This window comes from Trachypithecus francoisi, unplaced genomic scaffold, assembly GCF_009764315.1.
Source record: "Trachypithecus francoisi isolate TF-2019V2 unplaced genomic scaffold, Tfra_2.0 Lachesis_group0, whole genome shotgun sequence".
NCBI lineage: Eukaryota > Metazoa > Chordata > Mammalia > Primates > Cercopithecidae > Trachypithecus > Trachypithecus francoisi.
Genome location: NW_022681453.1, coordinates 21,063,592 through 21,204,958, shown reverse-complemented (window position 1 = coordinate 21,204,958; position 141,367 = coordinate 21,063,592). Strand labels below are relative to the sequence as shown.

The window sequence follows — 141,367 nt, the reverse complement described above, 5'->3', positions numbered from 1 at the left end:
ATAATATCTTAGTACCCAGATAGGCTTCATAAAACTTAAACAAGTTGTAGCGGAAAACACACTGGACTACAAGTCAAGTGGCCTACCTGTAAGGTCAAGCTGGGTCATTTGCTTGCCGTGTAACATTGAGGAAATCACTTAACCCCCAGTCTTGCTTCCTGTGCATTTACTGGTTGTTTTTAAGTGTCAAATAATTTCACAGATGCGAGAGAGCCTTTTTTAAAACTGTAAAGTCGGCCGGGCGCGGTGGCTCAAGCCTGTAATCCCAGCACTTTGGGAGGCCGAGGCGGGCGGATCACAAGGTCAGGAGATCGAGACCATCCTGGCTAACACGGTGAAACCCCGTCTCTACTAAAAAGTACGAAAAACTAGCCGGGCGAGGTGGCGGGCGCCTGTAGTCCCAGCTACTCAGGAGGCTGAGGCAGGAGAATGGCGTGAACCCGGGAGTCGGAGCTTGCCGTGAGCTGAGATCCGGCCACTGCACTCCAGCCTGGGCGACAGAGCGAGACTCCGTCTCAAAAAAAAAAAAAACTGTAAAGTTGGTTGGACGCGATGGCTCATGCCTGTCATCCCAGCACTTGGAAGGCCAAGGCAGGAGGATTGCTTGAGCTCAGGAGTTAAAGACCAGCCTGGGCAACATGGTGAAACTTTGTCTTTATAAAAAATACAAAAATTAGATGGGCGTGGTGGTGTGCATCTGTAGTCCCAGCTACTCAGGAGGCTGAGGTGGGAGGATCTCGAGCCTGGGAGGTTGAGGCCACAGTGAGCTGTGATTATGGCACTGCACTCCAGCCTGGGCAACAGAGTGAGACCTTGTGTTAAAACAAAAGCTGTGAAGTCCTTTGCAGAAATAAATGAAGGCTGTGTTGCTAGTAAGGGCTGCAGTGTGTGACAAATACTGGGTGGCATAAGCAACCTCAGCTTCATTAGCTGCAACCTTTATTCAAACCAATTAGGAGATATGGGCCGGGCGCAGTGGCTCATGCCTGTAATCCCAGCACTTTGGGAGGCCGAAGGGGGTGGATCATGAGGTCAGGAGATCGAGAACCTCCTGGTTAACATGGTGAAACCCCGTCTCTACTAAAAATACAAAAAATTAGCCGGGCATGGTGGCGGGCACCTTTAGTCCCAGCTACTCAGGAGGCTGCGGCAGGAGAATGGTGTGAACCTCGGAGGTGGAGCTTGCAGTGAGCTGAGATTGCGCCACTGCACTCCAGCCTGGGCGACAGAGCTAGACTCTGTCTCAAAAAAAAAAAAAAAAAAAAAAAAGAGATATGGATATGGCCTGAAACATTAAGTTTCTTAGACAGTGATAGCTTTGAGGTTAACATAAGTGTGTACACATGTTTTTTTTGTTTTTTGTTTTCGGGATGGAGTCTTGCTCGGATTTTTTTGTTTTAATAACCATATTTTTATATGGTTTCTTGAGTGTTTTCATTTTTGTATGCTTTCTCGAATTACATTGTAGACACTTTAGGTAGCTTTGCAGTTACATCTTATTCTGCAAGAATTTGAGAGCTTGTTCTATCTTAATTCTGAGCCACCCATGCTGAAAGTATTAATGCCTTTCATTTGTATGCACTTAAAAAATGCTTTCACTTCTACAGTCTCATTTCTTTTAAAAATATTTCTTGGCCGGGTGCGGTGGCTCAAGCCTGTAATCCCAGCACTTTGGGAGGCCGAGACGGGCGGATCACGAGGTCAGGAGATCGAGACCATCCTGGCTAACACGGTGAAACCCCGTCTCTACTAAAAAAATACAAAAAACTAGCCGGGCATGGTGGCGGGCCACCTGTAGTCCCAGCTACTCAGGAGGCTGAGGCAGGAGAATGGCGTAAACCCAGGAAGCGGAGCTTGCGGTGAGCTGAGATCCAGCCACTGCACTCCAGCCTGGGCGACAGAGCGAGACTCCGTCTCAACAAAAAAAAAAAAAAAAATATATATATATATATATATTTCTTGTAAAGATGAGGTCTCACTGTGTTGTCCAGGCTGGTCTCAAATTCCTGGCTTCAAGTGGTTCTCCTACCTTTCAGCGTCCCAAAGTGTTGGGATTTTTTTCTTTTTTTTTTTTTTTTGAGATGGGCTGTCACTCTTTCACCCAGGCTGGAGTGCAGTGGCGTGATATCTCGGCTCACTGCAAACTCCACCTCCAGGGTTCACGCCATTCTCCTGCCTCAGCCTCCCGAGTAGCTGGGACTACAGGCGCCCACCACCATGCCCGGCTAAATTTTTGTATTTTTAGTAGAGACAGGGTTTCACTGTGTTAGGCAGGATGGTCTCGATCTCCTGACCTCATGATCCACCCGCCTCGGCCTCCCAAAGTGCGGGGATTACGTGTGAGCCACCGCGCCCAACCAAGTGTTGGGATTACAAGCATGAGCCACTGTACTCAGCCCTGCAATCTCTGTTGATCCTTTTAATCAACCCTATGTGATCGGTAACCTCATTTGACAGAGGACATTGAGGCTTATAACAATTAGAAGATAACAGATAGAAGAGCTAAATAGTGAATTGTATTTTTAGTAGAGACAGGGTTTGACCATGTTAGTCAGGCTGGTCTCGAACTCCTGACCTCAGTTGATCCACCTGCCTTGGCCTCCCAAAGTGCTGGGATTACAGGCATAAGCCACCGTGCCTGGCCATATCTGCATGTTTCTGAGGAGCAGCTACAGAGCTGTCATTGGACTCAAAAGACCACCTTTGACTCCATAAAGGTTGAGATGGTCATTTCTTGGCTTTGGAGACCTTGTTGCTCTGTGACACTTTAGTTACAGTGTTACGTGCTCTCCCTTTTTGGTCATACCTTTATGACCACAGTAGTCCTTTGATATGCTTAGATCAAATCTTCCAAATTGCAGCTCTTCACAGATAACTCTGAGGGTGCTTAACACAGAAGTGATTTTCATTTGCTGCTGGGATGCAGGAGGGAGTCATTTAGTGAATGAGGTTTGCACTCTTCCCAGCATCCCCATTTAGCAACCCTGTTTAATGACAGTCGTCTTCTTCTCTGTGTCTCATGGGAGAAGTTCTTTGCTTAAGTGGTTTTCTTGAATTGACAGATTGGGAAGTCTCAGGATATGTCCCTTTCAAGCAGCAATAACTGGACTCTGTCTCCCTTCCCCCCGTGTTACACTACGTTGTCTTATTTTTGCAGCATCATTTAAAAGGTATTTCAACTCCTCTCTGGAAAGAGACAAGTATTCAATAAAGAAATACATTTTCTGTGTTCTAATTGAGAAAACTGAAGTTCAGAACGATTAAATGTCATTATTGAAATTCCTAGATATTATGAGGCAGAGAAGAAAAGAGAAATTAGACCCCATGATTTCTGGTGAGTCTGCTATACCCTTAAGGCTCCCACTTGCTAAGTGTGTGCTATTTCTAAACAGCCTGGGGTAGGGGAGTGTGGCTAGGGCCCAGCAAGGTGAACCACTAACTAGAATTCTCTTTCTGCTTCCTCAAAAGCTTATCTTGGAACCTGTAGAAACTCAGTGAGTCTATTGGGGCCTCTTTCTTGTTATTAATAAATTAGGGAGGCTTCCAAGTGCCTTCCAGGGTTCTCTGACCACTGCACGGGAGTGCTGAGAGATCCCAAGGAGTGAAATTTCTGGAGAAATGCAGACAGGTTGGGCGTCTTAGAGCAGAGTCTCTGTGACAAAGCTGCTGTATGTCATTACCTCACGTTAGGAAGAACAGCCACATTGTTCTCATTTCAGCAAAGTAAACACTCCTAACGTCATTTATTCTTACTGTTTTTCCTCTTTTTCTATAGGTGTTGTTTCGGTTGATCACCTTTGTCTTGAATGCATTTATTCTTCGCTTCCTGTCAAAGGAAATTGTTGGCGTGGTAAATGTAAGGTAGGAGGAGATGCACCCTGGCACTGTCAGAGTTCACCTTCCTAGCCAGGCTTTCTTCACACTGTACCTGTGTGTCATCCTTGGATTCTAGAAGCATGGACCTTTACCAGAAGCAGAGTGTTTTAGCAGTGGGCTGAGGAGAAGCGTGCAGGAGTGGAGGGACATGCAGGCAATGTTGTTTTTAATGGACTCATGGAGTGTTTTCCATTAGCAGCCTCCAAATGCACATTTCTCTGCCAGCTGTTCTGGTTTTCCTGCTCTTGGAAGTCAGGAAGGAGAAGAGTGGGAGTAATTCATTAAAAACTCCCTCTCAGGTATAATCCTATGTTCTTGTCCTGCTGACAGCAAAGGAAGCAGAAATTGTGCTTCGTGAGGATGCATTTCATAATTGCAGGGCTGGAGCAGCCACCTTCCTTCCCTCCTCAGTGATTTTGTAATTGGGATACGGCAACTGGGATCCGAGCTTGAGTCCTTGTCATTAATTTCTTGGAGGCTCTTGGAAAGATGACTTCTTTGTCTTTTAGACTCAGCTTGTTTCTTCTACTCACCTCCTTTCTGTTCAAGGACACCCACACATATTTTGTCTTCACAAATGACATAAAATACATGAAATGATGTGAGTGCTCGGAATAGCTCAGCTTCTCAGGTGTGTCTTCATGTCCTGATAAATGAGGCAGTATGTTCCAGACAGCATTTCATGTCTAATGCTTAACAAACATACCCTCTTGGCTCTGGTCTCAGAGCTTAGTGGCAGGACTCAAGCTTTGAGGAAAGGAATCATCTGTGGAGTTTTGTACTACATAGTGCTGAAGAAGGGCCCAGGAGTCTGCATTTTTACAAGCTCCTTAGGTGATTTTGAAACAGGGACCATTCTTTGAGAAATACTGTTTTCTTTTTTTCTTCTCCTTCTCCTTCTCCTCCTTGTCCTTCTCCTTCTCCTCCTCTTCCTCCTCCTTCTCCTCCTCCTTCTCTTCCTCTTCCTGCTTCTCATTCTCCTTCTGCTTCTCCTTCTGCTTCTGCTGCTTCTGCTTCTTCTGCTTCTGCTTCTTCCTTCTTCTTCTTCTGCTTCTGCTTCTTCTGCTGCTGCTGCTTCTTCTGCTTCTTCTGTTACTTCTGCTTCTTCTTCTTCCGCTGCTTCTTCTGCAGCTGCTGCTTCTTCCTCTGCTTCTTCTTCCGCTGCTGCTGCTTCTGCTGCTGCTGCTTCTTCCGCTGCTGCTTCTGCTGGTGCTTCTTCCACTGCTTCTTCTTCTGCTGCTGCTGCTGCTTCCGCTGCTGCTGCTGCTTCTTTCTTCTTCTTCTTCTGCTTCCTCTTCTTCCTTCTTCATCTTCTCCTTCCGCTTCCTCTTCTTCCTCTTCCGCTTCATCTTCCTCCTTCCTCTTCCGCTTCCTCTTCTTCCTTCTTCCTCTTCCTCTTCTTCCTTCTTCTTCTGCTTCCTCTTCTTCCTTCTTCCTCTTCCGCTTCCTCTTCCTCCTTCCTCTTCTGCTTCCTCTTCCTCCTCTTCCTCTTCCTCTTCTTCTCCTTCTCTCCTTCTCCTCCTCCTTCTCCTTCTCCTTCTTCTCCTTCCTCTTCTTCTTCCTCTTCCTCATCCTCTTCTTCGTCTTCGTCGTCTTCTTGTTCTTGTTCTTCTTCTTTCTTTTGCCTTGTCACCCAGGCTGGAGTGCAGTGGCACCATCATGGCTCACTGCAGCCTTGACCTCTTGGGCTCAAGCGATGCTCCCATGTCAGCCTCCTGAGCAGCTGGGACTACAGGTGTGCACCACCACACCTGGCTAATTTATATTTTGTAGAGATGAGGTCTTACTGTGTTGCCCAGGCTGATCTCGAACTCCTGGGCTCAAGCAATCCTCCCATCTTAGTCTCCCAAAGTGCTGGGATTATAGGCATGAGCCTGAGAAATATAGGCACTTGGCCCTAAGAAATAGCTTTTTAAAAGCAGAAAGGAAGAGGGGCAAATCCTCCTAGGGGCTCAGATTTTTCTCCCTAGGCAGGCGTCCTGAGATTGGCAGGTCCCTACTTTGACAGCCCTTATCTGGCCTGCCCTGCCCCCCTGCTTAAGGTTCGGTTCCATCTCCTTATTTGCAATGCTCCACAGAGGCACTGGGTAGCAGGATAATCCTTGGACAACCCCAGAGACCTTCACCCTGGGTCATCCCCACTCTGGCTTCACCCAGGCTGCTGCCTATTGAGGAGGGAAATCTCAGCTACTCCTCACTAAGGTGCAGGAAGGCTCACCTAGGTGCTGCCCATCTGGGAGGTGCCCAGGCAAGCCTTGCTGATCTGGGTTGCAGCAGCCTCGGTAATGGTTGCCAGCCTTATTGCCTGTCTTGAGATTCTTTTGGCCAGAGCCTCTACTCGGTAGAGGCTCAGCTTTTCACACAGGGGCTGTTGGTCACTCGTGTCCGCGTGACCAAGAAGGGTGGGGTTATAATCTTATCCTCTTCTCCTTGTGGTCATGGCCACACCTCTGCCCGTAGCCATGAAGGCTGCAGGCTTTTGAGACCACTGCGGCAGTTTCTATCCTTCATGTAACTGTAGGCACACACCCTTAGGTATCTTTCGTTTGGTTCCTAACTCAGTAGTTCTCATGGATCAGACCAGTAGGGGGTCCTGTAAGAGCCCACTGCCCTCCATGTCACCATCAGTAGTTTATGACCAAGACTTTATCTCCTCCCTGTTGCTGGAAACATCCCAGAAGTTCTCTCTGTGAAAAAACTCGAGACCTTATTGATTTCTGCCTTTCATTTACAGACTAACGTTGCTTTACTCAACCACCCTCTTCCTGGCCAGAGAGGCCTTCCGCAGAGCATGTCTCAGTGGGGTCACCCAGCGAGATTGGAGCCAGACCCTCAACCTGCTGTGGCTAACGTGAGTTGTGCTTTGGCAGGAGACATGTTTCAGGAAGGCAGGTGTAGTGAGCATTGGAAGTGAAACAGTAACACATGCCTAAAGCTGAATTGCCTCCAGATTCAGCTTCGCCATGGGTTTCTGGGAGCAGGCATACGACAAGAAGTGGGGAGTGTTTGTGTCAGAGGAACTTCTTGGCTCATTTTCTCTCTGGATGTCCAGAAGCCAGGAAGAGATTCTAGGTTGGGGTTTCTGGGCCAGGGTTCTAGCCCTGGTTTCATCCTCTTTGGAGGTTGTTTCTTGCTGTTTCTGATCACCACTGTGAGCTCCACTTGGCCTGTGCCATCTTTTTTATTCCTAATCTTTTTGCTCTATAATATCTTTTGAGCTTTTAACAGCCACTTAGATTTAGTATTTCTTGAAAGCCTCTTATGGGTTTCATTACATTTTTCTTCAATTTTGTTATATGACTTCAGTTCTGAGTCTTTTAGGATATTCTTGAAGATCAAGTACATTAACTTAAAATTGCAATGGCTTTTCTCCAGCTCTGTCCCTGCAGGCAGGGCTGGGGCTTGAGGTTGTTTCCCAGTGCTGCCCTTGCATAACTCCTTATCGCCTCACAGAAATGACTGTCGTGAGGGCTGGTAGGTGTTCATTTGATTAGAGGAACAACTGTTAACCACCCAGGCATATTTAAATGCCCCGAGGTACACATGTGAAACATATGAAAGGATACTGAGCACTGCTCTGTTTGTTATTTGGGATGCAAGGAACAGCTGTATACAGTCTGTCAGTCATTCTCAACAACAGGCATTTTCTTTCTGGGAATTTTGCTTATGGGTCAGTATGTGTAACCCAGTGGATAGAAGTGTAGGCTTTGGAGTTATAGCAGGATTGGGTCTTGCTTCTGCTCTTGATTAGCTGTTCATGACCTTGGCCAAATTGCCCAGTGCCTGTCAGCCTCAGTTTCCTCATATTTTTTTAATGGAGATAATGACAGAGGATCATTGTGAGGTGTCAGTGAGATAAGGGGCATTAATCATAGTGCCTGGCATGTAGTTAGTATCTTAATAAATAAATGGTAGCTGTTTGTATTATAACTTTTTTTTTCTGTTCAGTGTTACTATTTTAATATATATTTCTATTTATTTTAAAATTTAGTGAATTATTTTTTTCTCCTCTTCCAGAGTCCCCCTGGGTGTGTTTTGGTCCTTATTCCTGGGCTGGGTCTGGTTGCAGCTGCTTGAAGTGCCTGATCCTTATGTTGTCCCTCACTATGCAACTGGAGTGGTGCTGTTTGGTCTCTCGGCAGTGATAGAGCTTCTAGGAGAGCCCTTTTGGGTCTTGGCACAAGCACATATGTTTGTGAAGCTCAAGGTGAGTGTGCCTTCTGCTGTGAATGGGAAATGGGAAGAATAAGAAAAAGCGTTGCTTTTTAAAAATGCTTTTATAGGAGAGAATGATTTGTCCAGACTTGCACATAAAAATGTATTTAGAAAAAGGTTAACATGGTCAGTTAAGTTCTTCCACTTGAAATTTGTCAGATAGGCTGGGCTAAAGTTCACCTTTGTTTGATCATAAATAAAAAACAGGTTTGCTAATAATTTATTAGTTCAAGTGAGAATGTAGAAGGACCATAAAGGTTTTTCAGGTTTTTCTAGTGACTGTATTTAGTTGTATACTAATATTAACTTTTCTCTCTTCATCTTTTAGAATAGATTACAAAAGAATATATATATAATGTAAATCTTAAAACATAATATACTGGAAGATCCATGAACCCACCACCCTACCCAAGAAGTAAAACGTTACTGATACTTACGTCCAGCTGTGTGCCCTGTCCCCATAGCCAGGGTGGCCAGTGCCCGAGATTTTCTGTCTATCATTCTATTACATCTTGACTTTTTGATGTTTGTAAACTACACTTTAACCACATGTTTGCAGGTGATTGCTGAGAGCCTGTCGGTAATTCTTAAGAGCATTCTGACAGCTTTTCTCGTGCTGTGGTTGCCTCACTGGGGATTGTACATTTTCTCTTTGGCCCAGGTAAGAATCATGACTTTTAACTTTTTATATGATCTTTGTTTCTCCAACTGGTTTTTCTTCGTGTTCCCACCGCCGTGGGGTTTGCATTTGCAGTACCCATGCCTGTGCAGGAGGTGGAAGCACCAGAAGTGTGGCCTTGGCACTGCTACTCTGGCTGCCAGGTCCATTGTGTCCCATACACTGAGACCGTCGGTGTTTCTAGGGACCTGGTGAGGGCCACACACTGGACTTCATTGTCAAACATCAAAAACCCTTTTTAGACATTCAGTGGGCAAGCCTGTTTCAAACTGATCTTTGGTTGTCTGGTAGTTTTGTAAAGGAGAAAAAAAGCAATGAGGGGTGGGGTGGGAATCAAATTGCATGTGTATTATTTTCCCTGGATTTCCATCAGGTTTTTGCAGAATAGGTGGAAACTCTGCCAAGCCTGTTTTAAACTTATATTGAAATCTCACATAATTCAGAGAGCATGAATCACGTCAGAGTAGGTATATTTTCAGTTTTAGCAATTTAGGCTTCATTTCCATCTTATTAGTTCCTAATTCTAGTTCATATTTCTAGTTCTAATAAAAATATAACTAGAATACAAGTGCTATTTTTAAAAATGAAATTTAAGATCAGATAGTTACCAGAACATTTTACAGTGCTAAGCAGTTGTAGTTTTCATTAATGTTTAGGAAGATAAGATTCTTAGTAATGATTTATGTAAAGGGTACTTCTCACAGAGGACACTGGCATCAGGTGGGTGGCTCACAGCAGTGCTGCTGGAGTTTTAAGGGCTTGGAGCATGAAGGAAGAAGGCTAGTGGATGATGGGCTCCGTCTCAGGTATGATTGGGAGTGGAGAGCAGAAGGGCCCACACCTACTAAACTGAGACTCTTCTTTTTCCTTGCCCTGTGCCTTTACTGCAGGAGTAGCCTTGATATTGCCAGGCTGAAAGCAAGTCTGGAGGTCCCAGTCTTTCTTGAACCAGTGTGCACTGCTGTTCTCAGGAGGGAAAGAGGGTTGAAGGGAGCTTGTGAAAAGGGGCTTTTTTGGACTTTCTTCCTCAATCTGCAGACAAAACCCATCTGACTGCTCCTGGCCAGAAGACATTCTTTTGTCCTGGATGGGTGGAGGGAGGGGTGGGCCTTCTTATCACCCTACCCTTTCCTCCCCCATCAGCAGTAGCTCTTGCCCTGGTGAAGAGGAGAGAGCCAGCAGCTCAATTGTGCTTTGTAATCGTTAATGGCACAGGTTTCCGGGGTTTATGGAAAACCCACAGTCCTTGATGATGACAAGTCCTTGGATATTAGCACAGTTAGGATACATGGATCTTTGCAGTGTGCTGACTAGGTGGAAGAGCCTTTCCTTTGGCCAAATACACACCTTTTGAGAATGTATCAGACATTGCTGTGGTAATTGAGCTAGTGTAATGGAAATTACATTCTGTCTGCTGAGAAGAATTACGTTCTCCCAGTTAAGTGAAGTGTTGGGAACACTTTGCAGGTAGATGCTGAAGTGAAGTTGGGTCTAAGTGAATAGTGCCATTTCCCAGAGGGTAAGGCATTGCTGAATAGAAAGTGCAGTTAATCAAGAGAGTTCTATTACTTGATTGGCCTTTGAGACCAAATTTATAGGCATATCTTAATTATGCCTTTATTAAAACAGTTTTTTTTTTTCTCAGCTTTTCTATACCACAGTTCTGGTGCTCTGCTATGTTACTTATTTCACAAAGTTACTGGGTTCCCCAGAATCAGCCAAGCTTCAGACTCTTCCTGTCTCCAGAATAACAGATCTGTTACCCAATATTACAAGAAGTGGAGTAAGTAATACATTTTATCTCTTATTTTAATCATAGATGCTGCTTATCCTTGAGAGAAAGAAACTGCAGCTGGTTTATTGTTATAATCATAAATGAATTTTATAGCTCATATTTATGGAGTGCCTGCTCTATGCCAGGCCAGGGTTTCTAAATCTTTGCACTATGGACATTTTGGGTTGCTCAATTCTTTGTTGTAGGAGCTGTCCTGTGTGTTGTAGGATGTTTAGCAGCATCCCTGACCTCAAACAACTAGATGCCAGTAGCAACCAGCCCTCAGGGGAGCTCCCCAAAATGTCTCCAGACGTTGCCAAATGTCCCCTGGGGGACAAAATTGCCCCCAGTTGACAACCACTGTGCTAGACCCTATGCTGAATGCCTTACCTGCCTTATGTAATGCTTACAACAACTCTGAAGGGCTGACACTCTCTGTTTCTATTTTAGGGTTGAGAAACTAAGGCTTAGAGAATAAATACCTGTCCTAGGTGAGGGTCAGAGTGAGGACAGGAGCCTGGAGGGGCTCACATGCCAGCAGAGCACAGGTTCCACCATTGTGCTTCACTCTCTCTATTCTGCTGTGGTTTTGGTTTTCTTCCTCAATTGACTTCTAGCACAGATAGCTGAGAGTTCTGAGAAAGTAGGGATGAACCCAAAATGGTCTTTTTTTTTTTTTTTCTCCTTGAGACAGTGTCTCATTCTGTTGCCCAGAGTGGCGTGATCATAGCTCACTATAGCCTTGACCTGCTGGGCTCAAGTGATCCTCCTGCCTCAGTCTCCCAAGTAGCTGGGACTACAGATATGTGCCACTATGCCCAGCTAATTAAAAAATTCTTTTTTGTAGAGATAGGGTCTCACTATGTTGTCCAGGCTAGTGCTGAACTCCTGAGTTCAACCAATCCTCCCACGTCGGCCTCCCAAAGTGCTGGGATTATGAGCCACCATGCCTGGCCCCACATGATCTCTTTCTAAGTGTCAGGCTAGTCTTTCAGGTGATCCATTTTCCTATCTAGACCACTGTGGATTTTGCAGCTGACATGTGGAGTGAAGCATAATCTTTTCTACTCAATTCCTTCACACTCAGGTCATTGCACTTTCATTTTCTGGCTCTTCTGGGGTCAGTGCTGCTGCCCATGCCATTGGAGCTGCACACATGATAATGTTGCCATGTTGTCTCTGCTAAGACACTTCATGAGCTCCTCCATTCTGGGTGCTTCACCCCTTTCCATGCTTGTTTGCTTGCCGGATGTAGTGCACTCGGTTGTGGTAAGGCTGGATATGCTGGATTTCTCCTTATTCCTCTTGTGATACTTGAAAAAGTAGTAAAATATGTGAGACTTAAGTCTCAGAATTAACAGAATCCTGTTATACAACTTTTCAAGAAAAACTAGATCTTATGGGCCAGGCGCAGTGGGTCATGCCTGTAATCCCAGCACTTTGGAAGGCTGAGGTGGGCAGATCACCTGAGGTCAGGAGTTCGAGACCAGCCTGGCCAACATGGTGAAACCCCATCTCTACTAAAAAATACAAAAATTAGCTGGGCATGGTGGTGCGTGCCTGTAATCCCAGTTACTGGGGCGGGGTGGGGGCTGAGGCAGGAGGATCACTTGATGGTTATGTGTCTGGAATTGGTGGGTTCTTGGTCTCGCTGACTTCAAGAATGAAGCTGCGGACCCTCGCGGTGAGTGTTACAGTTCATAAAGGCAGCGCATCTGGAGTTGTTCATTCCTTCTGGTGGGTTCATGGTCTCGCTGGCCTCAGGAGTGAAGCTGCAGACCTTCACGGTGAGTGTTACAGCTCATAAAGGTGGCGTGGACCCAAAGAGTGAGCAGCAGCAAGATTTATTGCAAAGAGCAAAAGAACAAAGCTTCCACAGTGTGGCAGGGGACCTGAGTGGGTTGCCACTACTGGCTCCAGCAGCCTACTTTTATTCCCTTATCTGACCCCCACCCACATCCTGCTGATTGGTCCATTTTACAGAGAGTTGATTGGTCTGTTTTGACAAGGTGCTGATTGGCACGTTTACAATCCTTTAGCTAGACACAGAGTGCTAGACAGAAAACTTCTCCAAGTCCCCACTAGATTAGCTAGACACAGAGTGCTCACTGGTGCATTTACAAACCTTGAGCTAGACACAGAGTGCTGATTGATGCATTTACAAACCTTGAGCTAGACAGAGTGCTGATTGGTGCATTTTCAATCCTTCAGCTAGACACAGAGTGCTGATTGTTGCATTTACAATGCTCTAGCTAGAGGTAAAAGTTCTCCAAGTCCCCACCAGATTAGCTAGATACAGCGTGCCGATTGGTGCATCCACAAACCTTGAGCTAGACACAGTGTGCTGACTGGTGTGTTTACAAACCTTGAGCTAGACACAGAACACTGATTGGTGCATCTACAATCCTTCAGCTGAACATAAAAGTTCTCCAAGTCCCCACCTGACTCAGGAGCCCAGCTGGCTTTGCCTAGTGGATGCCGCGCCAGGCCCCACACTCCTCAGCCCTTGGGCAGTCAATGGGACTGGGCGCTGTGGAGCAGGGGGTGGTGCCCACTGGGGAGGCTCAGGTCATTCAGGAGCCCATGGCGGGGTGTGGGGTGGGGCTCAGGCATGGCTGGCTGCAGGTCCTGAGCCCTGCCCCTTGGGGAGGCAACTGAGGCCCGGCAAGAATTTAGGTGCCGTGCAGGTGGGCCAGCAGTGCTGGGGGACCTGGCGCGCCCTCCGCAGCTGCTGGCCCAGGTGATAAGCCCCTCACTGCCTGGGGCTGGTGGCACCAGCCAACTGCTCTGAGTGCGGGCCCCGCTGAGACCACTGCCACCCAGAACTGGCACTGGCCCACGAGTCCTGCCTGCAGCCCCGGTTCCCGCCCGCGCCTCTCCCTCCACACCTCCCCACAAGCAGAGGGAGCCAGCTCCGGCCTTGGCCGGCCCAGAGAGGGGCTCCCATAGTGCAGTGGCAGGCTGAAGGGCTCCTCAGGCACGGCCAGAGCAGACGCCGAGGCTGAGGAGGTGCCGAGAGCGAGGGCTGCTAGTACGTTGTCACCTCTTAGTTGCAGTGAGCTGAGATCACACCACTGCACTCCAGCCTGGGCAACAGAGCAAGACTCCATCTCAAAAAAAAGAAGAAAGAAAAACTAGATCTTATGTATCAAAGCCAGATGTGTTCTCATTTGTGAGATAAGAGTTCTCCATTCTGCTCAGCTAGATTTCACCTATAACCTAAACCAACAGGACACTTTTGGATACCTCTGTGCCTCATTTACAGGCTTAGATGGTTAGGACTCAGGATCGCTTCTCTTGCCTAGAGCTTCTGCCACCCGCCCTCAGAGCAGGTCTGAGAGTGCAGAAGAGTTCTTCCCCTGACTGCCCCCTGGTGCCCACCTGTACCAAGCCTGGCAGATTTTCATACTGGGCCTGTCCTTGTGTCCCAGCAGGATTTTGGGAAGGAACATTTGAACCATTAGTATAAGCAAAGAGAGAAGGTAAAGAAAAGAGTCTGCCAAGTGTTTGTTAAACTCTGTGGTGGCCAGCCTGAGCAACATGGCAAGCCTGTCTCTATAAAAAAAAAAAAAAAAAAAGTTTTTTAATTAGCCAGGTGTAGTGTTGTGCACCTGTAGTCCCAGCTACTCAGGAGGCTGAGGTGGGAGGGTCACTTGAGCCTAGGTCAAAGCTGCAGTAAGCCATGATTGTGCCACTGCACTCCAGCCTGGGCAACAGAGTGAGACCCTGTCTCAAATAAATAACTAAATAATTAAAATCTGTGATGGGCTCAGAACTCTAAGCTTAGTTTCTTTATCTGCCAAATGGGAATAATAATAGTACCTCCTTCCTAAGGCTGTTGTGAGGACCCGATGAGTTGGGGCATGTAAGGTCTTAACATTGTGGCCTGGCACAAGTGGGTATCCTTAAGCAACAGCTGATATCACCACCATCACACTGATGCCCTGAGAGCAGAGCTGGCTCCACAGGGGCACCCTAGCCAGGCAGCTCTGATGGTATTGGTGTGGGAGCTCAGCGGTTTAATCTGGCAATATGCCCTGAAAGTACCCATGCGCAGACTGCAAGGACCCAAGCCCTGATCATGAGAAGGCTGTGTGTACCTGTGACACATAGTGATACTGTTTCCGCTGACATACAGTAAGAACATGGCGCCATGCTTGGTGCCATCAGGGATACAGACATGTAGGAGAGGTGATTCCTGGGCCTCAGGGGAGTTTCTGAGGGCTTGAGAGGCACCTGATACAGATCTGAAGCCTGTGGGACTCCCCCCAGACCTCAGGGTCTTCATTTTTAAAGTGAGATTGTTGGCCTACATGACCTGTGAGGCCCCTCTGAAGACTTTAGGAGTTCCATGAAGGTATTTGAACCTTGACACAGAGCCATTTACAGTAACCACCATTGACTGCATGTTCTGTACCATGCACTACACTAAGCACTTTACATGGATTTTGTGTTTAATTTTCATAGTAACGTATGAGATAAATACTGCTGGCTCCATTTTACAGACAGGAAAACTGAGGTTCAGAGGAGTTAGGTGACTAAGCCAAAATCACATAGCTGGCTTTGAACCCATTTCTCTCTACCTTTTGCTGGGGACTAGCTTTAGGCTGTGGTTTACCCCTATGTTATGTAGCCTTCCAAAAGAAATTGGCTTATTGCCTGTAGTAGTTATTATTTACATAAAGATTAGGAAGTTCCAGGTGGAACAATTCGTAATTCAGGTTTATTATTTTAAAAAGAAGGCCAGGCGTGGTGGCTCACACCTGTAATCCCAGCACTTTGGGAGACTGAGCGGGCAGATCACTTGAGGTCAGGAGTTTGAAACCAGCCTGACCCACATGGTCAAACCCCGTCTCTACTAAAAATATAAAACAGCCGGGCGTGGTGGCATGCGCCTATAATCCCAGCTACTTGGGAGGCTGAGGGAGGTGAACTGCTTGAACCCAGGAAGTGGAGGTTGCAGTGAGCCGAGATCATGCCACTGCACTCCAGGCTGGGCAACAGAGCAAGACTCTGTCTCAAAAAAAAAAAAAAGAAAAGAAAAGAAAAAAAGAAGCTGGATGTGGTGACTCAAGCCTGTAATCCCAGCACTTTGGGAGACTGAAGTGGGAGGATTGTTTGAGACCAGCCTGGGAAACATGGTAAGAACCCCTCTCTACAAAAAAATTAGCTGGGCATGGTGGCACATGCCTGTGATCCCAGCTATTCAGGGGGTTGAAGCAGGAGGATCACTTGAGCCCTCGAGGCTGAGGCTGCAGTAAGCTGTGTTCATGCTACTGCACTTTAGCCTAGGTGACAGAGCGAAACCCTGTCTCAAAAAAAAAGAGAGAGAAAAGAAATGAGATGATTCTGAATGCATGCATGCAGTGTATGACTTTACCATGGGCAGCATGCCTGACTTGACTCCCCAGAGCAGCTTTCTGCACTGGGGACTTCCTTAATGGAAACTGGTCATATAATTATATTTATTATCAATTTGACCTAATTGTGAGATTTCCCTTCCTGTTCTTGTAGAACTCCATCTTCTTTAAAGATACTTATGTAACCTTATAATAAATTAATGGTACTTCAAATAATGGCTTCCGTTTATATTCATAGACATTTCTGAGGGATTTAAGATGAGAGATATGCTAATATTGAAGTAAAGCTGAGGAATTTGACTCAGCAAGCATGTATTAAACATTATTATGTGTTAAGCACTGTACCAGATGCCCTGAGTGAGGCCCCTACCCTCAGAACTTGCATGGTGATGGAGAGATAGGATCTGTACTCAACTATGCTATAGGACTGTGTGTATCTAGTGTTATCAAAATAGAAGCACAGAGGAAGTACTGCTGAATTTCATCTAGAAACTTCAAGGAAGGCTTCATGGAGGAAGCTTCTTTTTTGCTGGACTTTGACGCGTGGGTGGGCAGAGGTTAAATGTATATGTGTGGTAGAAATGGGCATTTGTGACCACAGAAGGAAAATTTGCTCAGTGCTTGTTATCTGCCCATCACTGTGTTGGAATTGGGAATGTAGAGATGACTGGGGTACTTAGGTTGGCTGGACTATGGGGGAAGGGAGAGAAAGGAAAAAGCGGCAGGAAGTTATGAAGGAGAGTAAACCTGGCTGCCAGGCTAGGGTCAGTTGGCAGTGGCCTCCGTGCTATGAAGCTTGGGTTTAATTCAGGGGCAGTGGAGCCTAATGAAAGGTTTTTGAACAGCACCATGATCAAACTGTCTGTATTGAGGAGCTTGCCGTCTCTTACAGAGTTATAGTGTCTTATTTTTTTTCATTCAATCCTCATACCGGCTCCATGAGACAGGACTTCTTTTTTTTTTTGAGACGGAGTCTCGCTCTGTCGCCCAGGCTGGAGTGCAGTGGCGCGATCTCGGCTCACTGCAAGCTGCGCCTCCCGGGTTCATGCCATTCTCCTGCCTCAGCCTCCTGAGTAGCTGGGACTACAGGCGCCCGCCACCGCGCCCGGCTAATTTTTTTTTTTTTTTTTTTTGTATTTTTAGTAGAGACGGGGTTTCACCGTGGTCTCGATCTCCTGACCTTGTGATCCGCCCGCCTCGGCCTCCCAAAGTGCTGGGATTACAGGCATGAGCCACCGCGCCCGGCAGAGACAGGACTTCTTATCCCATTTTGCCGATGAGAAAGCCAAGGCTTAGCAAAGTTAAATATCTTGTTCACGGCGACATTTACACTAATAAGTCAAGGAGCTGCAGGTCGAGCCCCAGTCTCCAAACTTGACTCCAAAGCCTGAACCTGCAATGAGAAGGATAGGCTAGAGAAAGAGTAAGAAGCAAAAAAGCTCATTGGGAGCCTGTGGCAATTGTCCGGGTGAGGAGTAAGGACAGGGGAAGGATGGATGAAAGTGGGAGAATGGATGAAGCTGGGGCAGCATCGGTAGCCCCAGAGTGACTGGGATAGGTGGAGCAAGAGGGAGAGGAAGGAGTGCTGTGTAGGGTGGAGGAGGTGATGGAGGGCAGTGGACGGGATGGTAGCCTCACACTCCCTAGTGACTCTTGTCATTGTGGTAAGGATGTGGCTGATCAGATCATCCTGAGTCAGAAGAGTTTGGGAAGTGGACGAGTGACTCAGGTAAAAGTGTGATGAGCCTCTGAGTTCTGATTCCGGACCTTCCCTGAGTTACCGTCCATCACCTTTGACCACCCCAGCCGCCGTTTCTCCATTAGTACTGTGAGGCAGTGGAATGGCTTGTCGGTCAGGGTATTCCGGGGAAATTCCCGGCTATTTAGATCAGCTCATCAGTACCAACCCAGTTATTGTGAAATAGGCCTCTTTTGACTGCCCGAAGTGACACCTCCATTCTGAATAGAACGGTAAAAGTCCACCACATGCTTCCTCTCTCCCACCACTCAGCCCCTGCCTGGAGAAGCCACATCCCAGATTGGATTTCCTGCCTCTGTGTCCTTAATGAGCACTTTAGTAAGTGGTGTCGCCATTCTTTCTGAACCACAAGCCCATTTAAACCAAAAGCATTAGGAAAATCAAGTATGAGCTCTCAGCTTAGGTACACCGTTATGATTTCATTCTCTCAAAGAACTTTGTCTTTAAAGAGCTCAATCATCTTCCCAAATCCATCACAACCTGCAGGCAAGCAGGCATCATGAGAGCCTCATGACAAGCAGCAGCCTTTGTTTCCTTTTAAAAGAAGACAGGTCCTGCTTTGCTGACCCCTGGGAGGACCACCGCAGTATGGCAAGGGGTGAGAAGCAGTGTGAGAGAGAGAAGGTGCTGATTCTTTCTGTGGCTAGAATCCAAGTCTGAAGATGACGTGGTCCCCAGTGCCCCCTAGTGGTGGGAAGTTGTCTGGTGCTCTTTGTTCTGGGGAAAAGGAAGATGGCCTGTTTTAAACATCTTGTGGCCTAATTTCCTTCTCATCAGGGAAGATTTACTCCTGGGCTAAAGAGATATCCTGGCATCTGCTCTCGGTTCTGTGATTCCCTGAGGGCAGCACTGTTTGGGAGGATTCACACTTGTGCTCCCTGTGTCTGGAAAAAAGGCTCAGAAACCAAGGGGTAAAGAGAATGGGGGCTAGAAGTGATCCTTGCTTTCAGAGGTGCTCTAGACTTGCCCTGTCCTAAATAGTAGCCACCAGCCACATGTGGCTATAGAGCATTCTGGAATGTAGCTAGTCTGAATTGAGATGAGTCATAAATGCAAAATACATATTGGATTTCAAAGTCTTAATATGAAAAAAATTTTTATTTATTTTATTATTTATTTATTTATTTTTTTGAGACAGAGTCTCGCTCTGTCACCCAGGCTGGAGTGCAGTGGCATGATCTCAGTTGACTGCAAGCTCCATGTCCCGGGTTCATGCCATTATCTTGCCTCAGCCTCCTGAGTAACTGGGACTACAGGCGCCCGCCACCACACCCGGCTAATTTTTTGTATTTTTAGTATAGACGGGGTCTCACCGTGTTAGCCAGGATGGTCTTGATCTCCTGACCTCGTGATCGACCTGCCTCAACCTCCCAAAGTGCTGGGATTACAGGCATGAGCCACCGTGCCCGGCCGAAAAAAATATTTTTTACATGGATTACTTGTTGATAATATTTTGCTTAAATAAAATATATTAAAATTAATTTCACTTGTTTCTTTTTTCTGTGCACTGTGGCTGCTAGAAAATTTAACATTACATTTCTACTGGATAGCATTGCTCTTCACGGATGGGCTTTGTGCCCAGAACAGGGGCCCACATGACTGAGACAGGTTTCAGGCCTGCCCTTGGGCCCACTTCCAGAGCTGTGGCTGACCATTTGGAGAGGTAGAGTGTGCTTGGCCTTTGTAATTCAGCCCTCCCCTCCCAAAAAGCCCTTTGAAATCCTACCATTCAGAAGTCATCACTTTGAATAATCACAACTTTTCAAAATGCAAGTACCCCAGGATTAAGAACCTAACATCATCCAGGCGTGGTGGCTCACGCCTGGAATCCCAGTACTTTGGGAGCCAAGGTGGGAGGGTTTTTTGAGGCCAGGAGTTTGAGACCAGCCTGGGCAATGCAGCAAGACCCTCATCTCTACAAAAATTTTAAAAATGAACTAGGCATGGTGGTACACACCTGTAGTCCCAGCTATTCTGGAGGCTGAGGGGGGAAAATGGCTTGAGCCCGGGAGTTTGAGGTTATAGTGAGCTATGATCACACCACTGTATTCCAACCTGGGTGATAGAGCGAGACCCTGTTTCTAAAACAAAACGAAACAGAAAGCCAAACACCTAGTCTAAATATTCTGGGATCCCAGGGTGCCTACAAGATAGAGGAGGGGGCCCCAGAGAGAACTGTGGGAGGTAGAAAAATAGGAGTTGGAGGATACTGAGTCCCCTGGCTGCCTTGCTCTTCCGTTTTGTGCTCAGCTCCCAGGCTTTGAAGCCACCTGTCTCTTAACAGGTTGACCTCTACCCTACCTGTTTCTTTGTCCTTGGGAAATGGGCCATTTGGTGCCTGCTGGGAGTTTTATTTATTTATTTATTTTTCAGCCAGATTCTTGCTCCGTCACCCAGACTGGAGTACAGTGATGCCATCTCAGCTCACTGCAACCTCTGTCTTCCAGGTTCAATTGATTCTTGTGCCACAGCCTCCCAAGTAGTTGAGATTACAGACACGTACCACCACGCCCAGCTAATTTTTGTATTTTTAGTGGAGATGGGGTTTTTGCCATGTTGCAGGCTGATCTAAAGCTTCTGGCCTCAAGTGATCCACCCACCTCAGCCTCCCAAAGTGTTGTGATTATAGTCGTGAGCCACCTCGCCTGGCCTGGAGTTTTAGAAGAGTCATATCAGAAATTTTATTTTCGACTGGGCACGGTGGCTCACGCCTGTAATTTTGGGAGGCTGAGGCGGGTGGATCATGAGGTCGAGAGATCGAGACCATCCTGGCCAACATAGTGAAACCCCGTCTCTACTAAGAATACAAAAAATTAGCTGGGCGTGGTGGCACGTGCCTCTAGTCCCAGCTACTCGGGAGGCTGAGGCAGGGGAATCACTTAAACCTGAGAGGCAGAGGTTACAGTGAGCCAAGATCGTGCCTTTGCACTCCAGCCTGGCAACAGAGAGACTCTGTCTCAAAAAAAAAAAAATGAAATTTTATTTCCTCCATTTCTCTGTCATACCCATTCTGAGTCGTTTACCTGACCTGTGAAAGCTAAATTTCTTTTGAAATACAGAGGGGCACCTCCTATACTTTGTGTAAAAGGGCCCTGGATGGCTGAACATAGCATTACAATATGCAGTATATGGAGCAGAATTGTTCTACAGCCTGGCATGCTTTAGACAGTTTTTAAGGAAAGAACAAACCATGAGCTGTATGTGTTATCTGTGGACAGTGTACTGTGTGGGCCCCCAAGGGACAGCAGCAATTCTTTAGGGGTCTCAGTATATGAGTCTTGGGCAGGCCCTTACAGACTTTGGCTTTGTGTTTAGTCATGTAAATTCTTCCCCAGTGTTTGTGAGATGGCTTCTGTGTGCTTAGCATTGAATGAGGATTCAGTGGAGACTATGCAAGTTGGGATTTAGGGATCAGAATGCATTTGCCTCTCATGTAGCATTGCATTCTTAGACTTGCAGTGCCTGTGATGTTTTTGTTTTGTTTTGTTTTGTTTTGTTTTCTAGGCATTTATCAACTGGAAAGAGGCTAAACTGACTTGGAGTTTTTTCAAACAGTCTTTCTTGAAACAGATTTTGACAGAAGGTAAGTGGACGGTCACTCTGAGTGGTCGGGAGACCATAGTAGAAGGGGATTTCATAGGACTGCCAATTACCTGGGTCCATACCACCTGTTTAGAGCCTCTGGGGCTGAAGAACTTCAGAAATGGGAGGAGGGGGCTTAATACAGAGAACGAAACCAACGTCTATTTAGTTTTGTGCGTTACTTAGGTGGTCTAATTTAAATCTCCCCACAGCCTTGTAAGAAAGATATTATTCCCCTTCATTATGGATGAGGAAACTGAGAGTCAGTGAGGTTGCAGAACTCCTTTAGGGTTTTGTAGTAACAAGGAACAGCTTAATTGGGATCCAGGTCTAACTCCAAAACCCCATGTTATATGATTTTTATGAGTTTATTATAAAAGTATTATATCAGTTACATAAAACTATTTTTTTTTTTTTTTTTTTTTTTGAGACGGAGTCTTGCTCTGTCGCCCAGGCTGGAGTGCAGTGGCAGAATCTCAGCTCACTGCAAGCTTTGCCTCCCGGGTTTAGCCATTCTCCTGCCTCAGCCTCCCGAGTAGCTGGGACTGCAGGCGCCCGCCACCTCGCCCGGCTAGTTTTTTGTATTTTTAGTAGAGGCGGGGTTTCACCGTGTTAGCCAGGATGAGTCTCGATCTCCTGACCACGTGATCCGCCCGTCTGGGCCTCCCAAAGTGCTGGAATTACAGGCTTGAGCCACCGCGCCCAGCCTAAAACTATTTTTATCTTTTTTTTTTTTTGAGATGGAGTCTTGCTCCATCGCCCAGGCTCTGGAGTGCAGTGGCTCCGTCTTGACTCACTGCAAGCTCCGCCTCCTGAGTTCATGCAGTTCTCCTGCCTCAGCCTCCCGAGTAGCTGGGACTACAGGCGCCACCACCACACCCGGCTAATTTTTTTGTATTTTTAGTAGAGACGGTGTTTCACCATGTTAGCCAGGATGGTCTCGATCTCCTGACCTCGTGATCCGCCCACCTCGGCCTCCCAAAGTGCTGGGATTACAGGTGTGAGCTACTGTGTCTGACTGGGATTTATTCTTAAACAACAAAATGCGCTTCTATGAGAGTTTGGTCAGACATCGGTCTTTTCAGTTTTCCTGTGACAGAGCTCAATGTGGAGGGCCAGCAAGGGGCTGGAAGCACATTTGGTTTTTGTATGTATATGTGTTGGTTTATTTGTACCCAGCTTTAATTAGAAAAATGAGATTTTAAGGCAACTATTATGTTGCTGAAGGTGGTAGTTTCTCTCCATATATATTTCATATCCATGTACCTATTACTGAATGTATTTTTTAATCTTTTCAAAAATTATCTTTTAATTATAAAATATAGTCCCATTAGAAAAAAATAAGAACATAGAAAAAATAATACTAGCGTTCTAATACAACTGTTATTATCTTGGTATTTTATTTTCCCCCATCTGTATTTTTTGTTCATTATGTTTCCAAAGAAAAGCAGCTCCCCCTGTGCCTCACTTTCCCCATCTGTGAACAAGGGGATAGGACCAGGCAGTGTCTGAGGGCTCTCTGATCTTTGAGAGTGCACACATGTTTCTAGCCTAACCTTATAACTTTGCTATTACAAAAATGAAACTGTTCCGAGGCCTTCTTGGGGAAGGGAGAGTCAGAAGCCTCGGAAGAGCTGAGTGAAGGGCCTGAGCACTTAGCTCCTGGAGAGTAGGGAGTGTGCCGTTCACCACTGCCACTGCCTCCCTGTGGCCTGGCATAGGAGGGCTGTGCATGTATTTGTGAATGGAGTAAGAAAAGGCAACAAGGTAACTATTGTGAAATGGTGTATGATGATAGTTCATGTTGTTGTAAGAACAGGAAAATCGGTGGAGGGAGTTTCGGAAAGGACAGTTGCTCATATGCACTTTTTTCCTTCCAAGGTTTTAAGAGCAGTTTTAATGAGTTTGAGGAATGGATCCAGTCCAAGTGATGGCCCTAAATTGGTTTTCTGGATTGCAGACAACACATGTCTCTAGATATGTCTTTGCAGCAGCTGGTTTAAGTTTACTGCAAACAAAAGCCTCCAGAGCTCAACCTGAATACGGTGCCAGGAGCCTGCTCCATGGGTGGATCCCCCTAGCCTGACTCCCTGACTGGCAGAGTGCCATTAGGAACTTCTCAGGGCCTCTATTTCTGTGGCTGTGAAATAAGGAAGTTGCCTGACTGAGATCCTCAGATTCGTTATATATATATATATATTTTTTTTTTTTTTTTTTTTTTTTTGAGACAGAGTCTCGCTCTGTTGCCCAGGCTGGAGTGCAGCGGCGCACCGTCTCTGCTCACTGCAAGCTCCGCCTCCCGGGTTCACACCATTCTCCTGCCTCAGCCTCCCGAGTAGCTGGGACTACAGGCGCCTGCCACCACGCTGAGCTAATTTTTTGTGTTATTTTTAGTAGAGATGGGGTTTCACTGTGTTAGCCAGGATGGTCTTGATCTCCTGACCTCGTGATCCACCCGCGTCAGCCTCCCAAAGTGCTGGGATTACAGACGTGAGCCACTGCCCCCGGCCCGTTATATTTTTAAAACTACAGCTCTAAAAAAGTTGAAATCCCTGGGTTTTTTTTTTTTTTATTGTTGTTGTTTGTTTTTTTGTAGATAGGGTCTCACTCTGTCACCCAGGCTGGAATGCAGTGGTGCAAACACAGCTCACTGCAGTCTTGACCTCTCAGGGTCAAGTGATCCTCCCACCTCAGCCTCCCAAGTAGCTGGGACTACAGGCAAGGCACCTACCATTACGCCTAGCTAATATTTTAATTTTTTTTAGGGACAGGGTCTTGTGATGTTGCCCAGACTGGTCTTGAACTCCTGGACTCAAGCAATCCTCCTGCCTCGGCCTCCCAAAGTGCTGAATTACAGGCATGAGCCCCTGAGCTGGGCCTGAAATCACTTTTTGTAGTCGCAGAAATGTATGTGCTGTTACTTCTGCCCCCACATTTCCTGAACAGTATGCCAGGTGCTGAGAATACTGAGATGAATGAGTAACAGGCCATGGCCTCAAGCATTTCATTCTCTCACCAAAGACACAGACATTTGTGTGGTTAACTGTTTCTGGGCTGTGAGGGGTGTAGTACTTGGAAACTCATTTCCTAGAACTTTGCTAGGAAACCAGGGTCATAGAGATGACTGAGAGGGGCTGTTGCCCTCAGGGAGTTTATAGAATGTAGGAAGGAGAGCCTATTCTGCCAAAAGACAGGGAGGGCCCTGCAGAAAAGACACTCTAGGTGGTGAGAATGACAAAAGCGAAGGCGGGCCCAGCCTGACTCAAAGCAGCTGGAGGGCTAAAACCTGGGAGGTAGGGTGCAGCAGAAGATGACAGGGTGATGAGAGTGAGGTTGATGAGGGGAAGCCAAAATGATAGCTTGGGGTCAGTGTTTAAAAGCCCACAAATACAGAATTAAGGAGCCTGGACTTTTTGCAAACATTAAAGAGCCATTTTGGCCAGGCGCGGTGGCTCACGCCTGTAATCCCAGCACTGTTGGAGGCAGAGGAGGGCAGATCACTTGAGGTCAGGAGTTCGAGACCAGCCTGGCTAGCACAGTGAAACCCCATCTCTACTAAAAATACAAAAATTACCTGGGCGTGGTGGTGGGCGCCTGTAATCCCAGCTACCCAGGAGGCACAGGTTGCAGTGAACCCAGATAATGCCATTGCACTCCAGCCTGGGTGACAAGAGTGAAGCTCTGTCTCAAAAAAAAAAAAAAAAAAAGAGCCATTTAAAGATAATGAAAGCAGGCCGGGTGCATTGGCTCACGCCTGTAATCCCAGCACTTTGGGAGGCTGAGGTGGGAGGTCAGGAGTGCAAAACCAGTCCGGCCAGGGTGGCGAAACCCCGTTCCCCCTAAAACCTGAAAAAATTAGCCTGGCGTGGTGGCAGGCGCCTGTAATCCCAGCTACTTGAGAGGCTGAGGCAGAAGAATCGCTTGAACCCAGGAAGCAGAAGTTGCAGTGAATGAGATCGTGCCACTGCACTCCAGTCTGGGTGACAGAGCAAGACTCCATCTAAAAAAAAAAAAAACGAAAGCAGAGACTGATTTAAGAGCTGTGTTTGAGGCTGGGCGCAGTGGCTCACACCTGTAATCCCAGCACTTTGGGAGGCCAAGGTGGGTGAATCACTTGAGGTCAGGAGTTTGAAACTAGCCTGGCCAACATGGTGAAACCCATCTACTAAAAATACAAAAAAAAGAAAAGAAAAAAATTGCTGGGCGTGGTGGTGGGCACCTGTAATCCCAGCTACTCGGGAGGCTGAGGCAAGAGAATCTCTTATGTCTGGGAGGCAGAGCTTGCAGTGAAGCTGAGATGGCACCACTGCACTCCAGCCTGGGCAGCAGAGCAAGACTCAGTCTCAGAAAAAATAAAAGCAACAACAACAAAACAAAACTGTATTTGCAGAAGCTGGAACTGTTAGCAGTGAGGGTGGATCCAAGCAGCACAGAGACACAGGCCTATGAGGACCCACAGTGATCCCTACCACAAACACAGTGGCAGGGGCTTGGAGAGAGAGGCAGGGTGGGAGAAAGTCTTGAGAGAAGATCCTCACTGCTTCCAGCCTCTTGATGTTTTCCTTTTTGAGCAAGTTACTAGGAGGTGAGAATTTGCCCTTCAGGGCGTGGGCACTGTTTTTCCATAGCGGTCAACACTTTTTCCTCATAGATGAGAAGCTTCACGAAAGCCAGGGGGATGGGGGCTCTGGCTGGTGTCTTCACCTTGAAGGCATTAGACTGTCTTACATTTGAATCATGAACTCAGGCCTGATTTTTGTAGTAGCAAAAATGTATGTGCTGTTACTTTTGCCCCCTCAGGCCTGAGTTCCTGATTCAAATCTAAGACAGTATAATGCCTTGCCAGCCCCAGAAAGCTGTCTCCACCCCTGAGGAACCCTTGGATAAGCTTGTGCATATAATCATGGACGCTTCACAGATAATTTACGTGCAGATTATCTGACCTCCCCTTAAAACTTGGGACCATCGCCTGGGCGCGGTGGCTCACGCCTGTAATCCCAGCACTTTGGGAGGCGGAGACGGCAGATCATGAGGTCAGGAGATCGAGACCACCCCGTCTCTACTAAAAATACAAAAACTAGCCGGGCGAGGTGGTGGGCGCCTGTAGTCCCAGCTACTCGGGAGGCTGAGGCAGGAGAATGGCGTGAACCTGGGAGATGGAGCTTGTAGTGAGCCAAGATCCTGCCACTGCACTCCCGCCTGGGCAACAGAGCAAGACTCTGTCTCAAAAAGAAAAAACTTGGTACCGTCATTTTCATTATTAACATTTAATAATCTCCTTTTTTTTTTAAACTTATTTTTAGACTTTTTTATTTTTTTATTTTTTATTTTTAATTTTACTGGCTTGGAGATTTGCTGTCAATGAAGTCCTCAGCACTTTCCAAATTGTTACTTTGAGATTATTTGAAATCAACATTAGAACAAGGACATGTCTTTAACTGATTATCTAATATTTCTCCTTTATTTGTCAGCTGGAAAAGTTGATAGCTAGTAAGAGAAAGGAAACAATAAAGTAATGTGCATTTGGCATTGCTAATTATTTTGCTTTTTTGTTTATAGGCGAGCGATATGTGATGACATTTTTGAACGTATTGAATTTTGGTGATCAGGGTAAGATGAAATTCTGTAGTGTTTTAATTAAAGGTTAATACTATTAATAGATACTTCCTAACATTTTTCTCTGATATATTTAATGAAAGATGAACCTGAAGATTAAAAAAAATCCTGAAGATTGTAAATTGTAGGTCTTTGTGCTGACCATGCCCTCCAATGTGACTTTGGTGGCAGGTGTTCTGGTGAGACCCCGGCCCTCTAGTTCACCTCCTAAGAGCTCTGGTGTTCATTTTGGGGGGTGGGAGGTGCCAAGAGAGGAGAAAAGGGAGCTCACCATCACAGCCACAAGAATCTGCCGCATGTTTGTGTAGCTACATAGTCTTTTAGTATTTTCATTTTTATCTTCTAATGTAATACCAAAGTAATGGAAATCAAATAGAAAAACATCAACTTTGCATTAATGACCTGTATAAGAAAGTACTGCTGATGGAAGCATTCTGTGTCTTGACTGTATCAATGTTGGTATCCTGGCTGTGATATTGTACTACAGTTTTACAAAATGTTACCACTGGATAAAAGGTATATGGGATCCCTCTATTACTTCCTTTTTTTTTTTTTTTTTTTGAGACAGGGTCTCACTGTCTTGCCCAGGCTGGAGTGCAGTGGTACCATCACAGCTCACTGCAGCCTCAACTCCCTGGGCTTGGGCTTGGGTGATTCCCCCCACCTCAGCCTCCCAAATAACTGGGACTACAAATGCACACCACCATGCCTGGCTAATTTTTTCCGTTTTTCTAGAGACAGGGTTTCTCCATGTTTCCCAGGCTCATCTCAAACTCCTGGGCTCAAGCAGTCTACCCACTCTGGCCTCCCAAAGTGCTGGGAATAGAGTCAAGAGCCACCATGCCTGGCCACTGTAACTCTGTGTGAATCTATAATTATCTGAAGATAAACTTTAATGAAATATTAAATAACAATTTTAATAGTGCTGTGAAAATTAAAGTAGAAAAACCAACATGATTGTTGTTTCTTCTTTTTTGTTTTGTAGGTGTGTATGATATAGTGAATAATCTTGGCTCCCTTGTGGCCAGATTAATTTTCCAGCCCATAGAGGAAAGTTTTTATATATTTTTTGCTAAGGTGCTGGAGAGGGAAAAGGATGCCACACTTCAGAAGCAGGTAGTGTTGGTTCTTATATCATCTTTCAAGTGAGTTCTCCCTTTAATTGCAAGACAAACAGATAGGAATGTGAAGCAGTCTGTTTCTCTTCTGTTTGATCAGGAATTTTCTTATAGATTTCATTCTTCTATTACATTCTATATGATAGCAGGACCCAGGGCTCACCTCTTCTTTCGTGGCCTTCTCCCTTTGCTCTTGGCTGTCTCTTCCTTCTCACCCCTTTGTTATATTCATTGTGACCTTTCTTTTTTTTTTTTGAGATAGAGTCTTGCTCTGACGCCCAGCCTGGAGTGCAGTGTCATGACCTTGGCTCACTGCAACCTCCACCTCCCAGGTTCAAACGATTCTCCTGCCTCAGCCTCCTGATGAGTAGCTGGGACTACAGGCATGCACCACCACACCCAGCTAATTGTTGTGTTTTTAGTAGAGATGGGGTTTTGCCATATTGGCCAGGCTGGTCTTGAACTCCCGACCTCAGGCAATCTGCCCACCTCAGCCTCCCAGAGTGCTAGGATTACAGGCATGAGCTACCGTACCCGGCCATGTGACCTTACTCTTGATCCAGCCCTCTCAGGACTCTCTAAAGCTGTCCCCATTGCCCTGCAGATGCCCAGCCATGGGCTAGTCTTAGGCATAAGAATGCCTCCCCTATCCTCAGAGTCTCAAGAGCCAAAGGATGCAGAATTTGGAGCCAGGCTAATCAAGGGAGGAGAGGATGTGGTTGTTGGCTTTCACTCACCACACCAATTGTTTAAGCTTCTTACAACTGGGATGTGCCCAGAGCTACACTCTGACTATAAGATTCTATATACTCAGGTTGGTAAATACAGAAGAAGAGATTTTAATTTAGGCATATATCGTAGGAGCTTCACTTTTTCCAAAACCACTGAAAATGTCTGACTTTTAGAATAGCAAGCTAGTTCAGCCTCTTGCATGTCTTAGAAGATATTTAGTAAAATACGGTTTATGTACAATATCTCAAAATGAGCTAATCTGGTACTCAGTCCGATTTAGGAATATTTTCCTAAGAGTACATTCACAGTAACATCATAATTTTGGAATGTTTAGCAGGAGAGGCACAGAGCTGGCTAGTGTATATGAAAAGTTGCTGCACATTTAAGAATAAATATTAGGGCCGGGCGCAGTGGCTCATGCCTGTAATCCCAGCACTTTGGGAGGCCAAGGCGGGCAGATCACTCGGTCAGGAGATCGAGACCATCCTGGCTAACACGGTGAAACCCCGTCTCTACTAAAAATACAAAAAATTAGCCGGGCGTGGTGGTGGGCGCCTGTGGTCCCAGCTACTCGGGAGGCTGAGGCAGGAGAATGACGTGAACCCGGGAGGCAGAGCTTGCAGTGAGCCGAGATTGCGCCACTGCACTCCAGCCTGGGTGAGAGCGAGACTCCATCTCAAAAAAAAAAAAAAAAAAAAAGAATAAATATTAGTGACCTGGTGCGGTGGCTCATGCCTGTAAGCCTCATGCTTTGGGAGGCCAAGGCAGGAGGATTGCTTGAGGCCAGGAGTTTGAGATTAGCCTGGCGAACACAGTGAGACTCCCTTCTCTACTTCTATTAAAAAATAAATAAAATAAATAAATATCAGAGGGGAAAGTGGGTGTTTCCTAAGCAATATTTGAAACAATTTATCCCAAGTGAATTGAAAACTAACCCTCCCCCTTACTATCTAAGGAGACACACACTTTTTCCTTCATTTGCTAATTGACGTGAAAACAAACACACTACCAAAAAAATAGTGATATCCATCACGTCGTTGGAAGAGTGAACTGAAAAACAGTGAAGGGAGAAGGCCAGACACGAAGGGTGAAGGTTTTCTTCAGCTCATGATTCATCCAACTTCCTTCCCTCTTCCCTGGCCCCAGGAGGACATTGCTGTGGCCGCTGCAGTCCTGGAGTCCCTGCTCAAGCTGGCCCTGCTGGCCGGCCTGACCATCACTGTTTTTGGCTTTGCCTATTCTCAGCTGGCTCTGGATATCTACGGAGGGGCCATGCTTAGCTCAGGATCCGGTACGCACAAGAGTTTTTCTGGATTTTTTTCTGATTTCCCAACAGAAATAGAAGAGTCACGAAATTCAAGAACTTGTGCACACACAGTTGATATCTGTGTCGGTGTAGGGAAAACTGTCTGGTGGCGGGGGCTGTGGGACTGTTCCCCTCATTCAACTCCAGACACAAACTCAAGGTATAGGCAGGGGCTTTGGCGCCAGGATGATCAGCTCCCCCAGCCTCACTTGAATAAGTTATTAGAACTTCTCCTTGCTGTTGGCTTTCCTCTCGGGCCTAGAATGTGTTTTGCCAAGCGCTTCCCTGTGCTCCCTCTGGGGTGAGGGAGGAAGGCAGAGGGCAGGCGGTAATGAGTCCCCACTTGGTACTAAACACATCTGAAGATAGTAAATGCCACATAAATCTCCCAGCCTGATGCATAAAAGCCTCTGAAGGATAACCCAAAGCCATTTGCAGAGAATAAAATTGATCTCTGCAAATAAAAGGGTATATTTAATCCAGTGACTCTCAGTTTTTGAAGAAGAAAAGTATTGAATGTGTCTAATTTTGAAACACCAGACCGCTGAGGATCTCACAGCACTTCTTGGGCCTTGGGGACTTCACCAATTTCAAAATGTTCTGGGCTGTAAGCTGGCAGTCCATTTGCAGTGTTTCATTTTGGGTTCAGCAAAGATGTTTTTAATTTCTCAGGTCACTGGACAAGAACCCTGAGGACTTCTTTCTGCTGCCCCATCTCAATACAAAGGGCTTTGTCAAATGCCATTTTACAAGTTCACTAGCATGTTTTAGTCTCCACTACAATGGGGCCCAAACTTTCAGTGTTAGGGGAAGAAGGGCCAAGCTTCTATACCAGAGCAAAGGTCATTAAGTTTGGAGAAACACCTGCTGTGAAACCAATGAAGTGGTTTGCAGCTCCCTGGGGCTTGTGCTGTGAGAAGTACATTTCCATCAGGCAGCTGCGGGAGGCCTCATTAGGAAGGCATTAGTAAGTTTATGGGCAGAGATTGGGAATTCAACTATTCTATAGCAGCTCTTCCCCTTTAGAAAGCAATCACCAAGGAGCAGCCTTTAATGTCACACAATCACAGGGCATTGCCTCAAGGAGGGGGCTGTCCCGTCGTTATCATGACTCAGCCCATCATCTTAGTTTTGAAAGTGGAACTCACAACACTACTGTCCTCAGTTGTGTACTTGTCTTTGTCTTCACCCTGGAAGTGGACTACTTACCTGTGAGCTGTCCTGGCCATCTCCAGATGTGGGACTCGGACACAGCACAGACAGGCTTTTGTGTAGGGGTGTGGCTTCTCTTCCATTGTTTGGGATTAGCGCTGTATTTAATTAGGGGCTTTGTAAGTGTTCTGGAGGCTTTTCTTAGAAATCTTTCTCACACCTAGCTTTGCTTTGCTTTTTCTTTTCTTTTTTCTTGGTAACTCACAGAACACCTAGCTTTGCTATCCTTAAGCAAAACCCAAACATTCACAGAATTTCCCCAAGATTTCTCACATTTCTCTCTTAGGTGCTTCTCTCTTGCCCCTCTGCCTTTTACTTTTTCCTTCTCTATCCCCTTGTCTTAATGAACTAGGGCTGCCATGACAAAGTACCACAGACTATGTGGCTTTAAACAACAGAACATATTGTCCATCAGTTCTGGAGACCAGAAGTGCACAATGAAGCTATGGCCAGGACCGTGTTATCTCTGAAGGCTCAAGGAGAGGCCGCTTCCTGCCTCTTCTAGTTTCTAGTGGTTGCTGGCATCCTGGCGTTCCTTGACTTGCAGCTGCAGCACTGCGGTCACACGGCTGTGTTCTCTTCGTCTTCCCCCTGCGCTCTTCACGTCCTCATCCCCCTGCGCATGTCTGCCTCAGTGTGCAAGTTTCCTCCACTTTTTTTTTTTTTTTAATGAGACGAAGTCTCACTCTGTCACCCAGGGTGGAGTGCAGTGGTGCGATCTCGGCTCACTGCAACCTCCCGGGTTCAAGAGACTCCCGCCTTAGCCTCCCGAGTAGCTGAGATTACAGGCACACCTTACCATACCCGGCTAAGTTTTTGTATATTTAGTAGAGATGGGGTTTCGCCGTGTTGGCCAGGCTGGTTTCAAACTACTGACCTCAGGTGATCTGCCCCCCTTTGGCCTCCCAAAGTGCTGGGATTATAAGCATGGGCCACTACAGCCGGCCAAGTTTCCTGTTTTATAAGGACACCTGTCATATTGGATCAGGGCCTGCCCTAATGACCTCATTTGAACTCAGTTTTCTTCATGAAGACCCTGTTTCCAAATAAGGTCAGATTCTCAGGTACCGCTGGTCAGGACATCAACATATCTATTTTGGGGGGACAGTTCAACCTAAAATACCTCTCAATTCAGTCTACAATCGAAGGTTGGTTCGGTTCTTGAATTCCCCAAATGGATGCAAAACCCTTTACATGAGTCACTGCTTCGCGCCAGAGTTTTTGTTGCTCTCCATGCCTCACAACAGCCCACTGTTCACCTACTGAAGGGCCCACCTGTGCCATTAGCGTTCAGTTGCCAGGTAAGGAGGCCTGCCACTCCTCTCTGCTTCTGCCAGGGAGAGGAGGATGGGGAGAAGCAGGAGGCACGCTTGAGCATAGCCTTGAGTCTCCTGGGTGCAAAGCGTGGTCCCCGCCTCCCTTCCTGGAGTCAGCTGGGGTAGGGGCCAGGCTGCTTCCTGCAGTGGCTTGACAAGCAAAATGCAGTGTGAGGTGATAAACATGGAATCTGAGACAGGGCCGTGGAAAATGGTTTTTTGTTGGGCATCAGGGCTGCCCTGTTAGTATTCCTTTTATAATTTTGTGACTGCCATAAAACTGTTTAGGTTCCCACAGCATGGAGATCTTTTATATTAAACAGCTTTCATAAACCCTGAATGAGTTCCAGATTTTAAGACTCCGGAACTTCAGTCCCCCCTCCTTTTCTTTTAGTGGTTACTTTTTTTTTTTTTCCTTTGTTGAAGTATAATTTACATAAAGTAAAATGCTGTTCTCTTAAGAGTACAGTTTGATAAGTCTTGACAAATATGTACAAAAAGTCCCATGTAACTACCAAACAGATTCAGATGTAGAATATCTCCATTTCCCTAGAAAGTTCTTTTGGGACCCTTTCTAGTCAACTGTCCCACTCCACCTCAGAGGCAAATCAGAAGAAATCTGATTTCTATCACCATGGATCAGTATTTATTTTAAAAAGAATTTCATATCAATGAAATGCAGCATGCGTGCTCCTGCATTTGGCATATTTCCTTCAATACAAAGTTTTTGAGATTCTTCCCCCCATGGTTTCACATAGATCAGTGATTTTTATTATCTTCTCTTGCTAAGTATTCCTTTGTGTGGATGGCCCACGTTTTGTTTATTCTTTCTTCTGTTGATGGTCAGTTTTGGCTCTTATGAATCAAACTACTACAGATGTTTTTGTGTAAGTGTTTTTGTGAACATGTGTGTTCATTTCTGTTGGATGTATACCTAGGGGTGCAGTTGCTGGGTCGTAGGTTAGGTGTATGTTTATTTTATTAGGTGCTTGATTATGGCCTTCTTAAAAGGGGGGAATCAATCCCATTCATAAGCCTCCTGTTCTCTGGTTAGAAGATTTTTCCGAAGCTTGTTAGCTATAGAACTGTATTACTTTGTTTTAGAAGAAAATGCCATTACGGGCACTGGTTCTCACTTTGGATTTGTGTAATTTTCTGCTGGTCCTGGGCCCTGGGCATTTGTTAAAGGTCTTTTCTTTAGGACCTGCTCAACTGAGATTCCGTTAACTAACAAAGTCACTAGTGACTTTGAGTTCAAACCACCAGGCCTATTCATGCTGATGAAAAAAGTGAACAGACTTAGGGCCGGGCGCGGTGGCTCAAGCCTGTAATCCCAGCACTTTGGGAGGCCGAGACGGGCGGATCACGAGGTCAGGAGATCGAGACCATCCTGGCTAACACGGTGAAACCCCGTCTCCACTAAAAAAATTACAAAAAACTGGCCGGGCGAGGTGGCGGGCGCCTGTAGTCCCAGCTACTCAGGAGGCTGAGGCAGGAGAATGGCGTAAACCCGGGAGGCGGAGTTTGCAGTGAGCTGAGATCCGGCCACTGCACTCCAGCCTGGGCGACAGAGCGAGACACCGTCTCAAAAAAAAAAAAAAAGAAAAGTGAACCGACTTGTTTGCTAGCCAGATAAGCTTTTAGTTGTCTAGCAAGAGATCTGTACATTTCTTCATAATTTTTTTTTTTTTTTTTTTTGAGATAGGGTCTTGTTCTGTCACCCAGGCTGAAGTGCAGTGGCACTATCATGGCTCACTGCAGCTCTGACCTCCCCAGACTCAAGTGATCCTCCCATCTCAACCTCCCGAGTAGCTGGGACTACAGGCATGCCCACCACGCACAGCTAACTTCTGTAGTTTTGGTAGAGACAGGGTTTCATCATGTTGCCCAGGCTAGTCTCGAATCTCTGGGCTCTAGCAGTCTGCCAGCCTTGGCCTCCCAAAGTGCTAGGATTACAGGCATGAGCCACCATGCCCAGCCTGTCCTTTTCTTTTTTGCGGATTATTTAGTCAATGCCGTAGAATGCTGGGAATCCTTCTAGATAAAATTAAGACCCTGAGCTTGAGCATGCAGTCTGTCCATTGCTGATACCAGCAGACCTCATAGTCTGGTTCTGGTTCTCTGGGTACTCAGCAGCACTGAGGTTACATGTGGGCCTTCTGATTGGGCTCTGGAGTCTCAGTGAGTTGTTTCCTTGCAGGTCCTGTTTTGCTGCGTTCCTACTGTTTCTATGTTCTCCTGCTTGCCATCAATGGAGTGACAGAATGTTTCACATTTGCTGCTATGAGCAAAGAGGAGGTCGACAGGTGGGTAACTTAGCAGGTACACCTTTAATCATGGCCTTCAGCCAAAATGAAGTAACTTGTCAAGCTTTTTGCTTTTCATTCTGAACATGCATTTACAGATGGTTGTTATAGAGGCAACACTTAGTCCACCAGTGTGGTGCTTCCCTGGGATCTCTGTGGCGCCAGCATGGTTCAGCAAGTGCTCCCCACCGTAGGGCTGGGAGACAGCAACTACTCTTTGCCTCCCCATTGTGGAGGGAGAAACATTGGCTCTGAAAGGTTACATTAGTCCAGGTTTGCAGAGTCAGGCACCAGACAAGCTAGATTTCCATTCCTCCACCTCGTTGCTCACCCCAGAAGAGTGGTCCTCCAGTAAGTTACTGAGGAGCTTCTTCAAGATGCACATTCCTACCCCTGAGAACCTGAATGGTGGGTCTTCGAGAATCTCAGGGATTTTGTGACGCTTCTCCTGAGAAAAGTCCAAATACACACATACATCTTGCCATAATTTTTTCTCAACTGTTGACTCCAGATCAGGATTCCCATCCTGGAATCCCTACCAGTGGTTCTTAATACTGATTGTGGGCCGGGCGCGGTGGCTCATGCCTGTAACCCCAGCACTTTGGGAGGCCAAGGCAGGCGGATCACCTGAGGTCAGGAGTTCGAGACCAGCCTGACCAACATGGTGAAACCCCATCTCTACTAAAAATACAAAAATTAGCCAGGCATGGTGGCAGGTGCCTGTAATCCCAGCTATGTGGGAGGCTGAGGCAGAAGGATTGCTTGAACCCGGGAGGCGGAGGTTGTAGTGAGCCCAGATCACACCATTGCACTCCAGCCTGGGGGACAAGAGTGAGACTTCGTCTCAAAAAAAAAAAAAAAAAATTGATTATGAGTTAAAATCTCCCATGAAGCTTGTTAGAAATGCAGATTCTTGGCTGCCCTTCGTCTGCCTCTGTCTCTCCTACCACACCATAGTCTCAGCAGGCTCCTGGGCATATGTGTGTTTTTTTGAATGCTCCTCAGTGATTCTGATGTGAACTCTTCCTGTTTAAGTGTATTTGGCCTACACCCAGGATCATCCACCTCTTGTGTACCAAATACCAAAACAAAGTAAGGCAGCATCTTAAGGCATCGCTAGAGGGTGACGCTGAGGGGAAGAGAGAGGGAAACCGTAGCAAGGGCGGGAGTAGATGATGAGGTGACTGGCCCTCATTTTCTTACTGCCTCGAAGCCAGGGGCCCATGGGGGTTTTCATGCTGCCTCTGTAACCTTGAGTGCTGGTGAGGGCCCTCAGAGCCCTGGCCATGAGGTGGGATGGGGAAGGAGTATCTCAAATGGGGACCCTTCCCCCTCCTCTGTGTGTGTCCTTTCCTGGGCTGGCTCATGTAAAAGCTTGGGGACTTTGTTTGCTACACAGTGACTGAGAACTAGAGTCCAGACGAGCAGGTCTCAGTCCAGATTGATGAGATTCTTCTAGGAATTTCTGGTCCACTCCCAGCCCAGCTGAATTAGAATCTTAGAAGACTTGAGCCAGGGAATCTGCTTATTACACAGCTCTAGGCAATTCTGATTCTAGGGCTTTGGAAACTGCTGGGCCAGACCAGCTGTCATGGTAAAAACGACACGGAGCAATGTGACCCAGGACGCACTTAGGTGTGTGTGACTGAGACATGAGTTCACAAGGCAGGAAGTACCCCAGTTATGCACAGGACACACTAATGCTTTCTACTCTGTCTTCTGTTTTGTTTTTCAAAAATGCCATGCCATTACCCTCTAAATTGATTTCCCAGCCTAGTAGTAGGTCACAACCCATGGTTTTAAAATAGTGGTCTGGATGTGGTTTTCACCTCAGATAGTTAAATTTATAGCTGTAGAGTAGAACTGCTTTGAGTCTATCCTCTTCTTTCCCCATGGATGAAAAAATCTATTTCAATTTAGCTTTGAAAATACAATGTTTTTATTTGAAAGCTGCTTCTAACCTTGAATAACTGAAAAATATAATTGGAAACATGCGAAATGAGGCACTATTAGAGTGGAAAGAGCGGGACTAGGAGTGTATCTCCTTGAAGGGAATTTTGTTACGGTAACTTCAGTGTTAGTGTTGACGGGGTGAATCAAAAACTCATTTAAAATGTTTTTATAAATTGCAACCAAATTGTGAGGGAGTATGGACAGTGGCTGGTTGCTTTCTTTTCTCTTATATTGTATTGAACCAAAGGAAACAACTTTTTAAGTTAGTTGTAATGGAATTTCGATAGTATATAAACATCTGGAAAATTATTTTCATGGTTATTAGTCAACATAGAGAAAAAACAGAGCCCAGAGCACCTTCTAGTGCAGTTCCCATGTGGGGTAACTCACCTCCCCTAAGAGTAAAATGTGACATTAAGTGCAGTTTTGAGACGTGTGTAAAACACAATAGCTCCAGTTCTTTCTGGGCCCCTGGCTCCAGCGCCTGGGCCTGGTCTGAGCACATGGAGCACCTGGGCTCATCACAGACGTCAGCATTTTTTTTTTAATCCCTGTGAGTTTTAACAGACATAAAACTCTAGCAAGGATTTTTATAGTAGAATTGGATAGCTTAGTTAACTGTTACAATCAGTTATAATGACTTTACATTGGACATTTCAGATTCTGAATAGAAAAAAAGCAGGCATTTTACTTAACCAACTTAAGGTTAACCAGTGTTTTTCTGAATAAAAACAGCATTTGGGCCGGGCACGGTGGCTCACGCCTGTAATCCCAGCACTTTGGGAGGCCAAGGTGGGTGGATCACCTGAGGTCAGGAGTTCGAGACCAGCCTGGCCAACATGGTGAAACCCCGTCTCTACTAACAATACAAAAATTAGCTGGGCATAGTGGCGCGCACCTGTAATCCCAGCTACTTGGGAGGCTGAAGCACAAGAATCACTTGAACCTGGGAAGCGGAGGTTGCAGTGAGCGGAGATCACGCCATTGCACTCCAGCCTAGGCCGCAGAGAGATTCTGTCTCAAAAAAAAAAAAAAAAATAGAGCATGTGGTTGTATATGAAATATTAAAACATCCTTTGAATTGCAGGTTACTTTTTTTTTTTTTATTTGAGACAGAGTCTTGCTGTGTGGCCCAGGCTGGAGTGCAGTGGCGTGATCTCGGCTTACTGCAACCTCCGCCTCCCAGGTTCAAATGATTCTCCTGACTCAGCCTCCCGAGTAGCTGGGATTACAGGTGCGCAACCATGCCCAGCTAATTTTCTTTTTATTTTTAGTAGAGACGGGGTTTCACCATGTTGGCCAGCCTGGTCTCGAACTGACCTCAGGTGATCTGCCCGTCTCGGCCTCCCAAAGTTCTGGGATTATAGGCGTGAGCCAACATGCCTGGCCTGGTTGCCTTTTTAAAATAATCTTATAATATATATAGAATCTGACTAATGGATTTTTCATTATGCCTTATAGAATAATTTTTGTTGTTTTGTTAAGGCTGTCTAATTTTCTTTCATTTCACAAATAGGTTTGAGCATCTACTCTCTAACAGGCATTGTTTTAAGCTCTAGGAATACAGCAATGAATAAGACAGATGGGATTTCTGCTCTCCTGGAGCTGATGATGGGGAGGCAGATAACAAACAAGTAAATTAATAAGAAAATGTGATGTGCTGAGAATGGAAAACGGGTATATAGTGAGTGGTAGGGGCCCTTTAGATGGGGTGTGCTGGGCAGGGCCCTATAGCACAGCAGCATTTAGGATGACCAAGAAGGTGGTCTAAGATGGGGGCAGAGCCTTCTAGGCAGAGAGATCAGTTGTGTAAAGGCCCAAGATTGACAGCTCCTTTGTCTGATTTGTTGGCCTTTGAGCTTTGAGTGCCAAAGTGGACTCCATAACTGTCAAATGAAGGATGGGTATGATCTTCTCACTTTGGCACATAAGACATCAGTGCCATCCTTTTCATGGCTGTGAAGGTTCCATTATATGGCTGTGCCTTGATGTATTCAACCAGCACCTGCTGGGAGCTGCTTCAGGTGGTGCTAGAGTTGATATCCTCGACCATCCATCCTTTTTTTTTTTTTACCTTTTTTGAAACAGGGTCTCACTCTGTCGCCCAGGCTGAAGTGTGGTGGTACAATCATAGCTTACTACAGCCTGACCTCTTAGGCTTAATCGATCCTTCCACCTCAGCCTCCTGAGTAGCTGAGACTACAGGTGTGTACTACCATGCCCAGCTAATTTTTGTATTTTTTGTAGAGATGGAGTCTCTGGGCACCATGTTGCCCAGGCTGGTCTCCAACTCCTGGGCTCAAGCGATCTGCCCGCCTTCGCCTCCCAAATGCTGGGATTACAGGCATGAGCCATTGTGCCCAGCCAATCCATCTTTTAATACGCCTAATTTTAAGTCCAGTATTTTCTTGGGACCATGGAGAAATAAGCATTCATAAATAATTTACTGTTTATGTTAACCAAACCTTACAGGACAGTCATATTGTCACTGATTAATAATTTTGCTTTGATTTTAAACATTGATTTTTTTTTTTTTTAAGATGGAGTCTCGCTCTGTCTCCAGGCTGGAGTACAGTGGCGTGATCTCGGCTCTGCAACCCCCGCATCACGGATTCAAGCAGTTCTCCTGCCTCTGCCTCCTGAGTAGCTGGGACTACAGGTGTGCACACCACGCCCAGCTAATTTTTGTATTTTTCGTAGAGACAGGGTTTCACCATGTTAGCCAGGCTAGTCTCAATCTCTTGACTTCGCAATCTACCCGCCTCAGCCTCCCAAAGTGCTGGAATTACAGGCGTGAGCCACCGCGTCCAGCCAAAAAAGTGATATTTTAATTGCATTTTTTGAATTCTCATTTTTTCCTGAAGTGGATTATGCCTTTAAGGCTATAGATTTGTGAATTCTGGAAAGTTCAGCAGCTGCAGAGCCCTCTTGTAGTGGCAGACAATGGACCCCATCATCAGCTCCTCTCAGATGGCCATGCCAAAGAGGCTGTGCTGTTGAATGCGTCTCTGCTTGAATTAGCATGAATTAACTATTGGTTTTATTCATTATTGTTATTTTACTGGGAGTTGGGGAAGGATAGCTAAAAGTTTGTGAATCTATGACTTAAACTCCAAGGATTGGTATAGTAGACGGTTCCGAGATAGTTTCTGAAAAACGGGTTACGTATCTCTGCTGCTTTGTGGAAAAGAGGTCAAAGTACTGGTCTATGATGGGTCCCATTTGAGTGGCTTATTCTGAAGTTGACCTTTCTGATTACTGATTAGTAGTGAAAAAACTTCCCCTGTGAGGTACAGGCTCTTGTACTTCATTAAAAGAGACTCTCTCTGGACTGAAAAGCAAATGAACTCCCTCTCTGGAACTCCAGATGAAAGCACATCTCTCCTGTTGGAGTATGGTAGTGTGTGTGTGTGTGTGTGTGTATAGTATTTTTACCAACCACTTTGATAAAGCGTATCTCCATGGCACACAGCACCTTGGCCTGAATCAGCCAAGGACCTATACCTGGGCATTCGGGGGATGCAGTGGCTTGCCTTCCGTTTTCTTTTTGGTAGAGACATGGTCTCACTATGTTGTCCAGGCTGATCTCAAACTCTTGGCCTCAAGCAATTCTCCTGCCTCAACCTCCCCATGTGCTGGGATTACAAGCACAGCTCTAGGGTACTGGCCAAGTTCTAGGGCCTCCTCCCACACCCTGCAGAATCAGGAACTCTGGTGGTGAAGGCCAGCCATATGCATTTTTAAGTCATCATTATATTTTGGGACAGGATGTTGCTCTGTTGCCTAGGCTGGAGTGCAGTGGCATGATCATAGCTCACCATAGCCTTGAACTCCTGGGCTCAAGCCTTCCTCCTCTCTCAGCCTCCCAAGTAGCTGGGACAACAGGGTGTATCACGGCTAGTTTTTTAAATTTTTTGTGGAGACAGGGTCTCATGACGTTGCCCAGGCTGATCTGAAACTCTTAAGCTCAAGCAATCTTCCCACTTCAGCCTCCCGAGTAGCTAGGACTGCAGGTGTGTGCCACCATCCCTGGGTAATTTTTACTGGTTTTTGTAGAGACGGGTCTACTAGCTATGTTGTCCAGGCTGATCTCGAACTCCTGGCCTCAAGCAATCCTCCCACCACCTCAGCCTCCCAAAGCACTGGGATTATGCTTTCTTTTTTGTTTTGTTTTGTTTTTTGTTTTTTGAGACAGAGTCTCGCTCTGTTGCCCAGGCTGGAGTGCAGTGGCGCGAACTCGGCTCACTGCAAGCTCCGCCTCCCAGGTTCATGCCATTCTCCTGCCTCAGCCTCCTGAGTAGCTGGGACTACAGGTGCCCACCACCACGCCTAGCTAATTTTTTGTATTTTTAGTAGAGACAGGGTTTCACCATGTTAGCCAGGATGGTCTCAATCTCCTGACCTCGTGATCTGCCTGCCTCGGCCTCCCAAAGTGCTGGGATTACAGGCGTGAGACACCGCGCCCAGCTGGATTACACTTTCTTACCACCCCTCATGTGCAGAACCTGGGTGGTGGCCTCTGAGGTTTTCTGACCCAGCAGACATGGCTTGAGGATGTCACAAGTTTGGTTCCCTCAACAGCTGTATACTTAGAGTGCCTGCTTGGTGCTAGGCAGAAACCAGGCTGGGGGATTTTGTTCTTGGCTGTACAAGCCTTTTGGAGGACTATGGCAGCTATTTTGTGTTTGCTGAGAATCTGTTTTCTTTTTGGAGAACTGAAGATAACTAAGTGATGTGCCGCTTTGAAATCAGAGAGTGCAAGAAGCGCTAGGATCAAAGAGCTCCAGAGATACAGGGAGTGGGAGTGAGGATATGTAAGAGTCTGGAAAACAGCAAAGGTGATCCAGGCTTTGGTTCAGTTCCCATTTCATTTTGGAGGCCAGTCATTTGCTTTGAATGGTATCTACTGCCCAAGGTTACTGGGAGCGGCATCTCCCAAGGGCAGTGGTGTGAGGTACTGAAGCTTAGGGGTCAGAAGTCCGGCTGAGTGTTACCTCACTCGTGAGGCAGATTACTCAGCCTCTCTGTGCTGCTTCCCTTGTCTGTGAAATAAATCCAAGCTTTGCAGGGCAAGGCCCATGTGTGTTCATTCACCAGTGTGCCCCCAGCACTCCTCACAGGGCCTGTCACAGAGTTAGCATCCAATATCTAATTATTACCCTGGTCACATTCTTATATCTCACATTGAGGACTTGAGCTGAACAGGGTTTTTATGTTTTGATCACAAAGTGTCACTTAACTAACCAATTATTATCTTCAAAAAACATACATCTCTTGAGTTGTTTCTTACCCTTCTGTTCAGGGTAAGGGGACAGGGACATTCTCATGGTCTCTATGTAGCATTCAATGTTATGAAAACCTGGATTCTGGGAACACAGGTTCTTTCTGTGAGGTGATGTTCGTGGCCGCTGTTTTGGGAGCATCCTTGTCCGGAGCGAGGTCCCCACTGCCCTGCTTCGCCTGTCTCCTTCCCAGGTACAATTTTGTGATGCTGGCCCTGTCCTCCTCGTTCCTGGTGTTATCCTATCTCTTGACCCGTTGGTGTGGCAGCGTGGGCTTCATCTTGGCCAACTGCTTTAACATGGGCATTCGGATCACACAGAGCCTTTGCTTCATCCACCGCTACTACCGAAGGAGCCCCCACAGGCCCCTGGCTGGCCTGCGCCTGTCGCCAGTCCTGCTTGGGGCATTTGCCCTCGGCGGTGGGGTTACTGCTGTTTCGGAGGTGAGACTCCCTGAGCCATCATGCCACATGCTCCTGCAGCTGCCCCGCTGTCCCTCCTGCTAGGCCTCCCCTTCCTGCCCTGCCTGAACCAACTGGACAAGTGCTTGCCTCTTCCTGTCCCCTCCCAGGCCTCTAGGGCAGCATCTTCTGATAGATGTGACAAGAGAATGTTGCCATTAGGGAGAGAATGGACCCGCAGTATGGCTGTTATACCTTTTATCTGACTTAGAAGCTGGAACCACAGCTGCTTTCCCTGGCTAGTCCCAGAGGAAGGAGGTATAGACTGAGGAACAGGCACTGACAATTGTTTCTTTCCCAGGTGTTCTTCTGCTGTGAGCAGGGCTGGCCAGCCAGACTGGCACACATTGCTGTGGGGGCCTTCTGTCTGGGAGCAACTCTCGGGACAGCATTCCTCACGGAGACCAAACTGATCCGTTTCCTCAGGACTCAGTTAGGTGTGCCCAGACGCACTGACAAAATGACGTGACTTCAGGGAAGCCTGGACGCCTGAGGCACCTGGACCAGCTATGGGCAGTTCTGTGGGTGGAACACACATTCTGTGTAAGAGCCCCGCCGAGGGCTCTGCAGCGGAGTGACAGCAAGCCCGGAGGTGAGGCACCAGCGAAAACATGAGACACCTGTGACCAATCGAAGTCTGAAATGCGGAGGAGGAGTTTCATTTTTAAGTGAAGACCAAAAAGCCCTTTAAAAATAATAGAGTTTTTTCATCATTTTATTTTCTCTTTTACTAATGTACTCATTCCTTTTGAGTGTGATTGGCCTTTGGAGCTACATGCTCCAACAAACTATATCTTAATTGTTAATAATTATCTGGCCCAGAAAAAGAGATGCAACGATTTTACCCTTCAGAGGAATTTTGAACTTCTGTAAAAGAGAGAGCGAGACCCCTCTCTTTCATTCACCACATGAAAACAGAGTGTGGCCCTGAAGTTGTGGCTTTCTCTGTGTCAACACTGTGGTCTGAGTTTTTAGAGAAGGAAAAATGCTACTCAGTGAGAAATCCAAGAAATGAAACCAGAAAGGTTTTCAGATCACATTTCCCAGAGTGAGTTAGGGAGAATCTTGCCTGTCGTGATCACACTGTTCCCCGCCGCCCCAGGTCAGCACATAGTTGACCCAGAGTGGGCTGTCAAGATCTGTTAACTGAAGAGTGGGTGAAAGCTGGCTGGAGACTCCTGGCCTGGCCACCTGCAAGAGGCGGACTTTGAAGAAAACTGTGATCCAGTTGAGCCACTTTGTCTCTGAAGGGAATACTGCTTTGCAGCTTTCTGTAACTTCTCACATGGGAATTGCCCTGGTGACAGATAAGATTTAACAGGTGTATTTTTTTATCTTCAGAATAAGACAGGGCAAACTCTATATGGCAAGTATTACTGAGTCAGGCCCCTCCTGCTGACCCATTATTTCCAGCACTGATCAATATAACCAAATTCCAGCCCCAGGACAAGAGTGGCAGGCATGGGGGCCTGATGCTGCAGGCTACAGTGTGAGCCCAGGCATTCTGCACCTTGCAGCCTGCACCCTGCAAGTGAGATCATGAGCAGTGTTCTGGAGTGTAAAGTGTTTTTTATTTTTTCATTAATGTATTAATTCCTTTTGGATATTAACCCCCCTCAGAACAACATGCACAGACTATAATTTGGATGTTAATAATCCTCTCACTCAGTGCCCCAAACCTTCTGTGTCTACACCCAGAGAGAGAGGGTCAGTAAGGGCAACTGCTATCATGCATTAAAATGCATGTATTTAAATCTGCTTGCCCAGAGCCAGTACCCAGGGGCTAAGGATCAAGACCTGTCAGCATAGCAAGACTGGGGCCCAGTCACCCTGGCAGGTTTTTATCTACTCAGAGGGAGAACGCTTTGTACTAAGTGGGAGAAAAGCAGCTAAATGCAAGGTGTCCTGAGCAATTAGAGGACCTCCAAAGCATGGCCTCAGTCATGCCTTCATAGGGTAAGGTCAGGCCAGCTCAGAAAAATGGATGGTCCCATGGGGTTAGGTGGAGCACACACAGAAGGCAGTCTTCCCTCCCATGTCCGTTCTCTGTCCTGGCATCCACAGAAAGGGGCCTTCAGTCCTCATGAGCTGTTTCTCTGCAGCTGCTGATCACCCTCCCAGACCCCTGCCCCTATCCCATGCCCACATGACCCCAGACTCAAGCATGATCCTCATTCTACCTGCCTCGGAATCACCTGGATTGCAAGTCAGAATGTGGCTTCCCCGGACCCACTCCAGGCCTTCAGGATCTCTGTCTCCCAGTAGGAGGGCTCTGAGATTGGCTTTTCTGGCAAGCCCACATGGCTTTGATGCCACCAAGGTTGACATGCCCCATTGTCTTCCTTCACAGCAGGCCCAGGACCAGTCATGCTCATGCCTGTTCTCTGCTCCAGGAACAGAGCTGCTGTTCAACCAGCAGCCTTGTGACTCCGTGGCCTCTGGGAGCAGGACTCCCCAGGCTTATACTCTCTCAGCTTGAGAGAGGGTCTATGTCTGAAGGCAGTGCTGTCATCCCTCCCCTGCTGTTGGCCTAATGATGCTGTCAGGGCCAGCTCCTCTTGAAAGACAGCCAGTTGCGAAGGCAGCCCAGGGCTTCTTCCCATGTCCTACTTCCCTGTGTCTAGGGAGAGTCGTCCCTGTGGCTGCGAGTTTTCCCAAGACTAGCACCTACCGCCTGGGCTGTCAGCACTTTGGCAGCAGGTCCTCTGCGGTTCTCTGCCTCTGGCACCTCCCTAAAGCTCAGCTGAACCTGACCAGGCCTCTGGCATTTCCCCTGCTGGACCCCCTAGAGCCACACCTGTTGCCTCAGGGAGCTTGCATACATGTGGGCCAGCCTGCCTCGCTTTACCCAAGCATATTTGGGGAGAGAAATCATACTTTTGGCTTTAAATACCACTTAAAATATCGTGAGGCTACTTCTCCATGGAAACAAGTCTCTGAGGCACAACCTTTATGAAAGGAAGGAGTCTTCGTTAGTGAGAAGAACAGTATCTCTGACTTCCTGTGCTCCGCTGGCCACACGTAAGTGTTGGTCACTTCAGATTTGGCTTGGGGTCTCTCAGTGGGGAGCTGCTGCTGCACTGTTTAATGCTTACCTGACGGCAACTTCTGGCTCTGGAGCCACTACTCTGCCCTGCTCCCAGCCACTTCCCAACCTGATTCAAGCCGGGCCCCTCCTCCCTCCTGTCTTTATTCTTTTCTTTTCAGAGGCAAGGTCTCACTCTCTCCTCTCACCCAGGCTGGAGTGCAGTGGTGTCATCATAGCTCATTGCAGCCTCAAACTCCTGGGCTCAAGCAATCCTTCCACTTCAGTGTCCTGAGTAGCTGGGATCACATGTGTGTGCTACCTCACCCAGCTAATTTCTAATTTTTTTTTTTTTTTTTTTGAGATGGAGTCTCGCTCTGTCCCCAGGCTGGAGTGCAGTGGCGCGATCTCGGCTCACTGCAAGCTCCGCCTCCCGGGTTTACGCCATTCTCCTGCCTCAGCCTCCCGAGTAGCTGGGACTACAGGCGCCCGCCATCTCGCCCGGCTAATTTTTTGTATTTTTTAGTAGAGACGGGGTTTCACCGTGTTAGCCAGGATGGTCTCGATCTCCTGACCTCGTGATCCACCCGTCTCGGCCTCCCAAAGTGCTGGGATTACAGGCTTGAGCCACCGCGCCCGGCCTCTAATTTTTTTTTGTAGAGACTGGATCTCACTGTTGCCTTGAACTCCTGGGCTCAAGTGATCCTCCTGCCTCAGCCTCCCAAAGTGCTGGGATTCCAGAATGTATGATTTTTTAAATCATGCATTCCTGTTGCTAGTTTCATATCAGTCCCCTGGTTTAAAAAGAAATAAAATATTTTCTTTACACTTTTGTAAAGACCTTTCTTCTTTCATACCCCTTCTCCCTCCAAAAGGGACAAAAATTCTTTGATTTCATAAGGAAGGTGGGTAAGTAACTTGAGGATGTGAACCTTTGGTGTTTCTCAACTGGAACGTTTTTTTCCTCCGTTGATGTTGTAGCTGGGACTGGGCTTCTTGACTTTGAAAGAGGGGTGGTGTCCTGGCCTGTGCCACGGAGCCGCGCCTCTCTGGGACGGAAAGGCCTGGTGTCTCCTTTGCTCTTCTCCCCGTCCCGTCTTAAGCTGTATTTCCCGTTGTTTGTAGCACTTCTATCTTCTCCGTCTGGCCTGGTCCTTTTTTTTGTTGTTGTTGTTTTGTTTTAATTAAATGGCCATTCCTTGAGAAGCCAGGACTAGTTTCAGCGCAGAGCAGGGCAAGTGTGTGATTTCAGGGGGTCTAGGACAGCACCTTCACTCTAATATCTTCCTCCATCAGGTGATAGAATTTCCTTTCACCTGGTCACAGGCTGCTATTCTAGAATTAGTGAGGATACTGGAAATTCAGATTCCACAGAGAACTCAGTGACTCATTCACACTAAGATGTAAAATAACCCCATCAAGATTTATTTCCTTTTTGTTCTCTGGCGGGAGGAAAAAAGAAAAAATTATTTGCCAGGCCAGGCGCTGTGGCTTAACACTTTGGGAGGCCGAAGCAGGATGATCACTTGAGCCCAAGATATTGAGACCAACCTGGGCAACACAGGGAGACCCCATCTCTACAAAAAAAAAAATTAAAAACTAGCGGGGCATGGTGGCATGCACCTGTAGTCCCTACATTGGAGGCTGAGGGGCAAAGGATTGCTTGAGCCCAGGATTTCGAGGCTGCAGTGAGCATGTTCGCACCACTGCACTCCAACCTGGGCGACAGAGCAAGAAACTGCAACTGAAAAAAAAAAAGGAATTATTTCCTAAGCAGCTTTTGATGTTGAGGAGAGACAAGCAGGAGCTGAGAGCATCCAGAACCTGGAGGAGGAGGGGCTCAGGTGAGAGGCTGGGCAGGCCCAGAAGTGGGGAGCTGTGAGTGCTGCTGTGTGGCCTCTGGGGTGGATGGAGTTCAGTCCCCAGTGGGAAATCGGGAGCAGCATGATCCCTGGCCTAGTCTTAGAAGAGCCATGGCTGAAAACGGGGTGGGGACTAAAGAAGAGAAAGAATCCGAACGGGATACCCTTCATGTGTTTTATTTATTTGTTTGTTTGTTTGTTTATTAACACAGTCTCGCTCTGTTGCCTGGGCTGAAAGGCAGTGGCGCGATCTTAGCTCACGGCAACCTCTGCCTCCCAGGTTCAAGCAATTCTTGTGCCTCAGCGTCCCAGTAGCTGGGACTGCAGGCATGCACCACCACACCTGGCTAATTTTTGTATTTTTAGTAGAGACGGGGTTTCACCATGTTGGCCAGGCTGGTCTGGAACTCAGGTGACCTCAAGTGATCTGCCTGCCTCTGCCTCCTGAAGCGCTGGGATTAGAGGCATGAGCCACCTTGCCTGGCCTCCTTCACATATTTATACACTCCTGCTCTTTGTGGGGGCCAGGCACCGACGGCAAGTGAGACGGGCGTGCAGGGGGCTTGCTAGTGAGGAGAGCCCCCACCAGCAGCTCGATCCTGAGCACCTTTGGGAGCTGACCCACGGACTCATGAAGCTGCTTGCACAAGGTTCTCAGTGGCCCTAAGGAAGAGTCCCGGAAGGCACACTGGAAGCCAGGAGGCCTGTGGAGCCTGTCAGAAAGGACCAGATTTGGAAAGAAGATGAGCTAAGGCCCAAGTATGAGGGGTCCCCTAGAAATTTATCAAAGACAATGAAACACAGAAAACTAGAAAAAGCAGCTGAAGGCTGGGCGTAGTGGCTCACACCTATAATCCCAACACTTTGGGAGGTTGAGGCAGGTGGGTCACCTGAGGTCAGGAATTTGAGACCAGTCTGGCCAACATGGTGAAACCCCGTCACTACTAAAAATGCAAAAATTAGCCGGGCATGGTGGCAGGTGCCTGTAATTCCAGCTACTCAGGAGGCTGAGGCAGGAGAGTCACTTGAACCCAGGAGGCAGAGGTTGCAGTGAGCCGAGATTGTGCCACTGCACTCCAGCCTGGGTGACAGAGCGAGACTCCGTCTCCAAAAAAATAAGTAAAACAAAAGAAAAAGAAAAAGCAACTGAACAAGATTACTATTCTAAAATTTATTTACTGAATATTCCATGAGTGTCCAGGAAGTAACTGAGACTTGTGTATTTAATTTGGAAATGAGACTTCTGAGACAATCGGATGCAGATGAAAAAATTATTTGCTTCACTATTATTTACCTAAGATAATTTGGTCCTTAATGTTGTAAATATTTCATTTGTAGCGGAAAAGGTGTTTTACTTGAAGAATTTGAGGAGAGGGAAGACTCATTGATTTGCAGTATCAGTCAGTCCCCAATTACCTTGGCATAATCAGTCCCATTATTTAGTGTTACTCATTTTTAACCAAACGGTCTGGGTATATCAGAGCACAACTGGGAAGGTGGGCTCTCAATGTAGTCCAGCCTCCTTTAGGGCCGAATGAAGGAAGACTTATAAATACTTCTTAATTATCCTTCAGATGAATTAGCAATAGTTGCTGTTAACCCCTGTTCCAGTGCAGTCGACTCTTCGCCAGTTGACTTCTCCATTCTTCTTGGGAAGTGCGGCTTGAAAGGAAAGTGCTGGAGGTGAGATATAGAGAATTAGGTCTTTCCTTGCATGTTATAGATCCTCAGCAAAGTAAATGTGCCCGGCACTCTGTCCCTACTTCTGCAGGCTCCACAGAGGTTTGGAGGTTTGGAGACCCCACCCCCAGCTTGTGGAACCTATTGCAGTGCATCATGTCCCACGTTGAACACAATCGTGTATAAGGATAAGGACACAAGAGTGGTGGCTGTCTAACTGATATGGTGGTATGTTCTGTAGCAACTGAAAAAGCATTGAAAAAGCAATTTTGAAACGTTCTATTTTGGAGCCAGTAAATGTTGTCTTCATCTCATTTCTGAGGGGCCTGCCTGAAGAGTTAAAGGGCCCTGGGCGCTCCACCTGTGAGGCCTAGTGAACACTGGGCCCCAAGTGCTTAGGAAGGAGGGAAGGGGATGCCAGGAGCAGGGAGGTGGTGCCTGGAGGCTGCCTCACTGTGAGGCTGGCAGAGGCCAGGCTCTGGGGCAGCTCCCAGCCCTCTCTGCTGCCCCTGGCTTCGCCCTGGGGTGATTCTCATTTTTCCTGGGGCCCAGAGAGCAGGCCAGCCCTCAGGCTGGTGGGCAGTGAGAGGAGAAGGACCCAGACATGGCTCCTGCTCTCAGGGTAGAGGCCTAGGCACTTCCACTGAGGGGGCAGTCTCTCACCTTTTACTTCCAGCCCCTAGCCTCCTCCCTCCTCTTTGCTTCTGAGTGCAAAGCCCCTGCAGGAGAAATGGAATTGGCTCAGGTTATCTTTATAAGGCAGCTACTATAGATCACAGGTCATACATTAGCCAGTAGACGGGCCACCCTGGCCTGAGCAGCATTTGCTAGGTGTAGGCCAGCCAGAGTGGCGTGGTTCATCCCTCATTGCCCCTTCCCAGGGGAGCTGCATGAGGACCCATGACATAACAGCTGACTTGTGAAGGAATCTTCTAGACCATTTCCCTGTCACATTTCCTCTCCCCCTCCCATAAATGTGTCCCAATGTTATGACCCTGTTGACTCTACTGTCACAATGTTGACAAAGGGGTTTGGCAGAGGCCACCTGGGTTCACAGTGCTTAATGGGAAAGAGACCTGAAAAACTGGCAACTCCTGATCCTTCCTTCCCAGCGGCCTCTCACCTTTAATCTCCTCTGCAGTGCCCCATCACAGGTTGGGGCCTTGGAACAGGCTCGGAAGCTGTCATCGCAGCAGTGAGCAGTGACTAATTAAGACATGGCTGCATTAGTCACATTGGAGGTGACAACTGAGCAGCATGTTTCTGGTTGGTGTCTGGGAGATCCTGACACACTTTTCCATTATGTGGAACTAATAGTGTGCGGCTTCCATGCGGCCATGTGGGGTGGGAGAGCCTGAAATGAAAGCATGACTCTGTGGACAGCGCCGGTTTTGTTCCCAGCTCATCTACTCCTCACTTCTTTGCCCTTTCAGTTGAAAATCATGAAAGATGACACCAGGGGAATGGCATAAGGGGTGCCAGAGGACCTCTTTCAGAAGGCTTTTGTTGTCCACCACTGTTCCCAGGAGAATTCTGAGACTATTCAGAGGGGAACTGGTGATGTAGGAGCCAGTCCTTTCACCAGATGCAGACGAAAACCCCAGCCTCACCAGCCTCGGGGCACACTCTTGTCTTCCCTCACCAGAGTCTGGCAGGGCCAGGCAGGGAGAACCACAAAGATCCAGAGAATCAGGACATTGCAGCCAGAAGAAAAACAGGGCTCTTCTCCCCACAGAATCCCAACCAAACATGCTGCTAAAATAGCTATCCTTTTGTTTCCCCTAGGACATTAACACGAGAATTTTATGAACAAACTGGGATAGCATAGTGCATTTAATGTTCCTGAACCAGAGCTGAAGGTTTCTGTCTTCCCCTCATGCTTCTGACATCCCCAAGTGGTGTCTCTCTAATGACAACAGAACGTTCTTGCAGGTGTGCGGATGTCGGGCTGTGGGGGGCCACAGAAGGGACAGAGTAACTTGCATTGGTTTCTTTTGTAACCATGATGGAAACCATGTGGAGCTCTGGCTGTACGATGGGGCTGGTGGGCAGGAGGCCCAAGCACAGTGGTGACTTGTCTTTGCCTGCTCTCAGCTCTGCCTGCCGCAAATCTGCAAGCACAGGGCCAAGCGCCAGGCTCTGGGTGGAAGGACCCCAGGGGTGCCCTGTCTTCAGCACTTCTTCCATCTGCACCATCACTGGAGAAATCCACCTGCAGCCATGTCTTATTTATTTACGGTTTTTTTTTAGATAGTGTCTTGCTGTGTTGCCCAGGCTGGAGTGCAGTGGCACGATCATAGTTCCCTGCAGCCTTAATCTCCTGGACTCAAGTAATGCCCTCACCTCAGCCTCCCAAATACCTGCCTTTTTTTTTTTTTTTTAAATTTTTAGTGGAGACAGAGTCTCACTATGTTGCCCAGATTGATCTGACACTCCTAAGCTCGAGTGATCCTCCCAGCTTGGCCTCCCAAAGTGCTGGGATTACAGGCATGAGCCACTGCTCCCGGCCTGTGTCTTTTTTTTTTTTTTTTTTTTAATTGAGATGGAGTCTCACACTGTCACCCAGACTGGAGTGCAGTGGCGCAATCTCAGGTCACTGCAACCGCTGCCTTCCAGGCTCAAGTGGCTCTCCTGCCTCAGCCTCCCAAATAGTTGGGATTACAGGCACCCACCACCACACCCAGCTAATTTTTTAAAAATTATTTTTATTAGAGATGCAGTTTCACCATTTTGGCCAGGCTGGTCTTGAACTCCTGACTTCAAGTGATCCTCCCACCTTGACCTCCCAAAGTGCTGGGATTACAGGCATGAGCCACCATGCCTGGCCCTGTGTCTGTCTTTTGAAGTACATGAACAGGGTTTTGCTTCATGTGTATTTCGTCGCCTTCTTTTTTTTTTTTTTGAGACGGAGTCTTGCTCTGTCTCCTGGGCTGGAGTGCAGTGGCCGGATCTCAGCTCACTGCAAGCTCCGCCTCCTGGGTTTTATGCCATTATCCTGCCTCAGCCTCCGGAGTAGCTGGGACTACAGGCGCCCGCCACCTCGCCGGCTAGTTTTTTTGTATTTTTTAGTAGAGACGGGGTTTCACCACGTTAGCCAGGATGGTCTTGATCTCCTGACCTCGTGATCCACCAGTCTCGGCCTCCCAAAGTGCTGGGATTACAGGCTTGAGCCACCGCGCCCGGCCGTGTATTTCGTCTTCTAAATGGCACAGCATGTTGCATCCATGCCTTCCGTTATACTCCCCCACCCCCACCCAACTGCCCTTCTCAAATTCGTGGGTGACCTTGAACAAGTCTCCCTTATTCCAGCAGGTACAGAGCCCCGAGCATGTGCCAGGTTTGTGTGGAGACACATTTTACAGGTGTTAGCTGTGAGATCTTCACAACAGACCCTATCTATTATCTATGGGCTACAGGTGAGGAAACTGAGGCACAGAGAAGTGACTTGATTTTCCCTGAGCCACAGCTAGGAAGAACACGGCACAGCTGAGGTCGGCCCCTGGACTGTCTGATTTCAGAGCCCTCTTCAGCTCTGGGCTAATTTCCTCCCTCTGTTATTATTATTATTATTTCATTTTACTTTTTTTGAGACAGTCTTGCTTCATCACCCAGGTTGGAGTACAGTGGTGTGATCTCAGCTCACTGCAACCTCCACTTCCTGGGTTCAAGCAATTCTCCTGCCTCGGCCTCCTGAGTAGCTGGGATTACAGGCGTGCGCCACCACACCCAACTAATTTTTGTATGTTTAGCAGAGATGGTGTTTTGCATGTTGGTCAGGCTGGTCTTGAACTCCTGGCCTCAAGCAACTCACCCACCTTGGCCTCCCAAAGTGCTGGAATTACAGGCATGAGCCACCACGGCCAGCCAAGTTCCTCCCTCTATTAGAGCTCAGGAGTTTGAGACCAGCCTGAGCCACATAGGGAGATTCTGTTTCTATAAATAATAAAAAATTAGCTGGGCATGGTGGTTGACGGCTGTGGTCCCAGCTACTCAGGAGGCTGAGGCGGGAAGATCACTGGAGCCTGGGAAGTCGAGACTGCAGTAAGCCATGAACACACTGCTGCACTCCAGCCTGGGTGACAGAGTGAGACTCTATTTCAAAAACAAAACAAAACCCAAAAAACCAGCAAGTTTGGAATCCACAGGATTTGATTGTTTTCAATCCATCCCTGACCTTCCATGGCTTATTTTTCTCTACAGTTCCTCCCCTGCCTCTGTCTTCATCCCATCTTCAGGAATTTAGGGTAATTGTCTCGCACAAACATTGGCATAATAAGAAATATTTGGGAGAAATAAATCTGGCCAAAAAAAATTATGGTACATTACAAAGAAAAGGTTTTGTATACCCCAGGGTCCCTGTCTGTTAGGGCCCTTGACCCTGGGCAGCACCACCAACGAGTGGGAAGGCACCTCACTTTTGGCCTCTCAGGTCTAATTCCTCACTTTGGAACCATAGGCAGGAGATCTTGCCTCTCTGTGCCTCAGTTTCCTCATCTGTCACCCACCTTACGTGGTCCAGGAAAGATGAAAGGAGAACAGAGATAGGAGGCAAATTCAGCTCCAAAAGCCTTGGAAACCCCAAGCAAGGTTTCCTGGGTGTCCACTTGACCCACATCTGCCCTTCTTTCCTCTTCTGGTCCCTGTGCCGAGGTAGTTCTCTCCTGATACCCTGCACCTCACCTCTATGGCTGTGCCAGGCTCCGCTCTCCTCCACCCTCACCCCTATTAATCCAGCTCAAAGGCCTACTGTGACAGCCAGCAAAGGAGGGAGGGCGAGGACATTACAAATACTCATGATTTAAGGGCTTTTCCTTTAGCCCCATTACTTGGAGAAGGCACCTGGCCCAGAACGCATGGCAGTGATGAACCCAGGTCACCGTTTCTTTCCCTGGGCTTCATTTGGGCTGGTTCTTATGATGTCCTTAGGAGCCCTGGAGCCAGCACTGCCCAGCCTCATCCTCACACCTCTCCCCATGCCCCAGTCAGGGAGGCACTCGCCTGTGTCAGGCCCAGTGGCCCTGTTCTTATGACCCCCCAGGCTGCTCTGTCCCCATCAGACTCCTCCTCCTTTCTTTCAACAGCCCTATATTCTTTCTCTCTTGAGAATTAGAAAGGCAGGTGGTGGGGCCGGGAGTTTGGTGGGGTGGGAAACGTGTCCAGAGAAGGCTTTGAGGCAGCTGTGGCTTTGCTTTCCCAGGCCTGGTCACTGGACCCAGCCTAGCTACCCTGCTACCCTACCCTCTTCAAGCTGTGAATCTTCGAGCAACGTGCTTGATCCCCCTGTGCCTCCGTTTACTCATCTGCAAATGGGCACAGTAGCACTTGCCTCATAGGGTATAGCAAGGAGTGAGTTCGAGGATGTAGGTAAAGCACTAGACAGGGATGCCTAGCTCCAGCCTAGTGGACTTCAGTGGGTGGAATTTTAAATCTGCCCAACACAAGGTTACAGAGGGACTGTGGTCCCTGGGAACATTTGTTTCCCCGCTACTGCTTCCTCCGACCTAACCCCAGTCCACAGAAGTGCATGTGGTGGCGGAGCATCTATTTTAATTTCGGTGGAAACATTCCTTTACCCTCTCCTGAAAGACAAAGCTGCAGGTGAAGAAGAAATGAAAACTCCTTTTAGGCTCAGCTGGCCCTGCAGGAGCTTTGGAGGGTGAGGGTGTCAGGCAGAGAGACTGTGCAGAGCCAGGCATCTGGATGTGGATTTGAGGTGTCCTTAGCCTTGGAAACCCCAGCAATCAGGCCCGAGGAAGCAATGCCACAGCTGCCCGCAAATGCTCTTTCAGACGCACATTCCGCACACCTCCCCAGGACAAGAAGGGATGCTCCAGAAGCTTGTTAAATGATTTCCAGCAATTTCAGAAATCACCTCAGCTAGTTATTTAGATTTCCCATCAGCCTTAGATTAAGACAGAAAGAAAAAGGGGCCCTGGCGTCAGGAGAGAAGGTGGCTTTGTCCAGGGAGGAACAGCTGCTGTGGGCAGTTTCTGAAGAAAGTGGAAAGGCATGAATGGGCCCTGCCACGTGTTGGACGGCCACAGGCATGAGCTCTCCTGGCCTCGGCTTTCCCAGGCCTGAGCCATGGTGGCCCACAAGGATACCCCTGCACCCCCAAATGGCCTCACCCACCAATTGTCAATGTCCTCACCTTGAACCCACTCATCACAGGCTGATCCAGAAACTTGTCGAGTTTTGTTTTATTGCAAACACTGCTTTGCTTTGTTGTTTTTTTCACTTCACTGGGATGCCAGGTTAAGATGGACTGGTTTCTCCTGCCAGAAGCAGCTTTGAATTTAGGATGCCCAGAGGGTGCTGTCTTTTTCTTTTGATGGAGTCTTGCTCTGTTGCCCAGGCTGGTGTGCAGTAGTGCGATCTAGGCTCACTGCAACCTCTGCGATTCTCCTGCCTCAGCCTCTCAAGTAGCTGGAATTACAGGCACCCACCACCATGCCCAGCTAATTTTTGTATTTTTAGTAGAGATGGGATTTTGCCCTGTTGGCCAGGCTGCTCTCAAACTCCTGACCTCAGGTGATCCACTCATCTCGGCCTCCCAAAGTACTGGGATTACACATGTCAGCCACTGCGCCCGGCCTAGGGTGCTGTCCTGAGCACTATTGATAAGGTGGAGTTTTCCTGGGAAGGGAAGTGTGTTCTGCCCACAGACTTGTGGAATCAGGGAGACACCGGATGTGTCTGGGCCCAGCGCTGAGCCTTGGGGAAGGTGTGAGGCCATGGACATTTGGTTTGTGGGTCATATCTGAGTAGTGGGGTTCCATCAGGCCTTCTTCTTCCTCCTCCTTGTCAAAGAGCCATGACCTGAGCGTACCTGGTTCAGATCCAACAGCCCACTGCTAAAAGGCCTCCCTCGTTTCTGTCAGCCTCTGTGGACATTCCCTTCAACTCTGCAGGGGTCCTGGTTGCCTTTGCAGCTTGGAAATGATGTTTTACCACATCCCCACTGCCAACTGGGCCAGAGGACCTGCTGTCGATCCAGACAATCAACAGAGCTGAAGAGCCTGGAATTGTATTCTAATCGCAGCCCTGCCTTTTTCTCCTTGTGAGATCCTAGCAGGTGGCTTTACCTTTTCTCCGTCAGCAGCAGGTTCTAATCCCTGCCCACTGTTGCTCCAGGGCCATTGTGGGGATCAAGGAAAAGTTGGGGTTCAGCAGTTCTTTGGGGTGGAATGGAGAGTTGGGGAGCCAGTGGGCCTGTGCATACCAAGGCTGGAGCCTGGGTCCTGCAGGGGAGCTAATTCAGCACAGAGGTCACGGTGGAGATTAAAATATTCCTTTTTTTGAGACAGGATCTCTATCTGCTGCTTGGGCTGGAGTGCAGTGATGCAATCATAGCTTACAGCAGCCTCAATCTCCGGGGCTCAAGTGATCCTCTAGCCTCAGCCTCTGGAGTAGCTGGGACCACAGGCATGAGCCACCATACCCGCCTAATTTTTTTTTAATTGTTAGTAGAGATGGGGTCTCACTATGTTGCCCAGGCTAGTCTCGCAGTCTTGATCCTCCCACCTCGACCTCCTAAAGAACTGGAATTATAGGTGTGAGCCACAGTGCCTGGCCAAGTTTAAAATATTCTATACCATGTACTATTTTTCCTGATAAGTGATTTTATCTCCTGATATTATGTATTTTACGTATTTCTTGCTATTAAATAACAAATTATCCTGAGGGCAACCAGTGCTCTTCAGATAGTCACAGAAACACTGGGCCCATGTCCTGCCCGAGGCCAGTCCTAACTTTGCCTGTGGTGTGCACCTGTGCTGTGCTCACACTGTCCTGCATAGTGTCCTTTTTTTTTTTTACCATGGTATGCCATTGCAGGTTATTCCCAGCACTTTCTATGTTGTAAACTGTTACAGTGAATATCCTGACACAGAGACCTCCAAGAGCCTGGTCTCCTTCTCCATTTTGCCTGCTGATGAACCCTGAGAGTGAACTTCACTGCCTCTCAGCCCCAGCCTGTCCCCTAAGGGAGCCTAGGATGGAAGGGAGCCTGCCCAGGTCACATTGAGTTGATGACCAGCCAGCCTGGAGCCTGAGACTCAGGACCTGTAGGTCAGTGGGCCAAACCATTCAGATTGCCTGGGTTCCACATCTGAAAAGGGCTTTGCATGATGCCAGCCGCCCAGTCAATGGTCTGTATTAATTGTGACATTGTGGCAACCTGTCACTTGTCATTCAGCTGACAGTCTTTCCTCCTGCAGAGGCCAAGAAAACCATGGAGGAGCAGTGGACCTTGGTGTCCCTGCTGAGCACAAGCCAGCAACAAGGACCTGGCCCCTCAGGCTCCACGGCATCCTCAGCCACAGACAAGCTCAGCTGCTGGGAGTTTGCACCTGTCACAAGTAATTGCTTCCCAAGAAGCAATTCCTCTCGGTGTCAGTAAAGTCACTGATGCCCCCAGCCTTCCCCTCAGAGAATCTGATTAACCAGCCCAGCTGGATGGGAAGCTAGGGAACAAAAGTTACCCAGTAAATAGAAGCGGAACAGCCAAGGAAGGGGCTCCGCGACGGCTCTGGCTCCTTCCGTGGGTGACAGAGCCTCTGTGGGCTAGTAGCTTTGGAACGTGTTTGCTCAGTGGCCTTGCTTCCCTGCCCACAGGCATGGGGTGCAGCCCCTTGTGCTGGAGGCTCATCTTTGTAGCCCGCATGGGTGCTTGGGGAAAGTCTTTGAGCTGGCTGGTCCAAGGGTGGATTCCAAGGTTTTGACAAGATCACTCTACACTCGTGCCTGCTGTGAGCTCTGGTACAGACAGACCCTAGTGTGGGTTCTAGCTCCGCTGTGTCCTTTACACCATGACCTTGAACAGTTTACTAAACCTGTCAAGCCTCAGTGTTTGAGAGGTTTTATATTAATTCAACCTGCTTTTATATTTAATTTCTCTTTTGATTAAACCAATACATGTATGGTGCATAGTTTTAAAGGTTGAACAATACTGCAAGGCTGGAAATACTAATTCCCCTCTTCTTGACCCATTGCTTTCAGTTCTTTTGACTCTCATAATTTTTTTTGTTTTTTTTTTGAGATGCGGTCTCTCTCTGTTGCCCAGGCTGAGCTGGGGAGCAGTGGCACAATCACAGCTCACTGCAGCCTCAAACTCCTGGGATCAAGCAGTCCTCCCACTTCAGCCTCCCGAGTCGCTGGGACTACAGGTGTGTGCTACCATGCCCGCCTAATTTTAAAATAGTTTGTAGAGATGGGATTGCACTATGTTGCCCAGGCTGGTCTTGAACTCCTGGCTTCAAGCAATCCTCCTGCCTTGGCCCGAATTGTTGGGATTACAAGCATGAGCCACTGCACCCAGCCTCTTTCACCTTTAGAACATTGACTTTCTACTATGGAAAATGAGCTGATAGCCACCTCTCCATACATTTCCTCCCCATCCTTCCAATGCTATGATTTGGTGTAAGTTGATATTCAGTGTTTACATGTTTAACACTATGTAAACATTGTTTTCTGCTAAACCAAGTAGTATTCTATTTCCTTTCTGCTGTAATTCGTTTTTCCTCAAGCTATAATTATCTCTTTTTTATTTGCTTTTTTATATTTGTACTTTATGTTCTTCCCTACAAAATCATAAAAATCTGACCAAATACACCCAGCAGGTATGCTTTCCCTGGAGACATTGCTCCAGGAACCCCTCACTACTTATTCCACTCTTACTAACCTATCTGCTTGCCCCTCCCTCCCTTCCCCAGAGTGAAGACATTGAGGCTCAGAGAGGTAGTAAGATCTGGGTGGAAATGAAGGCCTAGATAAGGAGGTACAGTTATGCTCAAGAGCCAACCGCCTGCCCAGGATGCTGCAGCCCAGTGGGGTGGCAGCCACACCAATGGGACCACTTGGTGGGTTTAACGTCTGCAGTGTGGGGCAGGAGCCTCTGGCCCTGAGTGGAGAGGACAGAGGTAGGTCTCCCTATCCATCCTGTGTGACCATTCCTGGTAAGATGCCCCATGCTGATTTCCATCCCCCGCCCAGGCAGATGGGAGAAAGAGCCAACCCCGCTTTTCTCTGACCACCCCATGTTTTCTTCTCCTGAAACTTGCTAAACCAGCCCTACCCAACTGCCAAGCTGAGGTCGCCTCCCAGGGCCACCAGCACCCTGCTCATCACAGTTGGGGCCACTTTTACTACTTCCTCATGTCTTGTGTCCCCCATCTTGGGGCTGAGCTCTGAGCCTACTTGCAGCGAGCTTTGCACTGCAGGTAACTCTTCATTAGTCAGAGGAGGCTAAGGTCAGCCCTGGGGAATGCATGAAGGTTAAGATCATGCTGGGAGCCCCTGGCTAGCAGCAACTCCTAGTCTTGGTGGCCCAAGTCCTTAAGTGCAGCACACATTCCTGAAGGGAACAGAGACAGCCTCCTGAGTCAAGAGCTCTTGCCCAGACACCATATGCCTCACAATGGAGAGGCCTATGCATTGTCTGAGGCTCCTGGTGACTGCCATCCAGCTCACAGGGCCTGCTCACCACAGAGGCTGCCCATGAGAATGTCATCCACGTGTTCCTGCATGCCAGAGGCTGTACTTCAAGGAGGCTGTGCCACTGGGCCAGGACTACCCCAGGCATAGGGAGAGGGTGCAGGGTGCATATCCTCTCCCTCAGCCATCAAGAGACAGGGGATGGGTATCAGAGGCACCTGGGAGTTGAAAGAGGCATAGAGCGCTCCAAATGGCTGCATGCTTTTAAATACACAACTCACCAGGATTTCATCTGCAACTCAGATTCAATCGGCTAAGTAGGGAAGGAGAAAGTATGTGGTTGTCATGGCAACACCAAATTGCCCAGGACCAGGATGGTCTCTAAGCGGGGGAAGGGAAAGGAGTGGAGCTGAGCCTCTGTCTCTGTGGTGGGGATATTCTGGAGAACAGGGGCCAGGGGTCAGGCCGGACACACACCTGTGGGGCGAGGGGTCTTGTTCCCACTACCCCTGCTCAGGGCTGAGGGTCTGAGCCATGCAGTGTTATATAAAGGGTTGACTCAGGGCCCTCACTCTGGGGCTGGGGCCCAGAGTACTCAAGCATGCGAGTTCCAGAGCCAGCCTCTTGCTAAGGGCCAGTCCCCGCTTCTCCCCAAGGGCTAGATCCACCCCAGAGCAGCTCAGATTTGGTGCCTGCTTCTCTTCCTGCCCCCTAATCATAACTGTTCCTGGCAGAGCTTCTGTCTTGAGCTTGGCCATAGATGTGGACACAGCCTGGCACATGCCCTGAGTGCAGTCTGAAAGATCAAGGGACCCATAGCCTCACCCAGAGAGTGCCAAGCAAAGCTGATACTTCTATTCATAAGCACACAGTGCTCAGCCTGGCCACCTCCTTCCCACCAAGAATGAAGTGGAGCCAGCAGAGGGGTTGCCCTGCAATGTGGTCTCTGCCAACCTGGGCCCAGGCCTGGCTGGATAGGTGGTAGGAAAGAGGGCTGCTCAAGTAGGAAGGAGGTAAGCATCGGGACCCTTCCCTGCCCCCGGACCTGCCTTAGCCCTGTTTTGATTCTGACCATCCAGTGCTCTGGGGCCCTGGAAAAGGTCCTGGGTCCAAGGCCCTCCTGACTAGCCAAGCCTGGCACATCCATCTCTGTGGTCCCTGGGTCCGGCCACCAGAGAGCTCCTGGACACATAATACATGAATAAATGGAGTGAAATAAAGAACCAATCAGTGGGTGACTTAGGCAGTGAGAACTAGGAGCAGAAGAAATGAAAGAAATGAGAGAGGGAGGGAGGATGCTGGTAGGGCCAGGTTTAGGGGAGCCTTAAATGCCAGGCTGTGAGGGGGTGTTTGTCAGGCTCCCCCACACCCAGCTTCTGCCCTGGTCCTGGGACAATTCCCATCTTCCAGAGGGGCCAGTAGGGACCCTGGCAGATGTGGCCCTATCACCTGATCCCCTCTCAGAGAGACAGAGACTCCAGGACACATCCCCCAGAGCCTGGCTCACCTGGGACCTCACAGGGCTTGCCTCACCAGGGCCCTGCGGACCTAACTGCTTCTGCTTCATGGTCTGTGGGTTTTCCCAGTCGTCCAATTAGTGCTAATTGGAAGCAGGAAGTGTGTGCATGTGTGGGGTGTGCCTGGAACTCCAGTGTCCTTGTCAGAACTTTGAGGCCCTGTGCTTCCTGGGACAGGCTCTTCCCTAGAGCTTTGGGGTCTCCTGCAGGACGGGGTGGGGTTGTTGGGAGCTCCCCAAGCATCGGGTATACTGGGCCTGTGCATAACGGGGCCTCTGCTCTCCAGAGGGCTCGGGCTCTCACCGGCCACCTCTTACCCCAGGTGCCAGTTGCCCCCAGGGCAGGGCAAGCTCACCCTTTTCACTGCCAAATCCTCCTCGCCTGGCACAGAGCTGCTGCTCTTCACAGTTTCACTCTAAGAACGAAGGGATGATGGGCTCAGGGCCTGGGATAGAGGTACAGAGGGGGCCTCCTGAACCCCTCACTGACCCTTGGTCCCAGCCTCAGCCCGTGGCTCCATAAAGGCAAGGAAACGCCTGCTTTATCTAACTGGCCACACATTTGTGCTTCCCTTGGGGGACAAAGGGTGCAGCGGTGCTTCTAGAGAGGCGGGACTTCCCCTTAGTTTCCCTCCTCCCCGTGTTCCCTGCCCCCTCCACTTGGAGCAGAGGTGGAGGTGTCCAGAGGCAAAGCCCCTTTTGTGTCAAGCCCCAGCCCAGGTTCTCGACTCCCATCGTGCTCTCCCCACCCACAGATGCTGGTGGGCAGTCTGACAGCAGAGGCTGTAACAGGGGAAGCATGGGGTGTGGGCACATGGGGGAAGGCCCTGGACCCCAGCCTGGGCAGAGGCTGGTGCCCCACGAGGCTCTGTATTTGCAGTGTTATGTCAATCATTGCCCACAGGTGCCCTCTACCTGGACATCATCAGGCCTTCTTCGCAGTGGACTGAAACCCTGTGGCACAGCCCAGGACCACCCAGCCCCATGGGCTTAGGGCTCACATCTGGAAGCAGGGCCCCCCAGGACTCAAAGGTGCTCGGAGATGAAGATTGCTGAGTGCCAGCTCATGGGGCCAGCCTCGGCTTCACCCCCAGGAAATGCCTGCTTGTTGCTGTGCGGCAGGCACTAGAGCAGGGAGAGAGGGCAGTGGGCTCCTCTGAGGTCGCGGGTGTAGCCCTGTGAGGAGAGGCCTGGCTGCCGGCGGCCACTAGAGGGCAGGACCCTCCTGTGTGTTTCCTCCAAAGGGTTGTTGAGCAGATCAGCGGGATAGGCAGGAGACAATGGAGCAGCCGCCCCAGGCTTCAGTCACCACAAGGCTGCTAGAAGGGCTCAGCGGAGGCTGCGATGCATCCATAAGTCCACTGGACCCTAGACCTTAAATGACCTCCCTGAGCCTTTAGGCTTTTACTTACTAGGAGCCCAGCCCTGAGCCAACAGGGACAATGCCTGGCTCCTACATTGGCAGAGAGTGACAAGTCAGTGTCCCCTTCTTAGAACATCAGTGGTAGAGGAGCAATTAGGAGAGCAGGTCCTCTAGCTTCTTCCAGGTGCAACGAGGAAACAGAAGCAGAGAAGAACTCACCTGACCGCACCTATGAGGTGGGTGGGGGCAGATACTTCTGAGAGTGAACCATTAGCCAAGCACACACAGCAGCCCCGGGGGGTCAGTGCATGTTGTCGGGTGCTACTTTTGCAGATGCGGAAACTGAGGGTCAGAGAGGCTGTCATTTGGCTGAAGTCCCACAGCAAGGATGGGCCAGGGTTCCCGCCCAGGCAGGATGATGCTGAGCCTGCATGCAGGCTCCCATGCAGCCTTATCACAGCCTCATGTAGAGACGACCTCCTGGACCTCACTGACATTAGTGTTAGTGTGTGGAGACCCTGGCTGCCGCAGCAGGAATGAGGCAGCCTCTCTGCATCCTGACAGTCCCAGGCAGAGGCCTGTCCCTCATCTGGACCTACCAACAGTGATGCCAGGAGCAGCTGCCTCTGGGACATGTGTTCCCCTGGGCCAGAGGAGCTATGTGAGGAACCCATGGTCCATGCCATGACAACCCTCCTTTAAGGCCTTCTGAGGCCACAGTGGTGGTAAACCCAGGAAGTGGGTGCCAATTCAGGGTACCATTGGCAGCCCTGCTGCTCCTTACTGGGCTGTACCTGTAGTCACAGGAGGCAAGGACCTGCTTTTGAGTCTTTGGCTTCACCTTGTTCTTTCAGCCAGGCTTGCGGCTCTCTGCCCGGGACTGGGGATGGGTAGTTCTCAGCCTGGGCAGCCCCAGGAGCTGCTGAGTGTCATATCCCTGGGGAAGGCCTGAGCAGTTTGAGGCTAATTTTGGTTGTCCCAATACTGCTGGGCACTGGGGAATGAGGGTGTCTTGGGGACCTATTCCTGGAGCCTGAGTCTAAGCTGAGCTGTGGCTTATAAGACTGATTGGCGTGGAGACCCAACGTGGCTACTGGGCCCATCAAGGGCTGGTGTCTGCTCTGGGAGGTAGCCCCATGGCCAGATCTTTCTGTATGTCCCAGGTCGGCCCCCATGACCTGGGGCCAGTGTGCTGTGAGGATCAGGCATAGTGGGGAGGGCGGGCCCATAGAGGTAGACCCATACAAGGGCCTCCAGCTAAGTATCTGGGGCACCAACCTCACAGACTGCAGAGTTCACTCTCATTAGCCAAGAGTCCTCTCAACAGCTTCAGTGACCATAGGGATCGGTGGGTAAACTCATTTCACAGATGGGGACACCCAGGCTCAGGTCTTACCATCGTTTGCCAACAGCTTCTTCACTGGTCTCCTTAACTTCAGTCTTCCCTTTTTCTTCCTTGTTTCAAGCTTTCAAAAAACTTTTTTAGGCTGGGTGTAGTGACTCATGCCTATAATCCCAGCACTTTGGGTGGATTGCTTGAGCCTAGGAGTTTGAGACCAACCTGGGCAACTTAGTGAGACCCCACTTCTACAAAAAATTCCAGAATTTTCTTTTCTTTTTTTTTTTTTTTTGAGACAGAGTCTCGGTCTATCGCCGGGACTGGAGTGCAGTGGCCGGATCTCAGCTCACTGCAAGCTCCGCCTCCCGGGTTCCCGCCGTTCTCCTGTCTCAGCCTCCGGAGTAGCTGGGACTACAGGCGCCCGCCACCTCGCCCGGCTAGATTTTTGTATTTTTTTAGTAGAGACGGGGTTTCACTGTGTTAGCCAGGGTGGTCTCGATCTCCTGACCTCGTGATCTGCCCGTCTCGGCCTCCCAAAGTGCTGGGATTACAGGCTTGAGCCACCGCGCCCGGCCCAGAATTTTCTTTTTTTTACTAATTTAAACATTTTGGCTGGGCGTGGTGGCTCATGCCTGTAATCCCAGCACTTTGGGAGGCCAAAGTGGACGGATCACCTGAGGTCAGGAGTTGGCGACCGGCCTGGCCAACATGGTGAAACCCTGTCTCTACTAAAAATACAAAATTAGCCAGGCATGGTGGCATGTGCCTGTAATCCCAGCTCCTTGGGAGGCTGAGCCAGCCTGGTCTTGAACTCCTAACCTCAGGTGATCTGCCCACCTCAGCCTCCCAAAGTGCTGGGATTACAGGCGTAAGCCACTGCACCTGGCAAAAAAAAAAACCGTTTAAAATTATTTAGTTGTTTATTATATAAGAAATATATGAATACATTTTTACTTTAAAACCATAATACACCCAGCACTTTGGGAGGCTGAGGCGGTTGTATCACCTGAGGTCAGGAGTTCGAGACCAGCCTGGTCAACATGGTGAAACCTTGTCACTACTAAAAATACAAAAATGAGCTGGGCATGGTGGTGGGCGCCTGTAATCCCAGCTACTCAGGAGGCTGAGGCAGGAGAATTGCTTGAATCCGGGAGGCGGAGGTTGCGATAAGCTGAGATTGCGCCACTGCACTCCAGCCTGGGTGACAGAGTGAGACTCCGTCTCAAAAACAAAAAAAAAACAAAAACAAAAAAACGTAATACAGGGCTGGTCACGGTGGCTCACACTTGTAATCCCAGCATACTTCTGGGCTCAGGCAATCCTCCCACCTTGGCCTCCCAAAGTGCTGGGATCACAGGCATCAGCCACTGGGCCCAGCCTGTTTTGATTTTTTTCAAGAGACAAGGTCTCACTATATTGCCCACACTGGTCTTGAACTACTGGGCTCAAACTATCCTCTTGCTTCTGCTTCCCAGAGTTTTAGATTTTCAGTTATGAGCTACCACACCCAGACTTATTTCCTCCTTTATCCCCAACAACTGCAGTTAGGTTTGGGTTGGGATGGGGGCAGGTGGGAGATGGGGGGAAGCCAACCTCCAAGCAGGGCAGGAAACATCTAGCCAGTCTCATCTTCCCGAATCTACAGCTAGGGTGCTTCCCGGAGAGCCTGCTCTGCTGCAGGAACAGTGGGGAGTAAGTAGTCTGTCTCCTTAGACACACAGCATCCCAAAGCCAAACATTTCCCTCCTCAGTCTTTGTAATTGCCACTAGGCTGTGCATATATGGGAAACCCACAGGGTTCACCTCATCCCTTATTGCTGGACATCCAGGCTGTTTTCAGTGGTGCTGTTACAGCTCACTGCAGTGGCCGCCACAGTGCAGGTCTCTGCCAGACTCTATGGGGAGGCGCTGGGAAGTGGAATTGCTGAGCTGGGGGGCAGGGGCTAAGTCACCCTCCAAAAAGCCTATGACCACCCCCAGCATAGGCACTTGTACTAACACTTTGCTAAAACCTCTCTTCAAAGGGAATTTCTCTCATTACTTAGGAGTTTGCTTATCTTTTCTTACTGAGTGATCATTTTTATTTTCTTTTTTTCTTTTCTCCCCTCACCTCTCTGAATTCTATTTATTTCCTTTTTCCATGAAGAATCTGCTTATATCCTTTCCCCATTTTTCCACTATGGTTTTTATGTTTTCCTTATTCATTTTTAGATCTTTATACAGATGTTCTTCAACCTGCTATGGAGTTTCATCCCAATGAAACCCTTTACAAGTTAAAAATACTGTAAAATGAAAATGTATTTAATATGCCTAACCTACTGAACATCACAGCTTAGCCCAGCCTGCCTTAAACATGCCCACAACACTGACATTAGCCTACAACTGGTCAAAGTCACCTGACACAGGCTGGGCACGGTGGCTCACGCCTGTAATCCCAGCACTTTGGGAGGCTGAGGAGGGCAAATCACTTGCGGTTAGGAGTTTGAGACCAACCTCACCAATGTGGTGAAACCCCATTTCTACTAAAAATACAAAAATTAGCCATGCTTGGTGGCACATGCCTGTAGTCCCAGCTATTTAGGAGGCTGAGGCAGGAGAATTGCATGAACCTGGGACGCAGAGGTTGCAATGAGCTGAGATCATGCCATTGCACTCTAGCCTAGGCAACAAAAGTGAAACTCCGTCTCAAAAACAAAAACAACAAAAAAAGGAAGTCACCTAACATAAAGCCTGTTTTATAATAAAGTGTTGAATATCTCATGTAATTATCAAATATTGTGCTCAAAGTGAAAACCAGAATGATCGTATGGATACTTGAAGTATGATTTCTACTGAATGTGTATGACTTTTGCACCATTGTAAAGTAAAAGAAACCCCAAGTTGAGCCATATAAGTCAGGGACTGTCTGTATATGCTGGATTTAAATCCTTTGTTGTATTTTCTCACTCCCTTTGCCCCACCTAGAGAGTTGACTCTAGAGGGAGTGCAGGGGACAGGGCTGGGACCAGGCTTTCTGCCTGGCTGCAGCTCTTGGATGTTATGTTGGAGAATGTCTAACGCTGGCTAGGTAGAGAGATCATGGCCAGGTGACTTTTCTGAAAGCCTCTGTTCTGTCACCTGTAAAGTGGGCAGAATACTGCCTGCCACACAGGGTTGTGGTGAGGGTTAAAGGGACCCCCCCCCATGGAAGGTCATCTGATGAGTGCCGCACACTTATGAGGTGGACAACAGCTGGGCAGGAGGAACCGTGTCAAGTAGGTGCCCGATAAACGGTGACTGTGGTCTCTGTGCCCAGTGAGTGTGTGTGGGTCCCTTGGGTTGACTTCCTCCAGCCAGGTTGGCTACAGCTGACCCTCTGGTCCCACTCCTGCCAGTCAGTCCTGGGGCCTCAGAAAAGCCCTTTGGAGGTGACATGTGGTCCAGTCCACTTGAGGGCATGACTTGGCCTTGGCTGTAATCTGCTGAAACTAATAGGAGGTATATTTATGAGTTGCCATAAAAGGCACTGACATACTGGTGATAAAAGCCTCCAAAATCGCCCTGCTGTAAACTGCCATTTACATATTTATGACCTTATTCCCCAGCCCTTGGGTTAGATATTCCGGTTGTCACTGACCAGGAGGCTTAGTTCTCAGCCAGGGGCCTGCAGGGTGAGTTGAACAAAGGAAGCGCTAATGCGCAGGCCCAGGGCCACTGCCTGCTCCTCCTTGCAGCTGCTCCCTCCCAAGAGACTCCTCATATTGGAACATACCCTGGAGGCTTATTTTCTTACTGAGGAGTAACTTACATTACACCAATCATGAATGTATAATACAGCTCAATGACTTTTACATAGAGGGACACCCGTGTAACCATGACCCTGAGCAAGCTTTTTCACCCTAGGAAATTCCCTTGTGCCCCTTCCCCACCAATGTCCCCTAGCCCAGAAGTAACCACTGTTCTGACCTCCATCATCAGAGATCAGTTTTGCTGTCCTAGAATTTCACCCAAATGTCGTCATACATGTATTTTGTTCTGTGTGGCCTCCTTTCCTCAATATAATGTTTTTTACTTTTATATATATTTTTTTGAGACAGGATATTGCTGTGTTCTCCTTCTGTAGTGCAGTGGCGCCATCATGGCTCACTGCAGCCTCCAACTCCCAGGCTCAAGTGATCCTCCCACCGCAGCCTCCTGAGTCGTAGCTGGGACTACAGGCATGCTCTACCATGCCCGGCTAATTTTTTTGTTCATTTGTTTGTTTTTAGAGACAGGATTTCACTATGTTACCCAGGCTGGTCTCTTAACTCGTAGGCTCAAGCGCCCCACCCGCCTTGGCCTCCCAAAGTGCTGGGATTACAGGCGTGAGCCACTGAGCCTGGCCAATATAATGTTTTCCAGATCCTCCACGCTGCCTTGTGTAACAGTTGTTCTTTCTTTTTTATCATTGAGTAGTTGTCTCCATTGTATGGATAGATAGGACACACTGGTTTATTTATTCTCCTATTGATGGATATTTGGGTTGGTTCCAGTTTTTGGCTACTATGAATAAAGCTGCTATGAATAGTCCCTGTGCATGTCTGTGTGAGAATGTGTTTTTATTTCTCTTGGGTAAATCTTCAGAATGGAGTAGCTGCCTCAGAAGGTAAGAGCGTATGATGTCATAAGAAACTGCCAATGGCAATGAATGAGCATTCTAGTTGCTCCTCTTCTTTTGAGGTTTCTCTGTCCCAGACCTTCAGTTTCCTTAAAGAGCCCACCCATCATCCTATCTGGAGGTGGGCCTGGCTGTGGGGGATGGCAGGCATCCTCCAGGAACCCAAGATCTTGTTGCAAGGGAGGGATCTGGCTGATGTGGGCAGGTGCCATTACACTCTCAGGGAGCCAGCATGAGAGAAGAGAACTCCATTTGGTAAGCACCAGTTATGAGTCAGGCACTAAGGTAAGGCTATTATTTATATGCCCTGTTTAATCCTCTAGGTGCTGGAGTGTTGCCAGCAATGGCAGACAAAACATCTAGTGCCTGCAGACTGCCCTGCCTCCACCTGCCAAGGCTGCCCATCCCCAGCAGCCCCTCCCTGGCCATCATATTAGATCTATCACATGACCCAGCACAAAGGCACTGAGAAGGTCTGTAGGGCTTCTCTCCATTACCCCACTGCCCAGAGCAAGGCCCAGGGACAGAAGAGACTTTGGCCCCATGGTTATAAGCAGAGCTGGGAAACAGCTCAACTTTTTTGCTGCCAGCTCAGGAGAGTAAATCAGGCCTCCTCTCTTAGAGACAGGCCTTTTCTATGCTCCCTTCTAATCAAATCAACCTTAGGGAGGGCTTCATTCGGCTGGGAGCACTGCTGGGGGGTGCATGTCGCAGTCCTGCCTAGTGGTAGCAGCCAGCCCAGCCAGTGCAGGCACACAGCAGGCATCAATGAAAGGAAGGAAGAAGCTGGGCACAGTGGCTCATGCTTGTAATCCCAGCAGTTTGGGAGGCTGAGGGGGTGCAGATCACTTGAGGTCAGGAGTTTGAGACCAGCCTGGCCAACATGATGAAACCTCGTCTCAACTAAAAATACAAAAAATTAGCTGGGCATGTTGGTGTGCGTCTGTAGTCCCATCTACTAGGGAGGCTGAGGGAGGAGAATCACTTGAACCCCAGAGGCAGAAGTTCCAGTGAGCCAAGATCGTGCCATTGCACTCCAGCCTGGGCGACAGAGCAAGACTCTGTCAAAAGAAGGAAAGAGAGAAAGAGAGAGAGAAAGAAAGAAAGAAAAAGAAAGAAAGAAAACAAAGAAAGAAAGAAAGAGAAAGAAAGAAAAGAAGGAAGGAAGAGAAAGAAAGAAAGAGATGAGAGATGAGGAGTTGGAAGAAGACCTGATCAACAACTTCAGGGTGAAGGGAAAATAATTGATAGAAGACCAGAAAGGCAACCACCTCATGAACAAAGATTTGAAAAGCCACTTGAAGAAAAGGGTGAAGGAGGTGAATTTTCACATGATAGACCAATTATTGACCAACTTATTTGGGGTCATGGTGGTCTTGGAAGAAGTCCAGAGGGCGGTGGATGAGGAATGGGCTGAGGAGATGGATCTGATTCTTGTGGCAAACATGAATTTGACAGGCATTGTGGAAGTGATCTTCTTTTTCACATTACAAGTGTCCTGAAGCATGTGGAGGTAGCAGATCTTACCGCTGGGGAACTGTCAAAGATGAATTAACTGACTTGAATCCATCAAATGTGACTGAGGAAACACCTGAAGGTGAGAAACATCTTCCAGTGGCAGACACTGAAAATAAGGAGAATGAAGTGGTGAGCCACCCCCCCACGATCCGGGCCCCCAGCAGCCTCCACGCGACGCCCCCCGGCGGCTGGAGGCCCCCGATCGCCTGTATTGGGAGTCATATCATACTCTTCCCCATGAATATTAATTATAGTATCCCAGGAGTGTGTCTACTCCCAGCGATATTGCGTGTCACATCCTCCACTCTCGCGCGGAAATTTGAAGCAATATCAATGGGTGCGTGTACACCTTTTGTGATATTTAAAGTAATATCATCCTCTCCCTGGTGGATATCAGGAACAAGTCTATTAATTATTAATATTAATAAATATAATAAATATTAATACTAATAATCGATATTAATGATCACAATAAACTTCGGAAAAATTGATAGTGGTTTAAAATGTTAACGATTTGGAATAGTAATTAATATTAATATCACCATTAATAATCAAATAATGAAATCCGCAATTAATGTTACTTAAATCAATACAAAGTGATGCTGGTAAGAAAATAATGATTAGTATTAGGGACTAATAATATTGTTCAATGACATTAATATTAATAATACTAAGCGTGCATAATCAGGTACTTAAAATAATTCTCCAAAATTCACAATGGTATCCTATTATTAGTACCATTGATAATTATTAAAATCGATCATTGATGTGTAATAACCATATTATTACTCCTAATACCACAGGCAGTGTACACCTACCTGTGATGTTCCTAATATCCTGGGACGGAGAGCATGAATTTAGTTTTAATATCGCAGTAGGTGTACGCTGACCCCGTGACACTTATCCTAATATCCAGGGAGGTAGTGTATGACACGACTCCCAACATAGCAATGAATGGACAGCCACCCGGTAATATTGCTCCTAATATTCCCGGAAGAAGCCTATGCTATTGCTCCCCATATCGCAGGGAGGGTACAGCTCTTCTGTGATATTGTTCCCAGTATCAGGAGGGGAAGAGGATGAAAATAATTCGCAGGTTGTGTTCACCCGCCCCGTGATAGTGTTATTAATATCCTAGAAGGGAGAAGGTGATATAACACTCCGTACAGCAGGAGGCGAACACCCAGCCTGGGACATTGTTCCTAATATCCATGGAGGGCAGAGGCTAATATTACTCCCAATATGGCAGAGGTTGTACATCCACACTGTGACGTTCTTCTTAATATTACAAGGCCAGGAGATTGATATTACTCCCAGTATCGCAGACACTGTACAACCCCGGGATATACGCTTCCTGATATCCGGAAGACGAGACCATGGTATTACTCCTCAAATGGCAGCAGGTGAACACCAACTCGGTGATATCTGTGGGGCACTCCCTGGGATGTGGGGACTAATAGTCAATACCTCTCCCCACGGCTATTGGGAGCCCTGTCTCCGGGAGGTGAGGCACGCCCGGCGATCCGGCCCCCAGCAGCCGCCACGCCACGCCCCCCGGCGGCTGGGGGCCCCGATCACCTGGGGGGTGAGCCACCGCCCATCATCCGGGCCCCCAGCAACTGCCATGCCACGCCCCCGGGTGGATGGGGGCCCCCCCATCGCCGGGGAGTGAGCCACCCCCCGCGATCCGAGTCCCCAGCAGCCACCCCGCGACGCCCCCCCGGCGGCTGGGGGCCCCCGATCGCCAGGGGGTGGGGGACGCACCCCCAGGCGATCGGGAGCCCCCAGCAGCCGTCGTGCCACGCCCCCCCCGGCGCCCGGGGGCCCCCGGCGATGTGGACCCCCAGCAGCCGCCACGCCACGCCCCCCGGCGGCCGGGGGCCCCCATCGATCCGAGGCCCCCACCCCCGGCGATCCGAGGCCCCCAGCCGCCTCCACGCCACGCCCCCCAGCGGCCGGGGGCCCCCGATCGCCGGGGGATGGGGGACCCACGCCCCCGATCCGGGCCCCCAGCAGCCGCGACGCCACGCCCCCCGGCCTGATGAGTGGGGCGTGGCGGCGGCTGGGGGCTTGGCGTGGCGGCCCCCAGCCGCTGGGGGGCGTGGCGTGGCAGCTGCTCTGGGCCCGGATCGGGAGTGTTGCCTCATCCCCCGACCATCGGGGCCCCCAGCCGCCGGGGGCCGTGGCGTGGTGGCTGCTGGGACGCCATCAGCTTGGGACTACAAGCTGATGAAAAACGGGAAGTTTCATTTCCGGCTTCCATTTAAACGTTCATACTGGGCCATAAAAGCAGATGAATTAGATATGCCCTTATCCTGAATATATATATTTATATTTTCTTTTATATAGAGAGAGAAAAAAGAGAGAAAGAGAGAGAGAGACAGAGTCAAGCTCTGTCACCCAGGCTGGAGAGCACTTGCGGGATCTCAACTCAATGCAATCTCTGCCTCCAGGTTCCATAGATTCTCCTACCTCAGCCCCCTGAGTGGCTGGGACTATAGGTGTGCACCACCACATCCCGCTAATATTTGTATTTTTAGTAGAGACGGAGTTTTACCTTGTTGGTCAGGCTATTCTCAATCTCCTGAGCTCATGATCCACCCGCCGTGGCCTCCCGAAGTGCTGGGATTACAGGCTGGAGCCACCACATCTGGCCTATCCTGCATATTTAAAATTAATTGAGTTTAATAAAACAGAGCAGAGAGAGAGAAATAGCGGCCCGCCCAGCAGCTCTGAAGCTATCTCATGGAAGGTTTAGTGGGGAATCCTGACCCAAGTCCAATCTCCAAGCTCTAGACATTTCACCAACAAAACAGGAAGCCAACACATTCTGGATCTTCTTTCCAAGATAAAATCTAAAATCGACCATTTGTAATATTTTTTTCAGAGACAACGGAAGCTGAAAAATAATTGCTGAGAAAGGAGGAACTTTTCTAGAAGAACTTAAATCCAAAAGGCTATGGGATAGTAATGAGAAGTGGAGGAGAACAAAAAAGGCATGGAAAGTAAAATCGGGAGGCAAAACAAATGTTTTAGAACAGCCAAGTGTGGGAGGTGGAAAGTGAAGCTTTGAGTAGAAACCAGAGTTACAAAATTTCAGAGCTGGAAGGAGCCTTATAAGGAAGCAGAATTGGGCCTGAGAACTAAATATTTGCCAAAAATCACATAGGCAATTAGTGGCAGACAAGAGAGGACCTTCATTTTTATGCAACCTCTGCCTCCTGGGTTCAAGAGATTCTCCTGCCTCAGCCTCTTGAGTAGCTGGGATTACAGGCACATGCCACCACGCCCGGCTACTTTTTGTCTTTTTAGTAGAGACGGGATTTCACCATGTTGGTCAGGCTGGTCTCAAACTCCTGACCTCCTGATCCGCCTGCTTCAGCCTCCCAAAGTGCTGGGATTACGGGCGTGAGCCACTGCGCCGCGCCCATTGTAATGGGTTCTATTTTGCTTAATAAAGATGTGTTGCAGCCTAGTTATAAAACTTTAAAATTCATGGTCCAAAACCACAATTACTTTGGCACCAACCTAATAACATAAGAATTAAAAGAGATCTTTATATTAGAGAGCCCATGGATGATGAAATAATAAAGAATATTACAATCTCCATAACCCACAAACTTGGTAACTTAGACCAACTGGATGAATTAAAAGACACAATCTATTAAGACTAAAACACAGGAGAAATAGGTCATCTAAATATATTTATATCTATTAATAAAATGGAATCAATACCTAATAACCTTACAGAAAACGTATTCCAAAAATCTGACATTCTGTCATGTTATTCTAACTGGTGGGATTCGGGGATTTCCATTTTGGTAAGAACATAGGTGAATTGCACACATTTAATTTTAGTGCTCATTGGTCAGGAAACCTATGTCCACTACAGGATACTGCAGAGCAATGCGTTATGGAGAATTTAGGCAAGATAATATGATTTTCAGAGTTAAAGGAAGACAACCTGTTTTATGTACAGTAATTCCTCATAATATCACAGGGGATACCATATTTAAACTTTGGGGTATCCCCAGGGATTCTTATTTGAGCCACATGTGAATTTCAGACACGGAGGCTTCCCAACTTTGGTGGCTTTCAACAAATGTGGAAGTTAATCACAACCTATTTTGTGGAGGCATAAATTTCAATGAGCACTCACTTAACCTTTTATTTTAAATATTATTTTTGTAAACTTTGCATTTCCAATTAGGTGAAATTTTAAACCTGTTTCAGCTCTTATCCACTTTTTTTTTTTTTTTCCTGAGACGGAGTCTTGCCCTGTCACCCAGGCTGGAGTGCAGTGGCATGGTCTTGACTCACTGCAACCTCCACCTCCCAGGTTCAAGCAATTCTCCTGCCTCAGCCTCCCAAGTAGCTGGGATTACAAGTGCCTGCCACCACGCCCAGCTAATTTTTGTATTTTTAGTAGAAATGTGGCTTCCCCATGTTGGTCAGGCTGGTCTTGAACCCCTGACCTTGTGATCTGCCTACCTCGGCCTCCCAAAGTGCTCAGATTACAGGCCTGAGCCACCGCGCCCAGCCTCTCCACATTTTTTAGGCAGAGGGGAGTAAGGGTTGCTTTAAGTTATCAGGGACTCCTATGTACCCAACCCATTTGTGTAAATTTCTTCCTTCAGAGTTCTTCAAATCAGCATCACCATTGTTAAAGGCCTCCTGCATGGTAATAATTGTGCTACAGGGTTTTATGAACATGAAGTTTATGTTTGATTGAATTAACCTCCTTGCTGTGGCATAAGGGGGCCATAAGTGTTTTCACTAATTATGAGGCGGGTTCACTGTGCAATGGCTACCAACATTTCTGAGTACAATGAGACCAAACACATTCATACATAAATTCCATAAAGTGAATTTATTACTTACAAACAGCAAACAGAAGACAACAGAAGTCTGGGATTCAATATGAACCACTACCGCAAGATCAGGAAAGCTACCCAGAGCAGACGGATGGAGTTTTGACTGTAAATGCTTCACTTGCACTACAACTGAGGGACCCCAGAAAGGAACCCAGCTTGGGTTTTCTCACACGATGTGGTTTGCTGGACACAAGCGTTAAAGGACATTCTGTTTCGAGCAGGGACTCTAACAGAGCGTGGGCTGTTCTGACCAATGTCACCTGATTATCAGGATATTGCATTCCCAGCATATCATACAGTTATCTTGAGAACTACCAGTAAGAAAGGGAGGAAAATGGCCCTGTACCCTTAAAACGAAAGGCTCAGGATATTTGTTGTGACAGAGGCACAGACAGTAGCGACAGAGTGTTCTTGTGAGCCATCTACTAGTTCTCTTGACCGGAGCATGGCACCTGACCCCTTTTCTCTTTCCTTTCAATGGAAACTGTTTCAGAATATTTTGAATATTTTGAGTTTCTACATCTAAAGAGTTGAGGCACATGATCACTGGCAGTGTAGACTCTCTGCATGGTTACAGGAAAGAGTTCAGGAGCCCATCAACCCACATTGATGGAGACCACCTAATCCTCCAGAGAGTGCCACTCCATCTTCCTGGGGTTAGCTCCACATGCAGTAAGGCCATTATGTCTAAGGCCGGCAAGACTTGAGTCCGAAGATTCGACTTTTGGCATGCTGATAAGCAGCAGTGATAAGAAAATCCCACACTGGCTAAGTGTAACTTGTGTAACATTTCATACATTTTTTTCAAGCACTGCACTATAATTAATTTGCATCAGGCTTTCCAAATTAGAAAAGCTTCACTTATAGAATTTCTTTCCAGTGGGAGATTTCACATGACTTTTCAAGTGAATGTTAAAACTGAAAATATTCTTGCAGTTTCTAAACTATTAGAGTTTTAATCCCATGTACGTTCTTGTATTTACGAGGTCCAGCCAGCTACAGTGTGCATTTTCATATGTCCTTGAGTGGGTATGAGAGAAATGAAACATTCCCACATTCTGGACATTCATAGGGTTTTTCTCAGGAATGAGCTGATGTCATCCAAAGGAACTAACACAACTGAAGGCCTTACCACAAATTTAAATTCAAAAGGCTTTTCTCCAGTCTGAGGCCTCCCAAATTTTCACAAACAGGAAAATCTGAAGGCTTGACCACATTTCCTACATTCTTTTTTTTTTTTTTTTTCATTCTTAAGGTTTCTCTGCAGTGTGAGCTCTTTCATGTTTGAGGGAATGGGAAAGAGTAAATGTTTTACCACATTTCTTACATTCAAGGGGCTTTATTTATTTATTTATTTATTTATTTATTTTTGAGATGGAGTCTCACTCTGTCGCCAGGCTGGAGTGCAGTGGCACAATCTCGGCTCACTGCAACCTCCGCCTCCTGGGTTCAAGTGATTCTCCTGCCTCAGCCTCCTGAGTAGCTGGGATTACAACCATATGCTATGTTACCTAAGGCCTAAGGCCCAACCTCCCTATGTTACCTAAGGCCCCGCCCTCTCTGCACAGCTCGCTCCCCATTGGCCGGGGGGCGGGCCCTGGGCGCCCAGCTCCGCTGGGGGCGGGGCGGCGAGCGGCGGGCGGGGCCCTGTACACCTGCATGGTGTGTGTCCCGGCCTCAGCCCAGCGCCAGCTGCAGCTCCTTGATCCGAGCCGGATCCTGAGCGGGGAACACGGGCTGAAGCGGCAGCGGCGGCCCCGCCCCAGGGCTCCCTTGTTGAGGCTGCCGCGTCTTTGTCGGCTGCTCAGCTGCGCTCTAGTCGGCCCAGGCGCCGAGGCGAGGAGCTAGCGCTGGGAGGCGGCGGCCAGAGGTGAGACTGGGCGAAGGGGTCTCCGGACCGGGCGGGGGTCTCTGCGCCGGGCGTGGCGGCTCCGAGCTGGGCTCCGCAGGGTCCGGGTCAGGACCCCGGGTCCCTGCGCCTGGGCTTTGTCTCCGCCTCGGGTGGCACCGGGGGCTTCGCGTCTGCTGCGATACCGCGTGGGCCAGCGCGGGGGTCCCGGGCGCCCTGCGGGTGCTGGCCGGTCCCCACTGCTCCCCGGCTTCACGCGTCTGCCGTGGAGGGGACTGCATGGACCCGGGCGCTGGCTTCTGCCCGGTCCTCCGCGGCCTGGCTGGTCCCCGCGTGCGGCAGAGTGGGACCTGCATGGACCCACTCATGGAATGGGATCCGGGTCAACGCGTGTGGAGACTCCAACGCCCTCCCCGCCCTCCCTCGCAGTGAGACTGCTTCGCCAGACTCACCGAGGGGACTGCGCGGACCCTCAGACGAGGGAGTCCGTGACTCTGGGTGGGGGCTCTTTCCTGGCCCCGCATGATGGCTTCCTGAGTGTTTTGTCACTTATATAAGTGGCTGCGTGGACCCGCGCGCGTAGGCTGCCCTGCTAGTGGGGCTGTGCGCCGCCCCGTGACTCGTCTGGGTCGACCCTGCCTGGGAGGCGCGTGTAGTGGGGGTCTGTGCGCGGAGTGCGCGGTTGCTGGGGGCGCACTGCCCCCGCCCGGTGATTTATCCTCTCACTTGCTGGGCGGGAGAAAGCCAAAGGCGCGGCAGGAGCTGTCGCGCAGCGGCCTCACGGACCTCTGCCCAGGCCGGCGGGTCCCGGGGGGGCGAGGGGTTGTGACCGCGTGTCCCACCGCCGCACTTCCTGCTCTGGCCTTCCGCTAGGCTCTGATTGGTGGGAGCAGGGCCCTTCTGCCTGGCGCTTCTTGATTTCTTCCGTTAGTAATGGGAAGAAAAAAAAAATCTGGAAAGCCAGATTGAACTTTGTAGCTCTCAGCGCCTGGAGAGTGGAAGAAACTCTCTCAAGAATTTGGCGGGCTGAAAATGCGTTTCAAGCAGGAGCATCCACACCCACGGAATGAGGCCAAGGCAGTTACAGTTAGAGGTCAGATTTTTATGAGAGGGGAGCCAGGGTGAGGTCCATAGGTGGGGAGACTCCGACCTCAGCTTGATGGGGAGACCTGATGCCGCCCCTCAGACGCGTATTTCTCAGCCACCAGAGAAAGTGGAATCACTCCTTAGTGAATGCTTTCATCAAACTTTTGAAAAACCTGTAATGTCCCAGGAAGCATAATCGAACTGGACAGTTTTCCCCTTTTAAGAGTGTTACACGTCCCGGAGACAAACAGCAGAAGGCTCAAGGAGTCCAATTACTCAACCTGAAGTTCTTTCTGAACAAGAGATGGTGTATAAGTAACAGGCATAGGAGACAAAACTGAACTAATCACTGCAGCTGTGGCTCCTAGCCCTGTAGCATGTCATGCAGACCCTTTTGCTTTCTCTGCCTTCCGCTGTCCCAGACCCCAACGCTACCGCGCACCTCCAGTCATCAGCTCCTGCCGACCCATTGCTATGAACTCTGTTTCGGTGGCTCCCTTCTCTCTGAAGTTTTGCTTGTTCTCCTGAAGTCCTGGTCTTTAAGAGCTTATGATCTGCAGGGACAGATTGGCTTTGGGCAGTACATAGTTAACTGTAGCACAGCTTGAAAAATGCTCTGATAGAGGTGGGCAGGCAGTTTGTACATGCGGGTAAGTGCGAGGTCCTTTTTCAATACCATGAATCCAAGTATTCATGCTATTTAAAACCTGCAATTCTTTGACTCTCCAGAGGGTTTTTAGATTAAATTTTTTTCTATTACTTCCTAGTGTTTGTTGCATAGTTCAGAGTACTTGATTAAAACTTACCAGGTCGGCTGGGTGCGGTGGCTCAGGCCTGTAATCGGAGGACTTTGGGAGGTCTAGGCAGGCGGATCACTTGAGGTCAGGAGTTCGAGGCCAACATGGTGAAATCCTGTCTCTACTAAAAATACAAAAATTAGTTGGGCGTGGTGGTGGGCTCCTGTAATCGCAGCTACTCAGGAGACTGAGGCAGGAGAATAGCTTGAACCCAGGAGGCAGAGGTTACAGTGAGTGAAATGGCTCCACTGCACTCCAGCCTGGGCCATAGAGTGAGACTTCCTCTCAAAACAAAAACAGAAACAATGTACTGAGTCTACCTCCGACTCTGGAATTTTCCTGGAAGGTCTTCTCTTCTGGGCTTCATTTTTCTCACTTTTGAGGATCGTAAATGACATAATTTCCAAGAATTTTTGCCCTGCATCTTTAATTCTTTCAAGCAAATATAGCAGAGAAAAATTCTCTTCCCCGCAATGGTGTAAGGAAGTCTCTCACAGAAGGGGACACTTGGGTATGGAGAAGACACAGGGTATGTACATATATATATATATATATTTTTTTTTTTTTTTTGAGTCAGAGTTTTGCTCGGTTGCCCAGGCTGGAGCGCAGTGGCAGGGTCTCTGCTCACTACAAGCTCCGCCTCTTGGGTTCACTCCATTCTCCTACCTCAGCCTTCCAAGCAGCTGGGACTATAGGTGCCTGCCACCACGCCTGGCTAATTTTTTGTGTTTTTAGTAGAAACAGGATTTCACTGTGCTAGCCAGGATGGTCTCCACCTCCTGACTTCGTGATCTGCCTGCCTCAGCCTTCCAGAGTGCTGGGGATTACAGGTGTGAGCCACTGTGCCTGGCCAACAGAGGATATATTTCTGAGCTCTACATTTCAGAGTTCTTTTCTCTAGCCCTGGCCTGGGTCCCAAACAGGGAACTTAATTCACACTATCACTGAAGTATACTCTTGCTTTGATGCCATTGGTATGTTGTCCTAGAGATTTGCTGTGGCTGCCAGGAGTGTTTCATAGTTAAGAACTGATGCAACCTCTCTTTTGTCAGTTTATGAGTCTATAAACCATCTTGTTTCCTTTAGTATTATCTCCCTGGAACTGGAAGGTCAGAGATGAAGTTTTCTTAGATTCTAAGTCTCAGTCTTTGGTATCTACCTTTGTCTGTCTCCCATGTCACCTGCTGTTTTTTTTCCCACCTGTTTTTCATTTTAATGTTTTTATTGGATAGGTGTCTATTATTGCAGGCTACCTCAAAACATTTTTGGATGTTGACAGGATATAAGTATGAATGATATGTAAAAGATAACTTACTCTAGTTCTTTTGAGCAGAGGATTTGGTTTCGATATGTGGCCCTATTAAAGCTTTTGTTAAGTCCAAGTACTTTGTGAACTTCAGTTCCCTTACCTGTAAAATGGAGTTAGTTGTTAGTAATACCTGTTCTGCCTAACTCAGGAGATTGTTTTGAGGATGAAATGAAATCATGAATGTAATGGAATTTTGTAAATTTTAAATGAAATATTGTATTACCTAAGATTTTTTTTTTAAACTCTGTATTAAGAATGGAATGAATCTGGGTTTTCCTTTGAAATCCCAAATGTTTAATGTACAGAGAAGTTTTAATGTGTCTGTTGGGGAGCTTCATTAGGATTGTTTTCTATCTTTCATTGGTAAGTATTGTTTTATATTTTAGCATTTTTGGGGACCATCAAAATTTGTGTTTCAGTTATCATTAATATTTTACAAAGTTATTGAATGTGCATGATTTAGTCTTTAACAATCTCTTCAATTATTTACATTCCCATGTAAAAAATGAAGTAATGAGCGTCCATGTAAATAACATTCCCATGCTTTAATGAAGCATAATTTCTTGACATTGCAGTTTCTAAGTGCCCTGTCTTGAGATTGGGAAAGCTAAAGGGCAGTTAAAGGGCAGTCAGAGGTCAAGGTCAGCAAAGCATCACCTTTGACATTTGAAATCCAGCAGCAGGTATTACAGTGAACCCCATTCCAGCATCCAGGAAGTTTCTCTGCCCTGCCTCTCCTCCAGCCACCTCAGAATCTGTGTCTGCAGTGTTGGTCCTGCTTTCCTGTCTCTCCTCTGCCTTTTCTTTCTCTTCACCAACTTCTACCGAGTGCCTCTGATGTCCCAGACAGTGGCAGTGGGAGTACAAAGGCTAATAAACCCAGCCCTGGTCCTCAGAGAATTTATATTTTCTGTGCAGATATTAAGTTGTACTGTCATATATAGTGTTGACAAACATTGATACAGATTTCCTGTGAAGTGCAGAAGCACCGTCGTAGAAGCAGAGAAGCAGAGACGCAGAGGCAGCACTGGTGACTCACACATGGAGAGCTGGAGTTCTTGGTCTAGTGGGATAAACTGACCTGGACATCATTTCAGTGCAGTGGAGTGAGTGCTGGGATGGGCTCCCTCAGGGCATCTGGGGCTGGGTTTGTCTGGTGTTTAGTCTCCTGCCTGGTACTTAGAGTTTATCAGTAAGATGAGCATTGGGAGGTTTCTAAGTGAAAGGAAAGGCAATCACTTACGTGAAACCTGAAATTTGTAGGTGTTCTGGGCCATTTGTAATTCACTGAATCTGTTTTGTCAGAGCAAGTCTATCATCTCTTTTGGACGGAGTGTGGCCAGCCTTGCCTTGCCTTGCGATGTAAGGAAATCAGGAAACGCTTGTCAGGTGACAACACCGTGCCAGACACTCTTCTAGGGGTTTCCACGTAAATCACTGTATTCATTTCTGTTGCTGCTTTACCACATTTCCACATATTTCGTGGCTTAAAACAATTGAAATTGTATCATCTCACAGTTCTGTAGGGCAGAAGTCTGACGTGGGTGTCACTGGGCAAAAATCACCATGTGGTCTGGGCTGCATTCCTCATTGGAGAATTGTTTCCAAGCACTTTTGGCCAAATATAGTTCCTTGTGGTTGCAGGACTGAGGTGTCTGTTCCCTTGCTGGCCATCTGTTGGGGGCTGCCCTCAGCTCCTGAGGCCTCTATCTGGTCTTTGCACGTGATCCCATCAGCTCAGGACTACCTAGGCCAGGGACCTGGTCAGGCTCTCCAGTTCCCCTGTGTGCATTTCTCTTCTTCCACTCGGAGAAAGTTCTATGCCCTATTTTAAAATATTTTTTTGAGATGGAGTCTTCGCACTGTTGGCCAGGCTGGAGTGCAGTGGCGTGATCTCAGCTTGCTGCAACCTCTACCTCCTGGGTTCAAGTGATTCTCCTGCTTCAGCCTCCTGAGTAGCTGAGACTACAGGTGCCCGCCACGATGCCCGACTAATTTTTGTATTTTTAGTAGAGATGGGTTTCACCATTTTAGCCAGGGTGGTCTCCATCTCTTGATCTCGTGATCCGCCTGCCTTAGCCTCTCAAAGTGCGGAGATTACAGGGGTGAGCCACCTCGCCTGGCCAGTTCTATGCTCTTAGAGGCTCATGGGATTAGATTGGACCTCCCTGGATAGCCCAGGATACTTCTCCTAAGGCCTGTGGCAAAGCCCTTTTGCTGCGTGACATAGTCACAGGTCTCAGGGATTGGAATCTCCCACCACAGTTACCAATCCACTTACTACAGCAGCCTGGGAGGTGCTTTTCATTGCCTCTGGTTAACAGATACCATTTTTTTTTTTTTTTTTTTGCAAATTGGCAGGAACATGAAGATCCTTCTTTTTTTTTTTTGAGATGGAGTCTCATTCTGTTGCCCAGGCTGGAGTGCAGTGGTGCGATCTTGGCTCACCACAACTTCCACCTCCTGGGTTCAAGCAGTTCTCCTGCCTCAGCCTCCTGAGTAGCTGGGACTACAGGCACGTGCCACCAAGCCCGGCTAATTTTTGTATTTTTAGTACAGACGGGGTTTCAGTATGTTGACCAGACTGGTCACAAACTCCTGACCTCGTGATCCACCCACCTTGGCCTCCCAAAGTGATAGGATTACAGGCATGAGCCACCGCATCCAGCCATGAAGATCCTTCTTAAATGAAAAAATCGTTCCTCTGACTTGATGTGAGGCTGTTGGTGAGATTGATAGCAGTGGAGACAGGTCCATCAGAAATGGAGCTAAACTTTGTGTTTTGGAGTATTTTGATGGCCTGCCCTGATTATGTAAGTTTTGCTAAGAAGTCATTAGAGTAATTCCTCTACTGGAAGAAACATCCATATGGGGAATTTGGGACCTTGCCTTTTCAAGTTTTACACAAAGGACTCTCCATGGGTGAAAAGTACATGATTCCAGGTCCATTTCTAGAATGGAAACAACTGCATCAACACAACAGCGATTCACATTTGAGAGAATCCGATTGTTTCAAGGCTGAAGCCAAAAGTCCAATAAACAATGTTTGTACCTTTTTTCATAGTTAGGGATTAGGTGCATCCTGTGGTCAAGAAAATAACTGATGGTGGTCACCAAGTAGTTTAAAACCAAGCAGGACCTCATTTTATCATGTGGGTGTTTTTGATTTTTAAATGAAGTTTCTATTTTCCTGTGCAATAAATGACAAGCTCTGACTTGAAATACATTTCCTTTAATAAACCAGAATCTAAGGCCGGGTGCAGTTGCTCACACCTGTAATCCCAGACTTTGGGAGGCCGAGGAGGGCAGATCATGAGGTCAGGAGATTGAGACCAACCTGGCTATAGTGAAACCCTGCCTCTACTAAAAATACAAAAAATCAGCCGGGCATGGTGGCAGGCGCCTGTAGTCCCAGCTACTCGGGAGGCTGAGGCAGGAGAATGGCGTGAACCCGGGAGACGGAGCTTGCAGTGAGCCGAGATCACGCCACTGCACTCCAGCCTGGATGACAAAGCGAGACTCTGTCTCAAAAAAAAAGAAAGAAAAAATAAAGAAATCAGAATCCATAATCCTAAGGTTCTTAACCCAGCTCTCAGAAATTTATGACGTCCCCAAAATCCTGTGCAACAATTTTGTGTATATGCATCCATGTGTTTATGGGGAGACGATTTATAGCTCTCCATACATTTTCAAAGTGGGTGGATTCCAAAAAATTTTAGAATACGCCAGTTGGGTCTGGTGTGGTGGCTCACACCTGTAATCCCAGCACTTAGGGAGGCTGAGGCAGTAGGATCCACTGAGGTCAGGAGTTTAAGACCGGCAACATAGCGAGACCTCCAACTGTACCAAAAAAAAAAAAAAAAATGCTGGACGTGGTGGTGCACACCTGTGGTTCTAGCTGCTCGGGAGGTTGATCACCTGATCCCAATAATTTGAGGCTGTAGTAAGTTAGAATTGCACCATGGCACTCCAGCCTGGGCAACAGAGGAAGACCCTCTCTCAAACAAAAGCAAAAAACCGTATCACTTAGTATACTATTGTTGTTGGTCAAGTATCAGATTTTGTTTAAAAATTAAATACTCTTTTTTTTTTTGAGACGGAGTCTCGCTCTGTCACCCAGGCTGGAGTGCAGTGGTGTGGTCTCAGCTCACTGCAAGCTCTGCCTCCTGGGTTCACACCATTCTCCTGCCTCACCTCCTAAGTAGGTGGGACTACAGGTGCCTGCCACCACACCTGGCTAATATTTTGTATTTTTAGTAGAGATGGGGTTTCATCGTGTTAGCCAGGATGGTCTTGATCTCCTGACCTCGTGATCTGCCCACCTTGGCTTCCCAAAGTGCTGGGATTACAGGTAAATACTCATTTTTAGCAAAGTTGTACAGGCATACAGCTCTAAGAGTCAGAAATTAACAAGACTTAGGACAAAACCCAGCAATCCCCTACCTTACCCTTCTCTACTCTGATCCCTGCTCCTTGGAGATTATTGTGTTTATGTTTTAGCTTGTTCTTCTAGATTGCGTGAAAGACAGGGAGATGTCCTACTGTGGAAGACAAGGATTCAGGTTGCTTACCCTCCCCGCTCCTCCTGTTGCCCACGTTTTTCTCCCCCATCCTCTCAGTGTAATTATTGTGATAGTGAGGCCAGGCATGGTGGCTCGTGACTTATCTCAGATTTTTGGGAGGCTGAGGCGGGCAGATCACTTGAAGCCAGGAGTTGAAGGCCAGCCTGGTCAACACAGTGAAACCCTGTCTCTACTAAAAAATGCAAAAATTAGTCAGCTGTAGTGTCGCACACCTGTAGTCCCAGCTACTCAGGAGGGTGAGGCACAGGAATTGCTTGAACCTGGGAGGTGGAGGTTGCAGTGAGCTGAGATCGCACCATGAACTGAGATCGCACCACTGCACTCCAAACTGGGCAACAGAGGTAGACTCTGTCTCAAAAAAAATTATCATGATAGTGGGATACATAGTACAATAGTGTATCTATTTAGTATTCTTCCTGGTTTTTGGCCCGGAGCTTCTAAAACCATTGTAACTTCCTAAGCGGTAGGAACATCATTGGTTATAATATTTGGTCTTAGGTTTCAATACCTGACACAAGAGCTTCTAAGACTTTTGGAATCTCTGGGGTGATAGGGGTGTCTTTTGTATGATAATGAGATGACAGGTGACTTTGGGCCCCTGGACAGGTTCAGGATCAGGGCTGGTTGCCAGAAAGATGAGTCATGATTAAAGAGTTGGATGTATCAGCCTCACCCCTACCTCCGGGAGAGGAGACGAGACAGGCTGGAGACTGAGCTAGTCACGGGTGGCCAATGACTTAATCATGTCTGTTATGAAAACTCCATAAATCCCTGTAAATATTGGGTTTGGAGAGCTTCTGGTTTGGTGAACTCATTTGGTGCTGGGGAGGTGGCACTTCCAGGGATGGCATGGGAGCCCCGACCTCTCTGCCCCATGGTGTGCTCTGTGCGTCTCTTGCATTTGGCTGTTCCTGTGTTCTCTTCTTTGTAATAAACCGGTAAGAGTAAGTAAGTGCCAAGCACTTTGCGTCTGTCACCTCAGGTGTTGTGGGCAGTTGACCGGTTGAAGAATGCATTGCTATTATGTGAGGAACACTGGCCTTTGAAAAAGCAGAACTAGATCCACGTTCTTGCCTGGTAACTGTAACTATCATCTAGTTTGTAAAGGGGAATGCAGTTCACTGAAAACTTCTTATGACAGTGGGGAAAGGATTGGGGTGTCTGCATTGGTTTGTGTCACATAGGTCATATGAAAGAGCATTTAGGATGGAGGGAGACTTTTCATCTCTATAACTTTACTTTCACAGGACAATTCCGTCATGATTTGAAGATTTTTGAGTCAAAACTACATTGTTCTGCTATGTGTTTTGGGGCAAATTTACACATACAATTTGCTTAAATATTTCAGATAATACAAGAATATATGTGTGGGGTAAAAATCTGAAATTTGCATTCCCCCTTCTCTAGAAGTAACCATTGTGAATAGTTAAGTCTGTATTCCAGCTATTTTGTATATTATAAATACACTGTGAATATATGAGTGTATATATACATATTTGTTTTATTTTTAGAGATGGAATATTGCTCTGTTGCCCATGCTAGTCTCAAACTCCTGGGCTCAAGTGACCCTCTCGCCTCAGCCTCCCAAAGTTTTGGAATTACAGGTGTGAGCCACCGCGCCTGGCCTGCATGAGTATATTTACTAATTGCTAAGTTACTCTGTTTAATACGTGTCTGTTGAACTCCCCCATGTGCCAAGCATTGTTCTAAATACTTTTTTTTTTTTTTTTTTTTTTAGTAGAGACGGTTTCACCATGTTAGCCAGGATGGTCTCGATCTCCTGACCTCGTGATCTGCCCATCTCGGCCTCCCAAAGTGCTGGGATTACAGGCTTGAGCCACTGCGTCCGGCCTCTAAATACTTTTTACGCACTAATTCACTTAATTTTTAGAGCAGCTCTATTATTGTGGCCCTTTTACAGCGAGGAAACTGAACCACAGAGAGGCTGGAGGCATTGTCTAACATCACACAGCCAGTGCTGTTGGAATTGAGGTTTGAACCCAGACAGCTGGCTTCAGATCTCTTAGCTGTTATCATAGATGGCACACCCAAACCTTAGGGCCGCCTCCCAAGCCTTGCCTGAGCTCTGCCTGAGCTCTGTGAGAGCCATGTATGTGAGGTTTCTTTCCTTTTTAAGGACACAAGTCTTGGAATTGTCCCAGACCCTGGTGGGACCTCTTGAGGACCAAAAACAGGGATTCTTCAAGCCTGCCCCAAGGCCAGATCTCTGATTTAGCTACGTGGAAGGTAGACATGGAAGACAGTAATTATGCCAGAACAAAAAGTCAGGATTGCTGGGCTGACTCGGCCAGATGCGGTGGCTCATGCCTGTAATCCCAGCACTTTGGGAGGCCAAGGCAGGTGGATCACCTGAGGTCAGGAGTTCGAGAGCAGCCTGGGCAACAAGTTGAAACTCTGTCTCTACTAAAAATATAAAAATTAGCTGGGCGTGGTGGTGGGTGCCTGTAATCTGAGGTACTTGGGAGGCTGAGGCAGGAGAATTGTTTGAACCCGGGAGGCAGAGGTGGCAGTGAGCTAAGATTGCACCACTGAACTCCCACTTAGGTGACAGAGTGAGACTCCATCTCAAAAAAAAAAAAAAAAAAAAAGAGGGAAGGGGAATAGCTGGGCTGACTCATCCTAGGGAAGAGGCCCTATAGCAGCCGTAGGACCTTGGGCACTTGGTTGGAAAAGAAGGAAGGAAAAGATTCACCCATGGCGGTGACCTGGACTGCAGAAACCACACTAAACAGTCCGCGTCCTGGAGCCTGGCCACCCCATTTGCTTCTCTTCTCCTTGGGTAGAGGGTGTGGGGAGCTTTCTACCCTGAAGGCTGAGCAGCGCAGCTTCTAACCAGGGTAGGCATTTGTCTGTCCCTGGGAATACAGACAGCATTCTCATAATCAGCCCAAATACTCCTGAACAGCTTTTTGTAGGGTGAGGTGGGGCGGGGCAGAGGGTCATTTTAACTCATAGGTACCTTTTCCACTTTCACTGCTGATAACCGTGTTACAGATTAAAGTTTTGTTTTTGATACTGAAGAGGGCTTAAGAGAGTGAGCTATTATAGCACATCTAAGTCTGCTAAAATAGAACCATGGGGTAGTGTAGGAAAATCTCTTCTAAATTATGGATCATATATGGTGAACGTTAGAAGCCATGTGTACCTAAGTTTAAAAATCATAACGTGTCTTGTATTTGGGTGACCCCGGTAAGTCTGGATCCCACTGCACCTTGTGTGAACACAGGATGCTGAGGTGTAGGGATCAACAGGCTTTTTCTGGATGTCTTGCGCTTCTCCTTTGGGGTAAAGTGGGGTGGCAGTAGGAGCGCACAGCTGTTGGGCCCCTAATATTTGTCAGCTGTTTTACATGTGGGATTCCATTTAATGCAATCTTGGAGGTAAAATTATTTTATTGAAGATGAAGATAGAGGCTTAGAGAAGTTAAGAAAATTGTTCAAGGTCACGTCATTTGTTGTTGTTGCTGGTTTTTTTTTTTTTTTTTTTTTTGAGACAGAGTTTTGCTCTTCTTGCCCAGGCTGCAGTGCAATGGCGTGATCTCGGCTCACCACAACCTCTGCTTCCCAGGTTCAAGTGATTCTCCTGCCTCAGCCTCCCGAGTAGCTGGGATGACAGGCATGTGCCACCACACCAGGCTGATTTTGTATTTTTAGTAGGGATGAGGTTTTTCCATGTTGGTTAGGCTGGTCTTGAACTCCCAACCTTGGGTGATCCGCCCAAGTCGGCCTCCCCAAGTGCTGGGATTACAGGTGTAAGCCACCACGCCTGGCCAAGGCCATGTGATTTCTTAAGAGGAAAGAAAAAGTACTTGATGAACTCAGAAGTTTGACTTCAAGGCCCTTGATCTTTCCATAACACTGGTTCCTTCCCTGGTTGGTCGGAGTGACTGAAGAATTCAAGGAAGCTGTGTTTTGTGGAAGAAAACCTGAGGGGTGTCTGGTCTTTCCAGGCTTGGAATCTGCCATGCTGGGCTTCTGAATCGTATAGCTTGGCCATATAGAGAAAAGCTCGTCATTTAAGATTTATTATTTGGGGGAAATAAAGGAAGGCCACCCACATGAGACAGGCAGAGGCGACTTTCTCAGAGCTGCTATGGCAAGGGAGTCAGCACCGTCACTTGCGTGTGGCAGAGACTGACATGCAAGTGAGTGGCGGATGAGGAGTGGGGAAGCTTCAGGATGGAAAAGAACGGCTCCCAGTGGAGGCTGTTGTGGGGGCTGGAGGCGGCTGTGCAGAAGTGGGGTGTCCTATGGATTGGTTAGGGGTGCATTTGGCTTTCTCTGAATGATCCTAACTGAAAATAGGGGCCAAAATTAGGGTGGCTGTCAGTTTTGAGTCAAGTCCTGGCCACATGGGACAGAGTTGTGGTTTAGTTTCTGGGTTGTTGAGAGAGAGCAGTCTTGCTTCCTGTTTGATGTACTAGTCTGGCTGGCCTCCTGGCTGTTTACTGTAGATAGGGGTTTTGTTTCCTGGGTGGGCAGCTACAGGTTGTGGTCTGAGTTCTGTCTTTATACATATGATCAGGCATGGTCTGTGTGTATATTCAGTCCCTCATTTTTCTTGTCAGTAAAAATATCAAATGACAAATTGGATACATTGGGAACTTTTTAGATGTCTGTGTCCCCTGGAGGAAGTTTTCACGTTCACATTTAATCAGAATGAATATAAACAATTGGGCCATTTATCTTGAAGATTTAAAATAGGTAATCTTCAACAATACTACCTCAGCGCCATTGCCTTTCTGTCCATCGTTAGGGAATGTGTTTTTATCCACTGCCGGCTCATCGTCCGCCAGTTTGTGGTTGATCCACTTCTCTATACATCTTGTCTTGTGTGCATCTCATTGTTTGCTAGTGTTAGCTTTCTCCTTCGTCAGTGTAGTTTATTTGTGTAGCCTCTCTTGGTAGGAAGTTATTTGTGGAATTTGTGAATGGAAGGGACCTTGGAGGTCTGCCAGGTCAGCCCAGTGACTTTCAAGATAAATGGAAATACAGGGAACTGTTCCAGCTTCTTTGGTGGCCAAACCAGGAATAGAAAGCAGTGTTCTTTGTGCCACAATGTCATTGGAAGACAACTCAATGTGGGCCTAAAATGCAGAGTAACTAACTTTCATTTATCTCTGCTTCTGACTCTTGTTATCAGACATTTTAAATTGACTTGAATGTGTTAGCAGAAATATGAAAAGTCCTGACTTGTTTACATATAAGGTACTTTGTCGCCTACTCATTTGGCTGCTTTTTCAACAGGATTGAAAAGACATTGTTGTAAACTGAATGTTTATGTCTCCCCCAGATTCTTGTACTGGAGCCCTAACTGCCAGTGTGATGGTAGTGGGGGATAGGACCTTTGGGAGGTGATTAGGGTTAGATGAGGCCATGAGCATGGGCCCTGGTCTGACAGGATTAGTGCCCTTAGAAGAAGAGAAACCAGGCCAGGTGTGGTGGCTCACACCTGTAATCCCAGCACTTTGGGAGGCCGAGTGGGCAGATCATGAGGTCAGGAGATTGAGACCATACTGAAACCCTGTTTCTACTAAAAATACAAAAATTAGTTGGGTGTGGTGGCACATGCCTGTAATCCCAGCTACTCGGGAGGCTGAGGCAGGAGAGTTGCTTGAACCAGGGAGTCGCAGGTTGCAGTGAGCTGAGATTGTGCCACTACACTCCAGCCTGATGACAGAGTGAGACTCTGTCTCAAAAAAAAAAAAAAAAAAAGAGAAAGCAGAGAGCTCCCACTGCCCTGGTGTGAGGAAACAAGAGAAAGGTGGCTGTCTGCAAGCCAGGAAGAGGTCCCTGTCCTGGAACTGAGTTGGCCGACACCTTGATCTTGGACTTCCAGCCTCCAGAGCTGTGAGAAATAAACTAATGTTTAAACCACACAGCCTATGGTGTTTATTATGGTATTTGTCTATGGTATTATGGCCATCTGATTTGACTGATACAGAAATGGTTCCAGAATACTGTAGCCTGTGTTTAAGTTGGTGATGCCATGAAAATAAATGTGGTAGTTCATTCCTTTATATAAAGATAGCACTGTGAACCCAGGGCATTTGCTCACGTCTTAGTTGAGTCTTGTCTTCTTATAATAGCTTCCTAATTTCTCCTTTCCCCCTCTAATTTATATTATATATCTGGATTAAATCATATATGGTATGATTTTATACTTTATATCTATACAAACTTTTAGTGATTTTATTTCATTTTATTTGATTTTTGAGACATGCCCTGGCTCTGTTGCTCAGGCTGGAATGCAGGCGTGCCATCACAGCTCACTGTAACCCTAAATTCCTGGGCTCAAGTGATCCTCCCACCTCAGCCTCCTGAGTAGCTGGGACTACAGGTGTGCTATCCTGCCTAGCTAATTTTTAAAATTTTGTAAGGACAGAGTCTTGCTGTGTTGTCCAGGGTGGTTTCAAACTCCTGGCCTCAAGCAGTCCTCTCGCCTCAACCTCTCAAAGCACTGGATTACAGGCATGAGCCACCACACCCAGCCCAGTGATTTTTCGTTGTTAAGATCAAGGATGGGTTCCCTGGCTTGGCATTCAAGGCTCATGATCAGGGCGTGATATGCAAGTTTGGGTTTCAGTGTTTCCATTCCCACCATCAGCCTTGCACTCCAGCTTGTTGCCTAAGCCCTGTTCTGAAGCCCAGCCTGAGAGCTGCACTTAGAATTTATACCTTCTCATCTCTTCATCTTCTTTGCCTATGTTCTTATCTCCATCTGGGACATCATCTCCACATTTCTGTCTCTTTAAATCTTCTCTATCCTTCAAGACTTGAAATACTTCCTTTACATGATCCCCGCTCTGACATCCAAGCTAGAGTTAATCTTTTTCCTTTGAACGCTGATAGTGCTTAATGTTTTTCATCCTTTAATTATGCAGCAGTCCTGTGTGTTAGATATTATTATTTCCCCAGTTTTTCATAGTTACTTTGAAAATATTTGCTGTAGTCATATATTTTGAATATATAATATGAGCGACATTCAAAAGGTCCTGGAGAGTGAAAGGCAGTCCTACTCCAGTCACTGCCCTGTGACCACTGTTGCCAGTTTTGTTTGTTTGTTTGTTTGTTTTTCCAAGATGGAGTCTTGCTCTGTCACCAGGCTGCCATGATCTCAGCTCACTGCAACCTCCACATCCCGGGTTCAAGCAGTTCTCCTGCCTCAACTTCCTGAGTAGCTGGGACTACAGGCGTGCGCCACCTCGCCCAGATAATTTTTGTATTTTTAGTAGAGACAGGGTTTCACCATGTTGGCCAGGATGGTCTGGATATCTTGGCCTCGTGATCCACCTGCCTCAGCCTCTCAAAGTGCTGGCATTACACGTGTGAGCGACTGCGCCCAGCCTATGTATCTTCTTTTTAAAAATACAGATGTTGGGATAAGATAAACACTGTTCTCCACCAGTTCCCCACTGGTAAGTATTTAGGTTGTTCCCAACCGTTGGGATTAATCAATGCTGAGTTATACGTAATTCTTGCATATTTGCATGAATATGTTCATAGGATGCATTGCTAGAAATGGAATTGTGGGATCCAGCGTTCTGCACATTTTAAATGTTGATGGGTGTTGCTCGATTCCCTTCCGTTAGGGCCATACCGTTATCTCACTGTCAATGTGTAAGGGTGCCTATTTCTATTTCCTTGCGAACAGTTTCTTCTCAGCTGTTTTCTTTGACATCACACACACACAAATAGCCCTATTGTTCCAAAAACATGGACATTCTACATTTCTACTTAAAGTGTGCGCACACTGACTGAAGCTCTGTGTTGCAGTGATGTGTGCTGCTAGGATTGTGGCTCTGTTTCGAATTTGCTAGCCAGGCTATGGCTTTCCAGTCAGGTATTTTTTGTTTTATTCATGCTGTTGCTGCCATTGGGCTGTGTGAATTTCCCTCCACTGCCCAGCCAGATTTCCTTTCCGGTAGACGGGCTTAGTGTCTCATCCGGCAGCCCTGTTTCCTGGTGATCTGGGCTGAGTGCCTCCATGAGAAGTTGCACCCATCTTCTCCAGTAGTGCATCTTTTCACAGCAAGCAAAACGTTTTCACCACGTTTCTAGTGGGACAGGCACTAGCTCTTTTCTGGGCATCAGGAGACCTGGCTTTGTTCTGGTTCAAGCAACAGCTGGTGAGTTACCAAAGACAAGTCACATCTGGCCCCTGGTCCTTTGCTTTATAAGTAGAATCACAGTCCGAGTGGGCATCACTGCCCTGGCCTCTATGCAGTGCTGAGCATTGTGGGGATGATGGCTAAGTGTCAGGGTGCATTTCCACCACTAGGGGATTACAGGCCAGCCAAAGACACAGGAGGAAAGCTAACAGCCCCGGGCAGGTATGAATGTGTCTTTGGGGTAGTCACTATTAACACTGGGTGTATTTCCTTCCAGATCTTTTCCAGTGTACCTACAAATATATATATACACTTTGTAAGAAACAAAATAGTACCTGATAAACTTTGAGTCCCCCTACTCCCACTCTGTAGTCTACATGGACATCCTTTCATGGTGATACGATGAGACCTGATCGACTCCTTTTGTTTGCTGGAGTGCTAGGTAATAATAGCTACAGATAACTCACCTTCAGTGGGCATTTACCATGTGACAGGGTCTGTGCTCCAGACAGGCTACGTGAAGTGGGTCTTAAGGCTTTTTACAACAATGCTATGGGTGAACACAGTAATTGTTAACATTTTGCAAATGATAGAATTGCAGTAGAAAGAAGCAAAGCTGCTTGCTGAAACTCATGGCACGATTCCCGAGAGAGAGAGAACACTTTTAAAACAATTGTTGTTATAGTCAGGTGATTTACAATCATTTCAAGAAATAGTGCATTCAGTGAATACATTTCAGGGTCTGGTACAGTCTGGGAGCTGTTCCTGAAAATGCACTGGGCTAGAGGTAAGGGAGTGGTCCATTGGCCCTGGACCCCTAGTGCAAGGAGGGAGGTCCCTGGGAGAGGGGGCATGGGGAGGAGGTCTCTGAACAAACCTTGCAACATCCATTTCTGCTGAGTCTGGTCCGAGGTCTGGTTCTTGACATGTACACTTTTCAGAGATACTTGGTTTTGATTTTTATCATGGCTCACCTGAGCAGCCATGATTTGAAACTGCCTGGAGATGTGGTCTGGCAGGCCAGTGCTACGCCCATCCTTCCCGCTCCTGCAGGAGGGGAGTCAGCCTGGGACTAGAGGGCTTTGCCTGTAATCAGCTATCTCATAATAAGTGGATTGATGCTGGTTTCGCTAGTCAGGACATTTCCCATTTGGAAGGAAAACTGATACTTGTTTTTTTGGTTTTGCTGAGAGCCACAGGGTTTAAAGCAGGACTGGAAGTTTGTTGAGACACACGTGAGTGCACTCAAACATCTTCCATGAAACGTGGAAATAAACACAGTGTTCCAGAGAGGTCCTGGCTTTGGGATATAAATATTTCTGTAACAGAATGGCACTGGATGTCTGCTGTATTTTATTCTCTGCTATCTTGGCAAGTTTTATTTGGGTGTATGTCTCCTGTACAGAAAGTATGACATCACTTTTTGCCACCAAGTATTTACAGCCGTTGGTGCCTCCTATGTGGGTCTGCTCTTTCCTGAGGAGCTGATTCAGGGAGGCCCTCCCGTCTCCACTCTGGGGCTCTGTCTCTTCCCCTCACACAGGGTCCGCATGTGGACAGCCTGGTGATGTGGACGCACCAAGGGCCCTTGGAAGTTCCCTGGGAATGGGATCCATCCCAGTACATTTGGGATGCAGGCACAAGGTCCCAGAGGAGGCCTGGGAAGCCAGTGGGGAAGGGAAGGCTGTAGTAGGTTTAGCCTCGGGGAGGGGGTGGTTCCACCCTCTGCCAAAGTCCCTGGAGCAAAGGCACGTGGCTCTCCAGCTGCCCCAGAGGCCAGGGTAGTGGCTGGGAGGGGCTGTGTGCCTCTCTGGTTGGGGGAGATTTCTTAGCTAATCTGGTGAAGTCAAGTCATACATTTGCCTCTAAATCATATTTATTAATGTTTTAATTCCAAGGCTTTACAGATGAATAAGGAGACAGTTTGTATTGAAAATAGTTTTTACATGTGAGCTTGAAACAGAGAGTCTGTTTAAATCTAGTTTTTTCCTTCCCTGTAATGCCTCTTTTCATCCCAGGTTTTCCCACAGGAAATGCGCTCGTTTGCTCACCTCTGGGAGGGGGCTTTGGCTAGGAATCCACCAAAGACAGCAGGTGCCAGTGGACTGCTTGAGCAGTCCAGGGAACTTCCAAGGGCCCTTGGTGCGTCCACATCACCAGGCTGTCCACATGCGGACCCTGTGTGAGGGGAAGAGACAGAGCCCCAGAGTGGAGACGGGAGGGCCTCCCTGAATCAGCTCCTCAGGAAAGAGCAGGCCTTTGTTAGTCTGGCCTTTGTTAACCCTTTGGGAACTGTGGGCTTCAGGTTTTCAGACCATCCGAGGTGAAGGTGGCCACAGGGGCCTGGAAGCTTTCCCATCCTTCCTGCAGGGATGGTCCGTTTCCCTGCACGGAGCTTGGTACCTGGGTACAGCACCCCTGTCCTGTGCCATCGGTGGCTTTACCAATTTTGCATAGCAGCTTTTGAGCTGATCAATAGCTCTGATTGGCTGTTGAGGATTTCATGGATTCCTGTACCCCACCGGGGGGCCCAATATGCTGACAGAAGTTACATTTGTAGTTGTAGTGCTGCATATACATGGGTCCAGTTAGAAGGCTTTGATTCTTTCTAAAGGGAAAGGCATCTCTGAGGGATCGCTGAGCTGACATAGTCTCCTAAAACCATGCTGTCAGGTGGGCGACAAAGCAGGACAGGAGGGTGATTTCGTAGAAGAGTCGGGCCACGGGCCTGCGTGTTCTCTCTGTCCCCAGAGTGCCGGAGTTCCTACGTGCTCCAGGCCCCAGGTTTGCATTGCACATAATTCTCAAGGGCTCATGGCAAGCTGCACCAGGGACACAGAGGGTGGGGATGCGGGGACCCTGCCCCCCGTGGACCAAGGACTCACTGCTGGACTCTAATCTATCTAGGTATTTTTGTGACTTGCAGAAATACCTCCACCTTGCCTGGGCCTGGAGCCACAGGAGACCCTTCCGAAGGTGAGGAATGTTCTGGAACAATGCAAGGCCTGCCCAGGCTGCCCCCAGGAGCCAGCGTCCTGGGGTCTCTGTGCGGCATCCAGCAATGTGAGCTTGCAGGACCCCGAGGAGCCCTCCTTCTGCTTGGAAGCTGAAGACGACTGGGAGGATCCAGAGGCCCTGATCTCACGGCTGCTGTTCCTGAACACCTCCGGATACAAGGCCAGCTTCTGTGGCCTGTACAACGTGGCGCTGCCATGGCTGAGCAGCATGTTCTGCAGCTTTAGCGACGAGGAGGAGCTGACTGAGCGCCTGGCACAGGCCCGAGGGGCAGCCAAGAAAGCTGGCCTCCTCATGGCCCTGGCCAGGCTCTGCTTCCTCCTGGGGCGGCTGTGCTGCAGGAGGCTCAAGCTGTTCCAGGCCCGGGTGTACTTTGAGGAAACACTGGGGACCCTGGACGGCAGCTTCGGGGACCTATTCCAGGTGGTGGCTGTGTACGCCAACCTGACCAGCATTTACTAGAAGCAGAACCGGGAGAAGTGTACACAGGTGGTTCCCAAAGCCAGGGCCCTGCTCCTGGGGACGCCCGGCCACATCTACAGCACCGAGGCGGACGGGGAGCTCCTGCAGCTGGCGCTGCAGTGGGCGGTGGGTGGCCAGAGCCTGCAGGCCGAGGCCCGGGCCTGCTTCCTGCTGGCCAGGCACCACGTGCACCTCAAGCAGCCCGAGGAGGCCCTGTTCTTCCTAGAGCAGCTGTTGCTTTTGCACAGGGACTCGGGAGCCCCAGATGCCGCGTGGCTCTCAGACTGCTCCCTGCTCCTGGCTGACATCTACAGCCACAAGTGCCTACCCCACCTGGTGCTGAGCTGTGTCAAGGTGGCCTCATTGAGGACACAGGACTCGCTGGCCGGCTCGCTGAGGAGCGTGAACCTGGTGCTCCAGAACGCCCTCCAGCCCCACAGCCTCCCCACCCAGACTTCCCACTACCTCAGGCGAGTGCTGGCCTCACTAACCCCGGGCACAGGCCAGGCTCTGCGTGGCCTTCTCCACGCCAGCCTGGCCCAGCCGTACAGCCACCATGGCTACCACGGCCCGGCCATCACCTTCATGACGCAGGCGGTGGAAGCCAGTGCTGTTGCTGGAATCTATGCCATCGTGGATACCCTGGTGGCCCTGGCCTGGCTGCACATACTTCATGGGCAGAGCCTGGTGGCCTTGAACATCCTGCAGTCTGTCCAGGATGCAGTGGTGGCCAGTGAGCACCAGGAAGGTGTGATTGCCAACATGATGGCCGTGGCTCTGAAGAGGACGGGCCGGACGAGGCAGGCAGCCGAGGGCTACTACTGCGCCCTATGGGTGGTTTGGGACCTGGGCCAGCGGAGGAACCAGGCAGTGGTGCTGGCCAACTTCGGGACCCTGTGCCTGCACGTGGGTGCCAGCAGGCTGGCCCAGCACTACCTTCTGGAGGCCATGCGTCTGTTTTCGAGGCTTCCCTGTTTGGAGTGTGGCTGGGACTTTACCCACGTACTCCTGCAGCTGGGTCACCTCTGCACCCGCCAGGGCCCGGCCCAGCAGTGCAAGGGCTACTGTGAGTGGGCCCTTCTGGTGGCCATGGAGATGGACCACGTGCAGAGTGAGTGCCCTAGTTCCTCCTGTGCACCTTCTGGGGCCACTCGGGTCAGGGCACACCTGGGGTTTGTGATTCGGAAACAAGTGGTGGTTTTTCCACCATCGAAAGTGCTGAGTCATGGCCAGCAGCAGATGTTGGCAAGCGCCCTGGAGACAGGCAGTTCCCATGCAGGGCCAGACCCTCTGTGCCCTACTGGGGCAGCCAGCTCTTTCCAATTTGCTCAGGGACCATCCTGCCTTGAGCACGGAAAGTCCTGCGTGCTGGGAATCCCTTTCCATAACCCTGGGATCAAGGCAGGCTCTGCTGAGCTGGGACTTGGGGCCCCTCCATGAGCCAGGCCCTGAACGCCAGTTCTTGTGCCCGTGTTATCTGCTTGGTATCTCGGCAGCCCTGCGCACCTGTCATCCCACTTCACAGAGGACACAGGGGCGGGTGACTGCCCAAAGCCACAGAGCAGTTCATGCAAAAGCAGCTCGTGCAGAGTGTGCCAGGCCCCACCCACAAATGGAGCTTGTGGGGTCCTCGGGAAGTAGGTGCTGAGCGTGGGAACATGAGCTTCAGGCCAGTGAAGCCACAAGAGGGTGAGTGGCGTGATGGCGGGGCAGCACTTGGCCCCGGGTTAGGGAAGCCTCTTTAGCCTGGGACAAGAGGGTTGAGAGGATTTAGTCAAGTAATAGGTGTGGATGAGGGGCTGGTGGTGGGGGAGGGGCTGGCGTTGTAGCCTGTGTGAAGGCCCAGGGGTGAGCAAGTGGGGGTGAGTGAGCAGGGATGAGTGGGTTTGAGCGGGGGTGAGTGAGTGGTGGTGAGTGAGCGGGGGTGTGATGGGGTTGAGTGAGCGGGAGTGTGAGCGGGGATGAGTTGGGTGTGAGCGGGGGTGAGTGAGCAGGGCTCATACAGGGAGGTGCAGAGTTGGAGTGGGTGGGTTGGGTGCTGGATGGTGAGAAGCTCTTCTGGAGAGCTAAGCAGGCCTGGGGCCTCAGGCTGTGGCTTGGCCTTTTCCCCAAGAGCACTGGGGAGCCATGGAGTGCTGTCGAACAGTCACTGCACACTGAGCAGTAAACGGACAGTAGGTGGGCAGGGCTGTCCGAAATCTAGGCAGCAGAGAATAGATGAGGAAGTTGAGTCCAGGGAAATGGCTGAGACAAGGGATACGGTTGAGTCCCCTCTGCCTTGCAGTGCTTTGTCATGGCACAGTGAGACCACTCAGAGGTGCCTCCTGTGGCCTGGACCAGAGTCCCAGGGGCTGTGGCCAAATCTGCCCATTTCCCAGCACAGGCCTGGTACCCACTTCTGGCCCTAGGAGGGATGAGGTTTTGGAAAGGACCGTGTGAAGGGGCCCCGGTCCCACACATCTGCCCAAGGAGGGGTGGGGGGTTCATACCTAGGCTTCTTCCCCAGGGGCATTCTCTGACTGGAAGGAGACCCTCCAGGAGCCCAGTGCCCCAGCCCCCACTGCAGCCTCTGGTGACTCCTGGCACAATAGCCTGTGGCACCTCCTCCTACAAGGCCCTCCCCAGGGTGCTGGGGGATTCAGACTTGGAAATGCAGGCCAGGGAATAGAGATCATGCGTCCCTGTCTCCCCACCCTGCGCTGAACGGTCGAGGAGACCGAGGGTGGGGTTGATACCCCACATGCTTACTTGGGGTCATTTTTGAGTCACTTTCGGTAGTTCGTGTCCTTCTAGGAGTTTGGCTGTTGTGTCTAGATGGTCTGATTTGTTGGTGTACAATTGTTCGTAGTGTTTTCATGGAATCCTTTTATTTCTGTCAGGTCGGCAATAATGTTTCCTCTTTCATTTCTGATTTTAGAAACTTGGGTTTGTATTGCTTATTTATTTATTTTTATTAGAGATGGGGTCTCATCATGTTCCCCCAGGTGGTCTTGAATGCTGGCCTCAGCGATCCTTCCACCTCGCCTCACAAAGCACTGGGATGACAGGCGTGAGCCATGGTGCTCAGTCTCTGATTTTAGTCATTTGTGTCCCATCTTTCTTTTCTTGGTCAGTCTGGTGAAAGACTTGTCAATTTTGTTATTATTTTCAAAAACCCACTTTTGGTTCTGTTGACTATCTCTTTTGTTTTTCCATTCTCTGTATTTTTACTTCCCATTTCCACTCTCACGTTTATTATTTTCTTCCTTTTATTCACTTTGGGTTTAGTTCATTTTCTAGTTTCTCAAGGTGGAAGGTTAGGTTTTTGATTTGAGATTTTTCTTCTTTCTTTGAATGTAGACATTTACAGTTATAAATTTCCCTTTCAGCACTGCCTTAGCTGCATCTTGGAGTTTTTGATACGCTGTGCTATTTTTTTTTTTTTTTTTTTTAGGTTTTGCTCCATTGCCCAGGCTGGGGTGCAGTGGTGCAATCTTGGCTCACTGCAACTTCTACCCAGGTTCAAGCCATTCTCATGCCTCAGCTTCCCGAGTAGCTGGGATTACAGATGTGCACCACCACACCCTGCTAATTTTTGTATTTTTTTATAGAGACGAGGTTTCACCATTTTTCTCAGGCTGATCTCAAACTCCTGGACTCAAGCGATCCTCCCGCCTCGGCCTCCCACAGTGCTGGGATGACAGGCGTGAGCCACCGCGCTGACCCGGGCTGTGCATTTGTTTGAATTCTTCTCAAATTAGTTTTCAGTTTCCCTGATGGTCTCTTCTTTGACTCAGTGGTTGTTTAGGAGTGTGTAATTTCCACATATTTTTGAATTTCCCACTTTCCTTCACTCTTGATTTCCAGTTTCGTGCCAGTACAGCTGAAGAACACCTCTGCTTTGGTCTCAGTCCTTCTCCATTCACTGAGGCTCGTTTTGTGGCCTGGCACATGGTCTGTCATTGGGAATGTCCCATGGGCGCTTGAGAGGACTGTGTATTCAGCTGTTGTAAGGGGGCGTGTGTGACAGATGTCCATTCGGCGTACCTGGTTTCCGGTGTTAATCTTTGAAATGTTTCTGACAATAGAAAATCAGAAGCTTTCCACTGTTCCCAGCACCGTGGCTTTGGGAGAGGCCAGTGAGCCTATGGTTTTGGAGCCTGGTTGCATGAGAGAAGCATGTGTGGGAACACCAGGGGCTGGCTTTGAACCTCATTCCCCCAACATGATGCCATGTGTGGCAGACATGACGCTTGGCTTTGCTCTCTCAGGGTTCCATCTGCGACAGGGGCTACTTGTGCCCGTGGCCTCATCAGCTCAGGCTGAAGGCGGCCCTGGTCCTCGCCAGAGGGACTTTGTGAAGCAGAAATAGATGGCCTGGTGCAGGGGCCGAACCTGGCGGACCTCGGCCCTGGGAGTTAAAGAAGGCCGGCCTCTACCATGAGCATCTGCACCAAGCTGTGCCCATGTCACGGTGTGCTCGGTGTCTGCCCTTGTACAGGTACATGGCCTATCTGAGCTCAGGCTCCCCGCCTATGGGGCCCAGGTTTACAGAGGTGTGAAAGAGACAAGCACAGCGCAGGGGCCTCCGAGCCCAGCCAGCCTCTCTTCAATGCTGGGAGGCTGACATCTTCCATTTTGTCTTCTGCCCAGGCCAGCTGCGGGCCGTCCAGTGGCTGTGCTACTTCTACAGCGTCGTCATGCCCAGCAAGGCCTAGCGTGTCATCTACCATGAGTTCCAGCTCTCCCTGGCCCACAAGGTGACCGACAAGGTGCTGGAGGGGGCAGCTCCTGGAGACCATCAGTCAGCTCTACCTGTCCCTGGGCACCAAGCGGTGAGGGCTGGCTTTGCAGTGGTGGGGGTGTGGAGGGGGGCAAGTGGGTTGGGGGGGCAGGGCAGGGAGGGGGGGCACAGGGAAGCTGGCCCAGGGCCCCATCAGCCCCTTTCCTTTGGATCATTTGGTTCCTTGGCATCAGATGCTTTGAGCTGGTGGGTCTGGGGTCATCCCAGGGCTGCTGCTGGCTCGTGAGTCCCAGCTTGAGCCTCCCTTGTTGGGTCAAAGGTCATCTCAACCCCAGCAGAGGCAGTACGTGCACTCTGGGCTGTTCTTCCTACTATGGTGGCTTTTGTCATCTGACCACTGCCTGCCCCGAGTCTTCACTCCTGGCTTTCATCTGTCCCCTTAAGTGTGACCACAGCAGCCACCTGTGGCTTCTCTCCCACAGAAGACAGAGCCAGTTGTGTCACCTGCTTCCCTGGGGCAGGGTTTCAAGGTCTCACGTCCCATATGTGGCCCACGCTTCTTCCCCGAGCATCCTGACCTGGTGGGGTAACCATGGCCCTGGCCACCCCACCCACAGGCCTGGTGACATTGCTGCAGTCACAGCCCCTCGTGTTGGGCTTACTGAGAGAGCAGGGAAGGAGCCAGATTCCATGGGGACCCGGGAGACTGGCTCCAGTCTTGGCCTCAGGTTCACAGAAGGAAAATGGGCCAGTGTGCTAGAGCCATGCTTCTCAAAGTGTAGTCCCTGGACCAGCAGAGCAGCATCTATATCACCTAGGAGCTTGTGGCAAGTGGGAGTTCTGGGGCCTGCCCCAGCCTGTGGAGCCGGAAGCTCTGGGGGCAGGCCAGCAAGCTATACAGACAGGCCTCCGAGTGACTGTGATGCCTGCACACCTTGAGAACCATCGGCCTAGATAGCCTCTGAACACTAACGGCTCCTGGTGCGTCTGGAGAAGACACAGGCCATGTCTGGGAGGCAGGGGAGATGGACTAGCACACTCCTCCTGCCACAGGGCAGCATGATGCTCGATTCCCTCAGAAGGATGTCCTTCATCTTTTCCATGCCATGTGTGTTCACCCTGGCCCTCCCAGCAGCCTGGGAAGGGCAGAACACTGCACACACAAGAGGGCCGTTCACAGTCCCCACATGCCAGATTCATCTGTCACCAGACCCACGGGAGGAGGCAGACTGGTTCCAGGAGGATGAGAGTCCTTGTTCTGACACTTGTGTCTGATTCCAGGACCTACAGATCCACTCTGGACTACACCAAACAAAGTCTAGGGATTTTTCATTGACCTCCAGAAGAAAGAGGAAGCTCATGCCTGGCTGCAAGCAGGGAAGATCTACTACATCCTGTGGCAGAGCGAGCTGGTGGACCTGTACATCCAGGTGAGTGGCAAGGGATGCAGGAGGGCCCCTGTGCTGTTCACTCTCTGTCCATCCATCCATCCCTTCATCCTTCCATCATCTATTTACCTGTTCATCCTTCCATCCATCTATCCATCATCCATCCATCTGTCCTTTCATCCATCCATCATTCATCTATCCTTTTATCATCCATCTATTCATCCGTCTATCCATCCATTCACCTGTCCATCTACCCATCCATTCATCCACTCACCTGTCCATCTACCCATCCATTCATCCTTCCATCATCTGTTTACCTGTTCATCCTTCCATCCATCCATCCATTATCCATTCATCCATCCATCCATTCTTCCATCATCTTCCCATACACCTGTGGGTCCTTCCATCCATCCATCCATCCATCATCCATCCATTCACCTGTTCGTCTTTCCAACCATCCATCCATCATCCATCCATCATCCATCCCTCTGTCCATCCATCCATCTTCCATCCATCCATCCATCATCCATCCATCCTTTTATCATCCATCCATTCACCTGTCCGTCCATCCATTCACCTTTTCGTCCATCCATTCACCTGTTCGTCCATCCATCCATCCTTCCATCTATCTTTCCATCATCCATCCAACTGTTCATCCTTCTATCCATCCATCATCCATCCATCCATCCATCCGTCATTCATCTGGTCACCTCTTCATCCATTCACCAGTTTGTCCATCCATCCATCTTTCCATCCATCCTTCCATCTATCTTTCCATTATCCAGCCATTCAGCTGTTCATCCTTCTATCCATCCAACCATCTTCCATCCATCCATGATCCATCCATTCACCTATCCATCCATTCATTCATCATCCATCCTTTTATCATCCATCCATTCACCCGTCCATCCATCCATTTACCTGTTCATCCGTCCCTCCATTCTTCCATCCGTCCTTTCATCATCCATCCATTCACCTGTTCATTCTTCCATGCATCCATCCTTCCATCATTCATCCACTCACCTCCTCATCCTTCCATCCATCCATCATCCATCCATCCTTTTATTGTCCATCCATTCACCTATTCATCCTTCCATTCATCCATCCATCATCCATCCATCCATCCTTCATCCATTCTTTTATCATCCATGCATTCAACCACCATCCATCCACCTGTTCGTCCGTCCATCCATTCATTCATCCATCCATCCATCCATCATTCATCCATCCATCCATTTATCCATTCATCCATATATCCATCCATCTATCATCCATCCATCCTCCCATCATCCATCCACTCACCTCCTGTTCATCCTTCCATCCATCCATCATTCATCTATCCATCCGTTTATCCATTCATCCATCCATCCATCATCTATCCATCCTTCCATCATCCATCCATCTGTTCATCCTTCCGTCCATCCATCCGTCATCCATCCATCTGTCCATTCATCCATCCATCATTCATCCATCCTTTTATCATCCATCCATTCACCTGTCTATCCATCCATTTGCCTGTTCATCCATCCATCTTTCCACCAACCATCCATTCACCTGTTCATCCTTCTATCCATCCATCATCCATCCATCCATTTATCCATTCATCCATCCATCCATCCATCACCCATCCATCATCCATCCATTCACCTGTTCATCCTTCCATCATTCATCCATCCATTTATCCATATATCCATCCATCATCCATCCATCCTTCCATCATCCATCCACTCACCTCCTGTTCATCCTTCCATCCATCCATCCATCCTTCCATCATCCATCCATTTCATCCTTCCATCATCCATCCATTCATCCATCTCTCCATCCACCCACTTATCCATCCATCATCCATCCATCTGCCCATTCATCCATCCATCATTCATACATCCTTTTATCATCCATCCATTCACCCGTCTATCCATCCATTCACCTGCTCTTCCATCCGTTGGTCCATTCATCCTTCCATCATCCATCCATTCACCTGTTCATCCTTCCATCCATCCATCTATTTATCCATTCATCTATCCATCCATCCATTTATCCATTCATCTATCCATCCATCATCCATCCATCTACCCATCCATCCATCACCCATCCATTCACCTGTTCCTCCTTCCATCCATCATTCATCCATCCATCCATTTATCCATTCATCCATATATCTATCCATCCATCATTCATCCATCTTTCCATTATCCATCCACTCACCTCCTGTTCATCCTTCCATCCATCCATCATCCATCCACCCATCCATTCATCCATCCATCCATCCTTCCATCATCCATCCACCCACCAATCTACCTATTAATCCATCCCTCCATTCATCTATCTGTCCATTTGTTTATCCATACATTGGTCTATCCACCATCTATCCATCCATATGTACATACATCATCTACCCTCCACCCATCCATACATTATCTACCCACCCATACATACATACAGACACACACACATCATTCCAACCACCCACCCACCCATCCACCCATCCATCCGTCCATCCATCCATCCAAGCATTCAGCTATCCACACAACATCCATCCATGTGTCTACACATCTGCTCATCCATTCATCCATCCATCCACTCATTCCTAAGCCACTGCTGAGCACCTGTTGTATGCCTTTTCCCTCCCTCCAACTGGTTCCCTCACATCCCCCCAGTGGCCAGCATTCTCCCTGAGGGCAGAGGCATGGCCCCTCACAGTGCCTAGCATCTGCTGGCATACAGCTCATGCTCAAAGAATGTGACCACTCAGTTAACACACAGAAGAACGTGCTCCAAGCGACACGTGGCACATCTCCTTACAAAATGAATCTATCATAGCGGCTGTTTTCAGAGGCTTTCCCAAACACAGTGTGATCTGGGACAAATTGTGAAGCCCACGAGCCTGGTGAAACTTTCATTATTGAGTACCTGCTGTATACCTCCTTGAGCTGAGGAGAAGGATCAAGAGCTCATGGCCAAGAGGGGACCAGGCCCACCCACAAACACTGTTGATGTGCAGCCCTGAGCTGCAGCAGGGATGTGGCAACACAGAAAGGAACCAGGTGATGGGCTCCCAGCAATCTGGGGGCCACGGAGACTGTTTGAGTGTGGGGGGGTGGGCTAGGGCTATCCCTGGTGGTAGGATTCACAGGTGTCGGGCTCCTGGGCTGCAGCTGCTCAGTCACCTCCTGACACTCAAGTGCATCAGTTCATTGTCCTCATGCCAGTGGTGGGGCAGCCCTAATGCACAGGTCTGAAAAATGCTCAGGTGTACCTGCAGTGTGTGAGAGGAAGGAGGCTGGCGAAGGTGGGTGTGGCCACCTCGCCAGGTGTGGGTCTTGAGGGAACTTTTGCTCCTTTCAGGTGGCACAGAATGTGGTCCTGTACACAGGCGACTCCAACCTGGGGCTGGAGCCGTTTGAGGCAGCTGGAGACATCTTCTTCAACGAGGCCTGGGAGCGGGAGAAAGCCATGTCCTTCTTCCAGGTGAGCTGGCCTGTGGGCTGATGTATGTGGGCCTCAGGGGGTCACCTGGAGGGCTGAGGCACAGGTGTGGCAGGGCAGAGGCCTCCCACTTGGAGGCAAGGCCACCCATGCACATGCTGAGTTTCCCAGTGGTCTCACCGGGAATGATATTGGCTGTGCCCCTGCCCGGGACAAACACTTGGGGCCTGGACATGGCAATGGCCCTATCCTTGCCTAGTGGTCTCACCGGGAATGATATTGACTGTGCCCCCTGCCTGGGACAAACGCTCAGGTCTGGACATGACAGTGGCTCTACCCTTGTACCTGATGATCTCAAGCAACCATGAGTGGGAAGTCCTGTCCCCATCTTCCAGATGAGGAAGCTGAGGCTCAGAGAAGCACAGGGACATGTCAAAGGACACACAGCATGTCAGTGGGAGGCCCAGGGCCAGGGCCCAAGTCTGCCTGCACCCCGAAGCAGGGATGGCTTTTCCCTTCCTCTGAGCTCACGGTGTGGCTCAGCCCTAGGCACAGATAAATGTGGTGTTTTTAGAGCAGAGAGGAGTGCTGGCTCCCCCTAGTCAGACCCCGGTGCCCAGGTGGGAGAGGCTGGTCTGAGGCTGCCGGGTGTAGCTAGATGGCCTCAGGTGACTCTTCAACCCCCAACTTGGTGTCTGAACCGTGCGTTATCCCAGAGCACAGAGCTCTGCAGAGGTGCAGGGGTAACTGGGGCGTGGGATGCTCCAAGCACATGTTTGAGCTCTGAGGAGGCGCTGGGCAAGGTGGGTGCTGCGGGAAGCCTGACCCCACCTGCCTGTGTGGTAGGACCGGGCCCTGCCCCTGGCAGTGACTATGGGCAACCGCAAGGCGAAGCCGCAGCTGCAGCTGTGCAACAAGCTGATGGCACTGCTGGGCATGCTGGAGGAGCCCCACGAGGGCTTGGAGGTTGCCCACATGGCTCTAGCACTCAGCATCACTCTGGGTAAGTCCCCTGAGCCCCCGTTCTGCCAGGATCCACACTTTGCCAGAGCCCAGCCTCCAGGTCTGTAGGGCAGGAACTGAAACAGCTGCTGGATTTTCCTGGTCTCCTGTCCAGGCAGGCAGATCTGCCCAGCTGGCTTCCCCATCCGGCCGTGCAGCACAGCCCGAGGTCTCTCACGCAGTGCTGAGCTCTGCTTCCTCCGTCTCTTCCCGCTGCTGACCACAAGGGCCACTCACTGTGCCCTCTGCCTTCCAGACATGCCAGGCATCTCGATCCCTGTATGTGCCAGGCCGAGTGGCACAGTCCCTTTGTCTTGTGCCCTTCCCACCCTCATCAACCACATGGTTCTCCGGCTGATGAAATCCCAGTTCCCCTTCCAGCAGCCTGCCCCTTAAGGCCGGGCATCCCCTGGTGCTGTGCCAGGATCGTCTGTCCTCCTCCAGAGACAGGGAACCCTGGGTGGGCCGCATGCCCCAACGCCTTGTGCCTTGGGGCTCAGTACACAGTAGGTGTGCAGCTGTGTGGGAATGCATTGAATGCAGGCTCCACAGCACTCGTCCTGAAAAGGGGAGGACATCAGAGACAGCCTAGGTGGGTTTGTGCATCTGTGGGGGGACCTGGAGCTCAGGCATGCGGTGACTCCCCAAGGTAAGGGGCTCTGATCATGACACACCCAGGAGGAGTCGGATGTCACGTCTGTGGGCTGCATGGAGCCGGGGTTCCCAGGAGCACCTGGACTGCATGGGTTTTGGGCTCCCCTGGTTAAAACCAGTGAACAAAGGCAAGTGGCTATGTGTAGGCAGAGCTGGGCCATCCAAGTCCGACTTTGCCAAAGCCTCACAGTAGACAGGGGCAAGCCTTATTAGTTCTGCTTTGCAGATGGGAAAGTGAGTCTGGGAACCCAGAAGGGACTGGCCAGAGCTGCCCGGGTGACCACAGGTGCCTGGAGGCAAGCCAGGTGCTGCCCGGGGTCTGCATACCTGCTCCTGAGGGGCCTGTGCCCTAACTGCCCCAGGAAGCCATGTCCTCACACCTGCCCCTTTGGCCTGCACCCCAGGGGACCGGCTGAATGAGCACGTGGCCTACCACCGGCTGGCCGCCCTGCACCACCTGCTGGGCCATGGCAAGCTGGCGGAGCACTTCTACCTCAAGGCCCTGTAGCTCTGCAACTCGACGCTGGAGTTCGACGAGGAGACCCTCTACTACATGAAGGTGTACCTGGTGCTTGGTGACATCATCTTCTACGACCTGAAGGTGGGTGGGGAGGGGCAGGGCTCGGGGTGTTTCCAGCCCCCTTGGAGTGGGATCTCCACCCAGACCCCAGGGGCCTGGGTTCCAGCCTTCCTTTAGGAATGGCCCAGTGGCTTCCCTGGAGCTCTGCACATGGCTGGAGGAACCGGCAAGGTTCGCAGATACAACCCAGCTCCCAAGCTGCCCAGGCCCCACCCTCAAGAACTCAGTCTCAGCCTGGGAGGCTGACACGTGAGCGGGCAATGGTGGCCTCTGGGTAAAGAAGGGGGATTGTAGTCGGGGGCCCTCCTGGAGGAGGTGACACCAAACTGAGTCTTGACAGTCAAGTGTCAACTTGCATTTAAGAAAGAAAACAGGGTCGGGAGAAGGACATTTTGGAGGATGGCATCATCCTCACATTGAATCCACATTGCAAGATCCAACCCAAATCCCAGTGCCTCCTCTAGGAAGCCTGCCCAGGGTGCCAGCCTGCACTGAGCAACTCCTTCCTGGAGTCCCGAGACACCTTGAATCTTCACATCACCCAGGAAGGGTGGGGTGGGACCCGTGTCTTACCATCCGCTTCACAGACGGGAACCCCAGCTCACGGCAGGTGCAGTGGGGTGGGGCCCCAGTCAGCCAGGCTGAGACCTTGCTGGGTCGGGTCTGTCTCGAGGGGAGGTGCTGTGCTCTCTCAGCCCCCAGCCCTGCAGGGGTGGAGAGCTGGGACTGGCAGACTCAGACCTAGGGTGTCTCCATCCCTCTGCCCAGCAGGCACTTGCCCTTCCTCAGCATCGCACTGGCACCGCATCAGTACTCCTTATGGGCTGAGGAGCCAGGGTGCTCCAGTCCAGGAACTGAGATCTTGGCCTTAGGACAACATGAGGAGCTGGGGCAGCCCTAAGACCCCGCCCCGTATCCCTCACCACAGGCCTGGGGCTGCCCGGGAGGCCCCCACCCAGTGCTGGCGACACCTGGTGGTCAGAAGCGGTCCCTGTGGCCTCTCAAGTCCCAGCCAGACAGGGAGGTGCCAGGTGTCAGGCCCAGAGGGACGCTGCTTACCATTCAGGGGCTTGCCTGGGACCCAGGGGACGGGCCTCCCAGAAGTGGGCCTTTATCTCTCTTGGTCAAGCCTGCCGCCCACTCCGCCTGCACAAGAGGAATGAAAGGGCCAAGTAGTAGCTGAGAGGCCAAAGTCCATGGTTGGGGTCGAGGGGCAGAGGCCTCCTTCACCTCCTTCCCATGCACAGCCCTCTGGGCCTCATCGTGACTATGCTGTCAGCCCAGGCCAGCTTCCCACAGGGAGGCCCCCTCGGAATTCCCCAGGGGTGGCTGTCTTTCCAAGGCCACACCCTCCTCCTTGTATAGGAGGCTCTGGACTGAGGGCCCAGAGGAGTGGGAGAGAAAGCTGGGCTGGATGGGGCCTGAAAGGCTGGCAGAGAGGCAGGGGTAAATGGGCATCCTTGCCGATTCCCTCTAAAATGTGGTCCCCTTTAGTCTACACGTGAGAGTGAGCCCTGGAATAGGGTGGGTTAGGTGTGTCCTGGCTCAGCCTGCCACTCACTAGCTGCTGCACACACTACAGGCACATGGAAATGCACACACACATGCACACAGACATGGGCACACGCACATACAGGCACGCACACAGACACACAGGCGCACACACACAGGCACAGGTGCGCACACAACCACATACACAGGTACACATGCACACGCACAGGCACACACACAGGCGTGCACACAGGCACACGTGCACACAGCCACACACACACAGGCACACAAACACGCACATGCACAGGCACATGCAGAGACATGCTTTGGCTGGCTCCTTCCTGTTTAGTTAGGATGCCCCCACCCCTTCAGGAAGCCCTTGCCTCCCACCCCCGTCTGAGTCAGGGGCCTCCTGGGCCCCCCCACAGGCTCCTGGGCTTCCCTCTGCCACAGCCTGGGCCACCTTTGTGGTCAGTGTTCAGTTCCTAGTATCCAAAGGTAGAGACGATGATATTACTGGCCATATCACAGGGGGTGTACACCCTTCTGATACTGTTTTTGACATTCAGTGGGGGAGACGATAACATGAATCCCAATATCGCTGAAGGTGTACAGACCCCTGTGATATAGTTCCTAATGCACAGGGGAAAGAGAAGAATATTGCTCTCAATATCGCAGGGGGTGTAACCACCCTGCCCCCTTTATATTGTTCCTAATATGCAGCAGGGTGGAGGCTGATAGTACTCTCAATATCCCAGAAGGTGCACACACACCTGTGATATAGTTCCTAATATCCAGCAGGAAAGAGGCTGATTTCACTTTCAATAGCGCAGTGGGTGTACACAGCCCCCAACCCCGGGTTATCGTTCCTAATATCCAGGCGGGAAGAAGATGACATGGCTGACAGTATCGTAGGGGGTGGACACCTCTTCCTTGATATGGTTCCTCTTATCCAGGGGGTGAATGGATGGTATTACTCCCAACAAACTAGGAACCGTACAGCCACCCTGGGATTTTGCCCTTAATAACCGCAGGGGAGAGGTGATATTACTACCAACATTGCAAGGGGTGTACACCCCTCCTGTGATATTGTTTCTTATATCCAGGAAAGGAGAAGATGGTCTTAGTACCAATTTTGAAGAGATGGACAGCCCCATGGGATATTGCTCTAAAGATACAGGTTGAAAGAGGATGAGAGTCCATCCGATATAACAAGGGGTGTACACCCCGCCTGTGATAAGAATCATAAAACCTAGAAGAAGAGAATGACATGGCTTCCAAAAACACACGGGGTGTACACCCAACCTGTGATATTGTTCCTGTCATCTAAAGGAAGAGATGATGATACTACTCCCATTACCGGAGAAGGTACACACCCCCCCGTGATGTTGTTCCTCATAACTTGTGGGGGAGAGCATGATATTACTTCCAGTACGACAGTGGCTTGACACCCAGTCTGTGATACTGCTCCTAATTTCCAGTAGGTAAAGTATGATGTTCCTGCCAAGAGAGCAGTGGGTGCACAGCCACCCTGTGATATTTCTCCGAATATTCAGGGAAACACAGGAAGACATTACCGCAAATCTCCCAAAAAGTGTACAGCCATTGTGTGATACGGTTGCTTATATCCAGAGGTGCAGAGGGTGGTGTTCGTTCTCCTGTCACAGGCTGTGTACATACACCCTGTGAAATTGTTCCTAATATCCTGAACAAAAGAGACTGCTAATAATGGACACACATTGCGGGGGGAGTAATTGGCTCTTACGGTCCACATCGCAGGGGGTTGAGGCACACCCCGCGATATGCGGTGTAATAGCAACCCCCTCTGCCCCCCTGGCTATTATGATCCACATCGAATGGCAGTTCAGGACACCAGCCCTGCCCCAACCCTGACCCAGACAGTGGGTGTCATGGGACCATCTCAGGGTGAGTGGTAGCTCAGCTCTAAGGTATCCCTGTTGCCAAAGACCAACTGTTCCTGCTAGTTTGAATCTGGCCACAGGGTCTCTGTTGGTGAGTCAGATGACCATGAGGCAGACACCCTGAAATCTAGCATGACAGAGCTCAACGCCCCCATGTGAGGCACCATAGCACGCAGACTTTGCAGACCTTAATATTTGTCCTTAATAACCACGGGAGAGAGGTGATATTACCATCAACATTGCAAGGGGTGTACACCCCTCCTGTGATATTGTTTCTTATATCCAGGAAACGAGAAGATGGTATTAGTACCAATATTGAAGGGATGGACAGCCCCCATGGGATATTGTTCTAAAGATACAAGCTGAAAGAGGATGAGATTCCATCCGATGTAACAAGGAGTGTACATACTGCCTGTGATATGAATCGTAAAACCTAGAAGAGAGAATGACTCAGGGCCACAGCAGGCCCTGAGTGAGGAGCAATCTGATCAAGATCCTGGGGTCCTGCCACACAGCCCTTAAACCAGGGACTGGAAACTGTTTCCATAAAGAGCCAGGAATCAGTATTTTCAGCTTTGCCAACTGATCTTTGCCTCAAGGATGCAACTCTGCCGTGGCTGCACGACAGCAGCCTTCTGCAGGTGGCCTGTGAAGAGATGGGCATGACTGCACCCCCAAAAAACTTTACTTATGGACACGGAAACTTCTCAGTGTCATGAAGTATTAGTATTTTATTTGTTTAACCATTTGGAAATGTAAAATCCATTCTTGATTCACGGGCTACAAGAGCAGGCAGGGACAGGCTGCCCCTTGCCGACCTCTGGAATGAGCTTAGAGAAGGAAATGACAGGCTGGGCCAGTGCAGCCTCCTCACAGAGAATTCGCTGCAGGAGGGTCCTTCTTAGCAACCACTTCTCATCCTTCATCTTGGCTTCAAGTGCAGTTCAGGTGGAGAAAGAGAGAACAGAACTGGCCTCAGCAACAAGAAGGAAGGAGACACAGGGTCAAGCAGCCGTGTGGATCGATCACACTCAACATTCACACCAAGCAGAGCACAGGCAGGACCAGCCCGGGGGGCTGAAGTGGAGGCTCTCTGGGGTGGGGGACCTCTGGGTGGGCAAGATTCACTACCTAAAACTCATATAGAAGTTCTACACAGCAGTAGTTACAGAAAACACACACTAAGAAAAGGCCAAAATAAACATAGGACAGCCGCCTTTGACCGCACCTTATCCCTCAGGAACCCACCTTCAAGCCATGGCAGATGAAGACTCACTTCCTGGTACCCTTCCCGGTGAATTATGTGGGCGAATGCATCCGAACTGTCCCCTACACAGACCCACATCATGCCAGGTAGGAGGGTGGAGGTCGGGACCTCTCAGGCCTGAGCCTTATGGAAGCAGCTTGTCAAGCCTGTTCGAGTTCACAGGGCATGTTTTAGCACAGCAAAAGTCTGTACTGACTCCAAGTGTTGGACCTGGGGCTGCATGAGTCTACGAGCAGCCCTCTTTAAACAGCAGAGTCTTTATGAACAAAGGCCCTAACCACAGACTCCTTTCAAAATGCCCCAGGTACTCATCTCATCTCTAGGTGAAAATTGAATGAATTTAGGCTGAGACCTCTGATAAACATGGTAGATTAAGCCTTCGTGAGGACAGATGCATGGAACGATAGCAAAGGCAGATCAAGACACGAAGCCACAAGGGAGAGTGGGAGGTGACCCAAGCAGCCATGGGGGCTACAGGAGAACCTCATGAGCCAGACTGTGGTGGGTGGGTGGGTGGGGGGTGCCTGACCCGGAGCCACAGAGGGACAGGGCAGTGGGGAGAAACCAGGTGGTCCTGCAGAGCCCTGCAGGTGGCAGGGCTTGGGGCTGCCTCACAGTCCCTCTGAGGAGTTTGCCTCCCCTGTCTCCTCACACAAGTCAGAAGCTCAGGGAAGGAGGCCCTAGGTTGAGCGGCCAAAGCCACAGCCGAGAGTGAGGGTCAGGCCTGTTCCCAAAGTGGCGTAGGGCAAGGGAGTTTGCAGCCTACCGTCCGGCCCTCCAGCCCCTTCTTCCGAAGTGTGGCTACCCCTCGGCTGTGTTCATCCCATCTGCGGAAACTGGCCAGACCAAGAGGACAGACTCACAGACATGCACTTTTGGGGACCTGTCAGTTGGGTGTGGATGACACAGATCTGTGCAAACATGTTATATCCCAGAAATTCACTTCCTGTATCCTTGTCCCAGGCAGCTACCCCCATGAGGGACTAAACCAAGGAGGAGACCCCCAGGGTCTGGCTCCAACCTCCACTGGTCCCAACTGACAGCACCCCAGCCACCCGAGTAGTAGAGAGAGGAAGGCAGGCTTAGGCCTGGGCAGTCTATCCTGATAGGAGAATGTGCCGGGCCTCCAGGGTGCACGTGTGTCATAGTAGGACCACAGATGGGGAGGTGTGTAGCCAGGCATGAGGAAATGTGGGGCTACAATGGGGGCCCAGAAAGAGCTCCCCTGTAGAAAAGAGGTATGTGGTCAGCTCTTTTGTTCATTTATTTCCATATTTGTAGAAGATAAACAGATCTGTCTGCTGTGCCAGCAGAAGAGTGGTGTCTGTTTCCACCATCCAATAGGAAAGTGCAGACAGAAAACACTAAAATGTGGAAGTTCCTCCTGGGCCAGGGGGATTCTAGATCTTTTATTTTGTTTTTGTATTTTATAATCTTTCAACAGTGAGCATCTGTTTTTAATATACAAGTAATAGAAATTTCTCAAGAAGGAGGATGCATGGATGGATGGAACACCATCCCTGCTGGTGCTTGTAGAGGCTCTGTCCCCCAGGGTCTGGCTCCAACCTCGCTGGTCCCAACTGACGGCGCCCCAGCCACCCGAGTGGCGCTGGGTTTCTCCTGGAGGGCCCACACGAGATGGTCATGACTTCTCCCAGCACAATCCCTGGGAACACGCCCACTCCTTCCTTGATTTCCCACCTGGCCTATTTGACTCCCTTCATCTGCTTTAGGAAATGGCACATCTGTGGAAGTGGTGACCTGGGGCTGATCTCGCCACGGGCATCTTTAAGGAGCCTGTGTCTTTGCTGCAGACGCTACCATCACTGTCTGCCCTGCCTTCTGTCGGAGGTGGATGTGTTCTAGAATCATCTAGAATGTGATGTCACCGTTCGCAGTGGAAGGCAGATAAAATCAGCCCCGTTCCTGGAAATGTGCTTTATCGGAGAGTGTGTGTTTTCTTAAGGGATTCCTATAAAACTCAAAGAGTTTGACTTTAGTTTCCTTTTTTTCCATATTCTGATGTGAGACATTTAAATAAATGTTCATTTGCACACTTGCCTTTACAATAGAAATAACCTCTTTCTACTTCACCAGATTTTTAAAATGCCACATATGCATTGGAACAAGTCACGCAGTGTGGTGCTGGAAGTGTTAGATTCCCTCCCCACCACCACTGCTTCAACCCTGTAATCCAAGCCAACTGCTTGAAAATTGTGCTTCCTTGTGCTTTTTAGTTTTTGTTAAAAAGAAAATCTCATGCCTGTAAGCCCAGCACTTTGAAGGCAGGAGGATCACTTGAAGCCAGGTGTTTAAGACCAGCCTGGGCAACAAAACTAGACCCTGCCTCTACAAAAACTGTAAAAATAGTCAGGCATGGTGGCACGCACCTGTAGGCCCAGCTACTCGGGAGACTGGTGGGAGGATCCCTTGAGCCCAGGAGTTCAAGGCTGCAGTGAGCTGTGATTGCACTTATGCACTCCAGCCTGGCGACAGAGCAGGACCCCATCTCTTAAAAAACAAGACCAAAGAAATGGGACCATAATTTATGTGGCATTATTGTACAACTTGATTTTATGTTCATTTTCACTTAATCCAATAATTACTTCATTGTCTATGCTTTTTTTTTTTATCAGCCATGGTGTTTTTAACTTGCATTTTTAAATCATTCATTTCAGTCTTAAAATCCTTGCACGTTTGATGACTGCTAAATTCCTGCATACAGAAATTCGAGAAAAAGGTGGCGCTTATGGTGGAGGTGCAAAACTCAGCCGCAGTGGGGTTTTCACCCTTTACTCTTACAGGTGAGCTTTGCTGTAGTTCACACATTGAGATGCACACGGTGTTTTAGTCTCCTACTCATGATTATCAGTGTCATTTTCTTCTACTGCAGTGAACTTTAGACAAAAGTTGTTCTGTGTGCTGCTTTTCACTTCTCAAGCACTTAGCCACAGCCAGCAATGTCCTTTCTGGTGCAAGGATTGGGGCCAGCAGCCTAAACGGGAAGCATTCTGCCTTCAGTAAACCCTGGCTTAAGCCAGCATATTTTGGCAGAACACGGTAGTGCCTCCATCCATGGTTTTGCTTTCCATGGTTTGTAACCCACAGTCACCCTCAGTCTGAAAATATTAAATGGAGAATTCCAGACATAAACACTTCCAAAGTTTTAAATTGTATACCATTCTTCTAAGCAGTGGGATGAAAGCTGACGCTGTCTACGGTACCTGCCTGTTGGTCACTCAGTAGCCGTCTAGGTCATCAGATACACTGTGGGTATCCAAGAGCTTCTGTTCACAGAATGCTTGTTTTACTTAGTGTAACTTTTATTAGTGTAATTGTTGTATTTTGTTAATATCTTGCTGCACCTAATCTGTACTTTTTCATAGGCATAGGAAAAAAACACAGTATCCATAGTGGCTGTCTGAGGTTGCAACCCTGCTCTGGGGGACCTGGAACACAGGCCCCAGGTGAGGGGCTGAGATACAGCCTGAGAGCATTCTTAGCTCATTTCAGTCGGAGGTGCCTGATGTGCATGCAGTTGTGTTAGCTTTCATAAACATAACACCGTTACTCTAAAACAATGAATTCTTGATTGTCTATGGCTTTGCTGACCAAGAGAACCTGTATTCTGACACTTTTTAAGAAGGAGCTGGCCAGGCATGGTGGCAACTGCCTGTGGTCCTAGCTATAGGAGGCTAAGGCGGGAGGATCCCTTGAGCCTAGGGAGGTTGAAGCTGCAGTGAGCAGATTGCGCCACCACATGCCAACCTGGGTGACAGAGTGAGACCCTGGCTCGTGGATGCAGAGATAGATTAGGTAGGTAGGTAGGTAGGTAGGCAGGCAGGCAGGCAGGCAGGCAGGCATGTAGGTAGAGAAGTCGGTAGCCATTGCCACCCTGCTGAGTTCTCCCCCCTTGCTGTGCTGGAAGCCACTCTTCTAGACAAGGATGGCAAAGCAGCTCACAGCCCCTCTGCAGCTCTGAGTCAGGGTGAAGGGAGGGCTGGGCTCTTTCCATTTACACAAAGGGAAGTCTGGATCGGCCCCTCAGGCAGATTCCTGTACTACCCTGGGTGTGTCCTTAAGGGAGATAAAAGGAAAACCTTTGTTTGCTTAATTTTTCCATGTGAGTCTTCTGTAATTTCCTTGTCATCTTGACCTGCCCCCACCCTCCACATCTTTCCTCTCCTGCTGAGGTCACAGAGAGGTGTATTTAATAATCTGGGGAGGACATTACGCAGACAGACCGTGTCTAAGAGGGAGAACGTGTTGAAAGCCTTATGTGATGGGACTTAAATTTCCACTGAGAGTAATTGAGCAGTTTGTCAGTGGGCTGTTTGGACTAGATCAGGTGTAAAATAGAGCTGTTAACCCATAGAAGATGTTGAACTGTTAAGTCACAGGTTTGTCATAAACTTGTCCATTGGTAAAATGTTTGCCTGTTTATTTCTCTGGGTTTCCTAGGGACCCAAATACAATAGAGACGCTCCAATCTTGTGGGAAGGTTGTTTACTGGGCAAAGTCTGGAAAATTCATGCAGCAAGGCATCGACAAAGCCAAACTTTCTGTCTTCTCAACCGTAGATGCTCCTGTCGCTCCTTCAGACAAAGGTATTTTGAGTATAACAGTGAGAATCTCAGTCCATAGCCTCAGATGACATTGCTGTTTTCCCAGCTCCCCTCATGCACAGGCAGGAGCACCAGCTTCTGGCACCTCCGTCCTTGCCTGTGATATGATTTCCATGTCTGACACCCTAAACATTGGCCTTGGAAATACGCTTCCCGACATCCGGGCGAGAAGAGCGTATCCGTCATTTCAGTTTTACTGACCTGAGGCCCAGTGGGGCCAACCCACGGCAGTGTCTGGGCTCATTAGGGTAGAAGGACGACGTGGGCATGGCCCTGGCCTGGGCACGTTACTCTGTAGAGCCACTTTTGCTCACAGCATTATCAGCCTCACACGGCCCTGACTGCGTCCACGCTGCAGAAGCAGGCCTTGGTAGGAGTCAGCGTGGCTCGTGGGAGCTGGAGGTCAGGGTGTGATCTCTGGGCTGTTAGACACGTCCCTGTGGTTGAAACACGTACGTGAAATAACAGTGAGATGCGCCTGTCCCCTCCGGGACACGAGTGCACAGCCCACTGTGCGAGCTCCTGGGCGGCAGCCCCGCTATGCCTGTGGTTTGTCTTCTAGGAATGGACCACTTCTTGTACGGCCTCTCGGATGAGATGAAGCAGGCCCACAGGGAGCAGCTCTTCACCGTCAGCCACGACAAGCTCCTGGCCGTGAGCGATAGGTGAGTGGGGAGCGGGGGAGACAGCGTCTGGGATTGGAGGCCTTAACGGCACTGACGCAGAAGCCAGTCCTGGCTGACCTCGCCTGCCTTCCTCTCAGGTACCTCGGCACTGGGAAGAGCGCATGGCCTGGTCATACTCGGACCCGAGAACCCCAAAATCGCCAAGGACCCATCCTGGATCATCAGATGAGCAGCCCTGGTGCCCCTGACTGCAGGAGCCCCCGAGACAATAGGCCTCTAGAGCTGAATATGAAAAGTCAGAAATGCTACTGCTTTTTCCAAGAATATTGTGTCATTTTTAAGGTGTTGCCACTGACTGGCAAGTCAATCGAGTGACCAGGAAGACGTTCATTGAAATAGTCATGCACGAAATGCCAAAGATGCATCACATAGAATTTTCACTTTCTACTGACAGAAAGGCTTGTTTTACCTCATTAGTTCTAGAATATTTAAGAATCTAAAAATAAAGGGCAACTCTGACTTAACCTCTGGTTGAGTCATTATTTTAAGCAGCATTTAGGGCCTTTACTAAAAGAAGTAAAATGAAAAGGTACACAAAGGTGTCCCATGTCTACCTGTGCCGATTCATGAAACTCGATCACACCGAGGCCCTGTGGGAGCGTCCTCCTAACAGATGGAAGTTCAACGGGGCGGCTGGATGGAAGCAGTCCTGAGAAGCAGGTGGGCTGGGGTGAGTAAGCGCTTACTTCGTCTTTTTTTTTTTGAGGCGGAGTCTCGCTCTGTCTCCCGGACTGGAGTGCAGTGGCCGGATCTCAGCTCACTGCAAGCTCCGCCTCCCGGGTTTACCTCCCGAGTAGCTGGGACTACAGGCGCCCGCCACCTCGCCCAGCTAGTTTTTGTATTTTTAGTAGAGACGGGGTTTCACCGTGTTAGCCAGGATGGTCTCGATCTCCTGACCTCGTGATCCACCCGTCTCGGCCTCCCAAAGTGCTGGGATTACAGGCTTGAGCCACCGCGCCCGGCCCACTTCGTCTTTATACAGCCAGAAAGGAAAGCTTCCATGCCAGCTCTTCTTGGCCGTTGGACTCTGATTTCCCAAACAGCTTGTTTTTGGGGTCTCCTCTCCCCCAATACAGCTCTCCACCCCCGCTTCTGAGGCACAGTGTGGTCTCTTGCAGACTAGAGCTAAGAGGCAGAAACGCTGTCCCTACAAGAGGGGGGCCCGCGAGGGTGGCAGGGCTGTCACCCCAGCACCCATGTCTGTTCTGGCAAGAGTCATCAGAGAATTCCAAATTAGGTCCCAGCGAGGACGGTGGCTTGGACTGGATGAGAAACTGGCTATCAGATTTTTCGAACCCCTACCTTGGTGGTTTTAACATGCAGCCAGGATTGCAATCAAGAGGCCTAGTAAATAAGATTCATGTGTTCTCTTTTACTTTCTAAGGAGAGCAGGAGCCTGGGGTCGAGGCCCAGGGTCCTGGCCTGCTGCTGTGGATGGAAACTGACACATGGCAATAAACACGGTGTTCCCTTTGGCCTGTGTAAACTGGCTTTTTTCTCCTTTTATGAGTTGTGTATAGTTCAGTGATCTCTGCTAAAAATATTTTTATAATCTTTGCCCACAGAAGTGCTGAGAAAACCATTAGTAGCCACCCATAGATTGAGGTTTTAATCTCCTACTTAAAAAACTAAAATGGAGGACTGTTGCAGTTGTAGGCAAACATTTAATACACACATCTGAAAGCATGAGACACAGTCCACAGACAGCATGCACTGGAGCTGGCGGGGCACATGGGCGGTGACAGGTGCTTGCTGGTTAGGTATTAATGTCAATAATACTTTCATAAAGTGCTGATAAATAACTTAAGTGTTACAAAAACAGGTGGTCCACGGTGAGTCCAGGTTGCAGGCACATGCAGGCAGGACTGGGTCAGACACTCCAGGGCTGCACGTGCTCTAGCTGGCCTGAGTCCAACACGTCGTAGCTGGCCTTGTACTTGGCCAAGATCTTCATGAGGGGCCGCAGCTTGAGCCACCACTGTTCTTTGGGAATCCTGTGCCTGTGGAGGGAAGGAGGGACAGCAGTGAGGCTGAGAGATGCCACGGCCAGCACAGTGAGTGGTCTTGCCAGAAACACGGAGTCTGTAGGGTCGGCTGAATCAACTAGATGATAAAGCCAATTTCAGAGTCAAATGAAACCACTGTTTTTATATTTCTAAAAATTCTTCCCAAACACCTAGTGGTGGTTTCTTATTGTTGTTCTTTTGAGACAGAGTCTCGCTCTGTCCCCAGGCTGCAGAGCACTGGTGCAATCTCAGCTCACTGCAACCTCTGCCTCCCGGGTTCAAGCGATTTCTCCTGCCTCAGCCTCCTGAGTAGCTGGGATTACGGGTGTATACCACCACGCCCGGCTAATTTTTGTATTTTTAGTAGAGACGGGGTTTCACCATGTGGGCCAGGCTGGTCTTGATTCTCTTGACCTTGTGATCCACCCACCTAGGCCTCCCAAAGTGCTGGGATTACAGGTGTGAGCCACCGTGCCTGGCCAAGACCTAGTATTTTTTAACTGAGCTTCAGAAAAGCTAGTTCTTCAAACCCCTGAATGAGTTGCCAAAAGCAACAGCAATGGCCATTCCCCTGTCCTGTACTCACATTGGCTGGGTTTGCTAAGGCAATAAAACTCTGATTTACTGAAAATCCATTTGCTTCTTCAGCTCTGCCACAGGTTGAAAAATAACATTTCTTTTGCTTATTCCCAGCACACAAATGGAATCATCAGTGGTCAATTTTTTTCCTATAAAAGATTTAAAAAAAGATTAACAACACCCTGTCACATGGGCAGGTGGGAGAGCAGAATCATGGGGCGAGATGAAAAGTGAGATTCCTGGCAACCATGCTGAACCTGGCCTGGAAGCCCCGGGGAGGCCAAGAACGGCCGAGAACAGCCAACAAGCGCGCAGTGTGTCCAGCACCCCGGCCTGGACTTGTGCAGCTCTCTGCTCTTGTAGGATCGCCCTGATGGTTTCCTGGAAAACAGCTTTTGTTTTTCCTCTCAGTGGAGAGAATTTTTCACTAAATGGTGGAATAGGGAAATTACCTTAAGAAATTGATGCTCACGAATACACACACTGAGGTGTAAGAAACATCCATAGCTAAATTAGCAAAAGAAAATTGATGTAGAGAGAATCAGTCAGTTCTTCAAAAAGACAAACCAATTGAAACTATTCACATCACTGTTTTTTGTAGACTGTCATTCTAAGTCTGACATTGGCAGTGATAATGGTTTGCCCTAATAAAAAGCACACATCTGGTATGACTGAAGAAAGCTTGGGGGGCGGGGGGAGCGAGAAAGATGCTGGCACAAATAGCCACTCAGGAATGAGTGGGGACCAGCCATGTTGGAACCATTAACAAGAGTATTATACAAAATGTCATTTTTTTTTTAACTTTTCAGTTTATCTAAAGATTTGTTAGAATATGTAACTTACCAAACTGATTTAAGGAAAAACATGCATAGTTCTACAAACATGAACAATTCATTCAGCAGCCAAATCTTCCTCAAAACTGGAAGTTCTGATGGATGGAGTCACAAGGAGGTTGTCCTAACAAACATCCAAAAAATAGAAGGCCCCACTTAAACTGTGAGGGAAACTGTGGGCTGACGCTCAGGATCTCCAGAGCAAAAAGCCTGCACAAAAGAACTTCAGGTTGAATCTAGCAGTGATAAAAGAGAACATGTCACCCATGCCCAAGCTGACCTTATCCCAGAAATCCAAGGTTGGTTAAATAGCAATGCTTAGAGACCAGCACGACTTAGAACATCACACGCAGCTCAGTACTGAACTGAAGGAGGAACCAGCACCCTACTTCTCCCCGATAGGACAGCATTTTCACCAAGCAGACTGCCTCCCTCCCCAGACCCCTTATCTCTGCACTGGGCCTCCTAGAGTTTTGCAGTAATCCACTCCACAGCTCTGGCAGAGATTTTGGTTCCAAATTTCTATCAAATGGAGAGGGTGCCCCACCCTGTTGGTGGTTAGAGTCATATGAAATATCAGTTATACAGTAACTTGCTGTTCAATAGAAATGATGATTTCTATTTCACAGAATTCACGTTTTTATTTCCAGGTCTTTACGGATAGCTGGAACAGAACAAAACAAAATCTGTGTTTCCTGTAGCCTGAACTCAGCCTGTTAAGCAAAAGTGTCAAGTGTTCCCCTGCCCAGTAAGAGGAGGATTTTAATAAATGGAATGAGTCAACTAACAGTCTCCAATATTTAAAATCTTCAATCAGGATTTCATAAACTCATCTGGGGTGGGGATGGGTCGCAGCTTTAAGAATCTGATAACCGGCCGGGCGCGGTGGCTCAAGCCTGTAATCCCAGCACTTTGGGAGGCCAAGACAGGCGGATCACGAGGTCAGGAGATCGAGACCATCCTGGCTAACCTGGTGAAACCCCGTTTCTACTAAAAACTACAAAAAACTAGCCGGGCGAGGTGGCAGCGCCTGTAGTCCCAGCTACCCGGGAGGCTGAGGCAGGAGAATGGCGTGAACCCGGGAGGTGGAGCTTGCAGTGAGCTGAGATCCGGCCACAGCACTCCAGCCTGGGTGACACAGCGAGACTCTGTCTCAAAAAAAAAAAAAAAAATCTGATAACCGTTGTGGATTCTTTAACAAAATCACACATATGCCTACTATTTCATCATCATTTCGGGGGATTCATCAGCTCTCTGGAATAAATTCACGGGCTCTGGTTTAAAAGTATAAAGAATAGGAGGTGGTGAGGAAGGAGTGTGTGCAAGTTAGGAATGCTGGACCGCTGTGTCCCAGGCTCAGCTCACAACACGTGTCTGCCTGCATGCAGCTCATTCCAGGTCATTCTGATTTGGGGGTGAGTGTCAAGTATATTACATGTCTGATAATCCATTTTAGATCTTAGGAAGCTCCAGTTTTTAACTTGATGAAGTGTTTAATTTGAATAAGCATTTCCAAGTAATGGGGTTGTCACTGTTTTCATGAAAGTTGACAGTTCCCTAAAAATCCCCATTACTCAAACCTCCCCCACAAAAGAATCCTAAAGCTGGTGATGTCTGGCATGACTTAAAAGTCTAGATGTTTTGGCTGGGCACAGTGGGGATCATGCCTGTAATCCCACCACTTTGGGAGGCTAAGGTGGGCAAATCACCTGAGGTCAGGAGTTTGAGTCCAGCCTGGCCAACACAGTGAAACTCCATCTCTATTGAAAATACAAAAATTAGTTGAGCATGGTGGTGGGCGCTGTTTGGATGAACGGAGGCAAGATGGCGCACTTCCGGGTTCTTCATCCCCCCCCAACTTTTCCCGCGCGCGCGAAAATGCAGCCGACGCCCGGGAAGGTGCAGACCAACTGGGCATGCGCCAGGTGACGTCAATCTGAAGAGACCAAGATTTACCTGGTCGCACCTGCGGAACGCCCCCGGACACGCCCGTGCCCCGCCTATCGCCCTCCCACTCCCAGAAAAGCCGCTCCAGACCAGTGCCACACGCGGACTTCCCAGCTTCCCCACTGCGGTCGGGACTGTCGGAACTCCGTCCGAGAGCAGCACGGAGAACTCTGGGCCTCATTTGCCGGAGGCCAACAGACCTCTCCTTACCCACCTTCTTCCCCTGAAGCTAGGTGACCAAAATAAACTTGCAGTTTTGCTCCTACCCTTGTCTAGTCGCTGGTTCCTTTGCGCCCGCTCTGGTGGTCTTAGAAAAAAACAAAACAGTTGGTGCCGAACCCGGGAGGAGACCCCTCCTCGGGGCCCCCAGGGTCTGGGGAGCCGCCGCCTCCGCCGCCTCCTCCTCCTCCTCCTCCTCCTCCTCCTCCTCCTCCTCGCTCCACGCCGCAGACGGACCAGGACCTGAGACCCGCTTCCCTCACTCTCACGGCCTCTCTGGGGTAAGTGCCCTTGTCTTCTCTTTACCTCCCTCGGCCAGAAATCCTGCACAGGTCCGGGGTCCATTTGGAGCCACCAAGTGGCTCGGGAGACCCGTTCAGGACGGAGACGTCCGCCTGAAGGTAATCTCCACTTAGGCTTCAAGAGCCTCTCATCTGTCTCTGCTGGTTCCAAAGGACGCTTTGAAGCCAGGCAGGGATCCATTCCCATGTCCATTGCGTCCATTGTGTCGGTAAAGAGGAAACAAATGGGAAACCCCCAGTCCAAATTTCCAAAGAGCACCCCCTTGGGGTGCCTCCTAGCCAATTTAAAAAACCTTACAGCTTGAACAAGACCTTAGGAGGAAGCGGTTAATTTTCCTTTCCACTGTGGCGTGATCGACCTCAGCAATTTCTGCCAGTGGCTAGGCAAGTGGTCCGAAATTAATTACATACAAGGCTTTTGGGCCTTACGCTCTCGTCCCGACCTGTGTAGCCGGTGCTCTTCGGCCCAAGTTATGCTAGCCAAGGACGCCGGCTCACAGGAACCCGAAAAAGAGGAGTCTTCATTCCTTTCTGTTCAGCCGGAGGATCTAGGGTTTCCCTCACTTCCGCCCTATACTTCTCCTCCCTCCGCCCGGACTCCTCCTTCCTCTTCCTTACCTACTAGTAATCCACTCAGTCCCGTGCTTCCTTCGGGGCCCCCAACTGGCTGTCTTGAGTCTCCTGTCTCTGCACACACCCGCTCTAAGTGCCCTGCTGATGCCTCCACTCCTGCCCCACACCCTCCTACAGTGTTAGCGCCTTTGCGAGAGGTGGCTGGGGCGGAGCGGGTAGTCAGAGTACATGTCCTTTTTCATTGGCCGATCTTTCCAAAATTGAAAAGCGTTTAGGGGATTTCTCAGCTAATCCCACCGTTTACATAAAGGAATTTAGATATCTTTGTCAGGCTTATGACTTAACTTGGCATGACCTCCAGGTTATCCTAACCTCCACCCTAAACCCTGAGGAGCAAGAGCGCATCGTAGCGGCCGCCAGGCAGCACGCCAACCAACTACATTTAACTGATGCCACCATCCCACTAGGGGAGCAAGCAGTACCCTCGGCAGACCCAGACTGGAACTACCAAGCAAACCAGCCTGGGCGCCGTAGGCGAGACATAATGGTTCAGTGTTCGTTGGCTGGTATGCAAACAGCCTCAAACAAAACTGTAAATTTTAACAAATTAAAAGAAATTATTCAAAATCCAGAAGAAAATCCAGCCGCATTCTTAAATAGGCTGACTGAGGTTCTAACCCAATATACCCAGTTAGATCCGGCCTCCCCCACAGGGGCCACCATTTTGGCGTCTTATTTCATTTCTCAATCAGCTCCTGACATTCATAAGAAACTTCAAAAGGTAGAGGATGGTCCACAGGCACCAATACAAGATCTGGTTAAATTAGCCTTTAAGGTCTATAACTCCAGAGAGGAGACGGCAAGCACGCCTCAAACAGAAGGCCCAACTCCTAGCAGCGGCTTTATGGCCCAATTGTAACCCCAGACCAGAGAGTACACACTCCGCAGACTCCAAGGCTACAAAAGGAGCCTGCTATAAGTGCGGCAAGGCGGGACACTATGCCAATAGGTGTCCGCAAGGTCCCCGAGCCCCAACGCAGCCTTGCCGTAAGTGCAAGGCGTCAGGACATTGGGCCAATGAATGTCCTAAGCCTCGTCCACCAGCAACCCCCTGCCCTGCTTGCCAGCAGGGAGGACACTGGAAGTCTGATTGCCCCACCCTGAGAACAGGTGCTGCGTCTCCACGTGACCCCCTTCCCAGGATCCTGGGAGCTCCTTCCAGCTCCTACATCTGGACGACAACGACAACTGAAGGTGCCGAGACTCGGGGACCCCCATCACCCTCGCCGAGCCGCGGGTAACTCTCCTGGTAGCGGGTAAGACAATTAATTTTTTAATCAACAGCGAGGCTACCTATTCTGTTTTGCCGTCCTTCTCTGGACCTAGCCTTCCATCCAATATCTCTGTAGTAGGAGTAGACGGGAAGCCATCCACCCCACGAAAAACTCCACTCCTTAATTGCTGCCTGGCCAACAACTACTCTGCACACTCGTTCCTCATTCCCAGCTAAAGAGGGCCCCCACCGGGAACAATCAGTGGACATCAGTTCAACTTTCCCCCACTCGCCTCAAACTTACAAAACTTTCTTAACTAGTTCATGCTCCCTGACCCCTGGCGCTTAGCTCGCTTTCTCACCATCTTCTACATAAACCTATCAGACTTTCAATACATAACCCCAGACCCATATCTACCTCCAGACAATAGTCCAGAGCAGTGGTTCTCCCATCTCCTAACCTTCATTGAACATCTCCAGTGGCAAGGGACACTCCGTGACTACACGGAAAATGAAGTCTCATTTTATACTTATATTGCTGTTTCACTCATACACTCAGACCTTTGCTAGTCCGCCTACTGTATGGCAATTTTTTTCTCATCACTGAAACTTGGCCACAAGACAGCCGAACACACTCAGTAGTACATAGCTCTGCCAGTTGCCTTCCTTAAGGCTATCAAACTTCTCTCCACACAATAGAGACCCCTTTCTCATGGCTCGCACTTATCTGCCAAAGGCTAGACTTAACCTACACTGTGAATATAACCAATCTCTCCCACTGCTTCCTCTGTGAGGCTTTAGAAGGCCCCCACCTAGTGGCAGCCCCCTGCCCATGGCCTTCAACACAACTGGTCAAACATCCCACAATTCACTTACACTCCAGGCGCCACTATACCAGAAATCCAAACTGCCCAATCCTTCCTTTCCGTTATTCAACTCCAAATTCATCCTGAGGTAATCATGCTCAGGCACCCAATGGAGGCCACACAGCCCCCATTGAAGGCTATTTCTCGTCCAAACTGCCCAATCCTTCCTTTCCGTTATTCAACTCCAAATTCATCCTGAGGTAATCATACTCAGGCACCCAATGGAGCCACACAGCCCCCATTGAAGGCTATTCTCGTCCAAACTGCCCAATCCTTCCTTCCCATTATTCAACTCCAAATTCATCCTGAGGTAATCATACTCAGGCACCCAATGGAGGCCAAACAGCCCCCATTGAAGGCTATTTCTTGTGCAACTGATCTCTCTCTAAAACTCTTAACCATACAGCCATTAACTGATCCCTCTATGTCCCCGTGTCCTTGGTCCCCAGTCTAACTTTATACAGCCAGGCAGAAGTAGCAGAGCTTTTCCAGCAACTTTCCATGCCACTACGCCACCCCCGTAAAAAAAAAAAAAAAAAAAAAGGGCTGTTTTCCTCCCTCTAGTTATTGGAATCAGCTGAAAGCCTGGCCTCCCTGCAGCGCCGAACTACCTCAATAGCCTAAGTAGCTGCCCAAAACAGGCGAGCCCTAGACTTGCTTACAGCTGAAAAAGGAGGCACTTGTCTCTTCCTTGGAGAAGAGTGCTGCTATTATGTTAGCAAGTCAGGCCTAGTAGACACTAACATTCAAACCCTCAATAAAATAAAAAAAACTGAGATACAAAACCTTAACACCCCAACCTTGCCAGGACCTTCCTTCTGGGTTTTGCCCATATTCCGACAAATGCTTCCATACCTCGTTCCTATACTAATACTGTGCCTTATTTTATTCTTCTTCCGTACGTCCAAATGCCAACCATGGGCCCTGACCTTAACGACGCCCCTTAACAGCAGGAAGTAGCCAGACAGACCACGGCGCCCCTTTATCACTATTACCAATAAAAGGTTGGACTGTTTGGATGAACGGAGGCAAGATGGCGCACTTCCGGGTTCTTCATCCCCCCCAACTTTTCCCGCGCGCGCGAAAATGCAGCCGACGCCCGGGAAGGTGCAGACCAACTGGGCATGCGCCAGGTGACGTCAATCTGAAGAGACCAAGATTTACCTGGTCGCACCTGCGGAACGCCCCCGGACACGCCCGTGCCCCGCCTATCGCCCTCCCACTCCCAGAAAAGCCGCTCCAGACCAGTGCCACACGCGGACTTCCCAGCTTCCCCACTGCGGTCGGGACTGTCGGAACTCCGTCGGAGAGCAGCACGGAGAACTCTGTGGGCCTCATTTGCCGGAGGCCAACAGACCTCTCCTTACCCACCTTCTTCCCCTGAAGCTAGGTGACCAAAATAAACTTGCAGTTTTGCTCCTACCCTTGCCTAGTCGCTGGTTCCTTTGCGCCCACTCTGGTGGTCTTAGAAAAAAACAAAACAGGCGCCTGTACTCCCATCTACTCAGAAGGCTGAGGCAGGAGAATCTCTTGAACCTGGAAGAGGTGGAGGTTGCAGTGAGCCAAGATTGCACCACTGCACTCCAGCCTGGGCAACAGAGCAAGACTCTGTCTCAAAAAAAAAGTCTCCCAGGGGGCGGGTACTATACCCAGTTTCAGGCACCCACTGGAGTCTTCGGACACATTCCCTGAGGCTAAGAGGAATGACTGTATTTCCTTCTTCCTTCATAAACATCAGATGCTAAGTAGAGAAATTATTGTGAGGTATCTAAAAGAGTAAGACTATAAAGCAAAAATTTTGTCTAAATGCAGGCAAGTCTTTAGAGCAATGCACCATGACTCCCTTCTGCATCTGCTCAGCGTGTAGTGACTCCAGCGGCAAAGAAATTACCACTCATCCAGCCCAAAGTCACAGACCAGAATCTAAGAACCACAGTGTGACAGTGACCGTAAGATCAGCCCTGATCTCTCACTCACCTGAGCACAAGGCCCCTTTGGATGGTGGTCTTCATTTTCTCCATCAGGTGCTCCACACTGGACTGGAAAAGAGCATTTTGTTAATCAGACAATAAACTTCTGCTAAGCACCTACTGTGTGCCAGGCCCTGCAGGGCAGGAAGTGCCAACCATGCGTGGTGGCGAGCGTGGCCAAGGAGGCCGCGAGGTCTCACGGCTCGGGTCTCGGGGAGCCTCCCCCAGGCGGGCAGAGCACGTCTGCAGCGATGAATGCCGAGTGCAGGGCACGGGGAGCAGCCCTCACGGGGGCCACTCGAAACGCCTTCCGGAATCAACAGGGTCCCTGTGAAGACGACAATTCCGTGACTGGCCTAGTGCTCATTCATGGCTCTATTGCTCCTTATTTTCATGACGATGTTCGCGCGGCGCTCTCAGAGGAAAAGAGCGACCTGTGGCCTTTCTATGGAATCTCCTGTGACGACCTGATGAACAGTGTCTGACCCAAGAGTTTTGTAGACTCTCATTCACACACAGATTTCTTAAGGAACAGATTGTCTTAGAAAAGAGTAACTAACATCCTATATCAGATCATCTTGGGAGGATTACAAGAGGGAGGTAATTCTCTAATGACTCATCCTAAGAAAATGGAGATTTTTTTACATCTAATCAATCTGTCACTGGGCACGGTGGCAGAATTTCACAAAGTAGGAGGCTGGGCGCAGTGGCTCATGTCTGTAATCCCAGCTCTTTAGGAGGCTAAGGCGGGTAGATTGCCTGAGGTCAGGAGTTTGAGACCAGCCTGGCCAACATGGTGAAACCCCGCCTCTACTAAAAATACAAAAATTAGCCGGGCATGGTGGCGGGTGCTGTAGTCCCACCTACTTGGGAGGCTGAGGCAGGAGAATCACTTGAACCCAGGAGGCTGAAGTTGCAGTGAGCTGAGACTGTGCCACTGCACTCCAGCCTGGGTGACAGAGCAAGACTCCATCTCAACAACAACAACAAATCGTAATTTCTCTTCTTAAGCTCTTGCCAGGTTGAATGCTGGTGAGGCAGGATCTTTGGACAGATTTCTGAAATACAGTCATGAGTCACATAGCAGGGGGATATGTTCTGAGAAATACATTGCTAGGTGACTTGAGCCTTGCGCAAACATCCTACAGTTAACGCTCACAAACCCAGGAGGCAGGGCCTGCTGCACACCTGTTGTTCCTGGCTACAAACCTGAATGTCTGGGACTGTTGAATACTGCAGGCAATTGTGTATCTAAATATGTCTAGATTTAGAAAAGCACAGTAAAAAAATATATATATGTATGTATATAATATACATATATTTTAATATATATAATCTTTCTATAAAAGATAAATAACAGTGCACCTGTTTGGGGCAGCTCCAGTATCATCTTATGGGACCCACCACTGACAGAAACATCGCGATGCAGTGAATGACTCCACAAGTATTTAATTTCACACAGTGAAGAAATTCGTGATTCACATGTCACATAATTAGTGACAACACCAAGGCTCTTTTTACTTGATCTGTTTAGCTCAGAAACAAGTAACATCCTAACCTTTTAAAAGACAATGGTGCCGGGCACGGTGGCTCACGCCTGTAATCCCAGCACTTTGGAAGGCCAAGATGGGCAGGATCACGAGATCAGGAGTTCGAGACCAGCCTGACCAACATGGTGAAACCCCATCTCTATTAAAAATACAAAAATTATCTGGGCATGGTGGCATGCGCCTGTATTCCCAACTGCTTGGGAATCTGAGGCAGGAGAATTGCTTAAACCTGGGAATCGGAAGTTGCAGTGAGCCGGGATCGCGCCACTGTGCTCCAGCCTGGGTTGCAGATCAATCTATATTATATATTTATTTATATAACTAACTAAAGACAATTGTTCAAGTTGCATTTTATCTACCAAGGCCTGTCATCCTGCGTGGAGTTTAGCAACTTTGAACACTGCAGGGTCCAGGCCTGGATTCTGCTGTGCCGTCGAAGCAGGGGCAGACCCCGGGGTCGGTGACACCCTTCCCTGAAAGAGCCACAGATGCCAAGAAACCATGGCCGTATCTGTCAGTTTAGAGGCAGACGCAGCATCAGAGGCCTCAAGATTTAAAAGAAGCTGCAGCAAGCTTCAGAGCCAGTCACAGACGTGGGTGGTGACTGTCAGCGGAGGCACTCAAATCGTTTGTGACAGAAGTGACAAAACTAACTACACAACAGACCACATCAAAAAAACAAGCTTATGTTTCACACGAGACTAGAAGGTGTCCTCAACCAGGCACGTCCGCCGTCACCTGACACTCAGGAGAGGCACCTGGGCGATGCGAAGGGCATCAAGCATGGCGTGTTCGGTAGCACATCCATCTCCATGGCCCCTCGAAAAGCAAACCACCCTACACACGATATTTCACTCTGCAGCACCGAGAGGATCCCAAGGGGACGGTCCCCCAAGGCCAGCCCCGTCACATACCTGCAGATCCCTGATTTCGAAGGGCTCTTCGAAAATGTATACAGCATCGGCTCCGGCCGCGAGCCCCCCCTGTTGGCCAGGTAGCCACAGTAGCCGCCCATGGACTTGATGAACATGTGCCACTTGGTTCCGCTGGCGGACTGCTTGATGCGGTCACAGTCACTCCAGCCCAGGGCACACCCACCATCCTAGAGCTACCCAATGAGTGCAGCAAGGCCCCCTACTGTGCCTGAGCATGTGGTCCCAGCATCGCAGAGGTGAAGGGTGTGCAGCAGCTGGGATGTGCCCTCGGAGTGGGTGTGAACATGCCCCCCACCCCGCCCACCATGGCAGCCACCTGGAGGTGACCTCGATGACCTGTGGTGGGGGCTTGGCCATCTGCCGCTCCCTTCTCCCAGGCCCCAAAGGAGGAGACTGAAAAGATGACCCCAACAAGCCAGCTCACTCCACGCTGTTCTCTGACTGTCCCTGCTGAAGCAGCTTTCACCAGACACAGACACCGTTAGGTGTGCGCTGAGAAGTTAGGGGGCTGTCACCTGCCAGATTAGTCCATGGGAACAGCTGTGATCTCCCATTTTCTTCTGCTAAATCTCCCTGTGATTTTAGAGCTGTAGCCATCTTCCATCCATCCATCAATGTTACGTTTGTAGAAACTCTACTCAAAGGCAGACAGTGGTTCTTAGACTCAGGCACCTGGGGAAGTCTTTCAGATGCATAGGCATCAGGTCCCAGAGCAAAATGTCTGCCATCCGCCCTCCATGAGGAACCAAGCTCAGCGGGGAGAAAAACAGCAGAGAAATGCATCATCTGCCTTCCCACCCACACACCAGTCCGGGCTGCAGCACCCTCTCCTGGGACTCTGCAAAGCCTCTGCCTGGGCCTTAGCTCCCACCGCGGCACCTGCAATCTGTTCAGACTGGAGACCCATCTATAGAAAACACTAATCTGATCCAGTCATTCAAAACCCTTTGCTCACTTCAAGTACACGCCAAGCCTTTCTTGGGAATCCCTGGCCCCACCTGTTTCTGACACCAGGTCCTGCTCTAGCTCCAGCCACCCCAGGTCCTCCTGGAGCCTCTGGATATGCTGGCCACTGTGTGCATCACATTCAGGCACAGTGGTGGGCGGGAGAGCGGGCCCCAAAGGAATTCCGGTCCCAATGCCTGAAACCTGAGAATGTTCTCTCATGCAGTGATAAAGGTGAATCATGAGGACTACCCAGGTGGGCCCTAAGTGCCACCACCTGCATCGGCAGATGAGGGGTGCAGAGGCTGAAGGCCCTGGAGCAGGATGCTGCACACCCATATGGGAGGAGGCAGCACCAGGGAACAAGGCGTGCAAGGCCCGCAGCTCTGGGCACCTGAATGGGCCATGAGGGACTCTCCTGGAGCACACTGTGGCCTCAGCCCATGGCTCCTGCCCTCCAGAGCTGTGCGAGAGTGAGTATTATTTTCCGGCCCCAGGTGTGTGGTCAGGGTCACAGCAGCCACGGGACACACACAGGCACCTTCCTCAGCTCTGACCCAGAGGGAAATGTCATTTCCTCACGAAAACACCGCCTGGTTTCTAGGATGGCAAAGTTCCCTCTGTCAGGGGCTCTTGGGGCACCCCGTGTCCTCTCTTCATAGAAATCACCCCAGTGTCTCTCCCTGCAGTTACCTTGTGGTTATTTGACTTGCAGTCCTCACTGGGCTGCAAATTGCATGAGGGCAGGAACTGTGGGCTGGACTCACACCACTGCACCATCAGCAGGACCCAGCTGAGCCCCCACAGCAGGCGCTCAAGAAATGCTTGTCTCTGAATGACATAAGCAGAGTATTCTCCAGACACAGCCAGCCAGCCAGCCATCCGTCCATCCGTCCTGGTCAAGGGCTGATCCTGCAGGATTCCCTAACCGGCCTCCATGGGACTCAGCCAAGAGTAAAAGCATGAAGTGGGGGTGTGGACTTGAGACTGGGAGCCACATGAGAGTCTTTGGGTGCACCAAAGTTTAACACCCACTGGGAAATTTTCACTGGAGTATTTCAGATGAAATTTAAAAGCGCACTTTGTTGAATAAACACAGGCCTGATTAAACCATTCCAACCTATACTTCGTTTCTTTGGTAGATAATTTTCCTCCCAAAATAATTGGTTGATGTATTCAAAAGTGAACACTGGCTCTAGTTAGAGGGCCACTTTGCATTGTGTAGAAGCTGAGATGGGGAGAGAAACAGGCAATGGGAAGAATTTCCGTCTTTGTGCTTAGGAAGGACAGAGAACAGAAACCCGTCAAGGGTCCAAAGAGACCATAACTGCCTTCTTGAAGGGCCAGTGCAGAATTCTGAGGGTTTCACTGTTCCACCTGTACTGGGTCTCTCTCTAATTGGGATCTAAGACTTAAGATGCCATAAGGCTTTAAGACTTGCCCTTTGTCTTAAGACAATCCTGGGCATGGGAAGGAAAACGTGGGTGGGGCATCAGGACTCCCAGAGGCACAAAGCCTCATGGGTTATTTTTCCAACTGAATCTCCCCTGCAGCCCACCCTGAGGTGGGGAATTACTGTCACTCATTCAAAGAATGACATCAACCGCTTAGTGACAAAAGAATTCTGTGGGCAAGCAGCTCTCCCAAGAGGCTGATTTGTGCCTGAGGGTGTCTGAGTTCTGGTCCCGCCAGGCTGGCCCTGTGGGTGCATGGAACAGCACAGCCCTGACACCTGAGCCACATCCCTGACCGTGTGCTCCTCTGAGTGTAAACACAGTGACAGCTGAGATGGAAGAGTCTACCTCTGCTAGAGCTCAGATACAGCTTTCCTGAACTCTCTCCTCATTACCTAGATGGCATCAGAAGCCTGAATTAGATTCTAAAAATAGCAAGTCACTCCGATGGTGCCTCAAGCAATTAGTCAAAGCAGCACTGACAAGAAGGTGGCCGATCCCAAGCGTGGCCCTGCGTGGACAGCAGCTGTGAGTGGCACTCATCAGGCAGAGCCTGTGACCTCAGCCATTCTTTTTTTTTTTTTTTGAGACGGAGTCTCGCTCTGTCGCCCAGGCTGGAGTGCAGTGGCCGGATCTCAGCTCACTGCAAGCTCTGCCTCCTGGGTTCATGCCATTCTCCTGCCTCAGCCTCCCGAGTAGATGGGACTACAGGCGCCTGCCACCTCGCCCGGCTAGTTTTTTGTATTTTTTTAGTAGAGACGGGGTTTCACCATGTTAGCCAGGATGGTCTTGATCTCCTGACCTCGTGATCCGCCTGTCTCAGCCTCCCAAAGTGCTGGGATTACAGGCTCGAGCCACCGCGCCCGGCCGACCTCAGCCATTCTTACCACACAATGGGATGTGCCCGGCAGACACAACTCCCTGCAAGGGCACAGACACGATCCTGCTAGGAAATTCCCCAAGGAGTCCCATGGGAGCGAGAGTCCCAGGCTACAGTTCAAACATCACCAGCACTTTGCTCCATGGGTGTGGTGTTAACAAAAATTGGTGGTGAAAGATAAGACGGCGTTTGCTACAGCGTTAAGGTAGAAAAAAGCCACTGACTTCTCTGTGAGAACCACCTTGCTCTGTGAATCTGCATGGAGGCCAGTCTTCCCATGACTGGTATCCCTCACGGCAGTCGAGCCTCTGCTGATGTTGGTGGCCAGACGCGACAGGGGGTGGGGGTCCTGTCTCTGCTACAGCAAGGGACCTGCAGCAAAGCACAGCTGCTGGCCGGGGTAGTGCTGCACCGCGTGCGGGGTGTGAGGGTGGGAGCATGTGCGGACATCTACAAGGTGCTAAAGGAGAGCAAAGCCAGCGATGGCCAGACCCTAACAGCATTCACTGAATAGGAGCCAAGCGCGGGGCCCAAGGAAGTCCAGGGAACAAGCCGTTGCCAGCCTCTGCAAAGCCAGCACATCACCAGGGAACGCGACAGGGAGAAGCCCAGGAGAGAGATGGTCCTCAGCTCAAGTGGGAGGCACAGGAGGCTGCAGCCGACCTCACAGCCCCTCCGCTCCCCTCCCTGGAATGGAACTCAGTTCCAAAGGAAGAACCCGGAACAGAACTGCTGTTTTCCGAGGTTCTGTGCCAAGCTGAACTAAGAAGTCCCCAACTGGGCAAGGAGTTTTCATCGCAAACTCTGGAGCTGGTTTGGACGTCAACATCTAAGGTAAAGGCCAGTGGCTGCTCTTCAGGAGGCACCAGGCGGCCAAGCCACTGATGTGACCCCACGTGCCAAGAGGGCCACCATCCCGTTTGCAGCTGAGGACCCTCTCTGGGTCAGTTTATCAGGGACAGGAGGGGCCACCATGCAGGTGTCAGCACCAGGCCCATGACTGGAAGAATCCACTCCTCCGAAAGCACATGTTGGTGAAACTGCCTGCCCAACAAGGCATGATCACGGCACTCTAAAGAACCTCTTGTCTCACCAGGAAGGCTGGGGTTCCATGGAGTGGACCCCGGGGGCATGCTCACCTCTGACACTTCCTAAAAGAAAGCCACTTCCTAAAAAAAGCCACTCACCTCTGGCACTTCCTGAACCTGCCTTCCCGCAGGTGCTCAGGGATGTCCCCGCGCCAGCCCTGTCCACCCAGGACGGCGGCAGGGCTCAGGCAGCCAGCACCTGGGCAGCTGGCGAAGCAACCCCAGGGTGAAAACGTCATCCCAGGCACCACTTCCCAGAGCCCCTCAGCAAGAAAAACAGAAGCGGGACAGAACCGAGGGCTGACTCGAGGCTGGGGAGCCACAGACCCACACAGCTCAATCATCGGACACGCTCTGCTGTGGACAGAGCCCAGCCCAGGGAGAGGCCAGCACCGAGATCCTCATGCCGGCTCCATGGGCCAGCGTCCTCCAGGGCTGCAAGTTTGTGGTCACAGCTTCAGAATCGGGTTCCAGAATCTTCCGGAATCAAAGACACACCAAACTGTAAAGCTGCCAGGACAGCAGGGCCCAGGAGCAGGCTCAGGGGAGGACCAGGTAGAAACCCCACACACAGCACACATGTGTGCATGCTTACTCCACACATGCCACCCCTTCACCCAGTACTATACAGGCAAATGCATCTATGCGCTCCATACACACCCTCAAATACACTCACCAAATCTGATGCGTGTACACACTCCACACGCCCTCAAATATACACGACACACGCATGAACATGCTCACTCCACAAACACACACACCTGCTAAATACACTCACCACACACGCACAAACGTGACACACATGTGCACACTCATTCCAGACATCACACCCCTCACCAAGTACACAGGTGTACACATCCCCAAGTCCAGAACCTGCGGACTCCACAAGCTTTGGTTTCCCCCACTGTTTCTCTCATCACATGAGATCCACACACAGGTGTCACTTACTGACATCTAACACCCGGGGAGGCCCTTAGACAGAACTGCAGTCACAAGTTGGCTTCATTCAGGCATGCATCATCGGCCTCCTGAAGCCGCCTCCTGTCCCCACGGGGAAGGGGGCCGAGACCGCAGACGTCACTGCGCTTACAGATCCCCAGGCTGGCCACCCAGTGAAATCAGGAGGGCTCGGCCATGGCAGGTCCTGGAGGGAGACGGGTACTGGCTCACGTATGCGGAACACGGGTCCTCATTTCCATACGGCGTCACCTACGACAGCGTCAGGTGAAAGCCAGTGGTTTGGCATTCCTGGGATAGACAGTCCTGGAATTACAAGGGAAGATTTTTACTTCTCCCCTCTGAACACACGAGGTCCACGGTCCCCCCCCCCAATCTAACCCTGGGAGGGAATCGGAGACTCCTTGTCCACCCGAGGACCACCCAAGAGGAACCACACACCTGCTGTGACAGCAGCACTGCACCTGGTCCGCAGGGGAGCAAAGCAAATCCCACCTTTTGACTAAAACTGAATTACCCCAACACTGGCAGCCTGCAGTGTCTATATATCGTCAAGCCCCCACATCTGCGGCGCCACCTGCAGGAGGAACACAAGCCCTTAGTCCCGGGTTCTCACGATGGCCTGTGAGGTGGATGCTGGCACCTGCTCATCTCCCAGTGGAGAGGAGAGGAGAGGAGAGAAGGCCAAGGCCAGGGCCAGGGCCAGGGTCAGAGCTGGCATGTCAGGAGGGTCAGGGTTCAAACCCCATCCGCCTCACAAAGCAGCCCTGACCGTTCGAGTGACTTCTATCATCAGCCTTAAAATCTACCACAGTTACCAGTAATTGAGTGCTGTTCCTTCTGACGTCATAAGCAAACATTTTGTTAGATTCTGCCAAATCTGCTTTCAAAATTCTACGCTATGAAATGTCTAATGAAAATCTGAACTATGAAATAAAGCACATATTTAAATGAATCCCAAAATGACTAGCACCAAGGAAGTTGTAACTTGAAGTGAAAAATATCCTCTTAATGACATCAGCCAGAATTATCTTCAATCATTACTGATCCCATATGATTAATGAACTATACAGCATCATCTACAGATATGAACTTAAAACCATTAGCTGAATGCACATTTCAGCGCAACCAAAGTTCTGCTTTCATAAGCAGCACGGGCATCTCTGGAGAGGATTTTAATTGGGACTACAATGCGCATGATGGTGGTAAGAGGTTTCATGCCGGCTGTTCTCCAAGGTGCAACACAGACACACCACTAACCTCGAAGACACCCCTTTGTAACGAGATGATGAGAGACGAGAGATGATGTGGACAGAATACTGTAAATATTTGAAAAGGAGAAACAATGCAAGGAAAGAATCTTATCAGTTATGCCCTTTACACTCTTAGAAAAAACCGATTTCCCTTTTGGGATGATTAAATAAGAAAATGGCATTTCCTGATTTTCTTTGCGAGACAAAGTCGTGGCTCTGTCGCCAAGACTGGAGTACAGTGGAGCAATCACAGCTCACTGTAGCCTGAAGTGATCTTCCCACCTTGGACCCCAGAGTAGCAGGGACCACAGGCACGCACCACCATACCCAGCTAATTTTTCTGTTGTTATAGAGATGGGGTGTCTTGCTATGTTGTCCAGGCTGGTCTTGACCTCCTTGGCCTCAAGTGATCCTCCTGCCTTGGCCTCCCCAAGTGCTGTGATTACAGGCATAAGCCAGCATGCCCAACCTTTTTCTTAATCCTATAACAATTATGCCGCATTCAGAGAAAGGATAACTACTAGTGAGAAGAAACTTGGTGAAGCAATCTGTTGATATGAAAACAAAATGGTACCAATTCTTCATTTCTAAATTGGAGTTTGAAACTGTTAACATACCAAGCAAAAGTGATAGCTCAAATCAGGTTTTACAAAGAAGTCCAATAAACATACAATTGGAATCATTGTCTATTTCTAGATTTTAGAAAGTCAGTCATAGCCAACTTTTCCAGTTTTGTTGCCATAGACCCAAGATTAAACCAAAAGGTGCGTGCGAACGTGCCTCAGGGTGCGGCAGGGAACACCATGCCCACCGAGCACGCATATGCAGAAATATTTTGCCCAAATCTATTTTCCAACATATACTTAAAGAGGTCCCAGATATACTTTTCTCTCTCCCCACAAAGTATGTGAGGTCAAGTTTATCCTAGTATTCGATAAAAAGGCTCACGTGAAAAAGGTAACAGCAATGCTCAGGCAACCCACGCAGGCCCCGGCAGACGCTCTAGCAGAAGGGACGTGGCACAGGCAGGGCTGTGGGTGCACCCTCACTAACCTCACGGTGCAAGCACCCGAGGCTCTATCGATTCCATTCCCAGAGTTAGTGGAAAACTCCATCCTAGCACCGGGATGCTCTGCGTTGCTAGATGTACCTGCTTTAAAGAGATGCAATGAACTGTCCTTACTCTACACATGAGACTCACTAGGAGATACTTTCAGATTTAGCCTAAGCGTACGATGTTTTATCGGAAAATAGACATTCCAGCAAATGCATTTCTGTAAGATTCCCTGCCTCTTTTCACTTGGGGGGGAGGGGGGAAGGTAACTTGCCTCCAAGGGTTGGAGACAAAGCCGTTACTGCGGATATGAGTGCTGCCCACCCCGGGAACCGCTGCACGAGGCACGGCCGTGCACCCTGGACGCAGGAGTAGCACACGAGGCTAGCACAGGCTGATGCCAGCCCTCTCCAGAAGCAGGCCTATCCTTCCCTCCTCCCTCAGCCCCCCCCAGGCTCCCTCCAGGCCTCAGTGTCTGCCGAGAGGGCAGAGGCCACAACTAGAGGCGGCTCTCAACTCCACCAGGGACAGGAGCCCCGGACGCTGGGGACTCCGCTGCTGCCCTTCCGTGCCCACCTCCCTCTGATCCGCCCTTCTCACAGGAGCCAGGCGTGGCCACTTTGACCCTCTGCCCTTCTGTGGCTCCTACGAAAACCAGTCCAGCGAGCCCAGGCTGCCTTGCACGCCAGGGATGCCCAACACAGGCCACATGTCCTCCATCCAAGCTCCTGGGGCAAGAAGGCTCTTGCAGTATTTCACTTTCTGACTGAGCATCCCCAGCCTGAAATCCAAAGTGCTCCGAAGAGCATTTCCTTCGAGAGTGTCATGAGGGAGAGCTCGGAATGTTTCAGGTTTCAGAGCATTTTGGAGTAGGGACGCTCAGCCTTCATTTGAACGTCTTCAAGGAGGTCACACACTAAACCCCCCCCGCCCCGATGTCCACTCCACACAATCCCAGCACACCCTCTGAAGTCCACAGCAACAACAGATTTTCTTTCTTCAAAAATAACCCCAAGTCACAGAAACTCACACGCAACCAACTGAAGGGGGTTGTGGACACCTGCACAGACTGGATGAAATTTAACTGTCACATTTTTCCCAGGGTAATTTCAAGTCATTCTTCAAAACACACCTGTTTTACTGAGCTGCATTTTAAGGTGAACATACACAAATCATTTCGGCGAAACAAATGTCACTTTGGGCTGTGTGTGGTTTCTTGACTCCCATGAATAACTCAGCGTTCACCCTCACTTCTGGATAAGGGAGAAGATGCAAAGACATTTGTTAAAACAAAGACATGAAAACAAGTTTAAGAAGGGTTTGAAAGGTTCCTCCTGTCCCCCTGGAGGGGAGAGGGGAGAGGAGGACGCCTGGAAGGCTTACGGGGGACAGGAGCACAGCCTCCTCGGTGTGCCATGGACGTCGACTCGCTGAGGGGAGAGGACGATGCCTGGAAGGCTCACGGGGGTGGGAGCGCAGCCTCCTTGGTGCTTTCTACACTCAGCAGCTTTAGAAATGCCCGTAGAAGCAGAACGCGTGAGAACCGACACCGGAACACCCCAAAGAAAGGGGATGAGGGGTCAACAAAAGCATTCGCTCATTAACAAGGAGCACGGGCATGAAGCCTCTTCCAAGAAAGTGTGAAAAGTCACTCACAGGTGTTTCAGAAAAAAAAGGGTAGCGTGAGATTGCTCGATCAGTTCAAGCAGGCTGCCGTCCCTCAGGCCATGAAGCCCCTGAGATGAGCCTCTCACAGGGAACAGAAGTCACTCGCATCTCTGCCAGAGAAAGTCCCACAAGCCGACACGTGACCTCACAAAACCTGGGCTTCAGCCTGTCGACAATAGTGAGTCTGACACGGTACATCCCTCCAGATGGTTAAGGACCCCAGGCGCTCAGACAACCTCAAAGTGCTGTGTCTGTCCAGCCCCTTTCTAAGTTCTGGAGGATTTTTCTTAATGTACTATAAGCAGCATATTCCGAAAGAGACGTCACTTACTGGCAACTGTGTCCTCTTAATTTTGAGATTAGAAACATACTTGGCCAGGCACAGTGGCTCATGCCTGTGATCTCAGTATTTTCGGAGGCTGAGGAAGCTGGACTGCTTAAGTCCAGGAGTTCGAGTCCAGCCTGGGCACCATTGCAAATCTCCATCTCTACGAAATGTACAAAAATAAGGCAGGCATGCAAACATGTGCCTGTGGGTCTTGGCTACTCAGGAGACTGAGGCAGGAGGATCACTTGAGCCTTGGAGGTCGAGGCTGCAGTAAGCCGTGCTCACACCACTGCCTCGGCAACAAAAGTGAGACCCTGTCTTGAAAAAACCAAAGAGAAAAAGATACACCTGACTAGGCCAAAATAAAAGAGGCCTGGTGGGACCACCTGAAACCCAGCTGCAAATTCTGGCAAGGCCTCCCCCGGCTTGATTTGTGGTGGGCGTGGGACCACTCTGAAGGATAGGCCCCCAGGCACCTTCCGAGACTAGACCTTACAGTACAACTTCCCCTTGCTGGACGGAACACTGGCCTTGGAGCCTGGGACACCCTGGGGCAGTGCCACCATCCCGAGGCCGCCATGGCACAAGGAGGCCCTAGCGTCACGGAGCCTGAGAGGTCCGTCGAGCAGGCCCCCCGACCTGAGGCTGCCATGCCAGGGGGAGCCTGGGACATCCTGGGGCAGTGCCACCAACCCGAGGCCGCTGTGACACACTAGGGCCCTGGTGCCAGTGAGAGGCTGAACAGCAGGTCGAAACCCAGGTCAGGAGTGAAGAGGCTCCATATCCTTTCCATCCCTCCAGCTGAGGCCACAGATGTCTCAGAGCAGAAGTGCCTCACCCTCAATGTCCACGGGTAAGTTTTTGGCCACAGAATCTGGAAGCATAAAAGATGGCTCT

General features: G+C 49.3%; 2 protein-coding genes, 4 long non-coding RNA genes and 2 pseudogenes across 14 annotated transcripts in view; 5 read left to right on the top strand and 3 right to left on the bottom strand.

The window, feature by feature from the left end:
* Window positions 1-43,374, top strand: part of RFT1 (RFT1 homolog) — a 44,821-nt gene extending 1,447 nt beyond the window's left edge. The window contains exons 2-13 of one of the 5 annotated variants that reach the window (XM_033210123.1): window positions 3,776-3,861; window positions 6,611-6,727; window positions 7,894-8,083; window positions 8,651-8,752; window positions 10,416-10,553; window positions 21,168-21,246; window positions 26,805-26,855; window positions 27,847-27,977; window positions 29,858-30,002; window positions 34,746-34,851; window positions 42,280-42,529; window positions 42,849-43,374. In XM_033210123.1, coding sequence (XP_033066014.1) covers window positions 3,776-3,861; window positions 6,611-6,727; window positions 7,894-8,083; window positions 8,651-8,752; window positions 10,416-10,553; window positions 21,168-21,246; window positions 26,805-26,855; window positions 27,847-27,977; window positions 29,858-30,002; window positions 34,746-34,851; window positions 42,280-42,529; window positions 42,849-43,016 — 1,563 coding nt within the window. In that variant the 3' untranslated portion in view covers window positions 43,017-43,374. The remainder of the gene's footprint in view (window positions 1-3,775; window positions 3,862-6,610; window positions 6,728-7,893; window positions 8,084-8,650; window positions 8,753-10,415; window positions 10,554-21,167; window positions 21,247-26,804; window positions 26,856-27,846; window positions 27,978-29,857; window positions 30,003-34,745; window positions 34,852-42,279; window positions 42,530-42,848) is intronic. The other 4 variants (XM_033210124.1, XM_033210125.1, XM_033210127.1 and 1 more) reach the window with 4 other exon arrangements.
* Window positions 12,875-36,464, bottom strand: LOC117082998. Its single transcript, XR_004436895.1, has 3 exons — window positions 36,454-36,464; window positions 22,901-22,907; window positions 12,875-12,989 (listed from the first exon to the last, which is right to left on the bottom strand). It is a non-coding gene; the product is annotated as an uncharacterized LOC117082998 (long non-coding RNA).
* A 5,664-nt stretch (window positions 43,375-49,038) lies between the features above and the next one.
* Window positions 49,039-50,928, top strand: LOC117082996. Its single transcript, XR_004436894.1, has 2 exons — window positions 49,039-49,117; window positions 49,206-50,928. It is a non-coding gene; the product is annotated as an uncharacterized LOC117082996 (long non-coding RNA).
* A 27,195-nt stretch (window positions 50,929-78,123) lies between these two features.
* Window positions 78,124-118,254, top strand: LOC117082991 (presequence protease, mitochondrial-like). 4 transcript variants are annotated; one of them, XM_033210118.1, is made up of 7 exons: window positions 78,124-78,379; window positions 80,819-80,941; window positions 112,453-112,565; window positions 115,158-115,283; window positions 116,941-117,086; window positions 117,667-117,769; window positions 117,868-118,254. In XM_033210118.1, exons 3-7 carry the CDS (start codon window positions 112,477-112,479, stop codon window positions 118,103-118,105), a joined length of 702 nt encoding a protein of 233 aa, XP_033066009.1. In that variant the 5' UTR covers window positions 78,124-78,379; window positions 80,819-80,941; window positions 112,453-112,476; the 3' UTR covers window positions 118,106-118,254. The 4 variants fall into 4 exon arrangements, with proteins under 4 accessions (XP_033066009.1, XP_033066011.1, XP_033066012.1 ...); XM_033210119.1 differs by lacking the exons at window positions 78,124-78,379; window positions 80,819-80,941 and adding an exon at window positions 114,213-114,428; XM_033210120.1 differs by lacking the exons at window positions 78,124-78,379; window positions 80,819-80,941; window positions 112,453-112,565 and adding an exon at window positions 87,998-88,054.
* Window positions 94,719-111,371, top strand: LOC117077337 (annotated as a pseudogene).
* A 1,098-nt stretch (window positions 118,255-119,352) lies between the features above and the next one.
* Window positions 119,353-136,555, bottom strand: LOC117082993 (annotated as a pseudogene). Its single transcript, XR_004436891.1, has 4 exons — window positions 134,115-136,555; window positions 130,823-133,802; window positions 128,366-128,427; window positions 119,353-119,790 (listed from the first exon to the last, which is right to left on the bottom strand). The product of XR_004436891.1 is annotated as an ATP-dependent 6-phosphofructokinase, platelet type-like (transcript).
* On the top strand, window positions 120,236-136,313 carry LOC117082995. Its single transcript, XR_004436893.1, has 3 exons — window positions 120,236-120,369; window positions 122,923-122,929; window positions 136,303-136,313. It is a non-coding gene; the product is annotated as an uncharacterized LOC117082995 (long non-coding RNA).
* LOC117082994 lies at window positions 120,296-121,583 on the bottom strand. Its single transcript, XR_004436892.1, has 2 exons — window positions 121,219-121,583; window positions 120,296-120,524 (listed from the first exon to the last, which is right to left on the bottom strand). It is a non-coding gene; the product is annotated as an uncharacterized LOC117082994 (long non-coding RNA).
* Window positions 136,556-141,367: the final 4,812 nt, after the last annotated feature.

Bases quoted from the DNA above. Each gene is read 5' to 3' on its own strand.
- LOC117082991 (XM_033210118.1), top strand. From the start codon at position 112,477: ATGAAGACTCACTTCCTGGTACCCTTCCCGGTGAATTATGTGGGCGAA. The intron at 112,566-115,157 runs GTAGGAGGGTGG...CATTCATTTCAG, and splicing joins ACAGACCCACATCATGCCAG to TCTTAAAATCCTTGCACGTT. The intron at 117,087-117,666 runs GTATTTTGAGTA...TTTGTCTTCTAG, and splicing joins TGTCGCTCCTTCAGACAAAG to GAATGGACCACTTCTTGTAC.